Raw genomic sequence first — 144179 nt, 5'->3', positions numbered from 1 at the left:
GTTCTCAGCCCCATACTGGGCTCTGCTGCTACGCTAAAGTCAGACAAGGTCTGTAGCTTTGGAGCACCAGCAGCTGACTGGGGAAGTAGGGCTAATTAATACTCAGGAAAAGAGAGGCCACAGGAGCCAGCATGCAGTGTTGACTGTGCTCCATGAAGATGCTCTCTTTGGTATGCGCATGTGCCCTGAATGGACAGACTCTCAGATCCCAGATGTTCATCACAGAAGGCCTAGGACTTTACCCAGCACCAGGTTTGGATGACAGCTGTGGGGACCCATCCTTCAAGCTTCCCTTTGAGAAAGGACTGGTCCAGGGTTGACAATAAAAATATGTAAGGGACTCAAACAATGCAAAACAACAACAACAACAACAAAAAAAAAAAAAAAAAAAAAGGAAAGATTTTACTATTTTAAAATAGGGAAAGAATGTGTGCAATCAGACATTCCTTAAACAACAGGCAAATGGCAAACCAGTAAATGAAGAGTGTTCAATGTAATTTATCATCAGGGAAATGAAAGGGCTGGAGAGATGGCTCCTCAGCAGCTAAGAGCACAAGCTGCTCTTCCAGAGAACCCTTGCCCACTTCCCAGCACCCATGTTAGGGAGCACCAGCTTCAAGGGATCTGAGGACCTCTTCAAACTCCAAAGGCGCCCGTGCTCTCTTGTGCACATAGCTAAAAATAAAAATAAATCTAAAAGAAAGCATGATAAACTATTGATTTATGGCTGTTAGGATGACTATCATCCAAAATGCAATAAGGACAAGAATATGGAGAAAATGCATGGTCTGTTCCATGCTGCCTGCAGCCATGGCTCCGTGGTGACGTACTTGTCTAGCATGCACAAGGTCTGGGTTCTACCCCTAATATCACAATAAATAAGCGCACAATGCATCCAGCAGCCCCACTGCTGGGTAATGCTGAGTGGTAATGGTCATCTGTGCTTCCTCTATGGATTCAGTGTGACGAGCTGCCTCAGTCCTGCTGCCATGATGTTCCCTCCGTGATGGACTGCGAGCCAAAGTAATACTTTGTCCCAGTAAGAGAGGTAAGAATGCACTGGCCTCGTGTCCTTTGTGAACTGCTTCCATGAGCACAGGCCACCCTCCCTAGCCTTAGGCCCCTAAGGATTGAACATCAGCATGGTCTCTAGTTTCCCCACATAAGAAGTGCCATCTTGTACCCACAGCCTCACCCTCTCCTGCTTCAATCTCCAGGTCCTTACATCCATGCCTTCCGCTGGTTGTCCTGGGCTGACTGCATAGAACAACAGGGCAGACGTATTTTGTCCATGTGTGTCCTCTGTGTGTCCCCGGTGGTAAAGTACCTTGCATAGAATAGGTGTGCCTCAAGAATAGAGGACTGTGTCAGTGAGTGAGTGTGGGAGTGAGTGACTGTGAGTGGGTGAGCAAGCGTGTTAGTGAGTGAGTGAGCAGTGAGTGTGGGAGTGAGCAGCGAGTGTGGGAGTGAGTGAGCAGCGAGTGTGGGAGTGAGCAGTGAGTGTGAGCAGTGAGTGTGGGAGTGAGTGAGCAGTGAGTGTGGGTGTGAGTGAGCAGTGAGTGTGGGAGTGAGTGAGCAGTGAGTGTGCATGTGCTGAACTGGGTATGAAACTGTTCAAGCTCTGGCATGAACAGTACTCCAGCACCTGCACAGATGGCATGTCAGAGAGAAGCGTGAGACCCCCAAATACCTAGACAAACCTCAACATCCCCTCACCAGAATTCTCTCCTATGGTGACATATTATTTATCCCGTATTAAAGCTTGACTGGGGATTCAGAAAAGCAAAGTCAGCCTCAAGCTACAGAGATCAGGCAGTGGTGACACACACCTTTGATCCCAGCAGCCAGAAGCTAGGAGGTGGTGGTACACACCTTTAATCCTAGGAGTCAGGATTAAGAGACAGATGGGTCTCTCTGAGTCAAAGGCCACCCAGATCTACACAAGAGTGAATCAGTCAAAAAGAGAATTAAAGCTCACACCTTTAATCCCAGCACTAGAGGGGTATAGAAGATATGAGCAAGTAGTAAGAAGGCATTCATTCTCCACCCATGCTGAGGACAGATTACAGTCTGAGGCTTGGCGAGAGCTTGTGCAGACAGGACCAGCCCATTCAGCCTGAGGTAGAAGTAAGAAGCTAGTGGCTAGCTGCTTTGCTTTTCTGATACTCAGCTTGAAGTTTGAACCCCAATATCAGTCTCTGGGTCATTTATTAATTCGTATTACACTCTCCTGAAATCCTTTGTACTTCTAAACCAGCTTGATAGATATGGTTTACACACACACACACACACACACATACACACACACACACACACACACCAAGGAGAGAGGGGGCAACTTGTTAAATAAACATGAAGTTTTGTCCTACATAGTAAAAGCTTAAAGGACCCAATTTTTCATTTCAGCTGATTTTTGCATGCTTAGAGATAGCATTAGAGGAAGCAGAAGGAAGGTTCTGGACTTCTCAGCAACATCCAGCACCATTGTTTATCCAAGGCCACCGAGAGCTGAGAATGCAGCATCCTCCTTCTGAGATGTTCCCATGGAAACCATGTGTGTGCTGTGCATACAGAAGGGCAGCTTCTAGCACCACCCGCCAGCCATGGCGCCTGAGACAACGTGGTACCCAAAGTAGGAGCCTGCAAATAAGGAAAGAGCAGGAGCACAAAACATCTGTTTCCTCCCAGCCAGAAAATACACCTTCCTTCTCCTTGTACTCCATTAGCCTGCTACATCCCCTTCTTGGGAAATGAGCCAGCCCCTCACCCCACTCTGTGACCCTGAGCATAGACTTTCCTGGCCTCAGTGATGGGTGAGAGAGGCATCTCCCTAGGAAGGTTACAATGTTAATTTCACCCTGTCATGTCACAGACAGAAGGGATTTTCCACAGGGGTGACATCTCTGATGCATTTTGCAGCATGGACACGCGATGAACAAGCAGAACACAGGCTGCTGCTTTCTTGGCCAGGGAGACAACGGCCATCACTGCCGTTGCCCACCTATTGTCTGCAGGTAAGTTTTGAAGGCAGGAGGCAGTGTTGCCACCATCTGTCCTTCCATGGGTAACCCTGTACCCACCTGTGCGCCTACCTGTTAGTGATGGGGTACCTCTCTGAGCCCGTTTCCATATCTACTGAATAAAGATAATAAAGTCCACTGCAAAAAGTTCTTTCCATTCAAAGAAGAGATGATACATGGACAGTCTCCAGCAAGGGGCTAGAATCAATACCCAGCCAATCACAGCTTTCTTCCTTTCCATTCATACTGACTTCCAGCCAGTGGGGAGATCTGATGCTTGTTTTTCACTTTGAACTATCTCTTGCACCCTTCCTCCCCAACCCCATCTCTGCCTCTGCAGAAGAAACATGCGTAGGAACAAATTACAATCTACTGGAAGGAAGCAGGGGTTAAGGCCATGTGGCCTCTTGTCTTCTGTACCTTAGCCTGTCTCCTGTGGCATGTCAGCTTGTTATTCCTGTGCATCCAGAAGCCACAATCAGGCCAGCCCTCACTCTTCTTGGCCTCCAGACAGACATGTTCAATATGAACTGGGTCTCTGCAGCAGCCTCCATTTATGAGAAGACCATCTCATTTAGTAGTATCTAGTGAGGTGTCCCTAGTCTAGTGGGCTCTGATGGAGAGGGAGATAATGCTAGACCCTTCTTCAATAAGAAAGAGTCTCAGAGAAGGGGCCATGGACCAGAAGCACCCAAGATGCCTGCTTTCTTAGCTCTGTATCCCACATTGATGGGCTTGTTCCAAAGTCTTTGAGGAGAAAATTCAGCATCCATATGTCCAGACCTTCCCCTGTCCTGGAGGAGACAGATGCCAGTTCCTGGAAGACCTAGATTCCCATCTGCGCTGTGAAATGCCCACATCGTCCATAAGTGAATGAAGGTTGGCAGGGCCAAATTCAGGGCCTTCCTGCCAATCACATGGTCTCATGCAGAAATTCAAACTGTGAAAGTGTCCAGATTGTGGCATGTGGGAGACCCAGGGCTTTCCCCTGAAAATGTAAGATATATACCTTGCTACTGACACAGCTGCCTGCTGGAGAGACAAGCCTGATTTTTCTATCCCGGATCCTGTCCTGGAAAGTCAAAAGCCATGCTCTGCACCAGAGTTAAGTAGGATTCATCTGACTCAGTGTTGTGTTTTCACACTGTTTATCATCGGCATCCTTTGCCAATCTAAGAAGGTAGCTGGGAGGATCAGCCTTGTGTGAAGTCCTTCCAGGAAGTGATTCAGGTGGTCACTCTCTCATTTAATACAGATCTATGAGTGCTTAGGAGAAGTGTGACAGTGTATGAAGTACTGGGCAGATGCAGGTAAACGGGTTAATATGGACATGGGCACTGAACAAATAGCACAAGGCATATGACACTCTGACTCTTACAGTGACATGTGCCCCACAGGAGAGAGAGCTGTGCTAGGGAGCGTTCGCTCAGCCAGAGCCATCTTCCTTGATAAGCCATGCTGGGGTGTGAGTATGAATCCTGAGCTCCCTAAGAGTGGAGACAAGGACAAGGATGTAGCAGGGAGATCCAGCACATGCACCAGATTTGTGGTCCATGACCTAAGGCACATGAAAGCAAGGGGGCCCAGATAAGTCAGCGTAAGTGGAGAAGAGTGAAGGCAGTGTGGAAGCAAAAAGGTTCCACTTTTTGCAAGTAGTTCAGGTCAGAGGAATGCAGCCTTCACTAGGTGATTGCTGTTTTGGTGGATACTGGCCATAGGGAATTGCAAATAAACTGGGGAAATACTTGGGAGCTACCACTGACAGGATGTGGGTAAGGTGGGTGTGGGGCTGAGGGACGGGAGAGTGAAGGGCAGTCTCAAAGGTTCTCACTTGTCCTGGTGGTTAATGAGGACCAGGACTGGGTAAAGATGTGGTGTTGGTTTGCAGCATTGTCATAGTTTTCTATTCCTGGAGGGGAAAAAATCCTTGGGGAAAAAACATCTATTTAAAGGAGGAATTATTTGACTCATGGTTTCAGTCAGAGGTCATGTGGCTTCTTTGTTTCCAGGCTTTGGTGAGGTAGAGCATCAGGCAGGAGTTGTTCACACCACAGATGCAGGGGGCAGAAGAATGTAAGGGGAGGGCTCTAGGAACCAGACACTACCTTAAAGGCAAGGCCTCAGTGAGTCACTCCCTCCAATGAATGAAAATGGCCCCCATAGGCTCAAAGGAAATGGCACTATTAGGAGGTGTGGCTTTGTTGGAATAGGTATGCCTTGTTAGAAGTGTGTCTCTGGGGCCAACTTTGAAGTCTGGGATGTTCAAGCCAGGCCCAGTGTGGCAGTCTCTTCCTGCTGCCTGCTGATCCAGATGTAGAACTCTCAGCTCCCTCTCCAGCACCAAGTCTGCCTCACACCACCATGCTTCCTGCCACGATGATAATAAACCAAACCTCTGAAACTGTAAGCCAGCCCCAATTAATGTTTTTCTTTATAAGAGTTGCCATGCCCATGGTGTCTTGTCCCATCTTGCCTTCTGTCTGAATTCGGGTTTCTATTGCTCTGAAGAGACACCATGATCATGAAACTCTTACAAAGGAAAACATGTAATTGGGATGGCTCACTTACAGTTCAGAGGTTCAGTCCATTATCATCGTGGTGGGACATGACCGCATGTAGGCAGACATGGTGCTGGAGAAGTAGCTGAGAGTCCTACATTTAAGCAGGCAACAGGAAGGTCTGAGACATTGGGTGGTATCTGAGCATCTGGGACCCCAAAGTCCACCTTCACAGAGACACACTTCCTCCAACAAGACCACACTCATTCCACAAGGCCACACCTCCTAAGAGTGCCACTCCCTTTGGAGGCCATTTTCTTTCAAACCACCACACCTTCTAAGAGTGCATTTTACTTTGAACTTAATGGATTAACTTATGAAGTTCACTCTTCATGACCCAACCACCTTTCAGTAGCTCTGTCACTGGGGAGCTAAGCCTTCAGCATGAGCTGTTTGAGGGAAATACTTTATATAGACACTGTAATAGACATGCCAACTCTGAGAAAGGGTCCTACCATGCAAAAGATGTACCCTGTGGGGCATGAAGGACTCCTGCAAGACAGAATCAGAAGAGCCATTGGCGTAAGTCAGTTCCCAGAAGTCAGAGGGCAAGAGGAAGTGGGCATCTCAGTTTCAGCAGAGAGAAGACTCCACCCTTCCCCAGTCTTTGTGTTCTATTCAGGACCCTCATCTTAGCAGACTGCCCCGACCTGCGGAGCAGTCAACGATGAACTGGGAGACACCTAGGGGAATCGAGGGGTAAGGGATGAGAAGAACAACAGCAAGTCCATATTCTTCTGATCAAGCTGTCAAGCTTTATTTTCTCAGGGGAGGCTTATATAGGACCATGGACAGGATGTGAGCGGGGGTTTGCAAGTGGGCAGGGGAAAGGGTCAGTAGAAGGAATGTCCTGAACTAATCTTTAACTGGCTGTAAAACTGTAGCAGGAGGAATATCCTGAGCTATTCTTTAACTGGTTATAAAGCTGCAACAGGAAGACTATCCTAAACTATTCTTTAACTGGTTGTAAAACTGCAAGCCTGTATCTGCTCTGCTAAACATTCTGCTTGTTTACTTCTTAAGAGGCAATAATTTTCTATCTCAGAGGCCTGAGGTATTGAGGATGGTGATGGTTCCCAACAGTGGATGATGGCCCTCCACAGGTGACATGAATCTTTACTGTCTACTGATTTGAATGCCAAACTCTTCCAGAGGCACCTTCACAGATGCTCCCAGAAATAATGTCCGAACAGCTACCTGGGCATCTCATACCCCAGTCAGATCTATACTTAAAATGAACTATAATCACACATGTTACTTGCTATTACATTTTCTATTACATTCTCTTTCTTCACATTCCATATCCAATCTTCCAGGAGTCCCTGTCTTCTCTATCTGTGCAGCATTGCCTTTCTCCCAATCCCTTTACTGAGGCACATTAACCTCAGCATCATCACCTTTCACATACATTGTTAGTGTTCATCTAAGCAGCCTCCTCCCTGCTTTTTCTACCTCTATTCAATGTTTATTCCTGTTAGAATAGTCAAGAAAGCCTTTCATACCACCATTCAGCTTCATACTCCTCTGGTCTGGGGCTCCCACATCACCCAGAGACCAAAATGCCTAGGAATTGCTGACAGAGCCTCTGGAATCACTTCTCCCTCCCCATTCCCACTCTGTCCCTGATGTTCTTTGGGGCCTTTGATGGTTGGTCTTGTTTGCCAACTTGACTGGATTTAGAAATATCTACAACTACGGACATTTGTCTCTGTCTGTCTATTGGGGTGTTCCCAGAGAGAACTGACACATGGGACAGTAACTGGAAGAAAAGCCCCCCTAATTGTGAGTGGCATCCTTCAGCAGGCTGGCACCCTGGAGAAGTGGGAGGAAGACAGTGTCCGCAGAGAGCTTGCAAACCCTGTCTTCTGAGTGAGTGCAAGGGTGACTGCTGTAGTCAACACTGACCTCCTGCTTTTTCAGCATTTCATCATGGAATCACAGCACCAGTTATCCAGGGAACTTCCAGGCCTTCAGCATCGGATTGGGACTGCTAATGACATAAACCAACCTTTTTATGTCACATGCATGTACTCTTTGGTTCTGGAAGACTCTGACTAGTGTAGCACCTTTGCATTGGCCGCTCCCTCTCTGTTTCCTCCCACATCTCATTCCTGAGTGCAGTGCCTTCGACTGCTCAGCCTTCCTAACTTGCAAAGGTAAGTCCTAGTGTTTCACACCATTGGGAACCATTGGGTACAGGGACACTGTACCTGGCACACTACAGAAACAGGGTCACTCCTCCAAATCTGTTTCATGTTAGAGTTCCCACAAAGAAACTATATTAACCCCCCTTCTTGTTGCTGTGACAGAAACTTTAAAAGGGGGGTATTTTGGTTTACTATTTCAAGATCTATTTTAATTATTTTATAGATTTATTTTTAATTGTGATATGTGCACATAAAGGACAGAGCCTGTCAGATCCCCCTACCCTAAAGCTAGAGCTACAGGCAGCTGTGAGCTGCCAAAAGTGGATGCTGGGAACTCAACTTGTAGGTGGAGTTCTTCTGTGTCCCAGTACTCACTTCTAAATAACCACAAGAAACTTAATATAAATTCTAAATGCTTGGCCGATAGCTCAGGCTTATTGCTAAATAGCTCTCACAATTTATTTATCCTATATTTCTTATCTATGCTTTACCATGTGGCTTGGTACCTTTTCTCAGTATGGCTTCTTGCCATCTTGCTTCTCCCTGTCTCTGCTGGTGAATCCTCTGACTCTGTCCTTCTTCCTTTCAACATTCTCAGTTTGGTTTTCCTTCCTAACTTTATCCTGGTCAGCTACTGGCCAGTCAACTTCTTTATTAAACCAGTCACAGTGACAAATCTTCACAGTGTACAAAAGGATTATTTCACAGCAACGTGGGTCTTCTGCAAGAGTGGTACATGCTCATGACTACCAAGTCATTTCTCCAGCACCTTGGCTCAAAAATTAAGTAGGGACACACAGAATGGAAGGCATAGTAGCAAGAACATGGCACAACCTGTCACATCTTGTCACCATCAGAAAACAAGACAGGAAGTGAGTCCCGGCTATAAAATCTGCATTCCCCCACCAGTGCCCCCACTTCCTACAACAATGTTCTGCAACCTTCCAAAACCAACCAAGGACCAAATGTCCAGGCACACCAGTCTATAGGGGATATTGCACGTTCAAACCAAATAGACACCATGAGGCAAAGGGTGTCTTTAAGTGGTTTATTACAAAGTACTTCCAGGAAAACTAGTCAGGAAGTAAAGGTCTGGTCCTAGGAAGGAAAGCAGAGCAAGTGGAGATCTATAGGTTCCTCTAGCTCAGCCATGTGAACACCCAGGACACTTGCCACCGCTGCAGAATGTGGAACTGTCTCTTCCTAGCCTCAGCTTCCGGTCTGTTTCTGCTGGTCTTCAATGAACCTGCGGTTCCCTCCACATGGCAATGCTAGCTTACTGAGTTGCATATATCTTCCTCCTCGACTAGACCAGCTTTCAAAGGGCCGGGGAGGAGAGAAGACAGCAAAGGAGGAGGAAGAAACCAGAGACGGTATCAAGTCCAGGGGTCAATGTCCAGTCCAAGCCAGCTCAGGGATCCAATATCCTGCTGGCCATCTTGTTCATCCACACTTCTGAACTGCTAAGACACAATCAAAATAACATGTTGGGTTTGTGGAAATTTTATGAAGTTTAAGTTTCAATGACCATAAGGAAAGCTTTGTTTGCTTATTTTTTTGGTGTTAAGCACTAAACTTGGGGTCTTATCTTATGCCAGGTAAATGACCTACCACTGAGCTATACTTCAGTACCATATAAATAGTTTTGTTGGTCCAGAGCTGCTTGGTGTTATCCATAGTGGCGTTTGCTGGGGCAGCAGAGCTAGACTGTTGCTATAGAGACTGGAACCCATCAGGACTGAGATGTCAGGAGGCTAAACATGGTTAACATTTGTAGCATTAAGCAGGTCATATGTAAAGGCCACAGTAAGGGTGAGGCAGTGAGGCATGAACAGGTAATGAAGGACAACAGATTTATCAAAGAATACACACACACACACACACACACACACACACACAGAGCACCACATTCTGTCCTTGGAGATCTCAGTTGGAAGAAAGCTTAGAGGCAGAGGGTTGTATTGTCAACAATGAGTTTCACTGTGGAGTCCAAGCTAAACTTGACTGTTCTCTATCCATACCCCGTGGCCAACCCATGGCCATTGGAAGACAGCCCTATTGTGTTCTCTGCAAGGCCAGGGGAACTAAGCACTCTTAACTCCCCACACAAAGCAGATGACAGTGTCTTTATATCTTGATTCCCCTCCCTAGATTTTCCTGCAGCTCCAAGGGCAATTCTGGTTTAGAATCCAAGCTCTGTCTGAACCCAGCTTTAGGTCAATTGCTGGGATATCTTCCATGTGCTAAGTGCTGCACAAGGTGGTATGGGTTCTTTATGGAATTTCAGAAGTGGACAAAGGATATCTTGTAGACACCAAAGATTGTCTCGCAGGATGCCTACCTTCTGCTCCTCCCACTCCGCCCCTCAGCACAATGGCCCAGGGTGTGCTACACGTTATAGCCTCCAGTAAGAGCCATATTGCCATACTTCTGAAAATTTCCCTCCTGGGTGAGGTTTAAATACACCACACTCACTGTTTTAAAAATACACTGATTGTGGCTAGGATATAGCTCAGTGGTAGAGTACAACCTAGCATACAAGGTCCTGGGTTTGAGCCACAGTACCACATAAAATAGACACGATATTGTACACATGTAATCCCAGCACTTGGAGGTGGAAGCAGAGGATTAAATATTCAAAGTCATCCTCTGCTACACCACAAATCTGAGGCTAACCTGGGCTACATGACATCACCTTTTTAAAAAAAAGAACAAAGAGGAGTTGGCCAGGAGATGGGGATCTGGCTGCTACTGGCAGTCCCCAGCAGGAAGGTGCATTCATTGCCATGCAGGACCATGCAGAATAGCCATGAGGTAGGGCAGGAGACAGAAGAGAAACATGGAAAGGCAGACGAGCAGGCATGGGCCCTGCTGGCCTGGACATGCTTGGCACTTGCTCATGAGTGGCAAGGCTGGGAAAATAGCAGCCTCAAGTGTAAAAGTCCCATAAAGGGCCTGGCATTGGTGGTGCACACCTTTAATCCCAGCACTTGGGAGGCAGAGGCAGGTGAATCTCTGTGAGTTCGAGGCCAGCCTGCTCTGCCCAGCTAGGTTCAGGACAAGCGCCAAAGCAATACAGAGAAACCCTGTCTCAAAAAAAAAAAAAAAAAAAAAAAAAAAAAAAAAAAATCCCATAAAGGAGATGGCAGATATGGCTGGTGCACATGTGAAATGCACTCTCCTAAGGGAGCTGCCCCGCACATAGAGGTCATCAAGGACCCAAGCAAGTTGTCAAAGCACCAGAAGTTAAAATCTGTTTTATTCACTGGCTCAGCTCAGTGACTGGCAACCACGCATGGCCTGCATGAGGTGCTGGGCCTTCTGTGACTGTCAGGAAGCTGCCTATTTCCAGAGCCCCACCAGGAGAAACTGGGGAGACCCCAGATTCAAGCTCCACCTGAGACCAAGCTCCTAGATTCAGTGGAACTCTGCTTGTATTTCCCGATGTATGGATTTAGGTGTGTTAAAGGCCTTCGTGATACAAGCCAGGTGTGGCAGCCCAAGCCTGTAATCCCAGCATGCAGGAGGCTGCGGCAGGAGGCTAGAGGGTTTAAGCAGAACCTGGGCCACACAGCAAGATCCTGTCTCAAGAGAAAATAAAAATGGGGGGGGGGGGAGGAACCAAAATGGCCAGCAGGTAAAGGGCAGCTGCCACAGAGGCTCATCAGCTGGGTTTGGGCCCCAGAACCCACGGGAAAGGAGGGGATTGACTCCCAAAAGTTGTTCTCTGGTCTCTGCAAGTGCTCACAACTCCCACCCCACACAAAATAAACAAACAAATAAATGTTCAATAAAGAAAAGGAAATTTAAAAAGTGGTTAAGTGGGTTGGGCATTGGTGGCACATGCCTTTAATCCAAACACTTGGGAGTCAGAGGCCCAGGGATCTCTGTGAGTTCAAGGCCAGCCTGATCTGCAGGGTGAGTTCCACGACAAGCTCCAAAACTACACTGTCTCAAAAAAAAAAAAAAAAAAAAAGGTAAGGTTAAGTGTACTTACAAGCTTCACAAGTTTTCAGTCTGCAGGCAAATTCTACCACTGCAAGACCTTTAGGGCTGAGTGGCGGGAGCTCATGTCTCATCTGCCACCTCAGAGTTTGTAGGCTGGAACGATTTATCTCCCCACTTTCATTCTTTGGGGAATAATAGTAAGTAATACCTGCCCCACCTACTGGAGATTGGCCCTGTGAGGAGGGCTGGGAAGGCACTCATGTGGAAACAGTAAGTGTGGTAGATGCCTCCACTTCTAGAAGCTTCTCCTAGTTTAATCTTGCCTCCGTTTATCTCAAGGAGGCATTAACACATTCACAGGCTCAGAATAATGGGCTTAATGAATCTTATCTGACTTTGGAGGGACCAGAAGCCCCCAGCTGTCACCTGGGCTACACACTTTATGAAGAGTGGCAGATGGCAAACGTGTGCAGGAGCAGATGTGAGACATCACATGTCACTAGGGAGCCACAGACGGAAGCCACCGCAGGGACCATGGCACACCTCTTAGAATGGCTGACATCCAAGAATCTGACCATCACAAATGAGGGGGGAGCGGCGGGAGCTCCCATTGACTGCTGGCCAAGGATGAAGAATGTCCCGAAGTCAGCTCGGCAGTTCTGAGCAAAACTAAACCATCTGACCACGGGACTCGGGAGCTGCCTTTGGATACATCTGCTGGAAACCGTGTCCACACAAAAAACTGCACACAGATATTTACAGAGGTTTGTAGTCAACAAAAGTGGGAAGAGCATTGATAAACCTCACAATGCGCAAGTTCCATCATAGGACATTCCAGAAAGGCAAAATAATGGAGCAATAAAGTTATCAGTGCTTGCCAAGCCTTGAGGTGGGGAGGCCGACATGCCAAGTGCATGAAACAGGTCTATATGACACTGTGATGACATTTGTCAAGATCCAGAGAATGTGCATAACACAGCATGAATCTAATGTAAACAATGAGCCTCAAGTAACAGTGTGTTGATATTGGCCCATAAACAGACAACAGGGTACAATATTAAGGCAAGATGTTAATAAAAGGCCAGGCATAGGGACATTTGCCCAGATTCCCAATCTCTGAACAGTTAGGAAGATCAGTGGTACTCAGGAGTTCAAGTCCACCCTTGACAACACAGTGAGATTCTGTTCTGTTTACAGGAAAAAAAAAAAAAGTCTGGCAAGATGATTTAGTGGATAAAGGTGTTTGCCACTATGCCTGGCAAAAGAATTTATTCTCTTTCATTCTCATTGCGTGTGTGTGTGTGTGTGTGTGTGTGTGTGTGTGTGTGTGTGTGTGTGTGTGTTTGGTATGCACACCCATGCCATAGCACACAGGGAGTGGTCATGGGTGCTAGGAATTGAACTTGGGTCCGGCAAGGGTTTGTTTGCTGGTTGAGCATCTCACTGTCCTGCCTTCCAGGCATTTACAGGGTGAGTTGGCGCTTTCCTTTGCAGCTCTGCGCATGTCTTTGCTTTGCACTCTGGCATGTGGACTCTGGTGTGTCATGGACAGGCTCTCCAGTGAGATCTGGGTTCTACGTGCCTCCGTTTGGGGATGCACTCTTTGTCCAGTTTGGAAAGTTACCTGCTCTAACTTTACTGAACAGATTCCATCTCAGGTTTTAGCACCGCTCATGACAGATATTTCTGCCTTTGTTCTCTTCATCATGTCTCAATTTCTTTTCTGTATTGACACTTGAACTCCATGTTTCCTCAACTTTGTCTTCCATTCCTGTTATCCTTTCTTCTGATTGGTTCTGTGTACTAGAGATGTTCCTCTACCAGAGTATGTTTATTTGGGTTTTGGTTGTTTTGCTTTAGCTTTGGCTTTTTTTTAAGCTTTTTATTTCTAATGTTTCTGTTTTGTTTTCAAAATCGCAAGTTCCTTGTCGAACTATCCTATTGTGCTGTTGACATTTGTACCCATGCCGGTGACTGTCTTGACATTTTCCTGTGTGTGGCTGACCAGCTTCTCTGGGTCCTGGATTAAATCCATCTGTTGCTGTATCCTCTGAAGTCACTGGTCAGTTTTACTAGTAAACGTCTAAGTCCGTCTGTCTCTTGCCCACCTTGGCGTCTTTGAATTCAGTGGCTGGGGAGTTAGGCTCTTTATTTATTTTTTTCCTGGAACTTGCTCTGTAGAGCAGGCTGGCCTCTAACTCAGAGATCCACCTCACTCTGCCTCCCAAGTACTGGACTTAAAACATGCCCTACCACTGTCCATTGAGTTAGGCTCTTTTAAATGGTCATGTTGCTTGAATCCTCCATGTTTCTTTGCTGCAGCTTGCACATTGTTAGTGGAACCTCTTTTCCTGGGTTTTTTTTTTTTTTGGGGGGGGTGGATAATCTTCCTGAGAGCAGTGTAAAGATCTCAATCCCCAACACGGCTCTGAGAGAAGAAAGCAAACTATCGTAGCAACAACAACCCAACCTGCGACATACAGAAATGACTGAAAATCAGTTAAAGCCACTCCCGTGCTAACACTGGCCTAAGCCAGAAAACGTTCAAACTAATGCAGAATGTGAAATGTCTGAAATTTAGAAATAATCAGGTTTGAGACTTAGAATAAATGTGAAGACAGTAAACGAGAAGAAAAAGGCACAGGAAGGAGGGAGTGGGGACAACGGGGAACGAGCTAAAGGAAGGAGGGGTTGAAATGGGGAAGAATGCCATGAAGAAGGGAAAAAAGCAAGAGATTAAAAAAAGAGAGAGAAACACCAACAATTAAGACTCCCCAGTAATTAGAAAGTTTACAAAAACAAAATCGCTTTAATGTAAGAAGGGAATAAAAAAATAAAAATGCCAGAGCTTTTTTTAAAACTTAAAACGAGTAAGTCAAAACAGCAGCTAAAGTAGAGTAAAGGGAGGGCCAAGAAGCTGGTTCAGTGGGGAGGGGTGCTTGCCACCAAGCCTGATGATCTGAGTTCAATCCCTGGGACCCACAGGGTAGAAGGTGCAGGGATACACACAACAAATGTAAACAAACTTTAAAAAAAGAAAGGAAGGGAGGAACGAAGAAAGAAAGGAAGAAAAGGTGGACAAAAAGGGAGCAAAATGTTTTGAACAAACCACTGCCCCTAGCGGCACCTCAGGTGTGGCTGCTCTGTCAGCAGGTACAGGGAGAAGGGGCCCTGTGTGCCTCAGTGTCCTGCTCTGTGAACATTGGAATGACCAGTAGCTTGACACTCCCTGAAGGCTGGCTGTGGGGTCACCCCTCTTAGCTGTTGGCTGGCCTAAGCCATTCGACAGCCCTGCACATACTCTGTAGGCCACGCTGGCCTCCACTTCAGGGACCTGCTTTCCTCTGCCCCCTCAAGGTGTCAGCTACCACCGCCCAGATAAGCCTGCACATACTCAGCAGGAGGTAGAAGAGAAGCCTTCAGGAAGAGGTGTGACCGTGGCTGCTCACAGTGGGAGCCTTGCACTGAATGGCCAGCCACAGCACAAGTGAGATCCAGAAGCCAGAAGAACAAGGCCCAGCTTGTGCCCCATGGCTGATCTGGACAGCCGCAGATACAATCCTGGGCCACGGGTCTCATGGGTACGGCTATTACACCTGACCACAGACCTACTAGCTATTCACACATGCTTCCTCCCCTAGAGGCCCAGGCTCTGGGCTGTACCACACCTCTCATCCTAGCAGCCCAGGTCCTAAATGTGAACCACATTTGAGTTGGCTTGGGTTTGACTGTTCTAGAGGAGTGATGACCTACAGGATGAATACTAGTTAGGTACCGAGGGATTGAAGGGCCTTCCAAGAGTTCATCCAATGCATGTGTTCTTAGAAGTGATAACCATGTAAGGAAGAAACTGAATGCAGATGCTGCATTGAAAGAGCCAAATAAATGTGTTTGCTTGAGAAATAATTGAGGGACGTAGAAAAAAAAAAGCATTTCCCAATAACAAGAAAAAATGCAGGAGGACTAGATGGCTCAATGTATAAGAGGGCATAAGAATAAAAACATAAAAGCTTTTAATTGTTTTTAACACAATACAGTGAGACTATTACTAAAAGCAGTAAAAATAAAACGGGAGGAGGGGAGGAGGAAGAAAAGAGAGAGGAGTATCAGCTGAACTGTACTTCTGGCTGTCCTATAACCCATGCTCCTACTGAAGCTCTCTATCCAGCAGGTGTGGGATGGCTCCTGGAGCAGTCGCCTCTTAACGGCTTTCCTTCTTTGTATACTATGGCCCTCTGCTGGCCACACTTAGCGTTTCAGTGTGAGCTGCGCAGACGTCCTGGATAGCAGCCCCTGGAGCGGCTAGGCTAGCGTTCTAGCTGTAGGGCGTCTCTCCTAAGTGCAGTACAGTGGGAGAGCAGCCACTGTGCCAAGATATGTTCAAGCAGAGATCCTGTCCTCAGTTTATAACTCCCCAAGTGCTGATCTCCCTGGGGCAAAATCAGCTGTAGTGTAGAGTACTATATTGCACAAGGGTGGCTCCAGAGGTTGACCTGCCTGCTAACCTGCCTGCTGAGGGTTGTCAAACTCCAGAGTTTTCTCAGTTGATGACCACTGTTCACTAGGATCTTCTCTGTGCCTCCTGCCCCAAGGCTTTCCGCCTAGTTTCCTTTCAGCGTGTTACCGACTCTTTTTCATCTTCTAAGTTCCCACAGCACTTCCCTGCTATTCTATTGCTATCCGTGACAATTTCCAAAGCTCCAAAGCTCCTGCTTGTTCTCCCTTTGGAATGGAGTCTAATTTTTTTTATCTCTATGTATGTGCATGTGTGTAAGTGCATGCATGTTCATATGTGAGTGTGCATGTATGTGCCATAGTACATCGTGGAGGTCAGAGAACAGGCGCAGGGGTTGGGTCATACTGTATGAGCTCTGTATGAGACACAGTGCTTACTTGCTGCTGACCCTCACACTTCCAGGGAGTCGCTTGTCTCCGTCTCCCATCTTGCCTTGGGATTCAGGATTGCACTGTGGCGCCCTGCTTCGTGTGTGAGCTGAGGATCTAAACTCAAGTCTTCACACTTGCACACTTCCCCAGGTAGAACAGCATTTGTCCTTTCTCTGGCTGACTCCTCACCTTACCCAGCTCCCATGGAAAGGGCTTCCAGCGGTCTGTGATTCATCTACGAAAATCTCGCTCTAAAGGGCTGCCAGTGTGGCTCCTTGTCCACGGACAAAGGTTTAACCTGACAGAGTCTGGATGCTTTCTGTGAAGAATCAGTTTACCTCCTCCTCAAGAGAAGGCAAAAGCCTTTCCCCTAAACATTCCCACCAGCAGGAGGAGCTAACTTCTGTCTAGATAAGGAGCAAGCACATCACACTGTTTTATTACTTACTGGATTACTGGTGGCTTCTTTTGGATGTTTACTGCAGATCGTCCTTTCTTTACATTTTAGTCAGCTTTGCTGTTTCCTACACTGTGCATTTCAGGCTACACACGTACACTGGCTACTGTTTTGCCTTTAGGCTGAGGTCTTGATTATGGAACAACTGTTGTGACTTTATTCCGAAGTAATTCAGTTTTAAGGCTTTCTTCCTGTCCATGTTCATTTGTTGTTTTATATTCTTGTTACTTTAAACAACTCAAAATTACACACTCAAGAATAAAAAAAAAAATCAAGCAAATAGCTCATTCATGTGGCTAAATATAAAAAATGTCTGTTTATCTCCAACTCTTTTTCCAAGAAGTAATCACTATAAACACTGATAGGCTTAATCATAAATTACTCAACACTTTTGTTATGATTATTATTTTACTCTTGCTGTCATTTTGTTGTGATCATCCTGCATTTTTGAGATTTATTTTATCTGTTGGTCATTATCTTTTTTTAAAAAGATTGTTTTATTTGTGTGTGTGTGTGTGTGTGCGCGTGTGTGCACGTGTACACACACACACACACACACACACACACACACACACGAGGGGTGCCTGAGGCCAGAAGAGAGCATCAGATTCCCTGGTACTGAGCTACAGATGATGGATACCATGTGGATGCTGGGAAATATAATTCTGGTCTTCTGGGAGAGCAACTGGTACTCCTAACTACTGAGCCATCTCAACAGCCCCCAAATGTATAATTTTTATATAACTTCTAAAAAATCTCGGCAGGCTTAGTTGCACACACCTTTAATCTCAGCACTCGGGAGGCAGATGCAGGCAGATCTCTGTGAGTTCAAGGCCAGCCTGGTCTACAAACTGAGTTCCAGGACAGCAAGGACCGTTACACAGTGTAATCTGAATCTTTATAAAGGTCCAAGCCCTCAACAACTGCACCACTCAAAAAACAAAAAAATCTTATAATTTTCACCTTAAATTCTATTTTTTGCCTAGTGTAAATAAGCATTTACATGTTTGTTAAGAGTTCCTTAAAATACCTTTTTCATGAATCTTACATTTTTTTGCCATGCTGGGATTCAACCGAAAGCTGTGCATATGTAGGCAACTACTCTACCTCTTAACTACATACTTAGCTCCCATCGACTGACAAATATAAATTGTCACATGGGTTACCTACCATGTGACATTTTGTGCATGATACCGTGGGTGCCTTCTCATCTGTTTTCTAGAATTTTCCTATAGCATTTGTAATGGAAATGCCATCTATAGCTGCATATTCTTGGATTTCAGAGAGACACTTAAGAAAACATTTAAACTCATTTCCATTTTTTTCAATTACTTTATGGTTTACTTTCACTGCCCTTTTTGCCCTCTATTTTCTCACTTTTCTTAGATTACAGTTTCCTTCTAGTGATGTGGACATCCCGTGTTGTGGTCCCAGCCTTGTGCTCAGGTTTTTTGGTTTTGTTTTGAAATCAAGATCTAGCACTGGTCAAACAGTGCCCATCTTCCTAAGTGCCGGGAGTCCTGAGAAAATATGTGTACTGTCATCTCTGGGAGGAGAAACAGATGCTGTGCCTGGTACTGTCCTGGTCCACCCTCCTTCTACAAGGGGAAGTAGCTGAAAAAAAAAGCTCATTCCGAAACAGAGATGTGGGGGAAAGCATCATCTTCAGAGCTGTTGGGGGCTCGGGCCTTTTTAAAGATTCAAATTCCACTGGGTGACACTGAATAAATGAAAAAAGGAAGCCCCAGGAGCGAGATAGCAGGTTTGCCTTCTGGCTAGCAAGTGGGGTCAGGTGGCCAGGAGTTAAGAACCACCAGGAGGCAGCAGGAAGTACCAAGATGTGAACTGAAGATGGGCTATAAATTGTTGGCAGCTATACCCAAGACTTGTTTTAACTTGGCATCAAAAGCATGCAAGAGAGGAAACCTTCAGAAAGAAGGTTTTTGCATCCACAGCAGGCAGGTCACCCAAAGCCATATGGTGAAATGGCAGCGTGGGTCAGGAGGCAGAGGGAAATGAAGGCAGCAGACTTCACAATGGCCGTGTGAGAAAAGCCAGTGAAAGCTGAGGACGGGCAAGCCTGAGCAGCTTCATGGGCTCTGGGTACAGGGCTGCCCATTGTTGCCTGGTACCTGGCCTGAAGATATCAGGGTAGAGCTAGACAACTGCCAGTGAGCACAGGGTGATGGGATTGTGCACTTTGGATCAACTGGCCCTGAGAAGAACAGCTTTCTGGATCATTAAGACCCCAGATGCAACACCATCCAGAAATATAAAGGCATAATTAATATAAACGCCCCATCAGAGTGGGGAGAATGACTAGGAAACAGGCGCCAGCAAAAGTGAGGCAAAGTGGAAAGTCAAAGCTGGCTCTGGTGGGAACCCACTTCTCTCTCAAAAGGATCTTTGAGCAACATTCGAGGGTAGCCTGCAGGGGCTGGGAAGATGGCACAAAAAAACACGAGGACCCAGTTTCCACCAGAACCCACTTTAAAACAAAACACAATTGGTGGTGGTGGCAGTGGTAGTGGTGATGTGTGTGTGTGTGATGGTGTGTGTGTGTGATGGTGTGTGTGGTGTGTGTGTGTATGGTGTGTGTGTGTGTGATGGTGTATATGTGTGGTGTGTGTGTGTATGGTGTGTGTGTGTGTGATGGTGTATATGTGTGGTGTGTGTGCATGTGATGGTGTGTGTGTGATGGTGTGTGTGGTGTGTGTGTGTATGGTTTGTGTGTGTGATGGTGTGTGTGTGTGATGGTGTGTATGTGTGGTGTGTGTGTGTGTGGTGTGTGTGATGGTGTGTGTGTGTGTGTGGTGTGTGTGTGTGTGTGTGATGGTGTGTATGTGTGTGGTGTGTGTGTGTGTGATGGTGTGTATGTGTGGTGTGTGTGTGTGATGGTGTGTGTGATGGTGTGTGTATGTGTGATGGTGTGTGGTGTGTGTGATGGGGTGTCTGTGTGTGTGTGTGTGTGTGATGGTGTGTGTGTAGGTGTGTGTGTGTGATCCCAGCTCCAGAGAGGCAAAGACAACTGGACCCCTGGGGTCAGTGGCTCACCTGGGTTAATTAGTGAAGCCTCAGGCCAGTGAGGAACCCTGTCAAAACACAAAATGGATAAGTTCTGAGGAATGACCCCTGAGGTTGACCTCTGGCTTTCACATCTGAGCACACACATGTAGACAGGCACCCACACAAAACAGCCCACTAAAGACAAAACTTGCCTTCTGCCATCTTTTGTCCAGAACTGCATCCCCAGCAGGAATGCCCTGTCTCTCTGCTTCCAAGTCATGTGTAACAGTAACACAAGGTCTGCAAAGGCTAGTTTTAAGTAGTGAATTTACATGGAAAACCTTACACAGATAGGCAACTTCTCTCACACCAAACGGTTACATGTAGCAGCCCATCTCCATGTTGATGAGTAAAATAACAAAAAGATATGAGCCATGGCAGAAAAGTCCAGTCCACTCAGGCTGGTCCATGTGCTCAAGCCTGCTTTCCATTCTGAGGTTGATGGAGCCAGCTCCCCCTGCTGAGAGCTTCCAGCAGAAGCAGAGAAGAGGATGCCAGGCCTACAGAAGGGAACCACACAGGACAGCAGAGAGCATGGCCCTTCAGTCTTTCCCTGAGCCAAGTCCAGCTGAGACACTAAACAGAGTCCATGGTGACAGGAGGCCGAGGCTGTTGCGAGCCAGCATCTGACCTCACTGAAGACAACAAGTGGCACCTTTGACATGCCCGAGGCACCACTGTCCCTCTGAGGCCCAGGATGGCTGAGATTCACGGAGGGCAGGAGGAAGGAGAGTGGCATCCATGCCTTCTGGGCTTCCTGTGTTGCCAGAGTTATGAGGGTGAGAGACTGGGCCTGGCGGCTCTAACGAGCTAGGCTCTGCATCTGTCATCAATGGGTCAATTAAAGACAAAGTTAACAGTGAAAAGCAGAGAAAGGAGAAGAATTCAAATGGCCAAGTCACTAAGGGACAGCTGGAAGGATGGCTCAGTGATCATGAGCTCTTGCCGCTCTTCCAGAGTTCAGTTCCCAGCACTCACATCAGGCCATGTGTAACCACCTTAACTCCAACTCCAGTGGATCCAAATCCCTCTTCTGGCTTCCTCAAGTGAGTATACACACACACACACACACACACACACACACACACACACACACACACACAGACATGAACATGCATGGATAAAAATGCATATTTTTTAAAACAACCAAAGGAACAAAGGCTCAGTGACATCCCACAAAAATGCCTATCATCTCTGGGATGAAGTTCAGGTTTAAACAGAAGGCAAGAGGTACACATAATCAAACTACCCTGGTCAAGGTTTGATCCCACCCATCATTACACCATGCAGGCCCAGTCCCTCCTGCAGGTGGTCTGACAAGCTGCCAAAACTGTGTGAACTCTCCTTCCAAGAGACAAGCTTGGGCTAGCATCCCTCTCCCCACAGGAGATTTCTAGAAAGACTCTAATGTCTTGGGGTCCAAAGGGGAGGAGCACAGGGGTCTCTTTAGAGTATCTTCATTCCTGCCAAGAGAAGCAATGAACACCCCAGTGGCTGTGTGTTCTAGGCCATGTTTTAACCATCACTGCATGCCCAGCATGGGGTAAGGCACCCTACGACATGCAAACAATAAACCCTAGGCTTTGTCCTTCAAGATCACTCACAAGACCCAACAAAGATGAATGAGTCCCAGAGGGCAAGAGCAGAGTCCCCACACCCCACCCCAAAGCAGCCATGGCTTGTTGATTCTTGGACAGGGCTGAAGAGGGCTGTGGGAAGTAGAAAGGAGATACCCTGTCTCCACCCTCAGGCCAGTGGGGATCCCAGAAAGGAATGCAAACAAACACTCCCCCTCCAGCAGGATGGGCACTAAGCAGAGCCCTGTTAAGTACAGAAATAACAGGTGGCATCTGAGGCAGGCCAGGAAGCTGAGCATGTCTACAGATACAAGGGCGGGGTGAGGGCTGGCTCTGTGGCAGCAGCTGGCACAGGCCAAGAGGCAAGGGCGTTGGGCACAAATGCAGAGGTGAGAGGTCATTATCAGGTCACAGAGACCAGGTGTGGGGCAACCTGGAAAGCGGGTGAGGAGATAAGAAGTAGGTGGTTCACCACCTGGGGCTGGCTTATTCTTCACCTGGCATGGGAAGAACTGTCTTGGGCCACATGATGGTCTACTCAGTGAGCAGTTGCCTTATCCCTGACAAGCTTCTCTCTGAGTGGTACTCACTCATTAACGCTAGCTAGCAGAGATGGACATTCCTAGCAACATGGCGCCATCCTGGAGCCCCGGTCCCACAAATGGCGAACAGAGCAGGTGTCCTTTGGGCAGTGGTTCCAGCTCAGAGACGCCCAGGAGAAGTACCAAGAGTGGTTCAGTGACTCACTGCAGTGTCCCCCAAGTTGTTTAGGGCTTGGGTTGCAGGGGCGGGGCAAGCCCTGAGGTCTGAAACTCTCCCCCCATCTCCCGTCCCCTCTCTGCTTCCCAGAGGCAGAGGCAGTGTGACCTGCAGCCTCCCACTTCTGCCACCACACCTTCTCTGCCATGATGGGCGGGATCCCTGCTTAAACTGTGAGCCAAATGCACCCTTCCTCCCCGAAGTCGCTTCCTCTCAGGTAAGTGCCCACAGTGCCGTCTGCTGTGGGTCTGCTCTGCCATCCCAGCCTGCTCCAACTGGAAACACAGGCTGTCAGAACAGAGCAGAGGGAACTGTGGCCCCAGCCCGTGCTAGTCCTGAAAGCCCTGAGCGCAAAGGCTGCCGCTGGTCGGCTTTGAGAGGGAGGTAGCATCCTTCTCCCTTGACCCGGAGGGATGACGACTCAGCAGGTGCACAGACCTGACAACCAGAGGGGAGAACTGACTCAGGGCAGTCCTCTGACCTCCACATGTACACTACACACATGAGCACATGTGTAAAGATAATGACTTGAAGGTTATCAGCAAATGCCTCCACTAGGTACTAACAAATGGTGTCTGTGGAGGTCATTTCCCGCACATGGGTTCCACGCCACTCATAACAGGCAGTCGGTGGAAGCCAGTCCACCAGTGAATGGCTATGGAAAATATCATTCCCCAGAGGTTATCCAGCCTCAGTTAGGAATGGAACTGCTTCCTGCTACTATGTGAGTGAACCCTGAAGGCTTGATGCTAAGTGACAGGAGCCAGCCACAAATGGGCAGAGGCTGAAGAGTTCCATCTCCCTTAGGCTCCTGAGGAGTCAGATTCCCAAGCAGAAAGTGGAGTTGGGTGTGCTGGACTTGGACAGGAATTAGTAAATGGAGTGAGTGAAGCATCAACTTTGAATGATGGGAAGGGACGGCAGGGTTGCTCACACAGCAATGTGAGGGCGAGTAAAAAAAAAAAAAAAAAAAAGGTTAAAATGGCTGAGTGTGACAGTCTCATGTGATCCTAGCCTGGGTTACATAGTAACATCCTACCTTTAGATTTTCATGGCATTTGTTTAGCATGTGTGAAGGCTGGAGGGTAGCTTTGGAGAGTTCTTCTATCTCATGGGTCCCAGGGATTGAATAAGGTCATCGGTTTTGGAATCAATTGCCTTACCTGTTGAGCTATCTGGCCAGCCCACAAGAAACTATCAAAACTAAAGTAAAGGAAAAAAAAAAACAGTTAAAATGTAAACGTAAAATATTATGTTATATATGTTCTACTACAACATTCTAAAAGGAAGATTTTTCAGGCTGTGTTAGCAAAGACAGCAATCTCTGGCCTTTGGTTGGACTTGGGCCTTCTGGGTCTACAGTCTGTTTCCATGGTAACTGCAACATGCCTCGTGGGCAGGATCTTATTCTCAAACCTACAGAGTCACTGGACTCTCGCCCACCCATTCTCCTCTCTGAGCTACCACCCTGAGGAAGCCTCAGTGTCTCAGGTCAGTGACTCTGGAGCTCAGGTGTCACACTCACTGGCTTTCTGTGGTCTCACGCCTGGACCTGCACTCTCCCCTCTTCTATAGAAGTGGCTGATGTGAGTTTCTGAGCCTGCTGGGTTAGGGGAGGCAGGACACCTCTCTCTTGTGGTTTTCCTCTGCTCACTCTCGTCTGCTTTGTTCTGTCTGTGGTGCTGTGAACCTAATCCAGGGCCTTGCATCTTTCCCCTATTGACATTCATAAAGGCATATGCCTTTTCTCCTCCTAAACTGCTTCCCCTATTAATTCCTGCAGACCTTCAGAGGACAGAGGGGAGATTTCCCTGCACCCTAACAGAGCCCCACCCACATTTCCTGACTGTCCAGAGCAGCCTCCGCCCAAGGGAAGACAGTCATGGGACAAACATCAGTGAGGATGAGGCATCTGTGCGAAGGGTGTCATGTCCAGGTGACTTTGTTTGGATTAGAGGGAACTTGTGGGTATGGACTTGGGACTCAGAACCCCCTAGGATAGTCACCCAGCTGGCTTCAGCAGCTGTGTGCCCATAAGCAAGTGATGTAACAGCACTGAGTGGCTTTCTTCCCTGCGGGCTGATGGCACATTTCCTAACCCATCAGGGTGGTGAACTGAGGAAAGGGGGTGGCACAGGAAGGGCCCTCATCTCAGGAGCCTACAGCCACACCCACCGTCACATCCCTGCCCTGTTTTCCTAGACACCCACACCCCAGTGGATTCTACTTCTCCCGGATTCATTTCCGGGCTTGCAATCCAAGCATCTCTCTAGACAGAGTGCACAAGGAATAGACCCCACTGGCTAACAAAGTTTATGGGATGCCATATTAGTCACTTTTCACATTACCAGGTACCTAATACAAATCAACTTAAGAAAAGGTTTGTGTTCGCTTTGGAGCATACAATTCCTCACTGTAGAGAAATCACAGCAACAGGGCTGTGAGGCACCCGGTCACATTGTGTCCAGTCAGGAGGCAAAGATGGACGCTGGCACTCGGCTCCCTTTCTCCTTTTCACTGAGTCGGGGCCTCTCGCCTAGGGATTGGTCCCACCCACACCACTTAGGTGGGTCTCCCATTTGGTTAACTAGAAACTCTTACAGATACGCTCAGTGATCTGTCACCTAAGTGACTCTAAATCCCAACAGTTGACAACCAAAATTAACTATCAGAGGGACTGTTACTATTTGAGTCCAAAAAGCTGTCCCCAGAGTGTGTTAAGGGGTTGTTGCCAACTGGTGTCTTTTGAGAGATGATTAGGTTATGAGGGGTGTAACTTCATCAATGAGTCAATCTGTTGAAGAATTCTGAGCTGGATAAACCATGGCCCCTGGCACTACTGCTTAGCAGTTGAGAACACTGGCTGTTCTTCCAGAGGTCCTGAGATTAATTCCGGGCAATTACATGGTGACTGACAACCATCTATATGGTTGGGATCTGATGCCCTCTTCTGGCATTCAGGCATACATACAAACTAATGCACTAATATGCAAAAATAAATAAATCTTTTAAAAATCTCTCTCTCACACACACAAAGGAATATCATTTATCCATAAAGAATGAAATTATGACATTTTCAGGAAAAATGAATGGACCTGGAAATCATCATGTTAAATAAGATTAGCCATATTTTTTCAGTTTCAGAAAGACAGGTTTTGCCAGGCATAGTGGCACACACCTTTGATCCTAGTATACAGGTGGAAGAGGCAGGAGGTCTCTGTGAATCTGAGGGCACACACACACACACACACACACACACACACACACACACACACACTTAAAAATAAAAAAAAAAAAATCAGCAGGGCAGTGATAGTACACGCCTTTAATCCCAGCATTCGGGAGGGAGAGGCAGGTTGATTTCTGTGAGTCCGAGACCAGCCTGGTCTATAAGAGCTAGTTCCAGGACAGGCTCCAAAGCTACACAGAGAAACCCCATCTAAAAAAAGCCAAATAAATAAATAAAAATTCTCAAGATAAGAAAAGTCAGGCTTGTATGGAAGTCAGGAGGGCATAGACAATGTTCAGCAGCACAGGACTCCTTGGCGTGGGTCATGCACACACCCCACTCTTACCTAGCAACCTGCAAGCAACCCCACCCACCTTGAGCTGCAAGCACACCCACGGGGAACAGCAGAGGTCTCTCCTCCCTAATGTTCATCACATTTAGAGTCTATTACATCATACTCTATTTCTGTCTGGTAAGGAAGATAGGGATGGGCCACCATACTGGGCTGCATCAGGGTTTTTAGTAATTGTCTTCTAGTGATTACATCCCAGTACATACATACAGCATTGCCTGACACATTAAGCACTTAATTAAAACAAACAAACAAAAAGGTATGTGAAATTAGTGGTCTAAACTGTGTGAGTAAAGGAGTGAACCCACACCCAGGCACAACCTCGACAGCTCTACACCTGTCCTCCAGAGGCTGGGATTGTATGCCAGGCTGGAGAGTTAGGGAAGAGCTTGATCTGGGACCTGAGGAAGTCAGACAGACCCCTGCTTGGGTTTGTCACTTTTGCCTTAGCCTGCTGTATCATGGGAGGCCAGGCCTTGCCATCCCTGGGTGAATAACCAAACAGTGACCCAGGGAGGTGTAGCTGAGGAATTCCTCCCTCAGGGACACATGAGGCCCACTGATTGCATGCCAGAGCGCCCTGCAGCAATGCCACCATCAGCTGCTGGTCTGCTGACTCTGCCAGGTGACCCCTGAGTCGCGTCGGGACGTGGTTGCTGCTTGTGAGCTTCGGCTTTTAGGGAGGTCTCACTGTGTAGCTCAGACAGACCCAAATTCTGGACTCTCCTTCAGCCTCCTCAGTGCTGAGATGACAGTGGGTGGCCTTGCCTACCTACCTACACAATCCCAGTAGGAGAGCCAAGCTACCAGAGACATAACACAATGTTTTCATCAGTTGCTGTCCTTTCTTAGTATTTACTTGGTATGGTGACAAGTGGCTATTTTCTTTTTCTGTTTTGTTCTTTCTGTTTTGTTTGTTGTTGTTTTTTGTTTTATTTTGTTTTGTTTTTTTGACACTGTTTCTCTATGTATCCCTGACCATCCTGGAACTCATTCTGTAGACCAGACTGGCCTAAAACCAGAGATCCACCTGCTTTGAGCACTGGGACTAAAGGTGTGTGCTGTGCCACCATCACCAGAACAGATGGCCCTTTTCTTAAGAAAGAGTCATCATGGATGTACTATTCTAGTCTTGTGACCCTAACACTCAAGAAGTTGGAGCAGGAGGATCATAAGTTCTAGGCCAGCCTGAAATACATGATGAGACTCTGTCCCCAAAAACAAACACAAGGAGGAGGAAGAGGAGGAGAGGGAAGAAGGTGGCACACACTATAATTCTAGTACTTTCGTGGGGGAGAGGCTGAGGGCAGAGGACCATGAGTTCTAGGCCTGTCTGTGCTAAAGAGAGAGAGAGAGAGAGAGAGAGAGAGAGAGAGAGAGAGAGAGAGAGAGAGAGAGAGAGAGAGAGAGACACTGAAACACTGATACTCCTGATCCGTGAGTGGCACTCATGGTGACTGTGGGGCCACCGTGAGAGCACTTCATAGATGACAAGTGCGGATCTCACGGCCACCGCCTCCCAGGGGCCATCATGTGATGTCAGTCTTTTTTTTTTTTAACCTGGCCTCTCTCTATCCAAGCCACTTGCCAAGTCCTAGAGCAGTAGGAATCCAGAGGGCTCTGGAGTGGATGCCAAAGCCCCTCCTCACCCCAAGAGGGTAAAAAGTATGTTTGCATCGAGGCAGAAGGCGCGACTACCTGTAAAGTGTTAGACCCCAGGCCCAGTATGGGGCAGTGTGAAGATCCCCAGGGTCAGAGCTCACACAGAGCAGAGACACCTGCAGCAGTGACAGGGCCCAGAGGTAAGCGGCACAATGACAGCTATTGTTTTCTTTTCTTCCCGAGAACCCTGAGTAACCACTTTGTGATACTGTGATTTATAATGACACATACACCACCCCATTCCCAGTATAGTGCTCCTAACATGCTTGGAATTCTCCAAATTATTCATAATAAGCCCTTTCAACCCCAGAGTATGCTAATGAGGTGACTCTTAGGAGTATGGAGCTGGGTCCTGGGAACCAAAGTATGACCAGAAAACTGGAAGGCCCAGCCCCGCCCACGACCCAGGAGGTGGAGGCAGGCAGTTTGAGTCAACTTCCAGGGGCCAAGAAGCTCGTGACTCATGCCCAGGGACTAAGTCTCCCCAGAGGAGGGGTTCAGCTCCCACAGGGGTGCTGGCAGGCTATGCCCCTCAAAAAGCAAAGCAAAGCAAGCATCTTACTCCTGAAATGGCAATTCCCAGACCTTTTTGAAAAATAATTTTCCGTTGTATGCACACACCTTAGTGGCAGTCAGAAGACAACTTGTGAGACAACTTGTGGGGTCTCTTTTTCAGCCATGTGGGTCCCAGGACCAAACTGGTCCCAGGACCAGTGAACAGCCCTCTAAGATAAGGTATGAGTGAGACCAGAAAGACAGAAAGATGTCACACAGAATTTCCTGAGTTATTTGGGGGTTCTGGGAACCTCTGGTTTGAAACTGAGCCATGAAGCTAGGGGCAGACTGCTGGGATCTGTGTCAACTATTCAATACAGCGCTGACTTCAATCCCAAGTTGCCCAGATGGCACTGCAGAATGGGTCACTGTGGGAAAAACCGCCCCAAATGGAATCAGAAGTAAACTACAGACAGTAGTTGGCACAGGACAGAGAAACAGGGTGTTTCCTCTACAACTTTAAGTGCAGCTCTTCTGCAATGGCTCTGTAAATAGGACAAAATCACCAGTAGTCACTGCATCACCACCACTCCCTGATGATGAGGATAGAGCCCATGGCTTCCTCCATGCTAGGCAAGCTCCACCATTGTGTTGCATCCTCAACCCCACAGTGGCATTCCTAACCAGTATGTCTCTTAAGAGTATAATGGGTTCATAATCAACCTCAGTAGTCCTTTCCACCTGCACACCTTTCAGAATAACTTTCCCCACTCATCATGACAGTCTTGGTTGGCCCCTTGGCTGGCTGAACTTAGGGCAGTGGTTCTCAACCTTGCTAATGCATTTCCTCATGTTGTGCCAACCCCCAAACATAAAATTATTTTCACTACTACTTCGTAACTATAATTTTGCTATTGTCAAGAACTGTAATGTAGGCAGAGAGATGGCTCAGGGGTTAAGAGTACTGGCTGCTCTTCCAGAGGTCCTCAGTTCAATTCCCAGCAACCCCATGGTGGCTTATAACCATCTATAATAGGATCTGATGGCCTCTTCTGACCTGCAGAGCACTCATACAAAAATATAAAGAATTGTAATATAAATATCTGTGTTTTCTGATACTCTTAGTTGACCACTGTAAACAGATCACTGAACACCCTACAGGGTTTTGTCCCACAGCTGGAAAATCACTGACAACGGACACAGGAGTCAGACCCTTGTGTGACTCCAAATGCCTGGCAATAAGAGGGCTCTTGGTATCTGGCTTTATGAAGCCACGCTAGGAGAAGCTGATGGCCTCTGAGGAAGATTGGGAGGCCCTGTGCATGAGTGCTAGGTGCTTCAACAGAGGACCAGTATCTTCACTTGTATTCCCTAGCAGAGCGCCCATGGGACAGAGTAGTAGCAAAGGGGCCCCACACCAGACACCAGAGATGTGGCCAAAAAGGGGTTGAGTCATCAAGACTTGGGGGTGGGGTTTAATAGATTGAAGATAAGAATATTTGTTAAAACTGACCCTTCAGTCTAGCCAGCTCTAATGAGTTATTAATATCTTCTACCTAGAATCTCAACCCTTTTCTGCCTCTTACGATGACTTGTGATACTTATAGGGCAGGGGCCAGGACCCCAGGAAGGGGTGAAGACCTCCAACCAAACTTGGAGAGTGATGAAAGAAAATGAATCTCACCCACCATCATTATAACCCTAAGTTCTGGGTGGGAGCCAGACCTACTTAGCATCATTTGGGATACTTCAGGAGTGGAAAGACAATGCTTGGTACCTCTACCACCAGAAAAGTCTCTAGATGATAATTAAGTTAAGATCATAAATGTGGAACAGTGACGGCTCACTCAAGACCGTATGTAATGTGTGGGTTGACTGGATGCTCTATAACTCACAGCCATGCCTAGGGGTATTAACGAAGGACTGAGATGGGAGTGGGGCAGGAGCAGGACCCTGAAAATGGAAAGGTCTCATTAGGATGGAGGTTCCTTAGTGTGGTCATGGAGTGGGCAAAGTGTGGGGTGGGGGTGGTAACACTCCACTGTCATTTATTTCACCCAATGCTGCCTGATTCCTTGGGATGGTTCAATGACTTCAGCTAATACTAGCAAAGCCTGCTTGGCATTGCATTGGGTAAAGTTCTTGGGGAAACACAGGTCCTCTAGGGAAACGTGTCTGTCACAATAACAGGGCCCATAAGAAGCAGTAATCAATGTGGAGCCTGGTATAGAAGAGCTTTGCTCACACTTGCTTTAGGAGACTGGTGTTCTATCCAGACCTCTCCATCAAGCAGGGTACTTACTGGCTTCCGGGCACAGCTCCACGCTCAGCCCCATATGAGGCATCACTTGGCCTGTGTTTCTGCCAGTTCATAGACACACTGCCCTTGGAGAAGATCCATGTCAGGAAATCTCTGTGGGAAGCCACACTTCCACAGCCCTCTTCCTCCACTCCCTTTAAGGTGCCTGGTTCCCTGCCAGGCTGTTTCCTGGTTCTTCCTGTCATTTCCACAGTGCCCAGGGGCAGGGTGGGTGTGTAAACCCATTATACTACACAGAAATGAAGGACACTCCCACCCACCAACTCTTCAACTTGGGAGGGGCTGTTTTAGGCTGCACCTGCCCTAAGGAAAAATAAACAGCCAATGTCCTTATTTACATGTGGGCAGGCTGAGTCAAGGCACTGACTTATCAAGGCATCTTCAACATGCCAGTGACTCAGTGAGGTCAACATGCTACCAAACCCAACAGACAAGTTTGTGCCTCCAGGCCCTGCTGTGTGCATGGATATGGGACCTAGCCAGAGCCAACATTTCCCCTATGGTCCTACCTGAATGCAGCCCAGCATCACGGGGCCAATAACGCTGGAATCCTAGCTAAGTATGGTGGTTCAGGCCTGTAATTATGGTATTCAGGTTTAGGCAAGAGGATCTGGAGTTCAGACAATCCAGGGCTCCATATCAAGTTTAAGGCCAGCCTGAGTTATACAGAGTGATCCCATCTTAAAAACAACAAACAAATAAACCAAAAAACAGCAAAGAATATGATTTTGCCTGGGATGTTGCTTAGAGTCCCTGCACAAAATACAAGACCCTGGGTTAAATCCTCTGGACACACTAAGAGGCTACAAATGTACACTCCCACACAGAGAGACAGATTAGGTAGGTAGGTAGGTAGGTAGGTAGGTAGGTAGGTAGGTAGGTAGTTTGTGGATTTTGTGGTTTTATTTCCCCAAGAGACACAGCACCAAATGAGTCTGTCCATTTTGTTGGGACTGTTAAGTACAGCCTCTTTTATGGTGAAGCATCTCTAACAGGGCTCTGTAGACTTACAAGTGGGTGCTTGCCAGGCTCTACTCAGACTTGGACATCTGTCTACTTGGCTTTCTCATCCTATCACCCAGGATACCACCCCATCCACCCATCTTCACTGCTCAGCTCCAGCGGCAGCAGGAACTCATGCAACAGCTATGAGTTTAGGAACTCAAGTACCCAGAAACACGCAGTGCCCTACTCCCTGACGCTTCCTAGAAGTCTAGTGTGTGTGCATGTGTTGAGTCTTTATAAGACTCGTACCCTCATTTCTCGTTTTCTCCTAAGCTTCCTTTCCCTTCCAAAAATCTTTTAATTTTTTCCCCCTCTTTCTCTTCCATCTTACTCTGCTCTTTTCTCCTAGCCCCTGGGGGATTGTGGATGCATGCAGGCTAGGCAGGCACTATCCTGAGCTATATCTCTAGCCTGTTATAATCGTCTTTGCTATAACACATCAAGTCACTGGAAAGGGGGTAAGATAGAAGGAGGGAGTCAATGAGGGAGGCAGAAAGAAAGAACACTATGGACATTGGAGACACAAATGTAATCACAGAATTACATTTAGCTTCACTACTATGCTGTGTAGTTACCAGAAATATTTATATTTTCACTTTTTTTTTTAATTAAAAACATATCCTGACTGGTGAGATGGCTCGGCAGGTAAAGGTACATGCTGTCAGGCTGCTGATCCAAGTTCAATTCCCAGAACGCATATGATAGAAGGATAGAACTGACTCTCTGTCTCTGTCTGTCTGTCTGTCTGTCTGTCTGTCTGTCTGTCTCTCTCTCTTACACACACACACACACACACACACACACACACAATCCCAGTGAGGATAAATGTAAGTTGAACTCCATGCACTACTAGGGGAAAAGGAAAACAGTAGACCTACTATGGAAAACAATAAGGAGAAAGTGAAGCAGAGTCATTGTATGCCACAGGAGACCGTGTCTAAACGGATATTCAGTATCTGAGTGGGTACTCAGAGGGACTGCATGCAGAGTCTCCAAGAACTGCCAGCACAGCTGCAGTGTCTGCAACACTGCGTACCAGATAAAGTGCTCATCATCCTTCATCTACAATGCCTGGGACAAAGAATGTCTTGTATTCAAGAGTGCTTGGAATTTGGAAATATATTCAGGGATCTCACTGACAGAACATCTTTCTTTAATCTGAATCAGAGACCCCACACATGGGCCAGTGAGATGGCTAAGCAGGCAGAGGTGCTTGCCACCAAGCCTCATAACCTGAGTTCTACCTGAGAGCCACATGGTGGAAGGACTCTGACCTCCACATGCACACTGTGGTGCCTGTACACACACACACACACACACACACACACACACACACACACACACACACAATCCACCACAGGTAAGTGTAGTAATAAAAATTTGGGGTATCTTTGGGGTATCTGGGTAAAACAGTGAACAGGATGCTGCCTCCATAGGACCCGGTGAAAAGTCACAATGAGTAAAAACAGACTATTCCAAAGAAAGGAAAATCACAAGTGTAGAGTGGGAGATGGCTGAACCGAAGGGAAGCAAGGAAACTAAGCACAACTCCAGACATGACTCTGGCAGGGCAGAAGCAGAAGCCTCATCCAAAAGGAGAGCCAGGCAGTCCACCCTCAGGATAGGCCAGCCCTACAAACCTCAGGTCCTATTGTGAGTTTTGGTGAGGCCATAATTCCTCTGGCCAATGGGTCCACAAGTGAAGAGGAATACACTCTATGGCCAGGAGCCACCTTGAGTCAGAGCCCTGGGGGCCTGGAACAAGGAACCACCAAAGGCCAGGGAGAAGGAATCTACCCTGTCCCAGCTGTTGAGTAAAGCAGCGCTGGGAGGCTGGTGTGTGGGGAATGCAGGGCTAGACAATGACAAGCCAAGCGCCAGTGGCGGGAGACTCAGCTTAGGCCAGTAAGAGGGAAAGGTGGCCTTGATCTCAGTGCCAGGGCGCAGAGTCCATCAACTGAGAAGAGGCCTGAGTTCTGACAGCCTGAGGCCAAGGCCAACAGGGTCTGTGGGGCCTGACAACTCGGAAGCCCCAGTGGGACACTTGGCACCCACGGCTGACCCCTCCAGCAGGAAGGCCAACATTTAAGAGGTTTGGATACAGGAAGTCAGGTCCTCCGCTTGTACATATTACCACATTCTGGCTACTTCCCCCACTCTTGAAAGAACCCCTCAGCTGTGACATTAGGAACCCAGCAGGCAGGATCTGGAGAGTTTCCGAACAGACTCTGATGGAGAAGTGAAGCTATCAAAGTGAAGACAGCTCTAGCAACCATCAGATGCCGGGCCACTGGAGGCTCAGTGCCACCACAGCCATGGGAAAGGCAAGAGTCCACACAACTCCCCCCCACATCCCACCCTGTGCATCTAACTGGCAGTCTCCAATTTTTGAGGGCCTGCTCCAACCTGCTTCAATGATATTAAAAGCTGCAAGAGAAAAACATTAAGAAAAACAAAAGAAAATATAAAACCAACAACTATAAAAATCAGGGAAGCATGGAACCGTGGTTCAACCCCTGAAAGTCAGTAACGATCAACCAAGGCTGCATGTCCAGCAAAGTTAGTGCTTATAACTACATGAGACTGACACTCTGCTTACTGTGACCAGAGGGTGATTATCTTTTACCTGACAGAAAAATAAGGATGTGTCAAGGCAAGCACAAACTATGGCAGTTCATGGCCAGTAGGCCTGCACTTCAGAGGATACATAAAGGAATAAGGAACAATATACACAGAGGAGCATTACTTAAGGAATTCACCACATCTAACACAGTAAACCAGCAAACTCCTAACACTAATGGGGGTGGGGGTGGGAGTGGGGGTGGGGGTGGGGATGGGAGTGGAGGGCGGGGAAGTGGGAAGCGAACTAACTAACTAACTAACTAACTAACTAACTAACTAACTAAACCCAACCAACCAGAAAAACAGACAAGAAAATTAAAGCAACTAGTAAACATTTCTCAATAATAACCTTAAGTGTAAATGGCTCAATTTGGCAAGAGATGCAGACACTACTGGATAGGTCATCCAAAGTAAAAATCAACAAATACCTCAGAATTAAATTGCACCATAGGTCATGTGGACTCAACACAAGATGTCCTATCCAACAGACATGGGATGCTTATTTTCTAATCAGTCCACAGAACATTCTAAAACAGACCACAATATGTTTTAACAAACACACCCCCCCACCTAGCTTGAGCCACTTAATATTTAGCAAGGTGTCAGAATCAAGTGGAGAGGGGCCTCTTGAACAAATGGTGTTAGGAAAGCTGTATATTCACACGACAGGTGATCAAATGAAACCCATATCTCTTACGGTGCATGGGTATTACTTTACAATGGATTAAAGACCTTACTGTGAGACATGAAAGTGCTTGAGGAAACATATGGAAAACACACACGAAGGTGAGAACTTGCCAGAAAGGACTCTAGCAACACAGGAAGGAGTCTTGAGAACTGAAAAATGGGACTGCATGAAATTGAAGGGCTTCTCCACAGCGGCAGAAATGACTGAAAGGATGGCCTACAGCATGGGAGGAAACCTATGCCAACTATATATAAGGACAGGGGGGGATGTCTAGAGTCTGTTAAGGACACCAAAAAAATCACCACCACCCCCCAACCAACAGACAAGCTGAGCAGATAGTCCTCAAAGGAAACACTTGATGTGGTCAATATCCTTAACCACTGGAATAAGGCAAAATTAAATTCACCTGGAGTGTTGCCCATCTCCACCATGTCAATAGGCTACAACAGTGACCACAAATGCTGGTGAGGATGTGAACAGACAGGAAGACCAGTTCATCCGTGGGAGTGTAAAAGAATATGGAGACTGTTAAAAATCTGGTAAACACTAACAGGTTTCTGAATTCACAGTGACCAAAACTTAATGCAAAGCCAAACATACAATGAACTAAGCTGTTTCTGGCTGTGCCTCTAAGCCTTGGTTCTGACTGCAAACACATGCACTATGCACTGCATTGTGCCACATGAGAGCAAATGCTGCCCGGTGCATTTTAGCTCAGACTCAAGACTACTACTGTGTGTTATAAACTGCAGCGATTTTACTATACATACAAAGTGTTCTGCTCTATGGAAAATACTCTCAATAAGCTCCTACCACCATCCCTTTTCATGAGTATCAAATCAGTGTTACCTTTGTCATAGCTTTGGGATGTTCGAATTTTAAAACTGCTGTCTGAGTTGCTGACTTAAGTCTCATTTAAAAAAATAAAACCTGTTAAATAAAAGACAAGCTGTTAAATAATTTTGGAGTACTGTGATAACTGAAGAATGGGACGAGGATGAGGAAATGGCTCAGTGATAGGGAGCTTGCTGTGCAACCGCAAGGACCAGATTCGGAGCACAGCCACCTGTAACTAGCACATGCTTGTACGCACACCTCTAGGGCAGAGACAGGATCTCTGGGTGCTCGCTGGCTTCCAGTCTAGCCAACTAAATATAAGTCTGAGGTTCAGGAAGAGACCCTGCCCCAAAAGAATATGCAGAGTGATAGAGGTCGCCTATGTCCTGTCCCAGCCTCCAGGCTCACACCTCACACATATGCACTCCTAAATAAGCAAATCCTCATGAAGGAAAAGCTGTGTCTGCCTCATGGTGAGCACACCCTCTTGGTTTCTGATTTACTCTGTTCCTCTCCTCACTTAAACTGGGGCCAGCTCATTAACCTGTAACACCTAGTGGCTATGTGTAAGAAGCCAATGGTCGTTTCCTCCAGCTTCTTACCTCGACTTCCCCAAAGGCTGTCTCTCTGGGCAGGAAAGTATGATACTTACCAAAGGAAATGCAAATCAACCTGGAGAAATAGCAGAAATGACTGCCCATCCCCATGTATTCATGCTGAACCTAGTGATTCCCAGTGGACACCTTGAAAAGCCCTTTGCACCAGTGTGCTGATGTACTTACTGTCTCCGGCAAGTGAATGAGGAGGACTTCAGAGTTACACCATACAACCAACCTCACAATGAGATTCATTTCAGGGGGAAACCCCAGGAGGGTGGTTGCTTCTGCTTGGGAGAAAAGCAGCAGCGAACTGAGCAGAAGGCAAGGTTTACATCAGGTTTCTTTGATGGGGGGGGGCTTACTATTCCGCCCTGCAAGATAAGTATGGTTTGAGCCGCACGTTGGAGAACCTGGGTGAACTGAGAGGTAAGTCAATGGTATAGCTAGGGAACTAGTCATTCCTGCTGTTCCAGTGGTGACACCAGCAGTTATATCTAGAACCTACTTGAAAGGGTATGACCTGAACAGATCATTTATCACACCATGCTGCTCTAGCCCTGTGATGGGAATCAGCAAGGGTTCTTCACTAGGTGCTACCCCTAGTTTTGGAAAACGGAACACTAGGGCACAAGTTCCAGACCACCCGGTGGGTAAGTAGTGGTAAATTGAGGGCTCAGAGAATCAAGGCATCGTGAACATTTGGGCATAGTGGCTAGGTGGTAGTACTAAAGATTAAGGTATTATTGCAGTCTGCAGAATCCAGTGTGCCCTGGAAGTGTGCTCCTGAGGAGTTAAAACAGTCTGTGATACCAAAGAGAGATGTGGGAGAGATAAGAGATGCTAGTGATATTTGGCTTGGGGCAAGTGATGAGTGTGAAGGTGAGAGAGCCTAATAAGACAATGGTGGTCATGAGTTTGACCTGGAGGGACAGACACACAACCAACATTTTTCTCTAAGGTGACCTGGAAGGGTGTTATTCAATAACTTGGAGGTTAAGGTCTGAAACAAGAGATGGTGTAACAGGGAGGTAAGATCAATACAGTCTAAGAGGATAGATACTGTTAGGGATATAAGGACCATTGAGGAGCTTTGGGGCACTTCTACCATGTCTATACCCAGGGATTGAGAGTGGGATGTGTATCCTCTGTATTTTGATCAGCTATAATAACTGCTATAGTAAAGTTTACCAATGACCCCGGTCTCCCATCTGGAGTGCTATGGGTCCTTAATTAGGATGCAAAAGATCTCCCATCAGCATAAATGGTTGGATACTTTCCTGAATATGCATTATGTCTCCTCTGTAAGTCTCTGGTCAATGTCAACAGTAATCTCTAGTTTGATCATAGAGAAAGCAAGTGTAGAAGACAGGTATTTTAGAAGTTAATGTAGCTGCTATAAGGACAAGTATCTCCTTTTGACAACCTGCTGGCTAGCAGATTCCAGCTCCCACCAAGCGAGTGGACTGGCTGAATCATTAAATATAGGTCTCCTAAACCTTTGAAATCTTAATATAACGATAGCATAGAGGGCGAGAGAAATCTGAAACATTTTTCACTACTGAGATCACTTTCTTATACCTTTACAATATGCACACTTTAAAACACTAGCTTTCCACATGCTCAGACACTTTATCTCTCACGGCTTACTGAAGCCTGAAGTGTTCACATTCCCAGACCTTTATAACACTTTCTTAGACCCTCGGAGTTTATTTAAGCTTTCATATTTTCCATTGAACCATTTACCAGAGACAAGACTAGCTATTACCGAAAGCAATCATTGCAAATCAAGTTCCTTTAAATCCTTTTGTTTTGCTTTGCTCTTCTCTCTCTTTCACACCTAACAAGGGACAGAGACTTTGGAAGAAACCTTTAAACAAATGTGCGTGGGTCTAGAGGACAGAGAATCATAACCTAACTCCAGGACTAACTTTCCAATAAAGGAGAACAATTTTAATATCATCTACACCCAAAAGACATTTGAAACCCTGTGAAACTGAATCCAGTAACCAGAAAGCCCAGAGCTAAATTCTAAGCCCTGGCCTCCAAGCAGCCATGGCAAGTGGCATTAGCAGTGGTGGCTGGCAGCTAGCACCACGAGAGAAAGTAAAACAAAACCAATAAATACAGAATACAGAAAGCTCACACACTCAAAGACCAGTCAGAAACAATATAAGCCAGCGGCCACCATCACTCACACATTCAGCTGAATCTAACCCATTTCCTTCTCTTCTGCCATGTTTGTCACAAGACTTATGGGACACACCACAAAAAAGACAGACAGACAGACTGAAGTTTCCAAACAACCAAGACCATGTGGGTGGGTGATGTCTGCTTTTGCACTGGATGGGAGTGAAAGGATTTTGTAGTTGGATGAGGAGGATTTTGTCTGTCTATAGGTAGGGTTTTGGATGTCCCATACCCGAGGATGCACCTGGGAGGTTAGCAAGGGAAAAGATGTTGCACTGTGTGATTTGGAGGAACCAGAGGAAGGGGCAGTAAGCCTGGGGTCAAGTGGAATGGGAGAGCGAAAGAAATAGGGGCTCCCACTTGGACTAAAAGATCCCTACCCAGCAAGAGAACAGAACAGGTTGGTACTACTAGGAAGGAGTGGGTAAGGTGCATATACCTAAAGATACAACTTAGTGATAAGGTTTGGTAAAGTTAGTAAATCTATCCCCCTACCCGGACAACAGGCAAACAAGGAGAGATGCATCCCTAAAACACTATCAGGACCAGTAGGTGGTCTCAGTGTCCAAAAGGAAGGAGCTAGATTGCCTTGAGACTGTTGTATTTACCTGAGGTGTCCTGTCAGAGATAGTCATAGTCCGGCCAAGGGAGCCCAGGCCCCATGATTCATGGCGAGACTTAGGAAGTTGTCTGAAGAGTGATCTGGACTTGATGCCCTCATACCACACGGGACACAGAGGCAGTGAACACCCCAGTGCCCTCTTGATGACACCTTGGACTTGGTTCAGGTGCTTTACAGGGATTTGGACAGGCCCAGACCCAGCAACTCTTCTGACTGCATTTGAAACAGAACCCAGAAGTTCTTAGGTTTGGGAGGTCAGGGAGCTTGGGAAGTTCCTATGGCCAGTCAAAAGGCCTTTGCTACCAGGTATTTGGGGGGGGGGTTCATCTCCCTCATGGTACATACACCTTAATGGCCACAGCTAAGACTTCTGCGTGTGGAGTCGGGGGGGGGGGGTCCTTTCTTTAGACATTGGCCCTAATATCAGGGAAACTCTGAGAGTAGTAAGTCATGAAATGTTATGTTTGTTTTCTCGAGACAGGGTTTCTCTGTGTAGCTTTGGAGCCTATCCTGGCACCCACTCTGTAGCCCAGGCTGGCCTTTGCCTCCCATGCTGGGATTAAAGGCGTGCGCCACCACTGCCCAGCTGAGATGTTCTTTTCTATCTGGGGTCTCGGGATCCAGATTGATATATTTTAAAAGGTCCTTTGGAAGACAGTCTAGGCACTGAGTCCATTTCTCATGTTTGTGCTGGATGACCTCTTGGATCTTTTCATAAAGGCGGCCTTGTGGAGACTGGCCAGGAGGTAAATTATAAATTGGTCTCTAGCTAGAATGCCCTCAGCAGTATTATGGTTCCATTCAGGGTCTTGATAGGGAACACCTCAGCCCCAACTGGGTGGGCAGCATTAGTTTGGTGAACTTCATCTGCGTGCACCCTAGCCTGTTTCCATACTTGCACTCCTCAGGGAGGTTACTGGTGAGAATCGTGTAATCGTCATGGAAGGTGAAACTGTAAGATTGAGAGATATACTGAACTATTTAACGAAAGTGATCTGAGAGAGAGCACTTAATAAGAAGGGATGTGTACCCTAAGTCGACCACCCCAGTAACATATCACAAAGGGAGAACTTGGGCCGATTAGGTCAGGTAGGGGGAGATAGAGGGAACCCATGGTGGATTGGGAATGAGTAGTGGGCTCACTCCCACGACTGGAGTAGCTGGAAGGAGAGTAGTGGTTTAGGCTTCATAGCTAGGAAGTTAGGTGGGGGAACAGGAAGAACAGAGATGGCTTGGAGCAGGGATAAAAGAATGCTGGAATGTAGGAAATGGGGAATCTTTCCATCTCCCCAAACATTCACAGTATTAGTAAAGGACTCAAATATTACAATATGCATTAGGCAGCCATTTGGATTGATTGTCTACGGAGAACTGAGGGCAAATTTGATTGGAAAGGTGAATACATTTAGGGCCCTTCAGGTCAGGTGCCAAGTTGAAAATTTTCTAAAGGCATCCCAAGAGGGAATGAGAGGATATGGGAGAGACCGTCCCCATGGATGGGGGGGGGGGGAGAAAAATGTCACTGCAGCCCGTAGTCATGTCTCCCCAGGACATACGGAGGACCAAATGAGAACCAAGGTGTCCACACTCCACAAGGGTTAGGAGCTTAACCTGGCTAAGGCAAAGAGGGGCAGCACCTTTGTAGAGGTACTTGGGCTTTGTAGAGCTCAGAAGGCCAGGACAAAAACCAAGCTTGGGGGGGGGGGGATGGGTATTCTCATCCACAGGAAAGAGTTGGAAAATGGAGTCATAAAAAGCCAAAAGGGCCTGGAGGGGTTGAGGGATTATAGCAGCTCAGAAAAGATGGCAGAAGAGGGCAGGAAGGGGAGCAACAGCTCAGCTATGCCTAAGGAATGTGTAGGATTGCAGCTACAAGGGTGGTGGATGGGTTCAGGTGAAGAGGGCCACCTAAAGACCTTGGCTGGGAATACCTTGCCTCCAAGCATACCAGAGGAGTGCTGCACACTCAACGGTCATTTCCTTGGACTCAGAAATGTTTACACTGAGAAGAGGAAGCTTACCTAATTGCTATTGGTAGACTGGTGAACCAGGTCTGTTGTAGTATACTGGAGATAAGGGATAGGGTACCAGTGCAGAGCAGACCCTGAGGGGAGCACAAACACCAGGAAATCTTATCCAAGTCACAGCAGTGACCTAAGTGTTACAGCTCTAGTGAAAGGTATCCTGGCAGTTGAGTGCCAAGGAATATCAGACTCATGCCGCACAACAAACCTCACACAAGAGATTTATTGGGCCAGGCGGTGGTGGTGCACACCTTTAACCCAAGCACTCGGAATACAGAGGCAGACAGATCTCTGAGTTCGAGGCCAGCCTGTTCTACAGAGAAAGGTCCAGGGCAGGCTACAGAGAAACCCAAGAGGGGAGAGAGGAGAAGAGGGAAGGAAGAGAGATTTATTGGGAGGGGAAAAACCCCAAGAGTATGGTTGGGTCTGCTCAGGCAAAAAGCGGCAGAAGACAGGGCTTATATAGGGTTTTGTGGGGAGGGGTGCTTTCCAGGATGGCCTGCAATTGGAGGGATTACATGGCCTCATCTTGGGGCAAGTTCAGAGATTAGTGTTATTTTTCTTCTTTAGGGCAAGGTCTGGTCACTTTCCCATCTCAGGGGCCGGGGTGGGGAAATGGGGTTAGGAATGGCCATTAGGTAAGTCTGCTCACTTGCCTCAAGGGTCAGGCCTGGTAACCAGAGTGGTCTAGGGAAAAACCCTGGAAGCCAGAGGTCTCCAGGGGCAAGGCTTACAACAGGAATTTCTGAGCACACTGGCAGGGAAAGCTGTCCTGCCAGAGTTATCGTGAATGGCAACAGATACTGCCATGGGGTCCCAAAGCCACCAGGGCTGCTGGTGTGTCCTTTGTAGAACATGCATTACTAGAGTCACATTTTGTTGAGTGTGAGTCTCCTAAACATGGATTCTCCAGGACAGCTTTGGGAAAACTGACTACACTTGCTCTTGAGAGGCTGATGCAGGCAAACTGCTTCTGCTCTCAGCTGGCATCTCAACCCTGATTGATGTGATAGGACTGACAGTCTGAATACAAAATGTCCCCCAGGCTCAGGGGTGTGAGTGCTCGGTGCCCAGCTGGCAGCATTGTTCTAAGTGGAGAGGCTTAAGCTGAGAAAGTGGATCAATGCAGACTACTTTCGAAGCGTGGTTCCCAGTCCCTTTCTGCCTGCCATGAAGTGAGAACCTCCTCTACCACCCTGGCCTAGTTCCTTCAGCTGTGAGGCCACCCATCACTGTTACTAACAGCTGCTACAATGCTCAGGAGGGGAGTAGGTTTCTCTTGGAAGATAGTGCATGTAACTCACAGGGATGCTGACCAACACAAAGTCTGATTCTCTACCCTGCATCATATACTGAATTGTGCGCAACTCCACTACTTTTCAGGTTAAAAATTTAATCAGTCTCATGCTTATGTGGAGGTGAGGGAGTGCTGTGGGTTGAATCCAGGACTTTACAGGACCGGCAAGCACTCCCAGAGAGCTATGTCTCTGGTTCCACAGTCCATGTTTAATGTGGGGTCAGCTCCAATCATATTACAAAACCCAAGTGATCACCCACTACCATCTGTCTTGTTACCCCTTGAATACAAAATTCCCAGCAAGAAGGCTTGGACAACACTACTCCTTGAACAATCAGGTATTGTGGTTCTAGTGAGTTCTCCATGGGAATTTCATATAGAAATAGAAAGGCAACAAGAGTGATGTCAAAATAACATAACAAGAGGCCGGTTTTGTGAGAGCTTTAATGGCACAAAATGTTTATAGCTAGAGTTACACGTGTTCTGTAAACTGTAAGGAATGACGCAAGTGCTGACAAGACAGACAAAGGATGCATATCACTCTGGCTCAGTTAATGCCAGGAGTTCCAACAACCGGTTCACTGTGAGATTCCTCTCGGGCCGAGGCTCCATTTTGCTCTTTGCTGTAGTCGAGTGACTGTTATGCTGTTCTCTGTGCTGCTTTCCTCTTACAAACATCTGAGCCAGTTTTCATCAAGCTTACAATGAAGCCTGCCTTTCATTCCAAATTGTAAACAGGAATAAAGCTTTTTAAACATTATCTTAAATTTCAACTCTTGGTTGAATTCTACTTTGCAATAGGGCAACCTGTTTGCACTCAACAAGAATCTGTGTAGGAGCATAAACATCCTGTATGCCAGGGCTGCAAATCCACACTGCACAAGCTCACTGACAGACAGCTGTACTGTGACTGTGTTCCATGATATTACTGATACTTTCAAAAAATGGCAAAACTAAATTTAGGTTTTAATGTTGAAACAAAATCATAATTGTCCCCACAGTTCAATGGCACTGCTGATAAACTGCTACTGAATTTATAAAGAAGGTGACATCTGCCCGTGAGGTCCCTGAATGAGCGATCTCTGTGATCGCTCACACAGCAGCACTGTGAACTGTGCTGCAGTTTAGCCTCAGCAGCCTTGCCAATTTGATTCAGGCTTTTCAAAAATAAACAAATAGGCCACCAGATTTACTTTCTTCCTAAAGAAATTCAAATATATAAACACTTGAAATAAATAGGCGAGAAGGCTAATCAAGCGTCACCAGGTTTAAAAGCAAGACAAGAAAAGGGCAAAAGACACCCACAATCATTTAGACATTAAATGCCAGAAAGAAATTAACTCACAAAAAGTACTTTGGATATATTATCTTTCTTAAAGATAATGTTCTTGAAAAATGATAGAAATAAATGTCTTCCTATCTGTGTTACTTTGAATTTCCATACAACACACCAATTTTATAACCCTTTATGTGACAGAGGAGTTAAGTTTCTACATGCTAGCAAACCTAGTTGCCATATTTATTCAAGTCAACCTGGTGCACCTTGTAGAGTGCTAGCTTTGAAATTCACAATGGTTCTGCAACTACAGCACAGTCTATCATAAACAGTAATTAATTATATATAAAACATAGAATCCTTCAGAATCCTGCTATGTTCTGAAATCCAACAAAGTCTATTTGAGATAGTCTGCAATCCTGATGTTGGCTAACAATTTGGTCCTAAAGCTTCACATTTTACAAACAGACAAAAGAAAGTCTGCCATTCCGAGAATTTTCTGAGTATTGTGGAACATCAGGAGTTTGACAGGACTGGAAAGACAACTAACTACGTGAGAAAGTCGCCAGGGCCTGGGAGATCCTAGGGACACACTGGGAAGACCGAAGCGAAGTAAGGGGCCAGAGAATGAATGGCATCTTTCCAGAACTTTGTCAACTGCTCCCACAACCCAGGTCTGTTTGCTGCAGTTACACAGGTGCTTGGAATAACTCTGAAGTTATTCTTTAGAGTGTAAAGGCTTCAGGTGCAAGTAAAGCTTCCTAAAACAAGAAGCCTCTATTTAACACCATGAATCAGACTCGTTCCAAGTCTCTTCTTAGAAAACAAAAAAGAAAGAAACTAGAAAAACAAGTAAAGAAAGTCATGAGAAATTCACATGCAAGTTACACATGAAAATACCAAACGCACAAAAATCTCAAAAGCAATTTCATGTATATCTAGGCCTGAGGCATTCCTTAGAAATAAAGATTCTCTATCATAGAAAAGATAGCAATGCAACATACTATTGTTAAAATCTGCCAGTATGTTATATTCTTCTATTTCCTATCTGTCACTCATACAGGCTGCCTCCTAGAAATTGAAGGCGGAACAGGAGGCTTAGGAAAAGAGCGGCTCCAAAGCTGGTTTAAAGTAATTTTTATTGCCCAGGATATTTTTTTTTAACGTGTCTTGCTTTTGTTTTTTTGGTTTTTTTGTTTGTTTGTTTTCTTTTGTTTTTAATAACTATAAATTCAAGCTTAGGTAAGCTTGGTTTTGTCCTGGAAAACAAAACAAAAACTAAACAAAGCTTTTATAGTACTGTTTGCAAACCTGACCTCATTTAGAAAGAGATGTAGTTGCATGGCTAGAACACAGCTTCTAGCATGATGATGCAGGTGTGACTCCGGTGGTACTATGAGGAGACCATGGCATTGTTGACAAGATTATAATCTGCTGGTGGCATTGCTGAAAAAAGCCCTTGCAAATTTCTAAACGACAGGAAACTCTGTTAAGAATCTCTAAAGTGTCTTACAGGCCAAAAAGGGGACAAAGTTAGTAAACTGCCTCAACAGAGTTTGAGTAAAATACTGGATTTGAGAGTTACTGGAATTGGGTATGTAAAAATAGGGTTGTGGTTGGGAATCATGCTTACAATAGGTCTCAAATTCAAACTACAACACACCACTTCACAGGCCACGCGTATTTCCAGGGCTTTTCGTTTCCCTCAGTAGGTGCTGGCAGAAGGTGTGCTCAGTCGTTTTCCAATATAAATGCTGAAAGGAAGCAGAGTGTATCATGTTCCATCTATTTCCACAATTACACCAGCCTGGTCCATAGGGTGATCTCTACTGACAAGTTGGTAAACATCTCTAAGTCTCAGCTTACACTCCCCAGACTCCCTGAGCCACACTCATCTTCTTCCTTGTATCTGCTAAACGAGCTTGCTCCCACTGAGCTACAGCCCACTAACTAGCTCAGGCCAGATGGTTTTATAGGGTTCTGTTTACTCAGTGAGTCAGGACTGAAAAAAATCACTAGGTCAAGCTAGGAAAGAGACCCCATCAAATCCCAAAACAGAGTCTTCCCCAGTCCCCAAGTGTTTGTTTGGATAAAATGTTCTATTGTTATTTCACATATAGAGAGACTTTGTAACACCAAGCAAGAAAATGATCCCTTCCACAACAAAAGCAAAGAGTACCAAGGAAAACAAGAAGCACACTCTTCAAGGCAATAATAATAGCAATTTTAATCCCCTTAAAAATATTCATCTGTAGCAAGAGCTAAACTTAATTAAAGCAATTAAAAATAGCTTAAAGATACATGAAAGCAATAAATACTGCAAGGCCCCCAAACCAAGCTTTTTAAGGTAAATGAACTAAACAGCTGGCAAATATCGATAGCCCTCTCAAGCTCCATGATGTTCCCACCCTGTTTCCTCCACAGATGCCTCCCACTCCACTGTCTGTAAATACTGGTCCTGCCTTTACTAGCAGATCCTTTACATAGGAGACAGTGAAAGATGCACAGGTGACCATGCTCCAAAGCAGGCATGCCCCTCTGCTATGCTGAGCCACTCACAGCAAGATCAGGGATGATCCACTTTCATGCATCAGACACAGAAAACGACTCACTGGGCATGCTCAGAGTGCAGCAGGGAGGTTTTGAAAAAAATTAATTACTCTAATGCTTACAAACTGAAATCTTTCAGAACTGTGTTTTCTTAAATATTCAAATCAAGGGAGAAAAGCCATTAATTTAAAGACATGCCACAAGTTAATGAATTAAGGTAAATATGAGGCTGACTCTCGAATAAATACCACAAAGTTAAAAAGAAAGACAGTACCTATAGCAGCCTACCAGTATATTCAAGAACCATCCTCCACCATCTGGGGGGAAAACCGTTTTGCATTTACTCCTATATTTATACTTAATAACAGAAATTACTCGCAGTTAGCTAAATTTTAGATAACTCAAAAAGACCCCCCCCCTTGGGAAGTTTTACCCAGGGAAGGAACACCTTGATGTCCATTACCATTAAGTAGTACACTGTCATCAGGGTACTTACCCCAGCCCCAAAGCCAACACGTGAGAAAGGAAGAGAGATGGGATGAAGACCTTTAGGAACTCTGCTGAGAAAATGCCCCCTTTCTTCATGGCTCCACTCTTCCTCATGCTTAGAGACACAGCACGTTTAGGGTGTCTGAAATGGAACTCTCTGGGGAAGAAGTTCAGAGGTTTCAGAACATTTCCGGGGACCACACCAACCCCACAGACAAGCACATAAAACGCTCCCGACAAGGCACATGGCTTACTTAGGTGGGATGTTTTCAGGTCTACTGGACCAGTCTGATACCCAGTCTGCACTTTTCTTCAAAGCTTCAACTTCTTTCTCTCCTTCTACAACTTCTTCTTCTGACTAAAACAGCGAGAGGGGAGAAACAAGAGAACAGAAAAGGACCAATTCTTTTAAATACAAAACAAACTAAAAAGTCATCCATTAGTAATTTTTACATAGGAAACAACCTGTTTTCAGAAAAGGCACAAAACTGACCTAAAAGCATCTCAGGAAGAGCAAGTGAGCCTGACAGAGGCTGCACCGAAGGGCAGACTATAACCTGGGAAAAGCCCTCTTTAGGGATGAGATAACACTCAAAAGGACCATGTTTCTTTCTGAAAGAAGATTATTTTTTAAAGAGGAATTACTGAACATTTCTCTAGATTCTGAAACTGTGCTAGTCAAGTATTCTGGGGGTGAGGGAATTATCTATTTTGAAGTGAGTCAGAAGTTAACATCTATTGTAATAAATAAATGAAGAATATTCTTTATTGCTAGTGATAACCTGAGCTTTGAGGCCGGGGGGGGGGGGGGAATTACATTTCCACAAGCTTTTTCTTGTAGCCAGGCTGACCTGAAATTCACTCTGTAGCCCAGGCTGGCCTTTGACCTCAAATGCTGGGATTGATTATAGGTTTGAGCTACTGTGCTTGGCAAACCTCTTTTAACAGAAACGAAGTGAATGAGAAATGCCTAAAAATGACACATTCGTTGAATTTATTAAGTTTTAAATAATGTGAGGCTGTGACTCCAAAGTCAAGTCTCAAAAGTGCTTTACACTCTGATTTAGACTAACAAGTGAAACCACCTGGCCGACTCACAGGACAATTTCCCACAGCTCTAACTCCTAGCGACTCAGCTGTCTGGAAAGGGAGCTTGAGCCTGGCCCTACACATAACACTTTACTACCAAATCCAGGCCTAAGCTCAGGGGATGTTTGAGTCCCTTTGTCAGCATGGCCCTTATCTAGTTCTGCTGAAGTTGGCAAATTCCACGAAACAGCACAATGCAGCATTTAGGATGGAGCTTTTTCCAGCAGGCACTGAGATTACCCAGAATCATGAGCTGGCTCTTCGGAGAAACCCTGAAGTCATCTTAAGCAGAAAAAAGTCAGCAGGCACACGGCAAACACTGAGCAGCCTGTGTGCACACCATTGCTGAGTCTTTGCCCTGCTATAGTCACTCTTTTGATCTCACTCTTGTATTTGTATTTATTATGCGCTGGAAGCTGCTTTTCTCCCACCATGTTCTTTTGGTTTGGTTTCAGCAATGCTGGTGCCTCTGACGTGCTAGCAAGGGCTTTGCCTCAGTACTACATCCCAGCCTTACAGCAGTTTTCCTGCTTACTTCCTCCTTGGGCCTCCCAGGGTTCTAACTGCTTACTGCTTTAGTGTAGGGTTTTTTCCTTTTCCTTCCTTCCTTCCTTTCTCTTTTTAAACAAGTTCATACTTTCTCATTTTCAGAGAACACAAAGTGAGATTTGTGCTCTGGATTTTTCAAGATAATGGGATTTTCTCCAGGGGAATGAAGCAAAGTTACCCCTGGATTCATACAGTTGTTTTAATCCACAGACATATTTCTCATCTAACTTTACTGTTTACTATAGCTTTGCATTTCCTTTATTAATCTTAAACTTGCCAATCCCAGGGTTTGGGGAGAGGGAGGGTGAGACAGCCTCACCAAACACTCCAGACTGGACTCAAACTTACTAAATAGCCTAGGCTGGCCTTCACACATCACAATTCTCAGCCCTAAATTCAGAAACTACAATATGGATCTTAACGCCATGTTTGGTCCATTTAGAGCTTTTGCATCATCTTCCTGTAATTAAAAAAATATGATAAAAGGACACCTCATTTAACCACATAGGACTCTGCTCTTCCCACGACCACCTGAAACAGTCCTGGGAAGTGAGGGGTTGGTCCTTATCTCATACCCATTGAATTCATCATTCTCTGGCCCACCTCCAGTTCTCTTCAGGTCTCTAAACAGGGATATTAAACTGCATGCCTGAATCCATGTACAGATAAACCACAGTCTCATGACTGTAAAGAAGGCAACCTGGTGCTGACCCATCCTAAAAAACACAATGTCTGCATGAGACTGAGCGTACTTCTTGCTACACAATGGAGCCTCATAGGTACCAACATCCTTTCAGTAAGAGGAACACTCTGCCCTGGCTGTGCCTGCTTAGGAATGCCCACACTGGGGTTCTGAGACCTGGGAGGTCATCTGTATGCCCAGTCTCCTGGGACTGACTCCCTTCAGAGGTTGGTTTGAGTGGAAGGTCTGGATCACAGGCTTAGATTTGCTTTCAGTCCTGGCTCTAACACTGACTTGCTTTGTCATCTTAGGTGATAACCACATGAGGACAAAGTGTCTCTCTCCCCACTTCCCCAGTGGAATATCATTACCCCACTGTTGGATTGAGAAACTTAGCACTGAGAACATCATACTGGTAAGCACTGTGTCTCTCCTTCCTTCTCTGGGTAAAGCAGGAACATGACATCACATTTATCCCTCATAAGCACACATCAAAAAAAAGGACAGCCTTAGTTGACTGTTATTAACTTTCTAACAAAAAATTTACCCATTTATGAAATAGTACTTTCCTAATTCCTAGTAACTAATTTTCCAATTATTTCTTCAATCTTAAAAATATATATGCTTTATATGAAATATAAAGCATCTCCTAATATATTTCCCTTACTTTAAAATTCTTATTCCACAGACCCAATATTGTCTTTTATAGGCACTACACTACCTCACCAAAACCCATGCTTTCTCGCCCCAGCTGACCAGTCCATCAGCATGGTTATCTATGCTTAAGGTTAATCTCCCTGATACCTGTCAGAATGTCACAATGTCACAAGCTCGCTCTCCCTCCCCCCACCTCAGATTTCTTTCCAATTTTATGATGGCTGCATTCAGCCCTAAAATTGCAGTTAAATTCAGTGGTCACATTAGCCTGACCACACACCTATTTTTCTGAGTCAAGGCTGCACACAGCAGTGTTTCACTGAGCTAGAAATGACCATGGAGGTTAGGGAGAGGACAGGGCTCTGAAAGCAAATGAGCTTGGGAAAGACTCAGCTTCAGCTGGTGTCTTTCTTTGAACCTTGCACACCTTGACATGGCAACTCACGAGGCAAAGACACAGGACTGGCACTTATTTGACGGAGCTTCCCAACTGAGCAATTCTTTTGAGGGCACTTTGCAAATGTCTAAACAAAAGCAATCAGATGGAAGGACATCTATAGCAGAATATGAACGCCCTCCTCTCTTCTGTCCTGGGGATACCCGTTTTGCCATGAACTTTATGTGCTTTTTCCACACACCAGTTACAGCATCCTGCATATGGCCAAACACACACACACACACACACACACACCAGATTAAAACATTTTAGACAATTACCACCAAGCCTCTTTATACAACAAAGTGCATCACAGAGTAAACTGGTGATGAAAGTTTCAACATGTGAGTGGCTGAAGTGAAGTTAAGTAAGTCAGTGTTGCGTGCAGGGATTTTCCCGCTTCAGAAAATAGCAAAATGCAGCAGAGCAGTGAAGTGTGGAGAAGCTATCCAGTCTTCTGGCAGAAAACTAGACCCAAAGCACCAGGCACACATACAGCAGCTCAGGGGACTGTGCTTATGCTGTGAGAGAACACAAGTAAGACATCTGCAGCCCTCACTCAGATATCCACCAGTAACTTTCAAAGAGCTGGGCACAATAGGAAATGTCAAGAAACAGGAATTTCTGTCTTCAGTTTATTGTTTTTATGCTTGCTGTGGCATCAAAGCCAGTCTTAAACAACTGAGACCACGCCCGCAGTCAATGTGACAGAGCCATGAGCTCACAAACGTGCTGTTTTCCCCCTGCACTCTGGGATATGGGCACAAATCTTGTTAGAGAACACTCCAGTGTAAGCTACTAACTCTACAGGCTTCAGAATGCAACCAGGCTTGGAGTCCAGCTCCATATTTCAGCCAACAACTCTTAGGTGTTTTCCAACTCAAAGTAAAACACACACCCACCTGAGAGCTATGGTCTCTGCTGGTGTGCATCTCAACATCAAACATGATCTGTCCATCTTCTTGTGGTGAAGGGCTAGGAGAGAGGAAACTTAGTCCTTAGTTTTTGTTTTTTACATTTATTTTTCTGGCCATGTACGTCTCTGTGTATGGCTGTAAAAAATTTCCTGGTGCACATGTGAAGGTCAGTGAACAACACTGGGAGTTTACTCTCCCCTTCCACCATGTGGGCTCCTGGAGATAAAATTCATGTCATTAGGCATTCAGTAGTTTTAATTCTTGTTTTGTCATATCATAAGACTTATTAAAAAATAGAAAATGAAAATTACAACAAGATAACTTTGAAACAGGGGCAAGTCTATCTAACACCAGATAAACAAATCATATGTTGAGAGTAAGTGGCAAATGTAATGGAGTAATCTCACAGAGAGCCCAGATTTTGTCAGTCAATGCCTTCATAGTGACAAGCCACAATATATGGCCTGAAGCTGTAGACGAACCAATGATGGTGAAATGATCTTCAAAATCCAAACCACCTGAGTTCTTTTGTAACAAGTCCCCAGACCTTAGCACAACTGACGTCATGCTGAAGGCACCATTCTGACTTTAAAATCCAGTACATAGACCCCCAACTCCTGCCAGAACAGGAGTAAAGACCCAATATACCAAAAAACTAATCTGTAATTCCAGGATCCAAGAAAAGTCCCTAAATGTGCTAACCTTGCTTTTAGGCTCCTGTAGTTTCATTTCTTACTAACTGAAGTGTGCCAACCAACCAGAATATGGGTTTCATGCATAAAAGACAAATGGTGACGTTCTGGGCTACATGATTTAAACAGCTCCCCATGCAGCCACTGGCTGTCATTACAAATTTTCTATTCGGCTTTAAGAGTGTCTATGTGTATATGGCCAGGAGTTGGTGGTGCATGCCTTTAATTCCAGCACTCAGGGGGCAAAGGCCAGCCTGGTTTACAGAGCTAGTTCTAGGAAAGGTTCCAAAACAATACAGAGAAACCCTGTCTCAAAAAAACAAAAACAAACAAAAAAAGAGTGTCTATGTGTGTTCTCTGATGGAATTACCTCATAACACTTTCTCTCAACATTGTCGTGCATACATACACAACTCCTCGACATTTCTTAGTCTCTTTAGAGCAGCATTTCTCAACCTGTGGGGTGCCACCACTTTCACAAGGGTTGCATTAGCAAATATCCTGCATATCAAATATTTATGTTACAATCTATAACAGTAGCAAAATTACAGTTATGAAGTAGCAATGAAAATAACTGTTTGGGGGGGGGGGTCACAACATGAGGAAATGTGTTAAAGGGTCACAGCATTAGGAAGGTTGAAAACCAACCACTGCTTTAGAGAATTCTGTCAACTATGCCATGCTTTTATGGTCCTGTCAGGATCTGTCCTTTTCATTGCCACTGTCGTGTGAGTATACACTATAGCTTTTAAAGGCTATACAATACATGTGTTGGCTAGTTTCATGTCAACTTGACATAGCTAGAGTCATTTTGGAAGAGTGAATCTCAAGTCAGAAAATGCCCTCATCAGACTAGTAAATTTTCTTGATTAATGATCAGTGTGGGAGGGCCCAGCTCACTATGAGTGGTGCTACCCCTGGGCTGCTGGTCCTGGATGCTATAAGAAAGCACGCTAAACAAGCCTAGAGGAGCAAGCCAGTAGCAGCAGCACCTCCTGGCCTCTGCTTCAGTCCATGCCTTGAGTTCTTGCCCTGACTTCCCTAGATGGTTGACTATAACCTATAAGATGAAACAAACATGTTCTTCAAATTGCTCTCAGTCATGGTGTTCATCACATCACAGAAAACTTAATGTGATATCACCACAGACTGAATACAAAAGTAGATGAGACTACAGATGTCTTGTTGAGCCAGATATTAAAGAAGTCTGCAAAATTGTAAAATAATTGCTATTATTCATAATATTTTTGGTGATGGAGCTGGGTATGGTGACACACACCTTTAATCCCAGCATCTGGGAGACAGAGGCAGGTGGATCTCTGTGTTTGAGGCCAGCCTGGTCTATATCAATGTTCCAGGATAACCAATGTTACAAAGATCCCCACCATCTCAAACAAACAAAAAAATTTAAAACAAATCAAAATTCTGTTACAAGAAACAGTTACATTTCATCATGAAGCATTATGTCTGGGTCACTGAGATGGCTCTATGGGTAAAGGTGCTTACCTGGCAATCTAACTTGATTCTTAGAACCTATGTAAAGGTATAGGGAGAGAACCAAATTCAAGAAGTTGCCCCCTGACCTACACACAACACACTGTGGCACATGTGCACAAAAAAGCCCATGCATACAACCAATTAGTTTTTTGTTTTTGTTTTTTCAAAAAGAGTCTTAAATGGGAATAGAAAACGGTTCACATCAAACAAGTGTTATATATTTAAATTAAGGAAACTTTTATCTTGAACAATCATGTCAGGCATCAGAATCTGTAGCACAGAAAGCACACAGGACAAGGAATTTTCCTGTCTTTGTGCTGGTAATACTATGGGATCAAGTATGGCCTCATATACTTATGATCAGGCCTGACAGTCAATATGAGAGGTCAATAAGCCCCCCAAAGGGCTGCTTTCCAGCTGCATCCTGTGCTGCTGATAGCAACCTTGTTAGAGAAATGCTCCCTTCTTCACCAGTAAGTTGTTCACACCTGACGATTTAGAACACCACCAAGCTTGGAGTCCAGCTCCTCACAGGCTCAACTGGGGAGCCTATTAAACCACTGCAATGTGCTTGTCCTGCACTGATTGCCAAAGGAGGAGCTCTAGGAACAGGTCCACACTGGGCTTTTTAAAACTGCCTAGGATGGCAGGGTAGAACACAAGGCAAGGCATGCTGGGACACCTTCTAACCACCACTGCAGTTTCTGTCCTAGGACTCAAAAGATTCACCTGCCCCTGTCTCTGGAGTGCTAGGATTAAAGATGTGTACCACCACACCTGGCATGGGATAACTTTCAGACAAAACATTTGCAAAACAGGCTAGCCCTGGTATAGGCCTGAAATCCAGCCATTCTCCACTCTGGGGCAGGGGATTTTCAAGTTCAAGGCTTGACCAGGCACAGAACCAGTTTAAAGCCAGTCTGTGCATCTCAGCAGGGCAGTTCCAAAACTAGACAGTCACAGAGGGCTAGGCATGCAGCTCAGTAGAGCAGCTCTTGCCCAGCATGCTAGAGGCACTGAGTTTGGTCCTCAGCACCAAGATGAGAAAGTGGAGGAAAGGGAAGCCAGAAAGGAAAGGGAAGAGGAGAAAACATACATCAGTTGAGGTTAATATCCAACAATCCTAAGAACCCTCCACCTACAAGAAACACTTCCTGATAACTTTAAATACAAGTCAAATGACATAAATCTTGAAGGCACCTTTTCTGTTGCAGTGTAGTGCTATGCATGCTTGGTATACGTACGTGTGTGTGTGTGTGTGTGTGTGTGTGTGTGTGTGTGTGTGTGTGTGTGTGTGTGTGTAGGTATAAGTACATACCCTGTGGAAGCTAAAAGTGATTCTCATTCCTTTTCTCTATTGTTCCCCATCTTATTTTGTGAGGTAGTGTCTCTAACTGGACCTGGAATCTATTGTCTCAATGAGACTAACTGGTCAGGGAGCCCTTTGTCATTCCTTTTCACATTCAGGAAGCTGAATTAAGCTGACCCTAGGAAAATGAATTCATAGTCCATCACACACATCACTGCCATCATTAGCTAAACAGGATGCCCAACAAGCAAGAGACTTCTTTGCACCCTGAGAACAACAGGCTCATGGGCACATGATACCAATGATCAGGCTTATATATACACATGTTCAAAAATAAGCTACAGAGGACAGGAAATGTCAGAAGCCCAAACAGAAAGCTCTAGAAATCCTTCAGCAAGTTCCTGGATATAAAACTTTATTGTGGCCTGGCATGGTGGCACACAGTTTAGTCCCAGCACTCAGGAAACAGAGACAAGCAGATCTCTTTGAGTTCAAGGCAGCTTGCTATACATAGAGTTCTAGGACAGACAGGGCTACATAGAAACCTTGTTTCAAAAGCAAACAAACAAAATCACTGAAAGCCATACTAGTGCTGCAGCCTCTAGAATCGATGGCAACTGTTCAGAAAGAACCATGTGCTCATTTCTGCTTGTGACAGGAAGCATAGCAACAAGGCAGAGATAACACCAAGTGGCAGGGTGCTCTCTATGCCAAACAGCCAACGAACCTGTCCTCTAGCTGCCTTGGAGACAGAACTGGGTCATAAGGCATGCAGGAGGGTCATGTTTGGTTTAACTTCTTTCTCTTTTTCTCAAATATTAACCATGTGCTATAGACAAATTTCCTCCTCCCGCTGCTTTCATTTTTAAATGCCCCTCATCTTTTTACTGTGCACATGCATCTCCAACGTGTGAATCATTAGCTAGCTGCACATGAACCAGATCATCGCAGCATCAAGTACCATATGAGGCAAACACCCTGCAGGGAACTTCTCATCACCTTTGGAGATGGGCTGTCACTATGTGTTTTTATGTGGCCATCCTCCTGCTCAGCCTCTTATAGGTATGTCTTATCTATATACAGCTTACAACTCTTAATGTTATTTAATATCTAGTCTCTTAGGAAGGGAAGGGAAAAAAATAGGCTCAGATGAAAATTAGTTAACCATGGGTTTTCCTTTCCCTCCTACATCTTTCTGTATATTCACTCCTCACCAAAACAATCCGTAAGGACTGGAATCAGCTTTCCAGAGGCAAAGAGCCAAGCAGTGAGATGTAACATTTCCTCCAAAAGAATGCATGGCCTTCACCACACTGCTTACTGAGAGCCACACAGACATTGCTGGGACTTCAATCAACTTTCAGGTCCAGTGAGCAGAGCATTTACTGAGTGCCTCATGTGTGCCAGCCTGTTACAAAAAGGTCACATGGTCCCTGCCTCTGGCAGCCTAGAATGGGAGACAGAGTTACTGTGACTCAACGTGGGCCCCCAAACAAAGGAAAATGGGGAACAAATTAACTCAACAAGTTTACATTATTTTCATTTTAAAATGGCACTTATTTTGTGTGTGTAGACAGCTGTATGTGTGTGGATGTACATATGGAGGCCAGAGGACAACTTGAGGAAATCAGTTCTCTCCTTCCACCAAGTGGGACCCAGGATGCAATGTAGGTCAGCCAAGCTCAGCAGCAAGTTCCTCCATCAGCTTAACCATCTTACCAGACTGCTACTCAATTTGAAACTGATAAACATCTGAAAATAATTAAATCTGAGAATAAAAATGACAGGGGCAACAGTGAACACTCAGGTGCCTATCCATTAGCTATTCAGTTTTTAATTTTTCCTGAAACAATTTCACCATAAGCACTGACTGGCTTGGAACTCGAGATGTAGACCATACTGGTCTCAAACTCACAGGCTGCCTCTGCCTTCCAAGTGCTGAGATTAAAGGCACGCACTACCATTCCTAGCCTAGCTGTCTAGTTTAAACACGTATGCTACAATAAATGTGGAGGCCCATTCGCTTAATGACTATTTAAGCAAATGAGCCATCTCCTCATGAGAATTACCCCCATAACCACCCAGGGCCTTCACATACCTGTCACAGTGAGAACTGCCTCTTGAGCTGCTCTGTCCTGACTCATGCTGTGCATCTAGAAGGATCTTCTCCATGTCTCCATTGTGGATTGAGGATGAGGAAGGGACGTGCTCCAGACCCCCGTTCTTCCCGTTGCCATTATCATTGCCATTGCTGCTGTTCATGGGTAGCTCCACCCAGGAACCTGTTGGACGGGTCAGATAACAAGTCATAACCACAGTGGGGCTAAAATCCCTCCTGTGCACACAGATGTTCATATGCTGAGTTCAGATAAGAATTCTGACTCTACTCAAACTGAAGCCAAAGTATTCAAGGAAAAAAAAAAAAAAGTAAACACACAGAGAATCAGAATCTGTGTTGTTCTGTCCCAGAGGAACTCACGAATTAAATCCACCCGGAAAGCAGAAATCTAAAAACTAAAGACATGCTTGCCAGCCACTTTTCTTTCTGATTAAGGCTAAATTTATGTTCAAACAATGCTTTTGTGAAAACTCCGGCTGTTTTTCAAAATGATAATGCCTCTTCCTTTCCTAGCCAGGCTGTTACCTTCAACATTCCAGTTACACACAAACACACTTGCCATGGGTGCCATAGGATCTGCACCAAATTAAATCAACATATAACTTAGCAACATCCAGTTCGTCTTCACAGATCACAGCTGTCTCCTAATGAACACACACTGAAAAGCTCCTGGAGTAGAAACCTGAGTGTAATTACAAAGCTCTCAATCTGTTCCCAAACCCAGAACATGCACTAAATGCAGCTGGTCCTTAATAAACCAAATGGAATTAGAAACCAGAAGTGGGGTGGGGTGGGGTGGGGTGAGGAGCATGGCCCCAGTCCGTCCATGTCTCCCTTCTGTACTGCCACACTTTCAAGTCTTTCTCTTCCACACTGAACGTACCTTATCAGGTTGTTCCTTCCCCCTCTTCTCTCCCTTTCTAGAGTTTTCATTAAGTCCTGAGTGTGTGGAGGAGGAAGAAACTACTGCAGATGGGTTACAGGCAGAGCCGTTTGGGATAAATATAGTTGAAGGGGGTGGGACCATAGGAAAAGGGGATGGGCCTTTGTAATCTACATGTTCTTGAAAATTCTTATTGGCCCAATAGGCAGAATGATTAAGGTGCTTAAACCTTAATAGGAATCAGTAACAGTGGACAATTAATCATCTTCACAAAAAAGACATGCTGTACATTCCCTGCTGCACAGTCCTTCGATTTAGGAAATGGTATCAACACCAAGTACAGTGCTCACACCTGCACTCAGGAGTCTGAAGCAGGATGACTGATGATCAAGTATGAGTCTGAGCCTGGCTTGGGCTACAGAGTTAAAGCCCTATCCCTTAAGGAAATGGAAAAACAAAATCCCCCTGACTACCTAAACAAAACCCTACAAGCTACAAAGTGTAACCAAGCAGTCAGCAGGGCCACATCTCTAAATCCTTAGCGGATTCAGTCCAAAGCACCAAAGAACACCCGCAAACCCTAAAATATGCACTCCAAATGATGCAATGACACCAGATTCAGCAGGAGGGTGAGCTCATATTAGGGAGAAGCTCATCTGCATAGGAATGGGATTCCAGCACTCAACCCCTTCTGTCCTCCATCTCACCAGTCAACAGAGCTGGTGACATAGGGGACCTACTTCCCAGAACTGCCAGAACTAACCAGCAACCATAAACGACCAGCAAACAGCAGACCTGTCCTCTCCATCAAAGGTGGCCCACCTCCCCAGCAGTCCTGAAATTACCAATTAATTCCAAACAACAAAGGCACACAACAAAACCTAGCCCCATTCTACACCTACATGAAGATGGGCATGGATGAGAACACAGGAGGAGCAAATAAAGCCAGTATCATTAAGAGAGATCTAGTTTAATTAAATATTCAGAGTGGCCGTAGAGTAGAAAGGAATATGTCAGAGCACATCTAAATTTAGAGCTCTGTAAAATATTCTAGAGGGACAAAGAGAATAAACAATCTTTCCGCCATCCCCACTACTTCTAGGGTTTTTAAACGTCTGTTAAAACCATTGACATTGGTTCTTATAGACAAGCCCAGTATGCAAAATAAACAAAACCAAACAAAGCTCAGGGCTGCTCTGACAGGAGCACTAAGGACCCAGGCCTCCAGACAGGTCCCTGAGACAATCAACATGTGCTTAGAGAATCTAGGTACCCACAGAACCTGGGTTTCTGCTCTCCACTTTATTCAAGGACATCCAAGCCACCACACCCACTCTATTTTCTCCATTAAACATTAGGAACTTAAGAAGACATACCTAAGAAAAGCTTAAAAGTGACCCCTGCTGTGCCCTCAACAGCCTGGAGCACACTGCTCCCATCCCCACCATAAGGCAGAATGTCTTCAAGTGGCATATACCAGCACCACAGTTAACAACACAGACTGGAGCCATTCCCCATGCTAATGCTTACAGCTTATACCCAGGCAGGTACCTTAACCTCGGTGTCTCAGTTTCCTTATCTGTAAACAGGGACAACAGCTGTATCTATTTCAGAAGTATTAGGATGGCATAAATTAAACACACAGAAAATTACAGAGAATTGCCATAAACTGATCAGTCACTATGGTAAGTATATTCTACATGTCTTCAAAAATCACTGGATTGTAAAAGTATGTTCCTTGAACACAGAAATGTTAGTGCATAAAACTAAGAATCAGGGCTGGAGAGATGGCTCGGTAGTTAAAAGCATTGGTTGCTCTTGCAGAGGACTTGAGTTCAATTCCTAGCACTCACATGAGGCTCACAGGCATCTATAATTCCAGTTCCAAGATTCCCTACCTCCTTTCTGGGATCCCTGGGCACCAGGCACATGCAAGCAAAACACTCACACATAATTTATTAATCTTAAAAACAAAATCCTAATCATTCTTCTCTCCTCCCATTTCTAGTACTTTTCTTGTTTCTGTGCTACTGGGGACTGAGCACAGGTGCAACAGGCCTATTAAATAGGTGCTTTACTTCTGTGTATGACCAGAGCTTTGATTCTGATTTTCTGGGGATAGTCTCATGTAGCACAGGTATATATCAGAATCCAACACTTTCTGTGCTGGGATTATAGGAATGCACACCACTACACCTGGCTCCCATTCCTACTTCCAGAGGAAATCACCTTAAATGGTTTCCCATGGAAATTTCTGCAAGTTTATTCTTTTTCTTATAAAATCTTTTTGGAGCTGGAAAGACCGCTCAGCAGTTAAGAGCACTGGCTGCTCTTCCAGAGGATCTGGGTTCAATTCCTAGCACCCATATGACAGCTCATAGCTGTTTGCAACACCCTCACATAGACATACATGCAGGCAGACTACAAACGTACACAAAATAAAAATTTCTTCGTATACTCTGGATTTCCTAGAACTCACTCTTGTAGACCAGGCTGATCTCAAAAGAAAAAAAAATTTTTTGTTTTTCAAGACAGGATTTCTCTGTGTAACTGTACTGGCTGGGATTAAATGAGTGTGCCACTATTGCCTGACTGAAAAATGTTTTTGTTTATTGGTTTTTTTTAAATAAACAAATGGAATTGTACTGCACAATTTAAGTCCTTTAAGTCATGGTCTCAACCTGTAGGTCATGACCCCATTGGGGTCACTTATCAGATAACCTGCATATCAGATTTACATTATGATTCATAGCTAGCAAAATTACAGTTATGAAGTAGAAAGGAAGTAATTTTAGGGTGGGGGTCAGCACAACATGAGAAACTACGTTAAAGGGTGGTAGCATCAGGAAAGCAACCACAGACCTAAGTACTGTTTCTCAACAAAACTCTGATATGCCTTTTCAATGCTAGTATGTGCATTCTTTTGCATACCCTGACTCTCATTTTTACAATTGCTTTTACAATTTCATGTGTATGGATGTTTGACCTGCATGATGTCTGTGCACTACATAGATGCCCAGTGTCTGTGAAGGCCAAAAGAGAGTGTCAGATCCCCTGGAACTGGATTTAACAGTTATGAGCCACCAGGTGGGTGCTATCGATCAAATCTGAGACCTCTTAAGAGTAGTTGAATGAATACTCTCACTCCAGCTACCTGAAATGTCACTTTTTATAAAGACACAGAACACTTTAACCATTATCAAATGACAATCATTAGCAATTACCCAGAAGACTATATTCCCAATATTTTATTACACTGAGGGCTTCAGTAAACATTCTGAAAGCTTATCTGGCTATGTGTAACAAGAGCCTTTGAAAGTTATCCTTAACTCAGCAACTGTCTTTCAGAGATAATCTAAGTATGTGTACATGTGTATCTGTGTGACTGCATGTGTATATGGAGGTCAGAGGTAATCTTTAGGTAATTCTTCGAGAGCCACCCTTGTTTTCTGAGACAAGTGTGGACCATCGTGCCTGGATTTACAGAGGTTCTGGGGAACTCAAATCCTCATGCTTGCAAGCACTTTAATGATGGAGCTATCTCCCTGACCCCAGAAATATTCTCTATGGAAGCATACAGTGCCATGAGGAAAGCTACATACACCTTCCTTTCAAGGAAACCCGTTACACAGGTGTGGTAGCTCACACCTGTAATCGTGGATGTGGGAGTCTGAGGCAGGAGGGTTGCTACAAACTCAAGGTCATCCTGGGCTGCACAATGAGACCATGCCTTAAAGCAAAGCTAAATAATCTGGAGTTGATAACAGAAATGGAAACTTTTACAACTTTAACTTTATCTTCTAAGACACAAAAAAAGGAACAGGTGGGGAGGCGGGCTTGTTTCTTCTGTTACTGTCTTTCACCACAAGCCTAGGCTGCCCTGGACCTCACTCATTATGCCATCTAGGTTACCTTAAAGCATGATCTTGCCTCAGCCTTCCCAGTGCTAGATTACGTCTTAACAGACAAAAGACACATAGCTTCTCTCTCCACCTAAGTTGTTCACGTACAGTCCCGGGTCCTCTTAATGTGCTAATTGCCAATCCTCACTAAGTACCTCTTATATGGGAAGGAAACAAGGCAAAGATTTCATGTCATCCAAGAAATACATGGAGGAAACCACCCCCCATGTCAGTTTTCTTCCTAACAGGCAAACTTGAAAGGAAGGGACTGTTTACATGTTGGAAGTTGTCCCTTTGTGTTAGTTGGTATAAAGCCATGGTGACTTATTTTCTAGTTGAAGTCTTCTGGAATGGCAGGAGTGGGCTTACAAGTTCTGGCCAGTAACTAATTACAGTACCCCTGCAGCTAGCAGACCCTAAGCTTCCACCAACAATTAAATCCTCTTACATATCATTTCTTTCTTTCTCCCAACTTTTCTTGACTTCCCATCCTCAGAGCCTTTCTGTCTGCTTGTTTCAGGTACTAGATACTGGGACCCCAGACAACCCTGCAATAGTCCCTGGCACTCTTCTGCACAGTGGGCACAACACACTGGTGACTGTCAAGGCACTGGCATCTCATGTGGCATAGTCTAAACCTCTTACCAGGGGGACAGCAAGGGCACTGCCTGTGAATAGTTGTCAAAAGGAGGTCTGTCTGTAACTCCAATTACACAAGAGTTGTGACACTCTGATCTTCCTTATGCCAATTCTGCAGTTTCCTATGTGTCTTACTCATCTCTTGAGAAACTTGAGAGTTGTCTTAATTATAAAAGTAACAAATGAAAACATCCTTTTAACTTTAGAAGAAGTTTGTGCATTTGTCCTCCAATTTGTAATAAAACTGAACAGTCCCTCTACATTGGTAAACAACAGAATCAGAGAAAAGTTTCACTGTTTCAAATACATCAATAATTTGGGCTGGAAAGATGGCTCAGCTATTAAAGAGCACACATTACTCTTACAGAGAACCAGAACCAGATTCCTGGCCCCGGGAATCTGCTTGTATTCTAGCTCTCAAGGGTCTAATGCCCTCTTCTGGACTCCATGGGTATATGCACTCATGTGAGAGATAAATAGGTACACAATTTCAAGTAATCTTTCAGAAATTTCTAATTTTGCCATTAAAACACTGCTATGGGGCTGGAGACATGGCTCATCAGTTAAGAGCAGTGTCTGCTCTTCCAGGGGACCTGGGTTAGATTTCCAGCATGACAGAGGCTAACCACCACCTCTAACTCCAGTTCCAGAGGATGCCCTCTTCTGGGCCTGGTGGGCACTGGCAAGAACATGGTGAACATACATACATGCAGGCACACACATACAAGCGTACAAACGCCCCTCTGCCATGATTCTTGAACTGAAGATAAAAATCTCAAGGCAGAGATAATCTGCATTCATTTCAGCTCCTGTTTTCCACAGCTGTGGAACTGTGGCCAGGAAGTACTTGGACTTATCAGGGATTCAGACAGTATTAAATTCCTGAATAAATTGTTTTGCTCAGCACCTTAAAAAAAAAAAAAAAAAGACCACTTGGAAGAATCAATAAGGCTTGTTTTGTTCAACTCTGGCTGTGTGATGAACTTTAGAAAGCAAACAAAGAGGCAAGGCCAGTAGTTAAACCTGGCATCATCTAACAGCTTTTCGGTGACTTCTAAAAGTGCAGCCTAGCCCAAGTCCAATGCTTTCAATCTAGCAGACTTCTCAAAGTAACATCTGGTATCCAGTGTAGGCTGGGGGTTCATCTGCTCCTGTAAGAGCCACTAAAAATGAAGCAGAAGCTGACTGGCCCATGACAGACTTCTCAAAGCTCTGTCAGACTTTGGGATAAACACTCACAAAAAGCTCAACCCTTTTTGGTTCTGTTGTTAATAAAGTGTTAAGGAAAGTGAAAATCCCTTTGTATTTTGTGAAACCACATACTCACACTGACCAGACACCTAAGGTTTTTTTTTTTTTTTTTTTTTTTTTTTTTTGTTACCACAGCCTTCATTGTTCTTTTTGTTTTGTTTTGTTTTCTTACTTTACCTATGGATCCCAGTTCCTTCCCTCTGTCTCCCTCCCTCCCATCCCATCCCACCACCACTCCACAGGGAGGGTGATGCCTTCCCGGAGGGATCAACAAAATCTGTCAAGTCATTCGGAGTAGGGACTAGGCCCTCCCTCCTGCCTCTAAGTTAAGGGAGTACCCCTCCATGGGGAATATGCTCCCAAAGTCCTTTCATGCATCAGGGCAAGACACAAGTATTAAGAAGACACTGAGCACCACTCACTCAGAAGGGACCAGGCAGAAGGCATACATGTAAATAAGCACTCCCACCCCAAGACAAGGCTCCTGAAAGCACCATGGGAACTCAAAACAGAACCACTGCTTCTAGAAAGAACACAACAGGTGTCTCATCTCATCATTACCAAAAATGTATGCTAAGGACAGGTAAAACATTTTACATTCCATGTGATAGGGGTAACATTTAAGTGCAGACTGACTAAATATTTTTTTAAACCAGCATTTAGAGACGTGTCTTATCAAAAGATGGGGCAGGGTCAGAGAATCTTAAAATACCTCAATTCTTTTAACTTACTGGTTTATTTTTTGGTTTTGTTGTGTTCTGAGACAGTCTTACTCTGGGGCCCAGGCTGGCAGCTACGTCGACAGTGCTGGAATGACAGGTATGTGCCACCACAATGGGGTAAGATACCCAAATGGTCTTCTCATCCTGTAAACTCAGCAACAGCTCTTCACCATGCCTGACGAACCCCCTCTTATGAAAGACACCGCCTGACCTTTAAGCATCCAAATGGCTTTTAAAGAACTTGGCCTCACCATATGCCAACTACCCCCACTGCCTCTTTCATAAGACACAAAGTACATACAGAAAGGTTGGGCAAGAAGGTCGGTCGATCTCACAACACAGGGGACACTCTGAGGACAAGATGTCTGTTAGAAGTGCACTCTATTTGACTGCAACTCCATCCTCAACTTTCAACTGCCAGTGCCTGTGTCTGTTGTGTTGTTTACTGTATTTCCTCAAGTCCACTGCCCAGACTGATGATGGGTGTGATCAGAGGGGACGTGCTGGCCACTCAATCAATTCCACACAAGAAACAGCACTTGAAAAGCCCTAGGCACGGTAGCCTACACCTGTCTTCCCAGAACTCGGAAGGTTGAAGGTAGGAGGATCAGTTCAGATCATCACCAGCTACACAGCGAGTTCGAGGCCAGCCTGGGCTACATGAGGCTCTCAAAAAAAAAAAAAAAAAAAAAAAGAAAAGGTACTAAAATAATTTAAGGTTAAAAAAAAAGCTCACTTAAGGAACTTGGGAAATTTTCAGAGAAGAGGGAAAATGGCAGGGGTGGTACAAGCACCCTGCACAAAACTCCACTGACCCCTGGACAGGCGTGTGGTAGCAGGCGAGCCCCGCACACCTGCGCTGCTGCACGTCCACCCGCCACGCCCGGCCGGCCGGCCGCGTCCATCTCCCGGCGTCCCCGCCGCACGTCCCCGGCCCCACTCCGCCCGCGAGTCCCAGCCCGCCACCCCCAGCTGCGCGCGCCGCCCGCTTCCGACGCCCGCCGCGACCCTAAACCTCAGCGCCCAGAGCGCAGGCCGCGAGCCAGCGCCGAGCGCCTGCTCCTGACCGGAACGCGCCGCTGTCAGTCACACGCGCGGCCTCGGTTCCGACCAATGGGCTGCCGTCTGCTCCCGCCCCCTGCACGACGGCGGCGGCGGCCGAACGGCTCCTCCTCCCCCATCCCTCCGCCGAGCCCGGCGGCCCCGCGCTCACTGTTGAGGCCGGCGGGCGGCGGCAGGGGCTGCTCCCCTTCCTCGCAGTTGTTGTTGTTGTTGTGCAGGGGTGGCGGCGGCTCAACTAAGTGAGACATGGTCGGGAGAGTGGGAGCGGCGCGGCCGCAGCACGACAGTATCCGGCTCTCTCGGGCAGCAACACAACAAGTCGAGTCCCCCCGCCCCCTTTTCTGCGGCTGCGCAGTCCCTCCCCGCGTGACATCAGGACCCTCCCAGACCACGTGATGACAACACTGCTGGCAGGGGGCGGGGTCTGAGCGAGGAGGGGGCGTGTCCGGGCCGAGCTGGGGCGGGGCACTTGAGGGCTGGTCTGGACGTGCGGGTGCCTGAGTGGTGCTGACGCAGGCGCTAGGAACGAATTCCTGGGAGTCAGTCGCTCTAGCCAGAAGGCTTGAGCTAGGTAGTTGGCGCTGTGTCCAGCCTAGGGAGGAGACTGCAGTCCGGAAGCGCGGGGCATGAATGGAGCTCCTCCCACGCCTGTAGCGTACACGTAAGAACTCAACCCTGGCTTTAAAAAAGCAGAAAACCCCAGTTCCTTCCCTTGGTGAAACATCCAAACCGCCGTGTGAGGTACCTTGAAGATAATCACCTGGTCGGAATTTCTAAAATTTTAATTGCAAAGGTAACAGGCAATCCTAGTGAAGAATTAATAATGGCTGGGCGTGGCGCACACCTGTCATCCCAGCCCTCGCGCAAGCTGAGGCAGGAGGATAACGAGTACCCTGCAACCTAGGCTATACAGCAAGCCCTTTCATTCAAAGATAAAAAGCAACAACAACAACCAGATTTATCCAAACCCTGACTCTTACCAATCTTTGCAAATGATCTAACTCTCCTGACTGTTCCTAAATACTCCTACATCGTATCTTTGCCAAGTTTCCCTGACCTGTTTTTTGTATAGGGAAAGTCTGAATACGGTATTTGGCAGAGCCGAAATTTTTCATGTAATTGTTTTTTAATATGATCTGGGAATGTCCACAGACCATATTTTATCCTATTACATCTAGGACCAGCCAGTGAGATGGCTCAGCTGGTAAAAGGCACTTGCTGTGCAAACCTGCTGACTGAGTTCGTTCCCCAGAACTCAGGGTAGATGAAAAGCTAACTCCACAAAGTTGTCCTTATGCACCCTGGCATGTGCCCTCCCCTATAAAACAAACACACGCATACGATATAATCTAAGATTCATGTGTGTGTGTGTTGGAGCTTTTTGGTGCATTTAGGGGCCACAGGTAACAGATGGCGCTAGTGCTAAACTTTCTGGAAGTTGTGAGCCACCCAACATGGGTGCTGAAAATCGAACTCAGGTCCTTTGCAAGAGCAGCACAAGCTATATACTGCTCAACCACCTCTTCTGCCCTACTAATAATAACTTTTTAAAGACTATGAATTTATTGTAAAACTCTAATTCTCTTATGCTTAGTTTTACATTAGATGCTCTTTTAATTCTTTTGAAATTAACTTTTCATGTTGTAAACTGTCTTTGATTCTTCCCAACTTTGTAGCCAACTGACCCAATGGTAAATACCTACCAAATTATTTCATTTACTGGCCTTTTTGAGGCAGGGCCTCATCTTGTCACTTTATAACCTGCTCTGGTCTAGAACTCACTGTGAAGTTCAGTCTGAACTCCAGCCTTGAAACTCCGTCTCCTAAGTGCAGGAATTACAGGTGTGAGCCACCATTCCTGGTTGATATGTAGCCTCTCTCTCTCTCTTTTTTTTTTTTTTTGTTTGGTTTGGAGCTTTGGTTTTTTCAAGACAGGGCTTCTCTGTATATCCTGGGCTGTCCTGGAACTCGATCTGTAGACATGGCTGGCCTCAAATTCAAAGATCTGCCAACCTCTGTCTCCCAAGTGTTGGGATTAAAGGTGTGTTACCACTGTCTAGATGATACATAACCTCTTAATGAATGCACACAACTTCCCCTCATATTTCTCAGTAGTTGTTAATTTTTTTCAAAGCATTCTACCACTCTAGCTATATCCCCAGCTCCATTTTTCTTTTAGATGCTTCTCTTTGATGATTTATTTTTAGCCAGGCATGGTGGCGCATGCCTATATTTCCACCAGAAGCTAGCTTTAACTACAGAGCCAGTTCCTGGACAACCAGGACTACAAAGAGAAATCCTGTCTCAACAAAAAGGAACACCACCACCAAAAAAGATTTATTTATTAACTTTTAATTTTTTGAGGCAGGGTTTCTCTATATTGTTTTGGAGTCTGTCTTGGAACTAGCTCTGTAGATCAGGCTGGCCTTGAACTCAGAGATCCACCTGCCTCTGTTTCCCCAGTGCTGGGATAAAAGGTGTGTGCCATCAATGCCCAGCTAAGATTTATTTTTTTAAATTATGTTTATGTGTGTGACTATGTACACCAGTGTAGGTACCTCGGAAGTCAGAGACATGGATCAGATCCCCCTTGAACTGGAGTTACAAGCAGCAGCTTGCGCACTAGGAACCTTATTCAGGTTCTGCAAGACAAGTATGCACTCTTTGTCACTGAGCCATCTCTCCAGTCTCCTTTTAGATGCTTCGAAAAAGTTTAAAGTATTTTAAAATGTTTTGTTTTTTACTACCTCCTGGGCAGTCTCCCCAACTTTGATTTTCAGGTGTAAAAAAAAATTCTATATTTTGATCTGAGAACATAGACACAGATCACTTCCATTCTATTGAAGATTGTCCTATCATTTTGATAAGTGTTCTGTGTGAGGACTTGGCTGCTTGTAGAAATAAGTGGGGGGGGGGCAATAATAGATTGAGCTTTCTCTTCTTAGATACACAAGACTGACTACGACATTCTAGCTTATCCTAACCACTCAGTTCTTTGCTATCTAATTCCATTACCAAGTAAATAAGTGTACAACAATTCAATCTAGATACGAAAGCAAAATATCCCCAGATGTGTTGGCACACACCTTTAAACCCAGAACTCAGGAGGCAGTTAAGATAGACCTCTGTGCGTTTGAGGCCATCCTAGTCAATATAGTGAGTTCCAGAAAAGCCAGAGCTAGCTATATAGTAAGACCCTGTCTCAAAACAAAGTTTTCATGAAGGCATACACACAACCCCAGGTTTGTTCCTGAACGTTGTGGAAAAGAAGCCCAAATAATGCCAATATACAGTTTCAAAAACTGCATGTAAAGGTATATAAAGAAACCTACACAGTTGGATATATACTTTTCTAAGTGCCTCTATTATTATTATTATTATTATTATTATTATATGTATATGCATTGGTGTTTTGCCATGGGTTTCAGGTCTCCTGGAACTGGAGGTACAGACAGTTTTGAGCTGCCATTGGGCAGTGGGAATTGAACAGGGTCATCTGAAAGAGCAGTTTGTGCTCTTAACCAGTGAGCAATCTCTCCAGCCCTGAGTGCCTCTCTTTGGTGCCTATGCCTAAATCTACTGAAAACTATTTTTAAAAATTATGAACATATATGCATGTGAATATGGGATACTGCATTTGAGAGCAGTATCCATGGAAGCCAGCATCAGATGCCTTGGATCTGGAATTACAGGCAGTTGCAAACCATTCTAAGTGGGTGCTGAGAATTAGACGTGGGTCCTCTACGAAAACAATCTGTGTCCTTAACTCCTGAACCATCTCTCTAGTCTCTATGAAAAAAAAAAAAAAATCTATGAATAACCTCCAACTCTGCAAAGAAAAAAAGGGGGGCAAAATTATTCAAATATACTTTATCAATTGAATTTCAAGAACATTGTGGGAAAAAATGATCCTTCATCATTTTTCTCAAACTTTTATGTTTTATACAACATCTCAAAAAAAAAAAAAAAAAAAAAAAAAAAAAAAAACTCAAGTGAGTCATAGACCTAAATGTAAAACCTGAAAGGTACTAAAAATTAGTCTTCACCACTTTAAGTCAGACAAACATTTTAGAAGACATCCAAAAACACAGTTCATAAGAGAAAAGCCTTTAATCCCAGCACTCAGGAGGCAGAGGCAGGTGAATCTCTGTGAGTTTGAGGCCAGCCTGGTCTACAGAGCTAGTTCCAGGACAGGCTCCAAAGCTGCAGAGAACCCCTGTCTCAAAAAACCAAAACAATAATGTATAAACCATGATATTTAAGAACTGCTTCCCAGGACTTGGAGGGATGGCTCAGGTGATAAGCACAGTGGATGCTCGCAGAGGACTCAGATCTGTTTTAAAACATCACATGATGGCCCACAGGCTGTCTCCACAGGCATGCCTCGTCCCTCCAATAAATCAATGTAATAAAATTAGCATAAAGGCCCACTTTTCAAAAGACCCTGTTCAGAATGAAAAGAAGCAAGCCTCATACTGGGAGAATGAACTTTGTGAAGCACATCATATAAAGGTCTTACATCTAGACTAGAAACATTGGGAAGACAGTTACCCTTTTTTATTATTATTATTTTTATTCATTTTTTTTTTTTTTAGGATTTTGTGTGAATGAGTGTTCTGCTTGTATGTATGTATGTGCACCAATTGCATGACTAGCTCCCTCCAGGGCAAAAAGGCATTGGATTCATCTGGACCTGTAATCACAGATGGTTATGATCTGCCATGCAGGTGCCAGAAGCTGAACCAGGTCCTCTGAAAGAACAACAGCTGAGCCACCACTCCAGCCCTCACCCCACCTTTTTGATAGTGTCTCGTGTAGTCCAGGCTGGCCAGGAACCTCTATAGCTGAGGATTTTGAACTGATCATCCTTCCTCCTTCCAAGGCTGTTGTGATTACAGGTGTGCCCAACTACACCCAACCTAGGTCACTATTTATTTCCTTAAATTGATTTCCTTAAAATGAAAACACAGGTGTTTGTGCAGTGGATGGATGTAAAAACATGAATGATATAATTATGATCCAAGCTTTTGGTACTTTGAAAAGTATTTTTGCCAACATGTCCCAGATCTTAAATGATGGCTGTTTCTTGTAAGAAACTAATTCTGTGCTACTGTACACTAGTAGTTTAAACGCAGAGAATGGCATGCTTATTATTCCAGTATTTTCTACTTGCAAAATAAAAAAATCAGTTAACATAACTGACCATGGTGCCTAGCAGACAAGAAAATTCTGTTTACAGAAAATACTTGAAAGTCAGATATGATGGCATACATCTGTAATCACAGCACTTGGAAGACAAGAGAAGCAAAATCATAAGTTCAAGATAACCTGTCTCAAAACAAATCCTCTGCATGAGAATCTGCTCAAGGGGTCAGGTGAACAGGAAGACATTACCATTATATTGGATGATTCCAGTTCTTATAGAACATGTGAGTGGATAGCCTCTCTGCTGAAGTACTTTTTAATTCGTCAAAGAATCAAATTTAGACACTGCCATGAACTCAGAATAAAGGTGCATCAATGTTCTGACCTTGAAACAGGGTGCTAAAGATCTGCCTTTGCAAGGGACAAATAGTAAGTTCTTTTCCAGTGAGGCTGGTACATTGCAAACATCAGACAGCTTTAGGATGACTCTCAGAATCCTATTGGTCTACACTCACTGTAAGGTGGTATCAAATAGGGGAATAACCTGGACCAAGCACCCTTTAGAACCTAGGGCATCGGTAGTGCACACCTTTAATCCTTTGCGAATTCAATGCCAGCCTGATCTACATAGTGAGATTCCAGGACAGCTAGGACTGTTTATATAGCCTTGTCTCAGAAGAACCAAATAAATAAAAGCCCTCCATTTGGTCTAAATTTTAATGGGTCTCTTCTAGATCAGAAACATAACTCTTTTGTCTGTATAGTTTCAAAAACATAGCACAGACTGGTCAAGATTTAACTATTGCCCCTAGTGGGAAATTACCCATTGCTGGTTCTTTTTATGCCAGTTTAATTAACTTCCTGCTTGGAGAAGTCTTTGCAAAATTCAATGTTCTGTGGTTTTCTATGAGAAGCAAGGTGTTATGGAGGGATATACATTAAATTCTGTAACATATCTTAAGTCTGTAAAGTGTCTAACTCAAACTTAGGGTTAGTTGGTACACAGCCTAATTCCACCCGAAGAAACACTGGAATTCAAATTACCCAATACCTTTGAGAACACAGCCAGGTTCTACGGATTCATTAGACACCTCACATTAACAGCTCAATGCAATGTTTGTATTCACATGCACAGATATAAAAAGTAGGGCAGTTGCTAAAAGTTAATTAAGAGTGCTATGTAAGAAACTTTATTATGTGGTTTCAACTCTCCATCTTGACAGATCATTAAGACACTTGAAATGGATTCTCAATGAATTAAACTGGTAAGATTCTCCATTACTTAGAACACACATAAAAAAAAAAAAACCAAAAAACAAAATTAGGGTCTCCATACATATATTTCTGTAACCTGTTATGTAGACTAGGTTGGCCTTGAATTACCCTGCCTTTGTTTCTCATGTAGTGGAACTGAAGGTGTACACCACTATACCAGACCACTCACCAAAAAACATTTAATGTGCGTGAACAAGTGGACATGCAGGTGTGCAGGTCAGAGGACAACTGAGTCACTTCTGTTATGTAGGTTCCTGGCTGGGATTAAACTTGAATCATTGGGTTTGGTTCCAAATGCCTTTACCCTCCCAGCCATCTTAAGACTAGCCCAGCAGGCAATTTTATGCAGCTAGGGAGATAGTACATATTTTTATTTGAAATTGTCGAGAAGATGGAAATTTCTAAATAACCAAATGGTTTAAGTTTCACTAAAAACACTTTTGAGAGTACTAGTTAGCTCTATATGCACACAACTTTCTAAAAATGAACACATCAGTGTCGTCAAAGTCAGGCACATTGAGTGTTTGCATTTGTTTAGTGGGATGATCTTGGCAAGCCTGATGACCCAGTTTGATCCCAGGAATTCATAGTGGAAGGAGAGCCAATTCCTGCAAGCTGCCCTCTGACCTCCACACACCTAATACATACATACATATAATTAAAAACAAAACTCTAGCCATGATTCAATCTCATGTGTAAGGAAGATTAAAATTAACAAAAACAAAACCTTAACAGGAAAAGTTCATAGATACTTTTTTTTTTAATTCTGAGAGGAAGGATTACAACACTCAATACCTAGAAGTTATAGGTTTATGCATTAACCTCTTATTGCCCAGCCACCAAGTGAAGATTGACATTTAACAGGATGAGAGTTCTCACATGCACATCAAAAAAATTGAAAGAGTATAAAATATGGGTACTGGTCTTAAGAGATTAGGAAAATACAATCAAGTTGACAAGACTAAGTTTATTCTGTAATTTTTATTAATAAAAGTTAACGATATAAAATGAGTGGCTGGGCTTATAGTTTGCTACACCCAAGAAATTAAAAAACCACTTAAGATGTTACAATAGCTTATGACAGCAATCCTGATAGAGGCATCTTAAGTTTGGCAGGTAGGTTTACTTTGACTATATAACACTAACCCTTAAAGTTACGAATGAGAATCACAAAATTACCATTTGAATAAAAAAAAAAAGATTTCTATGAACTGTTTGGTGGTTTCAAAGCCAATCTGTAGGGAAATCACCATCCCGAAAGATCTGGAAAGTTAATCAAGGATGAATATAGTTGATCCTTCTGGATGGACAACTACCTACTTGCAAGCTAAAAGAATAACAGACTAGGAATGAACCTGAGATCCCCAAATAAATTAGTAAAAGTGCCATTAAAAATCATCAAACACATCATTATTTAAATACAAATTCAAATTTAAGTCCAAAAGATACAGTAACTTTATTACATAAAATTTCTCCTGTGTGCTAAAAATGTTAACGTACAAGACATATGTGTAAGTGTAGAGGAAATTGTGGTGTTGTTAATCATTTTTCATTACTGAAGAACAACAATACAGTGGAAATATATAAGCACGCAGAGTCTTCTAAATTCAACATTGCTATATTACTGTTCAACCAAAATATACTACCATTCTCATATAAATGCCTGCACATTCATTTTTGAAAAATAAAGTCCGTTCTCTCTCCATAAAGCTTCCTGAAGGACTGACCAAGGCCCATCCCATGCTTAACTGGGGCACTCTGCATCTTTGGCTAGGGCCTCAACACTGGGACAATGTGGGTCAACACACATCTGGTGCTTGTGCAGCTGTTTCAAGTCCATGCAGCATTATACCTTTAAAAGCTTGTCCAGAATATACCTTTGGAAAACTGAAAGAAAAAGATGTATCTATGGCAAAGTACAATTCATTCTGATTCCATAGCAATCAGTACAAAACAACTCTTTAGTGCAGCATGGAGTTTCATCTACCGAGTCACTTCCAGATGGAATTCCACTCTGCTGTGCCGGAACAGCGACAACAGTCAGCTTGTCTAATTGGTATTTCCTAAGGCAAAAAAGAAATTAAGCACTGGAAGACTTCAGAGTGAAGCCCTACAATTGTGGTTCTCTTTTACAGCATTAACAGATGAGTTAAGCACAGACACAAAAACAACAGAACCCTCTAGCATCTCTATATACCATGAAACCTTAACAATAATGTATGTTCAACACATTGGTGCACAGAACCACGCCTCTCTCTGAGGCTCCATGGAAAAAAGAACACTTGTTAAAAATAGTTCATAAAAATACCAAGGAAACAATAGAAACCGATTTCATTTCATTGCACCAAAGGATATGACACAAAATATTGGTTGAAAGAGGTAGATGAAAAAGAAAAAGAAAACCAGATTCTCCATTCTTTGTCACTTTTATTCAGTAGTAGTTTTTTTTTTTTTTTCCTTATTTTCAGTGCCAGACATGGCAAGGAGTGATTACAGCCAACTGTTATTAAAACATTTGTTCGCAACATATACCCCCATTACCACTGACCCCAAACTGACTCATTTTGTGTGCTTTCCTTCTTCCTTTTTTTAATATGCCACTGCCGCCGAGACCAGGTGGAAAGGGCAAGGGTAAGAGATGGAGGGGAAGAGTCCAGGAGGCCAGAGAGGAGGAATGCTACAAGCCACAGTAAGAATGAGCTGTATTTAATTTAAAAAAGAGAGGAGGGGTGTACCCCACAAGTGATACAGTAATGAGGATACACAAATCCCATAGCATGACTGAAGGCGTTCACTGTGTTTGACGTCATCACAATGGAAGGCATAAAAAGTGGAGTACATCAATGCTGACACAGTCTAGTCCAGTCCAGTCCATCAGGCAAGATGGTGCAAGAAGTCATTAAATTAAAAGTGCCCTTCCCTTCCCTAAACGGCTAGCAGACATGGAGAACAGCCCGGGATGCATCCACACAGCTTTCTCCATGTGGCTATCAAATGTGTTGTCAAATGGCACACTGTCAAACACTGGAAAGGGGCGCCACAATGGACCGCTCTCTTATAGGTATGAATGCTAGATTCAACTATCTCACTAAGCAGGAAGTGGCTCCTCTGCTAGGATGCCAGCCTAATTCACTTTGTCTTGAAATATGTACAGATTGTTTGTAGTCGCTACAGCAATGATGTTTTCCTTGGGGTGCCAGGCTGTATGAAGGATTTTCTTGTTGAAGTCTAGGCTGTCAACACTTATTTCATCTTTCTTTCGCTTGCCGCTTGCACAGACTTTGCGTGGCTTCAAAACTGTGCGAGGCTTATTGTTTTCTCGTGATGCTTCTAGAGTTATATCCCGCTTTGTGTTCCTGTCGAACATTCTGAAGAAATTATTGTAGGATCCAGTCATGACAACACTGTAAAGGTAGAACATCCAATCAAACTGTTAACAAGAGACTGTTTATTGTAACAGGTCAGTGACCAACCTGGCAGGAAGCACATTCTTTAAGCTTATCTGATCTAAGACAGGGGATTTTGATAAACAACCCACTAGAATCCTCTCCCCCCCTCCAAAAAAATATGTTTGTACAAAGCTGATAGCACCCAAGTACATTCCTCATCTTGGTATGAATTACCTTTATTGAGAAATTTTTGCCAACAGTAGGCCATGCAACCAACCATACTAGGGAGCTTCTAAAAGTAGGAACCTATGGAGTTCATTCTAACTTCCTCCAAAATGGGGAAGGGGAAAAAAAAAAGTTGTTGCTATGTTTCCTGATGCAAATTATGAGCTGTTTTACTTGTCTAGATAATTTTTTTCCTTCTTTCTTTTCTCTCTCTCTCTCTCTTTTTTTTTTTTTTTTTTTTTTTTGAGATGAGGTCTCATTATGCAGCCCAGATTGGCCTCAGAACCATAATCCTCCTGCCTGGATTTACCAGGCCTAGTTCAGATAATGTTTTATGAATGCTTACAGTAGACCTGCTTAAGAAACATAGTATCTTCATTAACAAAAAAAAAAAAAAAAAAAAAAATTATTGTACTTGTGACACAAAACAATTGTTCTGGATTCTCATGAAAGTCATCATGGTTTCAAAACTCCCTGTGTAGTGCAGGATGACCTTGAACTCCTGGCCCTCTCATTCTTCTAAATGGTGTGGTTACAGTTTGTGTGCCAGGAGACCTATCTTCCAAAAATCGCCTTAACCAAACACTTGCTCAACTCTTTCACTAAATATGTTCAAAAGCAACTAAGTTTGATTCCGATCCTAGTTTACCCACCTTTCTACTCGAGTCAAAGGGTCTCTGTAATGACCGTGCATAAGGCAAACTAGGGACTGGTCAACTAATACATGGCATGTCACAAAGATTCTGATTTATTCAGAATGCCAGTTGTTCAAAGGACTGACAACATTAATCAAATTCAGGGTGGTGTGTGTCCCTGACAATAAAATCGTGCTTCTTTAAAAAACAATTCACATAAATTAAGCTGGTGGTGTTCATCCATGTTTGTAAAGTTTGTATATAACCTATATTTAATGAGGAAATGCAATGCTCACACTGAGAAAGAATCTATAAAGTAACTGTTACTTTGTAGCACAAAATGCCCAGGTTATGAAGGACAAGAAAGGATTGGAGAATTCTTAGAATAAAGAGAACAAGTTATGACACCATGTCACTTTAAGACAAGAGCAGGTTTCTCTCTGCCATGCAGGGACTGAGACCATCTGGTGGGTCACTGAGCTTTGAACAGCACTAACCAAAGCTGGCTTTGAGCTGTAGCTGTGGCAGATGGGGCTTCTGTCCTTTAGGAAGTGGTGTGGGGGCTGGCTTGGGGGAAGGGGAGGGTTGTTAGTGGTTAAAGACACTTTTTGCTTTTACAGAGGTCCCGGTTTCTGTTCCCAGCAACCCATGGTGGCCCATGACCATCTGTGACTTGAGTTCCAGGATTCATTGCCCTCTTTGGCCTCCACAGGCACCAGGCACAAACATGCTTCGCAAACATGCAGGTAAACATTCATACCCATAACATTAAGATAAACATCAGAATAATTTTTCAATAAATAATTTAAAAGTAATTATTCCAAAAACTTTTTGTGCGTGCATGCATGGATGCGCGTGTGTGTATTTTAGGGGTTGGTTCTTCCTTCTCTGCAGGTTCCAGAAAACCAACTCGGGTTGTTAGTGGAAGCCTTTTTGCTGTATCCATCACCCTGCCTCCCTCAGAAAGTATCTTAATGTTGAGAGTCATCACTTCCTTGATAATGGAAGGGCACTAAGAACTGCTAACCATACAGCTATCAGACATGGGGAAACTGGCTGTAAGATGCCACACCTACAAACACCAGTACACTCTCTTCACATCTGTCCCTCCTGACCTCACATTTAGCAATGACATCACAGGTGCTTACCCTGCAGTAGGCATCTGAATAGTAATGTGGCCAGCCTATTATTAGGCCTCATATAAAACTCAGGCAATTATAATTTAAAAACCAGATAAAAGACAATACTTCAAGTTCCAGGGCTCTAATATCTAACACCAAAAAACCTGAATCATATCAAGCTTTTTAAATTCAACTACTACCACATAAAGTACCTGTAATTGCTTTAGATAAGGTCTAAAGTAACTGAAAATTATGCTATGTTTGAATCAGAATACAGTAAGCAGTAAGTGCTTCCAATAACATACAAATTGCTTCTGTGGAGTGAGTGGCATGGTTACAGACACTGAATTACAACACTGCATCAAGTACCTGCCAACAAAACAGTTCTCCAAACAGAGAATTAATACAAAGAAATCTACCACTTTAATTAACTGCTAGCATTATCACAGTTGTGACTGTGTTTTAAATGTTTCATGAAACATGGTCTGTGTTACTCAGACTGGCCTCAGACTCCTCAAACACTCCTTCTGCCTCAGCTGCCCAAGGGGGTGGGAACTACAGGTACACACTGTACATGGCTAGCAATGTAATTTATCTGGCTCACAAAATAGGGGGAAAGGTTTTAAAATGTAACTTAAATACCTATAACTTTCTTTAGATCTCTTATGCTTTGCATTTACTTTGAAAATCAACACTTTTTAAAAAATCATTACAGCTCTATTCATGATTACTAGGTTTATTTCACAAGTGCCTGGAAGAAAACAGAATGACTTTTGTCAATGACTTCCTTACCTGTCAGACCCATTCCAACAACATTCAAATTTGTCAAATATGCAGTCATTTTCATAGAGTGAACAAAGTTTACTTCTGAGGTATTCATGTACCTAGGGAAGAAACACATACTCCGTTTCTATCTCCCCTCAAATCAGGAACATTAAAAATCCATTTGGATATAGAATCACACAACCATCTAATGTTACTGCTCCCAGTCCTTACAAAACTCTTACATTTTCTGGTGGCACAACTGAGGAAAACCACCTTTATGGGATGTGCAATGTACCCTGACAAGTCTAACTAACACATCTGTATTTATTCAAATAAGAATGCACACCCTCCACAGGTTCATATATCTGAATGTTTGATCCACACTTGGTAGTCTATTTAGGAAGGATTAGGAGATGTGGCCTTTTGGAGGAGGTATGTCACGGGGTGGGGTGCTTTGTGGTCAGCCTCCCTCCACCTCCAGTCAGTGAATCAGATGTAAGCTCTCAGCTACTGTTCTAACATCATGCCTGCCTGCTTGCTGCCCATATTCCCTCAATTAAATACCTTCTCTTCCCCGCTAAGGACAGGGTTTCTCTGTGTAGCCCTGGCTGTCCTGTAACATGTAAGGTAGGCACCAAATCCAGCACTCAGAATGGTGCAGGGCCTCTCCCCAAACAAGAGATGTGAGGGTCTGTGTCAGGCATGGGGAAGACAGCTAGCTCTCCTGGATACTGCCAACACTTTAAAAACAAAACATTTCACTATGTTTGTTTCAATAAAACATTTATTTTGTATGTCCTAATTTTGTAAGCACCATAATTTTCTAAGTCTGCTCGAGAGCACTGCTGGTCCACAGGCTCTGGTCTGGCCTGTGCTGGACTGTGTACGTCAGTCTCACCTATCGCTGATGCCGTAGACACAGGTCAAGGATAGTAGCTGTCTGACAGGGAAAGAATATTGATCTTACATTCTACACTGAGGAGGTAACTCCTAATGCCATTGGTTTAGCATTCAGGCCCTTTATAAGTTGAAACAATTAGCCAAAAGATAGATGAATCATGTGATTGTCGGGTCAAACCTAAGCTGCGGTTCACTCTATCTGGAGTGTGCCCTCTGCTGAAGAGTGCTTTCCCTAGCCATGCTGCTGCCCACACTTCTCACTTCCATATACAAAGCAGCCCACCAAATAGCCAGGATTGAACCACACGACTGACAAAATGACGTGTACCCACACTCTTGAACAAACAATGTACACTTTACATAGGCAATAGTAACGCATTCGTGACTCTCTGAGAGTAAAGTACTACTCCGAACACCCTCTATAACAGGCACCTCTATTCCACAGATACACACTCTTCCAAAGAAACAAACTGCAAATACCTGGTATGTCTCCACAGGCCTGTTTTCCATATTCAAGTCCCAAATTTTGACTGACAAATAGTCTCTAGTCATCATATAGCGACCACTATGGCTGAATTTTACATCAGAAATAGAGGAGATGATTTCAGAAAAAAATGACCTGTTGCTGGGATCTTCAGGTTCTTCAAACACTGAAAACAAAGTGAAAAAAGTTTAGTATCTGGGTTAGGATAAATCATTTTCTAATAGTCATTCAAGCGAGGAGAAAAAAAATCACAAACTAATTCAGAAAAATTAAAGTATTTTGCCAGATTTGGGGAGATATTTCCTCACAAAAACCTCTCAAGAAACTGAATGATTCCTACACAATCCAGAGCCTTGCTAATGTAGAGTCTGCTTTGCACAGGAGAGTTCTCTGGGACATTCTACTTCAGTGGACAATCCGCCTCACTCACTGTCTCTACTGCTGTCACTCTGGAGACCACCCTCCGCCCTGCCATCCAAGTTTCCAGCTGCCCCATAAAAGATTTTCAGTTTTTTAATGTAACCAACGCCAAGAAAGTAATTTTACAACTCCTTCCCTTTGTGGTGTGGTGGGGTGTGCGTGCGTGCGTGCATACACCATATGTGTGCAGTATCCAAGAAGGCCAGAAGAAGGTATTGGGATTCCCTGGAATCCACACATTCAGACAGTTGTGAGTTGCCATGCTCTTAACTGCTGAGCCATCCTTCTAGCCTCATCCATTTTAATGCCAGTGTTTTTGTAGAGGGAGGTTGAATTCCTAGTAAGTTGAAAAGGTTAAGGAAGGAGAAATGAGAAAGAAGAGAAGAAAAAAGGGAGCTCTGCTTGAATACAAGGCTGGAAAGCTCAATCGTACTTCCACCCCCAGACACTCTCCACCTCATGTGCTTCCTGTGGAATAAGCAACATCTCAGATGGAGCCGGACAGTTAGCCCCAGGCACACACGCCAGGCTGAGTCTGAGTGGACCATTTCAAAGAAGGGCAGAAACAGACTTACATTTAGAATGCCTGTCACAGAGCGCAGATGCCCTCATGTCACATAACCGAATAGTTCCTTTACTGCTGCTGTACACGAATGTGTTACAGCTGTTGGGATGGAATTCTGCTGCTGTAATCACCTCTGTGAGCTCTTCCATATTGGCAGGCTTGATATCCACAATATCTAGATAGCATTTCATTAAGGAATCTCCACACAGAAAAGGGAAAATAACTAAGATCAAATATTTCTTCTTCATAACACTCTATTCCTTTTTATGAGCAAACCCCAGAAATGTTCAAATGTACTTTGTATTTTTTTCTTTTCTTATTGAGGGACGTTACCATACATACATACATACATATATACATACATACATACATACATAGTGTAGGATGGTCTGGAACTCTTGTTCCTCCAGCCTCACCCCGCTGAATGGTGGGACTGTTAGATAGCACTATCACACAAAAGAGTAATAAATCTTTAAATCAATTTCATGTTCCAACATTAGTGAGATTTTTTAAAATTAAAATCTTAAGTACTTGACAAACATAGCAAAACATTCAATTCCAATTTTCATAGGCACAAAAGAAATTCTCTAGAACTTCAAAAATTCTATTTTGGGATCATCAGCTCATATGATACTTATTTTTATTTTCTCATTGAATTAACTTTTTCTCAGTTTTAATTACTTAAAAAGGGGGAAGGGAGATGACACAAAGATGAAAAGATATAGTAAAGCAAAGAACAAAATACATGAAGGAGAGAGAAGATAAATCTAATATGGACACAATATGATTTCTTTACCAAACACCAAACTAATCAAGTGGATACTAAAACTCCTGTCTGTAATTTCCAGATGCCAGAGATTAATCCGCAAATCATCCGCTGATAAGTAGGTTTCATAATCACTATTGATAGAAATTGAGTTGATGTGGTAGGTATGGGCATTGGCAAATATTCTCCGTGGACTGGCCTCCACCATTAGATCCATGGGCCTGAACACTGGCACCTGTCAATGAAATATGAAAACCCAGATTCACAAAACCATTATTCTACTTTTCAGAAAACAAAATGTATGAAAATATAACAAAGAATGAATTGTTTTTTTTTTTTTAAGTCACTGATGTTGGTTCTCTTTATGCATCAAAAGGAGAGAAAAAAAAACAATCTGAACAACTATATTCTTCAGAAAGAAACAGTACTAGTTTTCAAATCATAGTTCTGATATAAAACTAGTCCATGTTTATGGTTTCAATTAACAAGGCTAAAAAGGAAAACCTAGTTCCTTATTCTTAGCATCTTTAGCATTAACTGTAACATTCTACTTTTTTCTAACATTTCTACTTTCTGAGCTCCAAATATGCTTACTTTGTAACAACTAAGATTCCAACTCTGAAAACCAAAACCAGTGATAGAATAATGTTAGACAGTCTATGTAAGTCACACCACCTTTGGTGGCAGTGAGACCTCTATGTAGCTGTTTCTACTTCAATGAGAAAGATGCAATGTCCCATAAAGAAATGTTCACCAGTGGTTCTGGGAACAGAGATAGTAATGGCATCTGCTTGGTAGCCAGGCTAAACAAATAATGACAAAAATCCAATCAGAGGCATTTTTGTTTCTTTGTAGTCAGGATCTCTTCATAGCCCTAGCTGTCCTAGAATGCACACAATGAAGAAAGACTAGGCTGGCCTCAAACTCATAGCGATCCACCATCCTCTGCCCTGCTGTGCTAGGTTTTTTACATACTTACCCGTAATGTAGTGACTGTAGTAGGATCTCTATACCTTCCATCTTCCTCTTTCAAGTTATAGCCTTCTGGTCTTTTGTCTCTTTCACTGATTTTCCATAATTTTATTGTTTTATCTGGGGGGAAAAAAATCCTGATAGAAAAAACTATCTTAAAACATTTTAAGTATGCCATTTAATAATCCACATAAAGGAATTCAACCCTCCCTCCCTATGACAAGGTTTTAGTGGGTATCCTTGACCACCCTAGAACTTGCTTTTATATCAAACTCAAACAGATCTTCCTATCTCTGTCTCCCAAGTGCTGGGATTAAAGGCATGGGCCATCGTGGCAGGCTTTTTGTTTTTTGTTTGTTTGTTTAGAGACAGGGTTTCACTTTGTAAACCAGACTTTCCTAGAACCCTTATGTACCTCAGGTACTGGGATTAAGAGTGCCCTACTCCCTAAAAAGCTACTCTTAACAACAAAAAGAATCTATGAGCCTTTTCATCAAGTCAAAGTCAGGTCTCAAACTTTCAAAAATAGAACTGTTTCATGTGTATAAACTGCCTACTACTGAGTTCAACTAGCAGGAGACAGATCCTTGGATCCCATCCCAATAAATCTCATGATCCTTGATAGCATAGGATGATTTCTTTGAATTTGCCTTTTCTCCTCTTGGATCAGAAATTCCTAAATATAAAACAGGGGTCTGAAAAACAGTGATTAAAAGCAAATCCTCACTGGACAATGGATACTATAATCCCTGTACTTGGGAGACAGAGGCAGGAGTATCTATGTGAGTTCAAGGCCAGTATCATCTCTACAAAGTGAGTTCCACGACAGCCAGAGATGCCATAAAGAAAAACTGTGTGTGTGAGTCAAGGATGTATACAATAGTCACACATATATTTGTACACACACACACACACCTCAACCCCTTCAAGATAAAAATTCCTATAATTCAAACAAAGATGTATACAATAGTCATATTTATACACCCACACACTTTTGTGTATGCATGGTCTTGGAATTAAGTTTAGACACACATAAAGTTTCAAAGATAGGTGTATTCTTATATACATACTTTACCCAGTCTCTCTAATATCAATAACATTCTTGTCAAAACCATGTATAATACTAGTGAAACTAAGATGTCTCTCAGATTTGAGTAAGTTTCCTAATTAAATGCCCTTTTTCTGTTCCAGGATCCAAATACCACAGAATGTAGTCATCAAGCCTCCTCAATCTTTAAAGCCACCTCTCAGACTTTGATCATCTGTCTTTAGGTATACCTAGACAGCTGAGAGCAGTGGTCCCTTAATGTGCATCCCTCTTTGATGTTTGGAAGAACACAATGGTGAAGTGACCTCTAAGCTCATTACACAAGGGTATAGACTCTATAGCTGATGTTACCAGGCTTCTCCACTGCACAGTTGCTCACCTGCTCACAATACCCATGTATTGTAATTATTTACATGGATTCATGTATAAGATATTTAATAATTCTAAAATGGTATTTTTATTCAAAAGCAAGACATCTCTAATGTTCTTACACAAGCAAAGTTTTAAAATAACTCAGAAGCCATTTTATAAGTAGTACAAAGTAAAGGCTACTGAGAGACACCAGTAACAGAGTAGCCATTTCTATTGCCTGCTTACAACACTTGATACAAGATGAAATGTAAACATAAAAACTGATGGCTTCTAAAAATATAAAATGGAAAAAAGAAAGCATCTTCAAATAGTGCTGGCATAACTGGCCGATGACATGTAGAAGAATGCAAATAGATCCTTATCTATTGCCATGCACAAAACTCAAGACCAAATGGATCAAAGACCTCAATATTAAATCCATCCACACTGAACTGCATAGAAGAGAAAGTAAGAAGTACTCTTGAATGCACAGGAGACCACTTCTTAAATATATAACACCAAGTGCAAAGGACAGAGAGCAACAATTAATAAATGGGACCTTTTGAAACTGAGAAGCTTCTGTAAAGCAAAGAACATGGTCAACAAGACAAAATATAGCTCCCTACAGAATGGGGGAAAAAATCTTCACCAACCCCACATCTGACAAAATATACAAAGAACTCAAGAAGCTAGACGCAAAACAACCAAATAATCTAATTAAAAAATGGGGTACAGACCTAAATAGAGAATTCTCAACAAAACAATCTCAAATGGCAAAAAGACACTTAAGGAAACGCTCAACATCCTTAGTCATCAGGGAAATGCCATCTTATACAGTTTAGAATGGCTAAGACCAAAAACACCAATGACAGCTTATGATGGAGAGGATGTGGAGTAAGGGGAACACTTTTCCACTGCTGGTGGAGTGCAAACTTGTACAGCCGCTGTGGAAATCAGTATGGCGATTTAAAAAAAACAAAAAACAACAAACTAGGAATCAATCTACCTCAAGACCCTGCAATACCACACCACTGTTGGGCATCTACCCAAAGGAGGCAAATTCACCATATGGACAGTTCCTTAACCATGTTCATAGCAGCATTAATTATAATAGCCAGAACTTGGAAACAACCTAGGTGCCCCTCAACCAAAGAATGGATAAAGAAAATGTAGTACATTTACACAATGGAGTACTATAAATGGACAGAACTAGAAAAAGAAAAAAAAGATCCTGAGTAAGTAACCCAAAACCAGAAAGACAGGTGACAATAGTGTGGCTTGGGCAGTATATGAAGCCACTGGTGGGACCAAGATGTAAATATAATGCATAAACTGACTTTGTGGAGCCCATTATCTATGGAGAGATACCTTGCTCAGCCTAGACATTGGGGGAGAGGTGCTTTGGTCCTGCCTCAATGAGGTGATGGGACAGACTTAGGAGACTTCATAGTAGGGGAGGCCTTACCCTCTCTGGGAGGCAGGTAGGAGGTGGAACAGGAGGAAGAAGGGGAGAGCAGAAGAAGGGGAGAGCAGGAGAGGAGGGAGGGGTAACTGGGATTGGAATGTAAAAAAATGAAAAGAAACAACAACAACAAAAAAAGCCTGCTAGCTTCAATAACTTACAATCTACCCCTAAGTTCTGGTGTAGACGCTTGTTTGTAATTCTCTCATAGCCCTATGTGTTCCCTATGCACTATTTACTTTATAAACAGATGATTAAGAAATGGATGCTCAGACACAAGCCATATACATACTTTTTTTTTCCTTAGAAGATGTAAACATAAGCTTAGAAATCCCCTTCTAAAGATGAGGATAAATGCACCCCCCCCCCCTTCAGCTGTCTTCAGCCTAATGAAATTTATCAACCCTATAAAGGTCCAGACAGGAAACCACAACATACTTACCATACTTTCAGATAGGATGAATTAGTTAATGCTTTTTACATTTACAAGGGAAAACAAAATGACACCAAAAGCCCTCTAAAGCAAACAAAGCACCCTAAAAAAATTTTGATACTCTTTTTAGGCATTTTTATTTTTTAGCTATGAAGTTTGTGATTTAGAATTCTAAAAATAATGTTTGTTTCAGTGATAAAATGCACAATACTGAAGTACTAGGATGGCTGCATGATCTCAGTGTAGTGCTCTGGGGAGCAGGCAGATGGGAAATAAATTACCATATGAAAATCAATTTTACCTAGCATTTCTGCCCCATAGTAGGTGTGAGAATGACCAACTCTACAGAAACAGACCATTGAGTGTGATGTTATACCTCACTGGAAAGGACCAGTCATCTCAAGTTCTCTTCTTCCTAAAATGTCTATTTCTCTAAACTGCCAACAAATAACTCATGTGTTCCACCAATCCAAAGGTCTCTCTAATTCCTCTGATCAAGCAAAGGCTCAGAGTAAGGAAAACCAAGTGGAAAAGTTTCTTTTGTGGAAATGTAGCTCTATATGTGGCTTAAAATTTCTTGCCAGAAACTGTGAGAACATGTTCTCATGTGGCTCATATTCAACATGGTGATCAGGTATCCTGGGCATAGAAGCATTACCAGGATTCAGGGAGAGGCAAACAAAGTTTGTTTTTAAATTTGAACTTAATTTTAAGTGTATGGGTTTTGCTTCTATGCATATTATATGCACCATGTATATGCCTGGTGTCCACAGCATCCAGAAGGGGGTACTGGATCCTTTGGGATAAGTTAGAGATGGTGTGAGCCACCATGTGGGTACTAGCAATCAAACCTGGGGACTTTTAACCACTGAGCCATCTTCTAACCCAACGATTTTGTCTTTAAAGAACATTCAAAGAATATAGACAAGATGCAGTTATTCAAAGTAATGTCTATTTATTTTGGGGGAGGGAGTAAACAAGAACTATATACTATGGATGATGACATTTTCAAAATGCTTTTTCTCCCTCAAAGCGTTGGGTGTAGCTCAAGTCTTACTCTTCCTATACCTCCAGTATCCATTCATACTCAAGACACAACAGTTTAAAAAATGCTGATCTTTTTTAATACTATCACATATACACGCAACTTTGTGAGATCACTTGGTTCTGTCTTATTTAGAAAAATGGCAATAACAAAAGAAAATTGCAATCCATGGCCATCACAGGCTCATATATTCAAATGCTTAGTCACCAAGGAATGGCAGTGTTTCAAATGATTAGGAGGTATGGCCTTGTTAGAGGAAGTGTATCACTGGGGGTGGGCTTTGGGGCTTCAAAATCCCATGCTCAATCTGTTTCCTGTCCACCTTCCTACCCACAGCTTGCAGATGAAGATGTAGCTCTCAAATACTTCTCCAGCACCATAGGTGCCACCATGCCTCCCACCATAACAGACTAAACCTCTGAAACTGTAAGCAAACCCCAATTAAATTTTGTAAGAGTTGCCTTGGTTTTGGAATCTCTTTACAACAGAACAGTGACTAAGACAAGACCTTTATATGTAGTCAGTATTTTCAAATACAGGTACCCAGTGTTTAGAGATACTGCCCACTGTCTACAGATACAGACTATAGACCTACAGACCCTTGGTCTAGAGTCATGGAAACTCATAGTTGCCTCACCCCCAAATAGCCCCCTATTTGGTGCTTGGTGCCTAAATTAAGGCTCATTACAGTTGGACATAGTGACTTACATCTATTAACTCTTATCTCAAAGTCAAACAAAGATAGTGCTTATTTTGGTGACACTTCTGCTAAAAGAGCAAAACAAAGAAGCCTATGGGACTGCATTTGAACAAACACAAGTGAATGATAACTAATGGTCTACAATGAGGAAGGGAAGGGACACTTGTGCACTCATTGGGCCTCGTTACACTACTGTCTCTGCTTCAATTCTTGAAGGCCTGTATTCGAACTCTTCCTTTAGAAAAAGTCAAAGTACAAACTGCCATGAGATATACCTTGTGGCCCAAGTTTGCAAACCCAGCCTAGGGAAGCTAAGGCTACCCCAGGCTAAAATGCAAGACTGTTTCATCACCTCCCCTACCTCATACATACAAAGTACTATTTATATGAAAAGAGAGGTACACAGAAGGTTAGAAAAATAATAATAATTGGGGGGGGAAATAGATCCCCAAGGAGGCAAATACACAGAATCAGGAAAGGCAATAGTTTATGGATAGTTCAATACAGTAGGCTACAGGGTGTTAACCTAAGAAGTCATGAGTTTACACTCTGCAAATAGAAAGGTGTGTTAAAGTTGCTCTACTAATAGATGAAAAAACGTGAGATTTCTGCTAACATGTGTCAGCTTCAAAAGTTTTAATCTAAATTTTTATAGATCTCCAAGTACCATCCTCATCTCTTTGATCTCAAGGTCCCAGTGATAAACCAAATCACATTTGGGAGGGGGGGTTCAACACTCAACTCTAACTTGTCATACAGGACTTCAAATGTTGGTTCCCACTTCACACAGCTCTAACCGTCATTAACAACTTTCCTTGTACAATTATAGTTAATGTGAAGAAGAATCTTCTTCCAGCCATGTGGCTTTGTTGAGGAGAAAGCAATATTCAAATGAAAGTCAAGGAAGATACTGTCCTAGAGATCATCCTGGCACAAAAACTGTCCTCTGCCCAGTTTAGAAAAGAGGAAGGGAAATGAACATTTTCTGAACACTGGTTCTGCATGCCACGGCACCACATTACTATGTATTCCTAACAGTTCTGCAATACAGAGACTGAAGTCTCTCCATCTGTTGGTAAGGAATATTCAACTCGGTATTCTGGATCAGCTCAAGGCCACAGGGCTGAAAGGAGAGGGAGAGGGGGTAGGAACAGCTTACATAAAAATTGGTACGCTAGGTGGGCGTTTGTGGCTCATGCCTTTAGTCCTAACACCCAGATCTCTGTGAGTTTGAGGCCAGCTTGGTCTACTGAGCTAGTTCCAGGACAGGCTCCAAAGCAATAAAGAGACACCCTGTCTCGAGGGGGATGGGGGGGATCAATACCTTAGAATTTGAAACTTGTAAGTAAATAGTAAAAGAAGATAAAATAGGAGACTTTACATTCTGTACAGGGAAGGGGTTCTGCTACTGGTTCTTCACAAAGAAGCTCTCAAGGAAAAGTCCTCTTGGAAGGGGTTATCTATCTCCTACAGGGCACGTGCCCAAGTGGATGCCTGAAAACAGAAGATAGACACTTACCATTGGTAGACAATAAAAACTGGGCAGCATTTTTCTGGGGTAACCACCTAATTTTGTTGATCTTCTCTTCTATTTCTAAGCTTTTCAAGTAGTCAAATTCTGGCTCATGGCTCTGGAAGGTGCTGTAAACATTGTATTCTCCTCTGCTATGAGACTGGATTTTGTTCTACAACAGAAAAAAAATATTTGGGCTATGTTGAGAAATATATCTAACCATAATCAACTCCAACAGACTGAAATTGTTGATAAGCCAACCAGGCAGCTCTATCTTATATGCTATTACATCGTTTTCTGTATTTAAAAGTCCTTCAAGGAATAAAAAAGTTTTACAAAGAATAAGAAGACAATGCTTCATAATTAAGTTCATTCAATAGGCAATAGACCAAATACAGACTGATTTCATTAACTTGCATATTACATAGCATTGTTATACTGCTTAGAGATCTGCAAACCCACAATAATGTATACCATCTAAAATGTAAAAGTTAGGGAGTCAATTCTCAGAAATAGCTGGCTGAAGCACATTTTGTCTGCTCTGTTATCTAATGTGATGACTAGTACTGTCTTTTCTGAAGCCCCCTTTCTATATTTCACTTCAGAAAAGCCCTTAAGGAAGGCATTCTCCTAAATTCAACACTACTACATATATGACCCATCCCAAGAACAGTGTTAGGGACAACTCTGGTACCCATCAAGTATGTATCAGAATCCTGGCCATGCATGCCTGCACCTCAGGGCTACACAGTTACTCTCCTGAGTTCTGATCACATGAACCTTACATCCTGATGCTTAATCCACTTAATGTCAGTGTGCTGATATATACTGGTTCAACTGAAGGGATCAGTATGAACAACACTTGGGAAATGTTTTCAGTTAACACCAGGAGCCCATACCATTAGAGACACTTTCATGGAAAATACTTTTACAAATCTTATTAAAAAAAAAAAAAAAAAAAAAAAAAAAAAGAACAATTGGAAACCATTGGGAACAGTGAAAAACATAATTTTACAGATAGACAATCATTATTTTAATGAAAACAAAGTTATCAACTGAAACGTTTGAAGCTGTAACCTATTCCCCATCCACATCAGAAGAAAACTTCTGTTTTCTTGGATGTACACACTCTTTTGTTCATTTTATTTTGCCAGGTAACCAGGACTGTTTAGTTAGGTATTTTTGCACATAATTATTGTTGAGTGGTTTGACTGATGTTAAGGATGCAGAGAGTACCAGGAATATACCCAACTTTGGGGGGATGCTGATGTGAAAGTCAATTTTAGTGTTTGTCCCACTGCCACACTCATATGCCAAATTCCATAAGATGAACCATGTACTCCGTATACTCAAATACGTTAGAAAGAATGCTGTCAGACTCCCACTTAACTTTATCCAACCAGCCTTATATGAAATATGACTATCTATAAGGCTTAAAGGGAATAGTTGACGGAATCCTGTGTGTCAGAAGTACACACTTCAATTGCACAGTGTGTAGAATAAGGAGAAACTATACACTGGTATTTAATAAAAAAAATGCAAACCTATGAAATCAAAATTCTCAAAAACAGAACCAAAACACCATCTTACAGACTCCCCAAGAAGCCACACAAAGTTAAAGGAGTCTGGTAGCTATAAACTATAGAAGTACCTTTTCCACAAGGAAGAAAAATTACCAGGGGAAATTGTATCTAAAAGCTAAAAGAAGCCACATGCCACTACACTAGAGAACAGTGAAGAAAAACTCCCTCCCCAGACAAGGTTAACAAGCACGATGGCCTAGCACTAACAAAAAGATATCTCAGACTACAGAACTGAACTTGCAGCCAGCCCTGACCTTTCTGCCAACCCAAGAACCTGTACTTAAGAGTAAGTGGCCATGGCAGCAGTGTCCTTCAATGGGCCCAGGATAGTGAAAAATACTAGTCTTCAACACAGAAGATGGCTTTCTGGGTGTCACTAAAACAGCAGCAGCAACAACAACAACAAAATCAACCTAGCTCTCCGACACCACAAAGAATTGTGATTTCACGCATGGGTTTTCTTCCATGGTTTTTTCATGTCCCCTTTTTCTTCGTTTGCCTTTGATCACAAGAATCTATTTCCTTCATCATATGCTCTATTTGTGGGAAATTTTCTATTAACAAATTTACAGATGGTTTTTCAACATCTGTATTAGTATCTGGAATACAGCAGACCTTCAGTCAAGATATCTGCCCTGAACAGTAGCAGCCAGAAGAACAAATAAAGGTGATGCTTGGAGCACAAAAGAGGAGGCAGCAAAGCGCACAACTAGCAACACAGAAAGAGCTTCAGAGGGAAGCGCCAAGATATACTTCTATTCACTAGAAACAGCCAGCACAAAACCAAAAGCACACATTTCCAATAGAGCGACAACACAAGAGAACCCCCAACACAGCAGAGCCTGCCCTAACAAGACTCAGAGTGCAGTAAGGAAGGCAAAGCCACATTGAACAGGGACAAAAGAGATGCAAACAAGGCACACATGCAGGCTTGGATTCTGACCATGGTGGCCTCGCTGTGCAGCAGCATCACGTGCACTGGCAACCCGGCCCCCATCTCAAGCCATGAAACACTTTACAGAGACAAAGGTTAAGTGAGCACACCATAATTCTAGGACAACTGTTTGCTATCTGCCACATGTTATGCAATGGCCACACACTGTGCAGCTACTATAATCAAAGGGAAATCACTCGTGTCCTCATTCATCCTAGTTTCACTATATAAACCAGGATTACCTCAAACTTGTGATTGTCCCATATAAGCCTCCCCTGTGCTGGATTACAGGTGTGCACCACAACTCTTGGACGGGATTAATGTATTGCTAGTTCATTCGATTATTCATTTTCCAGCTTTTAAAAGGGTTTATTAGTTATTTACATGAACAACTACACCACTGAAAAATCCAACCTCATCCATTTTTATATCTCGCATACATCAGCATTTCCTTTTCTGTTTGTTTTTTAAGACAGGGTTTCACATGAAGCCTTGGCTGTCCTGGAACTCCCTCTGTAGACCAGGCTGGCCTTAAGTCACACAGAGCTCTGCTTACCTCTGCCACCCGAGTGCTGGGATCAAGGGTGTGCGCCCTCATCACCCTGCTGCTCTTAATCTTTTTAAAGTAAAATCCAGTGTAATTAATCTTCACAGCCCCTGGTTATTCATCCTGCAATGGCTATAAAGTAAACGAGGCCACTATTACCACTATCACACAGTTGTGGCTCAACTCTCAGTTAGTCTTACTTGGGGAATAGTACATACAGCTCTTAAACCAGGCACCCTGAACTCCTAGACTGCACACACTCAACTCTACCACATTCAAATCTCATTTGCAGAACTCCAAAACTTATCTTCATTGTAATAGTATCTAGTAAGAATAAGTCAGATGAAATCTCAGACAAAAGAATTCAAAACAGTGTTCAAAGACACAATCAAACAGCTGAATGGAAAAAGGAAGGCAATGGATGATAAGACCCAAGAATTCAAAGAGAAACACTGAAGAAAAACTAGTCTCAAATGCTGGAAATAAAAGCTCCATAAAGTCTCTGCAATAGAATGAATCAAGGAAGACAGAGTGTCTGAGCTTGAAGATAAGGTAGAAGGATCAGAACACTTCCAACTATGAAAAGAATAAAATAATACGGTACCAGTGAGAATTCTAAGACCCACATGGCACTCTAAAAAAGCAGGTTTACAACCATACTAAAAGAACCTTGTTCTAAAGGCTCAGAAAATATTTCACAGTATCACAAAAATTCTCAGGTAGAAAGAGATGATACAGGAGACATTTAGGACACAGACAACCAGAAAAGAACATCCCTCATCAAACCATAATTCAAACACCAAATATACAAAGCAAAAAAAGTAATCTCAGAGAAGCAAGAACAAAACAGCAAGTCATGTATGGAGGTAGGCCCATCAGAGTAACAGCAGAATAGCGCTAGAACAAACCAGCAAGTCATGTATGGAGGTGGGCCCATCAGGGTAACAGCAGAACAGCTGCTGAAACTTGCAAAGCCAGAAAGCCTCAGTTCTGAATTTAATAAATGCCAACCCAGACTACTACATCCAGCAAATCATCTGTCATATAGAAGAAAAACAAAAATTTCCCACAATTAAAATAAACTAAACTTGGGCTGGAGAGGTGGCTCAGAAGGTCCTGAATTCAATTCTCAGCAACCACAAGGTGCCCTCTTCTGGTGTGCAGGTGTGCGTGCAGGCAGAACACTATATATAATAAATACATCTTAAAAGAATGAAAAAAGACTAAAGCAGCGTGTGACCATGAGATCACCTTTACAGAAAGTATCCAAAGGGAGAGGAAAGCAAAGCAAACCCATCTACAAGGCCACAGGAAGAATAGCAACATTAGAGTAATAGTTAAAATGAGAAGAAGAAAACACCAAACACTACCAAAAAAAAAAAAAAAAAAAAAAAAATCAACTGTTTTTTTTTACTAACAACTCTGACTATTAATGACCTCAATTCTCCAATCAAAAGCCACAGATTACAACTGGATCAAAAAACAGATGCCACCTATTTTGAACTGCACCAAGAAATGCAACTCACCACAGAAACACACTTTAAGGTGAAAGAATGGAAAAAAATATTCTAATCACTTAGACAATAAGAAGGAAGTAGGTGTCACTAACAACTGATAAAAAAAAAAAAAAAGGCTTCAAATCACATCAACTGAGAAATGATAAAAAGCCACTTCACATTTACTGGGGAGACAACCCATCAAGGGAACAATAATTCTAAAATTGTATGTCCCAAACACAACTGCACACCCAACTTCATAAAACTACTAGATGTAAAGTCACAGATCAACCCCAACAGAATAGTAGTGGGTGACTTCAATACCCCACTTTCCCCAACTGACAGGTCACCCAGCTAAGAAAACTCTAGAAACACTAATTAATAGACATCATAGGTCAAATGAACTTAATAGACACCAATAGAACATTCATTCCATCCAAAAACCACAGAATACACTTTCTTAGGAGGCCATGGAACTTCTCTTGAGAACTGATCATATATATCTGTCTCAGACAGGAAGCAAGTCACTCACACAGAAAAACAAAAACAATTCATTGCATTCTATTCATTGATCACAATGGATTAAGACACTAAGTTAACAGCAAGAGAAACTCTTGAGTATACAACAACCTTGTGGAGATTCAGAAACCTATTAAATCTTACCTAAGAAAATATATATAGTCAATAACTTAGGAAAGTCTCAAGGAAATGAATGAACTTTTAGACAACTGTTCTACCAAATCAAGATGAGATAACAATCTACAAGGAGCAGTGAGGCTGAAGCAGTAATTACAAATCCCCCAATCAAGGACTAGGAACTAGGAGAGAACTCCCTCAAGTTCTCCTCTAACCTCCACAAGTACATATGGCACGTGCACACAAACCTCGAAGCACATATAAACTGTAATTTTTAAAAAGATTTATTATTTACACAGTGTTCTGCCTGTCCAGAAGAGGGCCCCAAATGGCGTGGTTACTGGGATTGAACTCAGGAGCAGCCAGTGGTCTTATCTTAACCTCTCCTCTCTCCAGCCACAAACTGTAATTTTTGTCAGGAATGTTGGCAAATATCTTTCAGTAGGAAGAGATGGGCAGGCTAAATAGTGATACCTATTTTTGTTAAGGTAACTTAAAAAAAAAAAAAAAAGGTTCCCAACCAAAACTGTAACCCAGACCAACTACCCTGGATGAACACATTTTTTTTTTTTTTTTTTAAAAAGGAGCACTGACTCCTTTTATTTTCTCTGTTTAAAATCAAACAGAAAACAAACATCAATTCTGTTATACACTAACGGTCTTCAAAGTACATTATTTGTACAAGAGAAGGACTAAGAACCAAACTGTTTACAGAGACCCAAGCACGAGCGAGAGAGCACGCCCCTCACACGGCTTTCCGATGGTATTCAGGAGGAGCCACTTCCTAATCACTGGCACTGAACAAAGTTGCAGAATTCTCCGCCAGATACTTGAGGAAATCATGTAGATAGTTCAGTAATAAAGCAAGGCTTTTCTCATCTAGAGGTGAATAGGCCAACATCGCTCCAATTCGCACAAACAATCTCAGTAAATGTGGCGCTCCATACACCTGGGACATGGGTGCATTAGGGTGATCTGCAAGAATCTCAGCATACTGCGGTCTCTCAAATTTGTAGAGTAGCTGAGTGCCCAGCATTACATTGAAGTACTCCTTTATCCCTGCCACAACCTCATTGACAGCATGCATACTCCTTATTATCTGTATTGCCTCGAGATTTCTTATAATTTGCATAATCCTCCAAAATGGAATCCACATTCTTCTTTGCAGGAAGATAAAAAAGCTGTTTTTGTCTAGTGACAAAGTCCTAGTCATCCACAAGCCATGCTTTCAGCTCTTCAGGGATCTTTACTTTAACTTCAACTCTGTTCATGAATGTTTCTGCATTTTCAACAGTAGGATCTACCTGGGCTCTTTCTTCCTCGGAGGCTGAGGTGTCTCACTGGTACTGCCACCATCTCCATTTCCAGGGGTTTTCTGCTTGTTCTTTTTTGTTTTCACTTCGACATTTTTCTGTTGAAGACCAGATGTCTTCTTTCCTGGAGCAGCCCCTCTCATCTTGCCCTCTGCATACTGTTCCTGATTGGCTTTCTGAAGTTCTCACTGTTTCTGCAAATTGGTGTCCACATATTTGAGTACTCTGCTTTCTGGAACCCATTCATCCCAATTTTTATTCCAACCACTGTAATGGATAAAGTATTTCACTTGTTTGTCCTTTATGGCAACCTTTACACACTTTGCTTCATAGAGAAGAGGCCCATGAAAGCACAGCACTCTCTCGCCCTCCTGGAACTTGGGCTTCGGGTCCTGCTTGGGCGCCATTTATAAGTGATTCGCCGCCTCCTCCTTCTCCCACCACCCCCTGATGAACACAATTTTTAAGGGAGAAAAACTACATCTTGCCACCTGAACCCAAGAATACAAACAGATCACATCAAATTGGTTTCATTCCAGAGATGCAGAGGTGGATGGTCAACAAGTGTAAATCGGTAATGTTTATGAATTGGACAAATGGACTGAAGGACAGAAATCACGTAGCCATCAAAATAGATACAGAAAGGGCATTTGACAAATTTCAACATCCCTTCATGCTAAAGTCCTGAAGATAACTGGAAAAGAAAGGATATATTTCAACATAATACAAGCTATATAATACACATCTATAACCAACATTAAATGGGAAAAACCTCATGGCTTTTACAATAAAATCAGGAATAAGACAATCCTATTAAATACAGTGATGGAATCCATAGCTAAGGAAGTAAAGAGAACCAGGGGCTCAGCTCTAACTCCGAATTTAGGAGATCTAATGCCCTCTTCTGAGCTCCACAGGCACCACATAGACACATTCAGGCAAACCACTAATAAACATAAAATTAAGACAAGAGAGGAGCTAGTGAGGCGGCTCCTAGTTGATGCCTTCTTCTAGTATGCACGTGCACCTGCAGACAGAGCACTCAAATAAATAAATGAAGAAAACTTCAAAGAAAAGTAGAGTCAGACCGTAGTGGCACAGGTCCTTAACCCCAGCTCTCAGAATGTAGAGGAATGTGGATCTCTGTGAGTTTGAGCTAGCCTGATTGACAAAATGAGTTCCAGGACATTCACAGAGAAACAAACAAACAACAACAACAAAAAAAAAAAAACCAAAAAAACAAACAAACAAAACAACAACAACAACAACAACAACAAAAAAAAAAAGACAAGGAAAGCAAATAAAAGAAATAAAAAAAGACAGGAAGAAGTCATAGTATCTCTATTTGCAGATGATATTCTACATCTAAGAGACCCAAAACTCTCCCCACAACTCTCAGCTCTGATAAACATTGTGCTAGGAGCAGGCTACTAAAGTAACATATACAGATCAGTAGCCTTCCAATGACAAGCATACTGAAGAAGAAATCAGGGAGGCAATCCCCCTCAATTGCTAACACCAGAATGTATGAAAAATCCTTCCAGAACTACTTTGTAAGATAATTTAAAAATATAACTTTAATCAAGAATGAGTTTGAAGGACAGTACCATGCATGAACGAACAACACTGCTCCCAGAAAATACAGGTTATGAAATGAAAAACTTAGTTCAAGGACTGAGCTATCTTTCTACAAGTCATTGGTCAGGGAGGCCTCAGAAGCACCCAAAACACAGGCTATTTAGTGTCACTGCTCTCAGTTATCCACACAACCAGATGAGCAGATCTTATTGCCAAAACATTGTAGACTAATTGAAGGACAGAGAAATCAATCTGGAATTGATAGAGAAATTTCCCTGCTGGCTAGTTTCCATACAGGAGAGGTGCTCCAAAGGTTGCTGGGGAATAAAAGACATTAGGGTTCTTAAGAAGCACTGGGCCTTGCATGCATGCTACAACACCAACCTTAACAAGCAATATGTGACCACTTACCACATTGGTGTGGCTCTTACAGAGATAGCCAACTACTTTGTAGTTGCATTTAAGGTCTGTGCCAGGAGATAATTTGTGCCTGGTGTTGTAAACTTGGCCAGACCCTGTTGGCTGGGAAAGTCATAGGTTAAAGGTAAGAGTGAGAGGTCAGGGGATGGAGTTCTACGATGCTATTTGCTAAATGTTCATGCTGTCAACTTGTCTTCTAAATGTTTTTATGCCCATGGATTTCTTACACTCTCAGCTTTGGTGGGAGAAGTGTCTTTTTGCAATGGGCAGAGAATAATTGGGAGGAAAAATCTGAAAAAGAGGAAGGAGCTAGAGAAGGAGGACTCAAGGAACCAGTTACCCAGCTACACAGCCAGCCACGGAGTAAGAAGTGGAGAAAGGTACACAGAAATAGAGTAAGATAAAAGCCTAGAGGCAAAAGATAGACAGGACAATTTAAGTTAGGAAAAGCTGGCAAGAAACAAGTCAAGCTAAGGCCAGGGATTCACAAGTAAGAATAAGACTCTATGTGTGATTTATTTGGGGGCTGGGTGGCTGGCTCCCAATAGAGAAAAAGAATTTAAAAAGAAAAAAAATTACAACTAGTAACTGATCAAAGTGACTGTAAGTGAGTGACAGGAAGGGTTAGAGGGAGCTTGAGGAAAGAGTGAAAAATGAGATTCTCAAGAGATAAACAAAACATATTGGTTAAAAAGAAACCAGCAAGATATAGTGCTGTACACCTTTAATCAGCACTCAGAGGAAGAGGCAGGAGGATCTCTGTGACTTTAAGGCCAGCCTGGTCTACAGCTAGATCAGATAAAGTGACAGTTAAGACAAGACCCTATCTCCAAAAAACAAATAAACAACAATAACAACAAAAATCCAGGAACCAGTTACTCCAACTGCTCACCACCTCATCTAAGCTTCCATGGAAACAATAAAACCCATTCCAAGTCAAAAGGCATCTGTTCAATCTTCCAAAACCTAGACTGTCATCATCAAAAAAGGAAACTTTCAGATAAGTTCTTTGCTTTGGTTTTTTGAGACAGGGTTTCCCTGTGTAACAGCCCTAGAACTCGCTTTGTAGACCCAGCTCAGATATTTTCAGATATTTTCTTTGTTGTCAAAAGCTATTTTAAATTGTAAAAACAAATTAGGAAGATGTGTCATCTATTTCAGGATACACCTAACCACCATGGCTGTGATCACCCCGGGGAAATCTCTCTTTGGTGCCCCAATTTCCCTACGAAAATAATCAATAGAGCCTAGCAATGGTGGTGCATGCCTTTAATTCCACTCAGAAGGCAGAGGCAGTAGGATCTCTGTGAGGCCAGCCTGGTTTACAAAGCCACACAGAGAAACCTTGTCTCAAAAAAACAATCAATAAATAAAATAAATATAGCCTTGTTATAAAACTTGTTTGGGAGTTTAACCTAAACTTAGGAAGAGATGATCTTACTCTCATCAACATACATATGAATCCCTCAGTTCTTGCACACACACTCACAATCACTCATACAGACCCAAAGTTATCCCTTAAGACAGCTTAAAGTATGCAAAGTGAATTAGCAAAGTACCTCAATTAATACCAACAAGATACAAGTTTCAGAGGGAAAAAAACCACTATTACTTAACCTCTAACTTAAAAACATTTTATATTAATAGTAATTCTAAAAAACAACACATATAAACAAATGAATTTTTTCCTTATCATGGGGTCATCACCAAAAGTTAAGACATTCGGCTTATTTCTTCATAGAACAATACTTATTTCAGACTCTCCAGAGAAAATTTCAGAAAAAAAAAAGTTTTAGAATATTATTCATTTCTTGCTTTTGGGGGGATATGCCACATAAAAAAGCTAGAGGAAGCCGTGGGTGTCTGACTTCTCCTCCTATCATGTGAGTCCTGAGGATCAAGCTATCTGTCTTCAGGACCTCTACCCACTAAGCTGTCTCACCAGACTGAAACTACTCTCTTTTTTAACTCAGATTACTGGGCTACTTTCTAGCATACTTACATAAACAAGTATGTCAGGTTTTCATTAACAATCACTACCTCTGGGGCTATTAGAAAGATTTTAGAATATTCTGAAAACTAACAAAATCCATAAAAGCAATCATTTGCCCCACTTTGTCCTAAATTCCCATCCCTTCTGCATCTGATTTGACTTTAATAACAATTTAACACTTACAGAAGGTGGAAATGACTTCATTCTCGTGCAAAATATTTCCAAGTTAGCTTTTAGCTGACAACTTCCACTTTAAAATAGCAGTGACCGGTGACCTCAGTGAGGAACCTGAACCCCAGAATGAAAAGCCTGTATGTATTACCCTTTGTCTTCTAGATTAAACATAGTAATCAGAATTGAGTTTTAAGTTTCAAGTTTCTCTTTAAACCAGTTGTAGTAGCACAAGGCCATAATCCCAGGACCTGGAAAAGTAGAGCCAGAAGCCCCAAGATCAACCCAAGGTCAAATTCTCTGCCAAATTCACTGTTGGCCTAGGCTGTGTGACACACTACCCCACCCCCACAAAAATTTCTTAAGGGCAGAGAATGACTACTTTGAAGTTTTAACTAATGAAAGTAACATTCACATTTTGGGGGATCTAACACAAAAGGCGAGGGGGGGGGAAGGGAAAAAAATCAGAAAGATATACCAGAAGTACTGGACACTGGATGCTCTAACTTGACATTTTTATTTGTAAAGAAAAGCAAGTCCCATTAAACCTCTAAGATAATTATGGTCAGGTTTCAGGTGTTTGAAACAACGGGCTGGGGATATGGTTCAGTTGGCCCACTGCTTGCTGAAGCATGCATAAACTCCTGGGCTCAATCCCTGGCAAAAATAGAACTGAGTATGGTGGTACAGGCCCATAAACCCTGAACCCTGGAAGTGGAGTCAAGTTCTTTAGGAGTTCAAAGCCATCCATGGATAAATTTAAGGCCAGTCCAAACTACCTAACATCCTGCCTCAAAATAACCAGAAGCAGAGAACTGATTCAGCCTCCCTTCCCACCAGGATCACTCTTGTCAGGCAAAGGCTCTTGAGTCTTATTTTTCTTACTTTCTTCCAACCCAGAGGGGGGGAAAAAAAGAGTAAATTTAAAAGTAAATATAAGGAAACATTTAGTGTTTGTGCATCTTCTATCCAGACACTATTAATCATTTCTTTTAAAATTAAATTACCTACCTCACGGGGGTGTTGTGAGGATTAATTCATTAGTGTTTCTAAAGCACTTTGAGATCCTCAGGTCAAAGGCGCTATAGAAGTGCAAAGTAGTAGTATTATTACTAGATTCTTTGCTTAGTTAAGGAATTTCACAATCCTTTAAAACCTTATGCTGGATTTTGATTTAGACATTTATTTGTAAAATCCTGTAATTTATCAACGTTAAATTCTTCTGAGTATGTTATAGACAGACAGGGACAGATGTTTCAAAGCCAATTGTCTTAAAAGTTACCCCTTGGCCTAAAATAACTGGAGCAAGCTTGGAAATATCCAGTATGACAAACTGTCCATACAAAATTTTTATGAAAAACCCTGCCATTCAGATTTGCAAGTGTGCATTAAGTTGTAAGAAAAACAAAATTGAAATGTACTTAACCACAGACTTGCATTTAAAAAAAATTCATTCATAAAAGAGGAAAGGAAAATGCATTCAACTTATTTTAAAAGCTAGCACTTTGTTGACTCGTTAATTACATTCACATATGTGCAAGTGCAACACAGCAGACATTTAAAGCCCAGTAACAGTTTTTGTATAAACTGATAGTAAAATAATTTGAGTGAGAGTCTTCCAGTCAACCTCACCCTTAATTACGCAGTAGAGAGCCTTGAGAGAAGGTCAACTTATCACTGATGGTAAAGGCTTCAAATCTGGTTAAATCTTGAATTAACTACTTCCTACCCTCTTCTCTAACCAAAGGTTCTTACAATTAAAATGGATTTTCAAATAAAAGCAACAAAGGCATACATACACACACAAAAAGCTAAGAGAAGCCTTGAGCTATATGCATACAGAATATTTACTTAGGGTTTTAGAGCTTCACCACCCTGAGGGATTTCTACAGCACAAATTCCAGTCTCAAGAGCAAACTGAAAAGAAGACACTGAACTTTCACCACTTACCTCCTGCTCTTGTTGAAAGATGACAACTCTCCCACCTTTATCTCCTGTTGCTAGTAATTCTCCAGAATGATTAAACTCTACTGTAGAAATTATATCTGCTGTATAATTGAAACAAAAACAGAAAGACATCAGTTTTTGTCCCCCAACTAGCTGAGGGTGTTCCTAACAATACTCTAGATCTATGCATCAGCCTGGCATCAGAAACAAAGAGTTCCAAGCTCCTTTTGTGAACACTTTCATTGGGGGGGGGTCCCCAAAATAAACCAACACAAAAACCATTCTGCCAATCTTGAACACAGTAATGCCAGATCTGTAAATACTTCTCTTAATTTGCGAATGCAAAGAAATCAACTACATATTTATGGGATTTTGTTTTGTTGGTCAGACTTAGTATCACCATGTGTATGTGTGATTTGTAGAGAAATGAACATTCCAAGGTGGGCATGTGGGGGTCAAAAGGACAACTTTGTGGAACAGGTTCTCTCCTTCAATCTTCATACAGGTCCCAGGGTCTAGATTCAGGTCCCCAGGCTTGCACTACAAGTGTTATTCCCACTGAACCATCTTGAAAGCCCAGTTGGCAGTTTTCTGGGAAAATGGTTGCTTGTAGCCTGATAAAGTCTTTTCTTTCCTGTATTTCCTGAAGTATCTCATAATACCACTGAACAATGATTATTTTGTGAAATTACCTAATTTAAATACTATCTGCTGATTTGGTGTTTCAAAACTAGCTGAATGGCTCACCCTGGCCTCCAACTTGCTGCTATCATATGCCCTGAACCTCTTGAGCTTTAGAGTTACAGGTATGTGCCACCACACATGGCTCTATATACTTTTGATGAACATGATGACATTTTTGCTTTTGTTATGTTGGAGGGGTTACAATGGATCAGATGCTCAAGACTCAAGTACACTAAGCAATGACCATCTCTGCTGCTAGGGTTGTTTATACAAACCCGAGTCTTTAAAAATCAAACCACTGTGGTAGTACATGTCAGTAATCTCAATAATGGGGAGGCAGACACAACAGGATCAGGACTTCAAGCGCACCTTGACAACATGAGACCCTGTCTCAAAAAACAAAACAAAACAAAAAAGTACAACAAAAATCTAAGACAGCATGGAAAGGGGGGTATTTTTAATGTAAAAATAATTTGAGATGGAATTCTAATAGCCATAAATCCAAATCATATTCTCAAATATTAGTAATACACCCTTGAAGACAAAATAAACACAGTTATTAGAATACACACCATTACAACAAAGACAGAATTATGTCATAAAAGCTACCAACATGGAGAAAACTTTTAAGATTTTTTTCTTTTGGAGGTTTTGAGAAAGGGTTGGTTCCTCTGTGTTAACAGCCCTGGTTCTCCTGGAACTCATCTGTAGACCAGGCTGGTCTCAAACTCACAGAGATCCATCCACCTGCTTCTGCCTCCCAAGTGCTGGGATTAAAGGTGTGCACCACCACCATCAAGATTTTGAAACCAACTATTCCATGTTTCAGAAAAACAAAAACAATGACTCGATTTCCAGAAGCCTTATACTAAATAGGATGTACGCCTTAGCACAGAACACTGAGTAATGTTCTCATAAACAAGAAATGATGAAGACCAAAATAGTCTTTTAAAAGGAAAGGAATCCTAAAGACAATAAAAATGTTATTCTACAATAAAGATGGTCTTACTAATCTTAGAACATTCAAATATGGTTAGTTAAAAAGGAGCCCCCCCCCAAACATTCATCAACTTAACACACAGCATATTTTAAACACACAGGTTTTCAAATTATGCAACAAAATGAAGTCTTTAAAAGGCACCTTAAGTTTGTACAACAACACAAACTGAGTTTAGAACAGATCCTATGAACACAGCAACTCCTTTTTAAACTTGTCATCTAGGTTTGCCCTTTGCAAATGAAATCATCACTTCTTTGGGGGTGGAATGCAGTTGGCGGGACTGACAGCAGCAGCATCCGTGACCTATTTTGATCTTGCCTGTTCTTGCTTTGTCATCTATTTCTCTGAAGGTTTTGTGTGGCATAATAAACAGGTAAGATGATCAGATAGCTAAGAAGTCAAAACTTTAACACTTTTGAAACAAACATCCACTTAAATACAGTGACAATGGCTGCACATTAATGGACCAAATTCTCAGCCTTATCATTTTCTAAGTTATTTCAGCTCTGAGTTGCACTCACTTGATGGGAGATGTCATTCTGTAAATATGTTTCTCTTATTGGTTAATTAATAAAGTACAGTTGGCCAATAGGAAAGCAAGATAGGCTGGGCTAGGAGACAAGGAGGAGAGAGGAAGTGGTAGGGAGGAGATCCAAGATGGAAGACGAAGAGCAGAAGGCCAGCCCCTCTCTCCAGTAAGATAAGACCATGTGGAAGTACTTAGAACAATAGAAATGGGTTAATATTTAAGACAGAGCTAGTCAATAAGAAACTAGTAACTGGCCAACAGAATTTTATCTAATACAGAGTCTCTGTGTGTTATTTGGGGCTGGAGCAGTAGCGGGCCCAGGCTGGCAGGGAAAAATCTTACTCATAACACTCATTGGTTTTATTTATTCGTTTTGTTTATTTATTTATTTATTTATTGGTTTTTCAAGACATGGTTTCTCTGTATTGTTTTAAAGCCTGTCCTTAAACTCACAGAAATCCACCTGCCTCTGCCTCCCAAGTGCTGGTATTAAAGAGGTGCACCACCAACACCTGGCTGGTTTTATAATTCTAAATGAGGATGACTTTGCAAAGAAATCAACTAGCACAGATATATAAGATTTCTGAAATGGAAGCTGAACCTATTTTAAATACACAATAAATAAAGAGATATAAAGGGTAGTTCTAATCACATGTTGGAAACTATGGCCCACCAATAAGCATATATAATGACTGAAGCCCAGTACTAAATACTAAAACCTAAAGCTATTTACCAGCTAGCCATTTTCAGAGAATGGCTGACAACCCTAACATTAAAATAAGCACAGCTTGTTTATACAAAGTGGCACCAAGCGTGGTTCCATAGTATAGCGGTTATAACATCTTCTTTACACATACAAAAGTGGCACCAAAACAAATTAATGGACACAGATATATAGAACTGAAAAAATGAGCATTAAATATGTTCATTTCCTATTTACAGCACTACTGTATCATTTTTTTTTTTCATTTTCCACATATAGGAAAACAAAAGGGAACTCTGGAGATCAGGTATTTACAAGTATCAAGTGACAAAGCCAGGATTCAAATTCAGTAGACATGTGGTTACTGTAGCAACGTAGGATTCTGTAAATCATGGAATGAAGGTAAAGGAATGCTGTGTAAGTATTCAATTTGGTGCTAACCCTACTAAAGTGCCTGTAACCGACAAAGCACCTAGAAGCAAACAAATCAACTTCATACCTTAGTATGACTAAGAATAAGTAAGTACTTAATGCAGCACCTATGCAATCAAGGTACAGAGGGTACTGAGTGACTATGCATTCTAAAGTCCACTTCTGCAAGAAAGCAGAGCACAAGGATGTATTCATAAAGAAGAGACAGGCAGGTGGGCACATGCATGCGCAGGTACACACAACCAACGAGTTAGTTGGATAGGTAGCTCAGTGGGTCAGTGCCTGTCTAAATGACCTCTACGTTCAGTGAGAAATCCAATCTCAAAAATAAGGTAGAGTGATAAGACTAGCAACAGTGACCTCTGGCTTACACATGCACACACCACATACACTCACACATATACCACATCTATGTACACACACAAGCTATGCATGGTAGAACAAGTTTATAATCCCAGCTCTCAGAAGGCAAGGACTGTCCTTTTGAAGTTAGCTTGCTCTATCATAGAGAGCTCTAGGCTTGCAAGAGTTACACAGCTACCCTGTTAAAAACAATAAATAAAGCCAAAGGAGAAATATAAAAGACAAAATTAATCCTATCACATAAAGACCAAGTAAGTATGTAGAGATGCTTCCTCATTTTAAACTTATACAGGACTGAGTGTGGCTCAGTGGTAGAGCACAATCTTAGCACACAGGAGCCCATTTCACCCCCATAAACAACAAGTAAAAAGTACAAATAGCCCAGCAGTGGTGGCACATGCCTTTTAATTCCAGCACTCAGGAATTCGAGTCCAGCCTGGTCTACAGAGTGAGCTTCAGGGCAGCCAGGGCTACACAGAGGAAACCCTATCTTCAAAACTTTAAAACACAAACTTTTCTAAGTACAAATAAAAGGAAGAAGACTCAACTTGGATAAAATGTTGGTTTGTCTAACCATCTAGATTGTAGAGTCCCACAAGCTGCACTTCAAAATACAAAATAAAGGCCAAGCTCATGCCAAGCCATGTTCCCAGCTGCTATGCATCTTTAATTGTACTTTTAAATCTCAAGGGAAGATCATTTTTAATCCTACTTCTGAGAACTACTATTATTTTAGTATCTCAGCAAAGGATACTGTGTGATTGCACAAGCTCAGTAACAAAAAGCAGGTCTGTATCCTAAAGCTGCCTGTAATACCAGTTCTCTAAAAGTTACAAAGCAGGTTTGACACTGTTTGAACAAAATAAAGACAATCAGAAAATTAGAAGCGAATCACCTTAGCCAGGGAGACAATAGATAGGAAACACCAGAATACCTCTACATACTACTCAAATGATATAAAGCAATTGGCACTTAGATGTTGCACGGGTGTGCAACCCTGCAAACCCACAGAGGGTGCAGCACTGTGATGGTGAATTTTGAGGGTCAACCTGACCAAATTTGGAAACACCTAGGAAATTAACCTCCTAATGTCTGTGTTTTCAGATTAGTTTAGCTGAGGAGGTAAAAACCCATCCATGGGTGGCAATCATCCCAGGGGCTATAGTCACAAGCTGAATAAAACCAGGGGAGGGGTAATGTGGACTTTGATGCCTGATTAACAGAATTAGAAGCCATCACTGCCTTCCCCAGCATAAGCCAAAACAAGTCTTTTATCATCCTTAAATTGCTTTCACCACCTATGAGAAAACAAATACAAATGCCTAATTCTTATGTTGACTGAGCATTCCATTGGCTACTTATCCAAGTAAGATAAAAACCGAAAAAACTGGACATCCATGCTCATAAGTCTTTGTAATCACTGAAAACTGGACACAACTCTATGACCTCAGCTGGGGTATGGACAAAGATGGCTTACATCCATACATGAAATGTCCCTTATCAGTAAGAAGGAATGACTACTGATAAGTAATAGCATGAATACATCTCAAGATGCACTGGGCCAGTGAACAAAGCTAGGTGCAAATGGCGCAACCAGAGGTTGGAATAACAGATCACTAGTTGGTTGCTTGGGTCAGGGATGGGAAACATACTACATGGCCTGAAGCTTTTGCAGTGACTAAACTATTTGGTGTACCAGTGATGGTGAACATGACTGATTTTCTCAAAGCTTACAGCACTGTACAACCAAAAGGTTAAGTTCACCATGTGAAAATAGGTTTGTCACAGGAAAGTAGCAAATTCCAAACCTTGGAATGCTATCCCAGGCATTCTATACTCCTAACCAGACACTGCACTTGCTGCATGTGCCTTTTCAGTTCTTGGATGACCAGGTCACTCTATTACAGTGGCATGTCTCCCTAGCTTCCTTGACCTATGACTTTCTCAGACTACCTTGTCTTTGACGAACTTGACAGTTCTGGGAGTCCTGGGCAGTATACAGGATGATACCCTTCAATCTGAAATTGAAGTGCATTTTATTTTTTCATGGTGAAGCTACAAATGAGGGTTTCTGGCAGAAGATGTTAACGTACCATTCCTGTCAGAGATGACTATGGATCATCCTCTTAGTGGTCAGGTGGAAAATGTCCCTAACAGGTTCAAGTATTTGAACTTACAGTACCCAACTGGTGGCACTGTTTAGCAAGGTGGTATACTTTTCTGGACAAAGTATGTCACTGTGGGTAGGATTGGACAGTTCATAGTCTCACTTCACTTCATCCTCTCTACTTAAGGTAGTATTTGAAGTCGAGGATATGATCTCTCAGCTTCCTGGCCCAGCCATTTGTTACCAAGCCTCCTACACCATTACAATGCTCCCTTTGGAAATGTGACCCAAAACAAACCTTTTCTCCTCTAAGTTGCATTAGCTATGGTGTTTATCACAGCAACAAACTCAATCAATCCTATTAGCATGGATTACTGATGATAGTACATACTGTATGAAGTCCTGGGTTTGACATCAGTACCACACAAAGAACATGATGGCAGACAGCTGTAATCCCAGTACTGGGAAGGTCTTGAGGGGAGCTCACTGTAGAGCCAGTCTCGCTAAACTGGCAAGCTCAAGCTCAGTGGGAAACTCTGCTTCAAAAATTAAGGTGGAGAACAATAGATGACATTTGACCTCAATCACTGGCCTTCCTAACTGTGCGTATGAATTCACAAGCATGTATACATGCACCCCCACACACACAAAGAAAAACTTTTATTCAATCCATCAGTACAAAATTAGCATTTCATTTTATAGCTGTACTTTTAAAGAACTGAATCCACATAAGTTCTGCAAAGAGGAATAGGCAAAGAATAAAGGGGTGAACTACAATAAAGGCCGTAAAGCTATATACCTCAGAACATAACATCCGACCACTGTTAACACTTCTCTGCTAGAACAAATACCCCAGTAGTCAACTAGGCTCTAAAGCTCAGGCAGGTGTCAGCTCACTGACATGTTTAATTAGACATAAGCCTGTACCTTGCTCATCATCGTTAATCTTTCCAGATGTTGGAGAGATGGGGTGAGAACATCAGGTAAACAGATTATGTTTCTCTGTTCATTCCACTAGGTCCATTTAAAACACAAACCTGATTCTTGATCTGCTTGTTACATGTGTAATTCCAATTAAAAGGCATGATCCATTTTCACTAGCCCCACATAGCTATTTAGACATAATCAACCCAAATGTTTTCAGAAAGACTCCTTTCTCCTGAATGTAAGCAAATACTGGGAACAGGGTGAAGCTGAGTTAGCATATGTGAGGTTTTCTGTTCTGTTCAATCCCTAACACCAGAAGGGATGGACAATGTATTCATACAACAGTAACTTCTTGCTTAAAGGGAAGGCTAACTTCAGGTTCTTTCCCTCAAGACCTTTAGGAAGCTCTTTTTTTGGCTGTTGTCCTCCAGAGGGAGCTCAAAGTCCTTAATATTTTCCCCAAGGTAAGACAATAAACCCACAGATCTAGTTGGTTGGAACAATGTCTTGCAGAGCAAATTAAATGTAGTCCTGTCCTTTGGAAAACTCTTCCCTTCAAAAATAAAAAGGCTCAACCTACTCAGAGAGACCCCCGAGAAATAGGCCCGAGTGTTTTTTTTCCTCTTTCTTTTCCCTGCTTGGCACTGGCTAGAACATTCCTCTTGTACTAGAGAGGCTGAGGGAAGATCTGTAGTAAGCTTCTGGAGACAAGTGCCTCTCCCACTGACAACCCCCCTGTTGTACCCAGGGGAGCACTGTCTTCATGCTAGGGCATGGACAGGATGAGATGGTTTGGTTGTCATACTTGTCCAACACAAAGTTGGTTGTGTCTTCCTAGGTCTACTCAGGAAACCACTCAAGGGCACTCAAGGGCTGGTATATCATAGTAAATGCCCCCAAAGTAAGACTGTCTAATTTCTTCTTTGCCATTATCTGTATGACCAAGAGGAGGTAGCTTAGCCTCTTAGAGACTCTTTAACCCCAAAAGCAGGCAGCAGGTAGACATGAGTTTCAGGCCAGCTTGCTCTACCTAGTTTACAGTGAAATCTTCTATAAATAATTTTAAAGAAAAAAAAAAAAAAAAAAAAAAAAAAAAACCTGTTCCTAGGGGGTTAAAGTCAACATAGTGTGACCTGTTTTCCAAATGGTCTACTTTAACTCACTGAAGTCTGAGCCTCAAGTCCAAGCAAGTAACAGTATCACAACTGGCTTGCTCTGCTGCCTCTTTGTACACATACAGAAGCCTGGGGCTATACCAAGCTGGTCATGGCCAGGATTCCAACTGTCTTTTGTCTAAAATATCACCCCAAGTTCTCTGTAATTTCCAACTAGATTATAGAAAAAAAAAAAAAAAAAACCTGCATAACAAAAGTGCCCAGAGCGAGCTTTCCTCATCCCAACTTAGTGAAAAGGACTATGTTTTGTTATAAGCTCAACAAAAACCACTGGCTGTCCAGGCTCAGAGAAAACCTACCTTGTAAAGTTCTCATGAGAATTAGGGTTCAGAAAGTGTTTTCCAGAGACGCAATCTGGAACCAGTCTCCCTTTCTAACTTGTTCCTAGATAATATGGTATCATGTTTTGCAACACAAATTAATAAAAGACCCAGTACAGATACTGGGGTTCAACCTGAAGACCAGGGAAGCAAAGCAGATGGCCACTTGCTGTCATCTCAAGTTTAGGTTGAAAGGGCTCATCCACAAATGAGCTCTTCACCAAACCTCAAACTGCTGCCTCTCCTCAGCCTGGCTGGAGAATTCTGAGACTTCAATGTCTGCCTATCCTCCTCGATACTGAGCCTTCTGAGCCTACCTGTCTTTAGTGCGGCTGAAGAATCAATGTCTCCTATAGAATACTTAAGACTAGGCTTCTATCTGTTCTATCTCTCTAGTGCTGGAATTAAAGGTGTGTGACCTGTTACTCTTTTAGACTGATTCAATCTTGTGTATCCCTGGATGGCTTCAAACTCAGAACCCTTCTACCTCTTAATCCTGAGTCCTAGGATTAAAGGTGTGTACCACCAACCTCCTAGCTTTTAGCTGCTGGGATAAAGGTGTGTGCCTGGCTTCTATGACTTGTGGCTGACTTTGCTTTCTGAATCCTCAGGCAAGCTTTAAATCATAAATAGTATATCACCACAATGTTTAGATAAACAGTTGTTAATACAATATCCTCCAGGTATGATTTTAGCAGACAAGCCTCAATGTGAAATTGCTGTGTAAGTTACGAGGAGAGCTAGCTACAAGCTGACCATTCTAAACCTAACATATTATCTTCACCAGATGTCCCATAACTTTTAACTGGTTCATAATTAGCTTCACATATTAAGTTAATCCAGTTGCCTAATGCAAACCATGATTGGTGGCTCATAACTTAATCTTCACATCAAAAATGGGTGTTGCAAGTTTGCAGTCTGCATGGTCTACACAGCAAATCCCTGGCCAGCAAGAGCTACTGAGTGAGATCCAGTCTCAGATCACCAGTAAGTACTATCAATGATGGTAGTGCCAACAGTTCTTTTGGTGTCTATGCAAACCAACCACACTCCACATGTATGGATAGCTTAGCCACCAGCCAAGAACATTTCCAGTTTCACTTTTCAGACAGGGTCTTGGAGTACAGTCCTGGCTAGCCTGGAAATTACCAAACAGACCAGACTGGCATTAAACCCAAAAAAAATCTGACTGCCTCTGCCAAGATTTTAAAGCCATGTGCCACCACAACTGACAGGTTTTACATTTTTAAATGCTTGAAAACCCAAATAACACAGTCACCTCGTGTCTATACAGGTTTAAATTTTGAATTAAAAAAGGAAAGTTCTCATCTGACAGGCGACATGCAGCCCTCTGCCAAGCTTTTGGCGTGAGATGTAGAGCTGAGCAAATGAGGCAGCAAATGAGATGCTAGTGACAGTGGGTCCCTATGGGTAGTCCAGCCTGGCCACTCTGACCATGTGAAGATGGGCTTTGCCATGGGTTTCACTATGGGCATGGTGGCCGGCATGCTGTTTGGCACCTTCTCCTGTCTCAGGATTGGAATCAGGGTTGAGAGCTGATGGGAAAAACTGGGAACACCATGATGCAGAGTGGCAGACTTTTAGTATATTCATAGCCATTGGCATGGGAATAGGAAGCTAATCAGGGCAGTAACTGCTAACTTGATCTTTACTTTCCCATCCATTTTGAACCTTGTACATACAATACAAATGTTTCTTCTCCAAAAACAACAACAACAAAAAAGTTGTTAAGGCTCGAAAGATGGTTCTGAGGACCCTGCATAACTCCAGTTCCAAGGAATCCAAAACTCACTTCTGATTTCACGGGCATGTGGTGCACACACATACATACACATGAAATATTTTTCCAATGGGCAGTAGTGCCACATGCCTTAAATCCCAACACTCTAGAGGGAGAGGTAGGTGGATCTATCTATAGAGTGAGTTACAGAACATCAAGGGCTACACAGAGAAAATGGGGGGGGGGGATTATTTTCAAAGTAAGCCCTTTTTAAAAATCAAAATTGATTTCTATTAATGTCAATATAGATGCTTTACAAACTATGGATCGTCATATCCATGCTATAAGAATCAAAACATACTGTACTACTGTCCATTTGTCTTGGTGGCCACTCAATTCAAATCTGTTTTCTCATAGGTTACAAACAGACAAGATATTTAGATGGAAAGACAAAAGAGATTTTTATATTTGCTATAAAAATGTTATGGTCTTATTCTAATGCTCAAAGACAGCACAAAAGTTTTAACTATAAACAACCCAGTCAGCTGTGTGCCCTGGATTGCTCAAGCTGCAGCACAGACTGGGAAGGAGGAGGGAGGTCAGCAGATAGGAAAACTGGAGCTCAAACCAGAGATGCTTAGGAATCCTAATGTGCAGTCCTAGAGTCAGAGTCAGTGGAGTGGAGTACTGGTGCTGCTCGCTGTAAGCCACATGCAGTGTGCTAGCATTTAATGCTCACCACAAACATATAAACTTGCTTACATTAATAAATACACAGGCTAACACATGAAAAAACTAAAGCCAAAAAGGCAGAGATGAACAAACCTTCAAACATGTACATAAAAATAAACATCAAGAAAAATGTGCAGGTCCTCCTGCAGGCTCAGTGGACCTCATCACTAATAGGCAGCAGGTATGTATCTCACAAACCCCACTTAACAGCATCTACAGGGCAGAGAAAACTAACCCAGAAGACTACACCACTGATTACCTCAAAACTCCTTAACTAAAAGGAACACCACATGTACTGTTACAAAGAGCAATATAAGACTAACATGGTAAAAACCTACAATCCCAACACTCAGAGGTGGAGGCAGGGGATCAGGAGTTCAATCCCCTGAGAAGGATGTTCTGGGCTAGCCTGAGACACTTGATAGCCAAACAAAAGGGAAAAGGCGATTTCATTCAGTGAATTATTTCTGCTTCTTTTTTAAAGTATCTTTTAAAATCTTCTCTTAATGATTTATTTTTATTTTATAGGCATTGGTGTTTTGTCTGCATGCCTGTGTGAGGGTGTCAGATCTCCTGGAACTGAAATGACAGATAGTTGTGAGTTGCCATATGGGAGCTGGGAAATGAACCCGGGTCCTCTGAAAAAGTGCTACTGCTCTTAACCACTGAGCCATCTCTCCAGCCCCTGCCTGTATCTTTTTTTTTTTAATCCCTTTTCTTCTCAATTTTGGTAGATAAAACATCAGGCAGTCATTTTCTGACCTGGTCTGCAGTCATATTTAAAATTCAAGTCCTCATTTCCATTGCACTTCTAAAGAGAAGTAATACTTCAAAGATGATAACTGTGGATGTGTTCTTACTAAGCGAGTGATAAGGGCCAGAGCTGGCTGGCAGACAGAGAAGAATGCATTCTGAAGGCAGCACTGCCAGAAACAGGGTTGATGGATGGATGGACCAAAAGACAGTAACCACGGTTGTAAAACATACCCAGCATAAGAAAAGGAGCTGCACTCCATTGCACATCTTTGACTGGATATTCAAGCAGAAAGTCATGTACGTAGCAAGACTGACTTGGCAGCAAGTTTTTAGACAGCATTTAAAGTCATGTAACATTTCAAGGTGATTTCCTTGTGGGTAGGCAAAGAAAACCAGTGTTGTGGGCTGAGAGCCTTGAGGATCTCCTATCCTGGGCAGCTGAGCAAGAATCACATGAGAGGAGATGACAGGACTGGGGCTGCTGGTGAACTGGGCAACTTTTCCAGGAAAGGCAGTAGTGATGGACTACATTTAATAGAACTCAAAAAGATAAATTAACTTTAGGTTTGGTGCTATCTTCAAAATAAAAACTGTTGTTTCCTGTGATTTTCTTTTTTGGTTGTCAGGTGAGAGGATGTTCCAGAGGTAAAAGTATGTAGGTGTCAGCCACAGATTCACTCCCATACCTGCTGTCCAGCAGTTTTCCTGGATGCTGCCCTGAGACACCAGTTTTTTACCCATAGATTCCAGGAAAGTTCACAATAATGATAGCTGGTTTCCCTCAAAGAAAACGAAAGGGAGCAGCCCAAATCTTTTTGGTATCCTCATCTCTCAGTGTATGTCATCATTTCTGCCATGCTTGTAGCAGCCCATTGCTAGGTCTTTCATATTTAAGGAGAGGGGCTTACACAAGACCAGAACACCAGAAGGCAGTATCCATCAGAACAATTATGGGGGCTGTACAATAGTTCCTTGGTCATCATAGAAAGACAGTAAAAACTGTCTGCCCGATGGTAATGCTATAAGCCAAAAAGAGACATCTAGATCAGTTTCAACTGAGCTTCAAGATTAAGATTCTTGTCAGCCCTAGCTGTCTCTCTGAAGCACCCCACCTGTGTGTGTGCGCGCGCGCGTGTGTGTGTGTGTGTGTGTGCGCGCGTGTGTGTGTGCGTGCACTTGGGTGAGAGATAGACAGACAGACAGAGATAGAGGCTTATTATGCATTGTTGTTGTATGAATCCCTGAAGGCTTACCCAGGGCCTTGCAGGATCTGAGGCAAGCACTCTATACTTCATTTATAGTCCCAGATCTCAATCTATTTGGTTTTTAATCCCTGGTTCAAAATAAATATCTAATGAACACAGGTCCCTTCTTTTTTACTCTCCAGGGGCCCTCAATCCCATAACACTATGGCAGTTAGCAATGTTATCCCCCGTGACTGCTAGTTTGTACCTGCTTGTTTGTAAGTTTCCTGCCAAGTGCTTTTCACAGCTTAGTTAGGACACTCTTCCAGGGTTCCAAGATACTCTTCCAGGGTTTCCAAGGATACTGAACTCTCCCCATTATACTCCTTGAACATTTCACAGTCTTTGTCTATTTGTTTTAACACATGAGCTTAGATCACCATTCACCACCACAAGTCTGTTGACTATTTGCTTAAATAAGGTTGTTTGCACATTCTTCCAAAGCCTCTGTTTTGATAAAAAAGTGACAGGAAATATATATTGATTTCCCCACCTGAATCATCTAATTCTACTGCTGAACAAAATAATATTTGTACCTACATCAATAATTCCCAGGAAATTCTCTTCTATGGCTAATTTTAACAAATGCTGTTGAATTTTGAAAAAACTTCAGCAACAAACTCAATTTAAACATCAGTTTAGGGCAGGCGTGGTAGCACAAGTGTTAGTATTCAACAATCTAAAGCAGGAGAATTACAAATAACAGGCAGCCTAGGCTACAGAGAAACCATGTAGCCTACAAAGCTACAGAAACACCATAAAACAACCTTGTTTATTTCTGAGACAGTTTTATAATTGGCTGGCCTAGTACTCACTTGTCATACACCCAACATTAGTCTTGAACTTTGCAGCAATTCTACTGTCTAAGCCTCTTGAGTGCTGAGTTTTATTGTTTTTTAATTTTAAAAAATGTAAGCCATGGCTACAAAGTGAAACCCTGTCTCAAAAAAAAAAAAAGATGATGATGATAATAATGCTAGGTATGAGGGTTTTTTTGGCCTGAGTGTATGTCTGTACACTTCATGTACGAAGTTCCCTCAGAGGCCAGAAGAGGGCATCAGACCCCTGGGACAGGAATTACATTGGGACCCAATGTTGGTACAGTGCTCTTAATCACTGAGCCATCATTCTAGACCCCATAACTAAATTCTATAATTGTGAATTACAAAATTCAGTAAACAGTCAAATGTACACACTATTAAAGGAACTAGAGACATAACTGCTCAGCAAGGTGCATAAATCATCCACTGCTGAACATAAGTTCCTGCAATGATATGCTCAGTGAGAGGCATACCTAGTGTTATACAATGTGTAAATATTTAATTAGAGACAAATCTTATGTAGCCAACAGTATTCTAGTTCACAAAACAAAATAATTGAAGACGGAATTTCTGTTCTGCCAGATACTGCAGCCATTTAGTCCCAAATAAGGCTTGTATTAATTATCAACTGTTGATGGCTCAGGGTTATTATTGGCTAGCTCTCAATTATTAACCACATTCTATGTATGTATTGCCACAAGGCTGTGGCTTACCTGTAATGCTCTGGCATGTTACTCCTTCAGTGGCTACATGGTTTCTCCCTTGTGAAACTTTCTGTCTTCCTCTTCCCAGCATTCTCCTAGTCTGGTAGCTCCGCCTATACTTCCTGCCTGACCTACACAAAGAGTTCTGAAACAACTAGAGTTGGGGGGTGGGAGTGGGAGGGAGAGGAGGGACTATCCCTGTAGTCCAGAGTAGCCTGGAACTCACTAATTAGCCCAGGTTGTCCTGGATCTTTTGACGGTCTTTCTTCCTTAGCCTTTTAAGTCCTGGAATTACAGATGTAAGCCATAATGCCTCGCTTCCATTCACACTCTTTTATTTATATCTTGATGATTTTCTGTTGCTCTGTTAGTTGGAACCTTTTCTATGTCTGGTCAGTTTCTCTCTCAGAGCATCCAGTTTTGAATTTAGTTTTGGTTGGTTTTCTTGTTATACATAGTTTGAAATGAACAATTTTCTGGTTTTGACCTATCCTTTCCTTGATTGTCCTTCTCAAGACTTCAAAAAACGTTTGCTTCGTTGTTTTCATATTTATAAAGTGTGTGTCATAACAGCTCTTTTCCCACAATCAATCATGGTATTTTATCGAATAAAATAAGAGCAATTTTCAACATTTTAAACTCATAGCAATCTTCTTTCACTTATAGGCTTTGATATTTATGCACACTCAGACATCAGGTTATTCTACCCACAAATACTTCAGCAGGGATTACTGCTAAAGGACTCTTCTCGTCAGCAGACTCCTGCTTGTTTCACACAGTGAAGACTTTTGGATTAAAATTTAATAGCATTCACATTACTATCAGAAGCAGGAACCAGACAACAAAGGAATTAATAGTCCTGACTAAAAGTTGTAAGAATTCTCTCCCAAAATGTAGAACAGTAAAAGGGGAAGTGGGGGGGGGGGGGATGAGGATTGGATCAATACAGAGTTCCAATAACCATGTCAGAGGTTGAACAAATGTGAGAGAAAGGAGATTACAAGTTGAGAAGATCCAACGTGTACCACCATCTCAATAAATTACACAAAACAGCCAAGGCATATCCGTCAGAAAGGGAGAAGCCAGGAACAGAGTGGCAAGCACCAAGATCCCCAACTCCTCAAAAACACTGCAGCAGTAGGCAGACAAGAAAGTGTCTTCCAGAAGCCAGGGAAAGGTTAAAGAAAGAAGCCAAGCTTGGCTGTACACCACATTGAACTGGAAGCTAGCTAGGCATGTCCAATCTGTAGCCCTCGGGGTGCATTAGCTGTGAATGGGGTTCCACCACATCAACCTGAAATTTTTGTTGTGTGTAGTTGTTGAGTGAATTTTGTAGATGACAACAGTTATGTTCCCTTTCCCCAGGTCTCTAGATTTGGGTCAAGTTGACAACTCAACTAGGTGGGGTTGAGGATTTGGCTTAGTGGTAGACCAGGCTGGCCTTGAACTCAGATCTGTCTGCCTCAGGATCTGCCTCCCAAGTACTAGGACTAAAGGCATGTGCAACCACCACCACCTGGCTGGGATATTCTGTCTTAACTAAAATAAACAATGTCCGGTCATAAAGGCAAACCTAATTGAACTCAGTGAGCCACAAAAACAAACAAAAAGACATGAAAATAAAAGGCCAGAGTCCCTGGGAAGGGTTTAACAAGATGGGATGTGATGGGAGGAATAAATGACAAAAATACTTTATATATTTGCATGAAATCAAAAGGATAATTAAGATTAAAGAGTAAGATTTTGTTTCTTAAGTTCATTCTCACAATTCTGGGAGACAATCTAGCATATGCAAACTTGACTAAACAGCAAGATCCAGCCTCAACTAAATGAGTTTAATCTAGAAATGGTTGTGCACTGTGATGTTCACTGCTCTTCTAAGGCCAGTACAAAGAAAGCTCCCATCCCAAGTTTGTTTATGTTTCTATTTTATCCACTGTGTTTGACATCTAGAACAGAGCTCCCTGGCAATGTTTATTTGTGGAACAATTTTCAGTACAATGAATCCACTCAGAAACAAAGAATTGTTATTTCTGTACTTGACTCCCCCTCTTCCCCCAAAAAACCCCTGACTTGTCTATCCCAATGCAGTCTCCCTGGCGGCAAGCAATAGCACTGGTGGTGACCCCGCAATGTTAGAACTGTACAATCTTTGACCCAGAATCTGACCAAGATCCTACCCAGCACATCCACATAAAGCTAAAGACTAGAAAAATCAACATGCTCTAAATTTAAAAAAAGAAAAAGAAAGAAAAGAGAAAATTGCTCACTGGCAATACAATGTGTTTTCCACTCTCCTCAAACACCTGCAGAATTTCCTAAGGACACTGAATATATTCATCAGTCTAGGCAAATTCTGGCAAAGAACTGAGATATGTATGGCACACGTCTGAAAGAGAATATTTACCATTTACACCTTGAGTAGCAAGCGAAATTACAGGCAAGGTTTTTTAAAGTTGAATTAAGTAGGGGCAATACAATGCCTTCAGATGCTCCAACCTCTGCTATGCGCAACTGACCCTAGCCTGTTCTAAGTGGGTGCCACCCTTACCCAATTCCATTACTCCTGATAGAAGGTACAGAGTACACATTACAGGAAAGAACAAAACACTGATGAAGGATGAGAAAAGAAGAAACAGGAGGGGGAAAAAAAAGATGACCACACTTGAACTTTTGTTACTCAACAATTTTAAATTACTCAAACAGTCAAAGTGCCACAAAGCCTAACCTCAACTGTGCTAAAAACCAACATTTCTTGGCCTGGCTTTCCCAATCTCCTAACCCAAAGCAAGCAATGTTCATTAAAGTATTTCCTGAACGCCCCATGAGTTCCAAACTGCCAAACAACTAGGTGATCTTGATTTGAGGACTAGAAGTATTTAAGATTCTTCGAGGTTGAAAAGATGACACAGCAGACTCTTCAGATGATCAGGGTTCAAGTCCTAGCACACACATAGTGTACACAACCATCTGTAACTCCATTTCCAGGAGGCCTGACGCCCTCTTCCAGCACATGGTATAGACAAACATGCAAGCAAAATACTCATAAAATGAAAAACAAAACCTTAAAAAAGAAAAAGAAAAAACTGGAAGTTTGTTCTGTTTGATGGCAGTGTGTTAATGGAACTGCAGCTGAACTTCCGGAATACTCACTCATGAAATTAACCCTTTGATTAACAAGGCAAGTGTTTGTTCCCTGCCACTCACTGCCTTCCTTTCTGTCTATCCAAAAATGAGATTAAAAAGAAAAAAAAAAAAATCACTTCACTTAGCAACCTATTCCCACTTAGAAACTTATTTCCACTGGGCAGTGGTGCACTGGAAGGAGGGAGGGAACCTATTCCCACACAATAGAGACTCAATAATACTTGCTCTCTGAGGTATACAACTTTCTCAGTTGGAAGGGATGGCTCAAGGGGAATAAAAGTACACCCTATATATGAATGACAAAAGGCAGGTAGTGCCAAAGGAAAAGGGACAGAGAACACAAAAATACTCCACAAAAGCTGTTTCTATATGGTTAATATCATGACATACTGTCAGGAGATGGACACCCTCATTCACTGACAGATGAAAACCAACCCCAACTTCCTAATGCAATTTGTTAATAAACATCCTAAGTCATGAAAGTGATGTTTTGGCCCAGCACCCCTAATTCTTCATAAATATGTCCTAAAGTGTTAAGATTCCCAAAGCATGCTCATCTAGCACAGTACTATTATCAGAACATAGTCTGGTATGCAGCTCAGCTGGTGGAGTGTTGGCCTTGCTTGGAGTTCAACCCCTAGATCTGTATGGTGTGGTACATGCCTATCTCACCACTTGGGAGGGTGAAGGCAAGAGGATCAGAAATTCAGGGTTATCTTTGGCTACTGTAAGTTTGAGGTCAACCTGAACTACACAAGACCTTATCTCAAAAAATCAAAAAAACAAAAAAAAAAAAAAAAAAACAACAAAAAAAAACCCCAAACTGTTTTTCTTTCAATTAAAATAAAAATTCTTACCCTAAATGTATAAATTAAATATACTAGCTAGACATACAAATACAGCCACTTACCACTTCAAACATAACTGGAAAAAAACATACATTTTATGACAAAGCATACATTTTATGAAATACACATTCACAGAAGACCTAGACCCACGTGTTAACATATGTCTAAAACTATGAGGCTACATTTCTGGTTGCCCCAAATAATACAATGAAGGTATCAAGTTATCCTCAGAGTTGGCTGAGTGGATTATAGAAGCTCATACATAAAAAGGGAGGCAGGCTGAAGTCAATTGTTTCCTCAACACTTAGCAGATATTTTATGCTTATTAGATATTATTTATTTAGTGTGCATATGTGGGCACTTGTGTGCCACAGATGAGTGGTAAGAGGACCACCTCCAGAGTCAGACATGCAGTGGTGGTGCACACCTTTAGTCCCAGCACTTGGGAGGGAGAGACAGCCTGGTCTATAAATCAAGTTCCAGGACAGCCATGACAGTTACACAAAGAAACTGTGTGTGCGTGTGCGTGTGTGTGTGTGGGGGGGGGGGGGAGGAGTGTCTGTTCTCTCCACCAGGTTCCCAGGGATTAAACTCAGGTCTTCAGGTTTGGTGGTAAGAGCCCTTTAAGAGCCTTTACTAATCAACCCACTTCATCAGTCCTATTTTATTCTTATAGGAAAACATGGCCCACAGTCATCAACTAAGCAGGGCTCTCAGAGACTGAAGCGACAAGCAGATCCTGTACGGTCTGAGCTAGGTCCTCTGGATATTATGTTATAGTTGTATAGCTTGGTGTTCTTATGGGTTTTCTAGCAGTGGGAGTATTTCTGACTCTCTTGTCTGCTTTTGGAACCCTTTTCCTCCTACTGGGTAGCCTCACCCAGCCTTAATATACAGGTATGTGCCTTGTAATACTGTAACTTACTATGCCATGACATCTCTGGGAGGCTTGCTCTTTTCTGAAAGGAACTGGAGAAGGGGAGACTCGGGGGGGATGGGTGAGATGGGCGCTGGGAGGAGTGAAGGGGAGGGAATATTCAATCAGGGCATAATATATGAGGGAAGAATAAATTAAAAATAAATAAATCAGGAAATTGTTTTTCTTCTTAGGCAAAATGACATATGTCTATATTTCTAGCCTCCCTCAGGGGGGAAAAAAAATTACTGTGTGCCATGAATTTATTGTAGCTTTATTTTCAGCCACCCAAGAAGTGTACACATTTCAGCATTTCAAACAATGCTTTAGAAACTGACCAAGCAGGGGCTGCAATAATGGTTCAATCATTAAGATGACTTAACTCTTCCTGCAGAGGTTGGTTCCAAGCACCTATTCACAGCTCCAATTTCAGGTCATCTGACAACCTCTTCTGACCTCCAAAGGCACCAACACATAAGCTTGTGTGCAGGCAAAACACTTATACATATGTAACAATAAATATTTTTAAAGCCTTCATTTAGAATGACAATCAAGTTTAATGATACACATATGAATGAAGATGTCATGATGATTTGGGCAGGTAGTCCATGCCTGTAATGCCAGAATTTAGACATAAAACAAGTAGATCATGAATTGGAGGCCTATCTGATATATGTAAGTTTAGTGCTAGAGAATGAAGCTGGCATCTTCATGCTTGTTAGGCACTTGTGAGTTTGTCTAGCCCCATGACAATTTTAAGTGTGTAGTCTATCAGTAAGCTCCAAATTCAATGAAAGACCATGTCCCAAAAGTAAGTTGGAAACTGGCTGTGTTCTGAACACCTTTAAGCCTATCTCTTGGAAGGCAATGAGAGGCAGGCAGATATCTTGCTTTACAGACCTGAATGTGCTCCAAGCCACCCAGGATTACACTGTGAGACCTATCTCTAAATAAGTGAGTAAATAAATAAGTGATAAATATAAGGCGGAAAGTGACTAAGAAAAAACAAACCATCAACCTCAGTTGTCTATGCATACAGGTACAGGTTCCTGCATATATTCATATACTACACTGCTTAAGAGACTAAGCAAAAGTTGGGCAAATTTTATGGACAACACAGTTTTCTTTAGTATCTGAGACCAAAAAAGCTTTACATTTTAAAGTATTTTCTCATGGTAACAAAAATGTTATAGAGACTACAGGGCTGAGGACATAGCTCAGTTGGCAGAGTGCCTGACTAGCATGCACGAAGCCCTGGGTTCAATCTCCAGCATATCATACACAAAGTGTGATGGCTCACACCTGTAATATCAATATTTGATAGTTTGAGGCAATAGTTCATTACCAGTTTCAAAAAAAAAAAAAAAAAAAAAAAATGGTGCAAGCCTTTAATCCCAGCACTTGGGAGGCAGAGGCAGTCGGATCTCCATGAGTTTGAGGCCAGCCTGCTCTACAGAGCGAGTCCCAAGACAGGCTCCAAAGCTACACAGAAAACCCCTGTCTCAAGGGGGGGGGGAGGGTGAGTGAAACTAATTTCAGGGAGTGGTTTACATGCTCAAATCTCTCCAATGCCTGACCTAACAAGATTCTCTTAACAGGACATGAGAATCAGCTGTATACATGGAGGAAAGAATCCAGCCTCATTCGAAATTGTGGCTAAGAAAGGGAGGATATTTAATAGTTTTGAGGTAGGGGTAGGTAGTGATTGCTCTCTGGCAGTCAAACCTGACAGCTAGCAGTTTCTTAAAGATCTGCAACCTGAAAAGAGAGCAGCACCTGTACTTTCAATTCCAAAGTTCTTGCTTATTATACTTGCTCCAACAGTTTCTGTAACATCTTGTACACTGGTTATCTGTAAAACACTTCACTGAAGCATACAGATTTCTCAAAATGTTGACACAATCTATTACACAGCACAAAAGCTACATTTAGTATAGTACTGATTCCATCTAAAAGGCCTTTGAAAATCAGAAGCTGGCTGGGCAGTGGTGGCACATGTCTTTAATCCCAGCACTCGGAAAACAGAGGCAGGCAGATCTCTGTGAGTTTGAGGCCAGCCTGGTCTTTCGATCAAGTTCCAGAACAGGCTCCAAAGCTACAGAGAAATCCTGTCTCAAAAACCAAAAAAAAAAAAAAAAAAAAAAGAAAAAAAAGAAAATCTGAAACTGTGGAATCGGAATCCACAAATGGCACTGCACACAAGTCTAGAATTACTGACCTGTAACCTTATGCAGCTCTTTATTATTTACTTATTTATGAGACCGGATTATACTATGTAGCCCTGGCTGGTGTGAAACTCATTATGTAGACCAGAGTGGCTACAAACTCAGAAATGCCTCTTGAGTTTTGGGATTAAAAGTATTTATGAAAACACCTGGCGCATTTCTCAGTTCTTAAAAGTAAAATAAAATGAAGAGGGCAACTAGCTCAGTAAGCAACCTTACAAAAACTCTTCCTTATAGAGGATGTGCCGTACCCTGTTGCAGAAATGCTTTTGGTATGCTTTCCAGTTTATAAAGTAACTTTTATCCAACAGGCACTCAAGCCAAAGTATCAGTAGTTCCCACTCTGTCAAGGGTATTCTCAAGCACAACTGGTCAGTTCTAGCTGGGCACAGTGGTATACACCTTTACTCCTAGCACTTGGGAGGCAGGTGGACTTCTATAAGTCTATGAGTTCACAGCTGACTACATAAAGAAACACCATCTCAATGATAATAATAAGTGTGTTCTCAGTAGCTGGTGTGTTGCTGAGGATTACTGTGACCATTAGTAATATAGGTACCTCTACACTGATTAATGCCAACTAAGATGACTATGGGCTGACCCATGTGACCTTCTCATTATTGCTATAAATGGCAACACTGTAAAAGGCAAGTTCACTGTTGTATCTATCATTATGAAAACACTCTGAATCATAAACATGTTCAAAGAGTTTAGAGGTTGCCAGACCATACACTGTCAACAACGGGTCTGAGTGACAACAATTTTCACAGTGGTTATTTACTCTGATCAGAAAAATGCCCATGTATAAACACACACAATATAAATTTGCAGACATTAAAAGCTTTCATAAAGCATTCTAACCCGTCTATATAGTTCACATCTCAGTTTCAAAATGGCACTGGCAGAAAATTCAGTAAATCTCCAAACTGAAATAATATGAAAACAAAAATATGGGCTGGGCAGTCAGCAGTAGAATGCTCACCTAGTGCAAGCAAAGGCCTCAGTTCTAGGTTCCATTACTAGCACCAGCTTCCCCTAAAATAAACCATACTGTAAACATAAGGGAAAAGACTAGCTGTGGTCATAGTGGCACATAATCCCAGTACTTGAGAGGTGGAAGCCTAAGGATGAACTTCAGAGTCGACCTTTTCCTTGGCTAAACAAAAAGCAATCAAACAAACAAAAACTGCAAAATACCTTCAACTGAATTAAAAGAAATCAATTTATGATGGGAGATGCCATTATGTATATATGTTTCTCATACTGGTTAATGAATAAAGCACTGTTGGCCAATAGGAAAGCAAGATAGGCGGGACTAGGAGACAAGGAGGAAAGAGGAAGTAGTAAGAAGGAGTGAAGATGGAGAGACTGGGGAGACGAGACGCTGGCCCCTTTCCCCGGTAAGAAGACCACGTGGAAATATTAGATTAACAAAAATGGGTTAATACTTAAGACAGAGCTAGCCGATAAGAAACAAGTAACGGGCCAACAGAATTATATCAAATACAGAGTCTCAGTGTGTTAATTGGGGCTGGCGTGGCGGCGGGACTAGACCAGCGGCAGGCAGAAAAACCATACTCCTTACAAACTTATCTTTTTTTGGAACAGGCTCTTGCTCTGCATCCCACACTGGCCTCAAAATCTTGGCTCTCTTGCCTCAGCCTCCAAAATGCTGTGATTACAGGGGAACCACAGAGCTCAGGTTGGGGATCAGCATTTGAAATAAAATTGCATTAGGAAAATGAAGGCAAGATAAGCATCTTAGTGGCTGCACTTGAACAAGATTACAGTTAATACATTAACCTTCTCAACAAGGTCTGCTTACTTCATAGGGTTTTTGTGAAGATTAATAAATACATACACACAAAGCAATGACCCAGGAGTAATGCAGTGGCTCAAGCCAGTCATCTAGGCACTTTGGGGAGGCTGAGGCAGAGGGCAGATTGCTTTGAGTTTTGGGCCAGCCTAGACAACAGAATAAAACAGCATCTCCACATACAGAAAAGACAGAGCAGTGAGATGGCTCACTGACTGAACGTGTGCCCAATCCCCAGGGACCCCAAGGACCCACACAGAACACTGGCTCTAAGTTCTCTGACCTCCTCCATGTGGGTCATCACACAATACACACATTAGTGTAATTTTAAAAATAAAATGAGACAAAGTATACCACATGCATTATGCTAGCAGTTGTCATTACTTAACAGCCAGGTCAACTCTTCTACACACTTGGCATTAACAGAAAACTAATCTTTGTCCAGGTTTTATTTCTTTCCTTCTATTAAGGGAACAACCTGGGTTCCTTAATGACTCAATTATAATTTCTATCTTCACTCCAAGTAAGACAAGGAAAACATCACAACTAAAGATATTAACCAGACACCTATTTTCAATATTTCAATTTTCTCATTAAAGAGCTAACTTACAATGTAGTCATCTTTCTTCTTGCAACTAAACCTTTATTTACAAATAAAGGAACTTGTCTATTCATACAAGCAATCTTTCGTCTCACCACTCTAATTATTCCACTATTTTCAAGGACTTGGTTGGTTCTAAATTGATTATGAAATTACTATTAGAAATTACTATTAGAATATTAAATGATGTTTAATTTCCAATTTATTTTCAAAACTTGAGACAAATGCCAGCTAACTCACTTGTAATGACCACTGCTTCTTACAGGCTTTTATCACTAAATATATAAAAGAAAAAAACTCACTACCTTACAACAACGAAACTATCTGATACTACAGACTGCCACTGAGGTTATTTACTGGGTAAATGTACACTGAGTGACAGCACTTGCCATGAAAGGTATCCCATGTCAAAGGAAGAACGCTAAATAAGACCACTGCCCTTGGTCATTTGATTTTAGAATATGGCCCAGGTTTCAATCAATGCTTTGAAACCTGAAAAACAGGCTTCTACCATTTTTTTTTTTGTTGTTGTTTTCTTTTTAAACTTACCTTCATGTCTAAACCTAAACAAATATACTACTCCAATGAATAGATACTACATTAAACTTGGTTTATATTCTACCATTAACCACACAGATTTTTAAAAAATGGTCTGGTATACCCTAAAGATTGATTATTTCTCAAAATATTTTCATGTCCTTATTTGGGATATATTTAGACTCTACCATTTAAAAAATATTTTCTAAGAACCAGTTCACAAGTTTAAACCCTAACAAAACAGGAAGCAAAGAACTGAAAAGATACAGTGCATTTTGATTCAGGTTTCATAAAACCAGGTTTTATGTGACAAAATCCTATCCTAAAATAATTTCCTATGAAACAAAGCTACTATCAAATATGCAGATCAGAAAAATATAAAGTGAAAGTTATATTTAAAAAATTATTGAATAAGCAGGGTGTCATGGTGCACTACCGAAATCCTTCCACTTGTGAGGCTGAACCCAGAAGATCACAAGTTCCAAGGGAGTCTGCTATGCAGTGAGTTTGGAAATGATTTCGCTTTTTCCTATTTTGTTGAAGTCATACTTTAAAAGCAATAAATGGGAAAAGATGAAGTGGGGGAAGTATATAAAAATGGGACAGCTTCTGGGCAATGGTGGTGCATGCCTTTAATCTCAGTACTTGGGAGAGAAAGGCAGATGGACCTCAGCTGAGTTCAAGGCCAGCCTAGTCTACAAAGTGAGTTCCAGGACAGCTACAACTTTTACAGGGAGAAACCCTGTGGGGGCAGAAGGGGGGATCAAAACAAAAATTTCCAAATTAATAAAAAATGACAAACAGATATCTATCTATACACCAACACCCAGGTCAAGATGCTTGAGGCATCCCAACCTCATGAGAACTTCTTCCATCTGCTTAGAAGGGCTGCTTTTAGGCCAACTAGTAGCTTCTTTTTGTGTACTAGCTTTACATTTGTCTCTAATCTTCAACTCAGTTTTCTACTTGTTTAGACCCTGCTAGTGCAATCAAAGAATGTATACCATGAGGAAAGCAAATAAAAGCAAAGTACAATGTTACATATACATATGAAGAAATTCATTATACTAAAGAATTTTTTAAAAGTCCAAGCATGGTGACATGCATGGCCTGCAATCCCAGAATTTGGGAGGTGGGAGCAAGGATCAGAAGTAAGGCCATCCACTGTTGTGTAGAGTTTGAGCTTCCACACATAAAGGTTACCATGCCTTCACTTTGGCCAACAAAGCTTTGGTAACTATTAAAGACCATACATACTCTATGGGCTATAGAGAAGGCTCAGGAGATAAGAGCACTGGCTACTCTTCCAGAGAACCCCAGTCTGATTACCAGAACTCACTTGGCAGCTTACAATGGTCTGCAACTGCAAGTTTAGATTGTCTGACCTCCATAGGCTAAAGGCACACACATAGTACAAAGACGTATGTGCAGGCAAAACACCCACACATAAAGCAATAAGACAATCCCCCAATTTCCTCACCCTCTAATTATCCCTTACTTGCTCTAAGCACCAAAGTAACAATAAATTTTGACAAGGCTCTTACAAGAAGGGCATGCTCACGTACACTTGTAATACCAGCAATACCAGCTCTGAGGCAGGAAGCGCTTGAGTTCCATGCCTGCATAGACTACACCAAAGAGTTCCAGTCTCAAAATAAATAAAAAAAATAAAACAGGCCCCAGATACGACAGAGGTAGGTGGAGGTGGATCTCTGTGAGTTCAGAGCCAGGAAGCAAGTACTAGGTCAGCCAGAGCTACATGTGAGACCATGCCTCAAAAACAAAACAAACAAAAAACAAAAACTGCCTATTCTTATCAGCAAGGTGAGTGTTCTGTTTTGTAGGTATAAATCCATTTAAACATCAAAATAGCACTAAGACCGGGTTTACAGTAAGTCTTTTTTATAGTGGATGAAGAGGCATGGGTGAGTTGATATGCCCAACACTACAATGGTGTTACAAGATCAAAGAAAATCAAAGACCTAAATGCAATAGTGTTACAGAGACCTTAAAGACCATGAGAACTCCACGAGAAAACTAGAATGATAGACATTAGTACTTCTTCTTCTCAAAAAAAAAAAAAAAGTTATTCCGAAGGTAAAACACATAAGCTGTACATAAGCTGTATGCCTGTAGACCTGGGTAAACAGAACAGTATCATAGCATGGGTGTCCTGACCGGAAGATCTAAATAAGCCAAAGGCAGCAAGAGCCCATGGCTGAGTGTCAAGTTCTGTTCTGTACTTACAACTCCTGAGCCTTAAGAAGTCAATCCAGTTAAAACTTATTATTAAAACTTATCAATAGTAATAACATGGGGCACTACCTCATTCTGACATCTTTGGGAACTAACAGAGCAGAAAATAAACAGAATCACTCACTTCATCCAGCCCCTGTCATTTTTATGTCTAAGTACAGGAACCCGGAAGGGCTCTGACCCAGAGCAACAGATTAAGACTCTCATTTATGTTGGAGCAGGGGCTCCTGCCTTCTCTTATAAGCTGCAAACCAGAAACTGGAAGGCTGCCAAGTAAATAATATGTAAGAAGAGCCAGAAGTGCACCCCAACTATCCTACCTTTCACCTCTCTTATTCACCTTTCAAAAACCTAGCAACAGTTAACACTGACTTTTACTCAAGATATTCAATGCTTACGGTGTGCCAGGTATTGTTCTAAGCAGAGCAGTTTGCACAGGACATTTGTAGGGAAACAAAGATCACTCTGGCTCTAGGCTTACAGTGTACCAGTAGTTCAAGGCACTAAATATAGTATCTATTTAACAAAGTGCTGTAAAAAAGTGATTTTAAAACTGATTTCCTCTGGAGGTAATTAAAAGATTCTATGTGTGACTGAGGATGAGTAGGATTCTGATAAGGGAACAATTGTAGGAGGATGTCAGACATACCAGTATGGGATTGGCAGCTGAGGATATACCTGAGTGGTACAGCAATTGCCTAGCATGCACAAGGCTCAGGGTTCAATCTCCAGAACAGCAAAAACAATCACAAGTACAGTACAGAGGGATTGCTTGAACAGTATCAGTTCAATGGTCTCATGAGCTTAAGAGAACCACACTGAAGAAATGTTACACTTTGCCAGCTAAAATTTTGTTTCTAATCCAATGATCCACTAAAGATATCTGAGAAAAATGACAAACCATTTTAAAATTAACTTTTAAGTAAAGTACAAAAGAAAACAGAACTTATTCAGAAAGTTACTATAGCTGAGCATGGTAGCCACACCTTTAAACCCACTAGGAAGAATCAAGTGGATCTCTGTGAGCTCAAAAGCCAGCATGCTCTATGGAGATAGTTCCATGACAACCAGAACTACAGAGAAATAGGGGGTGGGGGAGGAACAAACACACACACACACACACACACACACACACACACACACCCTAAACTACAACCCAGACAGAATGAATCAATACTGGACAAATGTGAATAGAAGATGAAAGTATTACAAGTAAATCAGCATGCCTTGGTAGCTGACATTCACATATTATAAGCCACTGACAACAAAGAAATGAGAAGGTATCATTAACAGAAAGCAGGCAATCTAAAGATGGAGCTAGAGGCAACCATCTAAAGATTATAATCTATATGTATGGGCCATGTATAATAATCATATTCTACATTAGAAAAGCAAAACTTCCCTTTGATAAACATTAATAGAAAAAGATAGACAAACTATAGTTTCCAAGAATCTGCAAATCAAAGCAGAGTAACTTGAAAACAATGCTACTTATGTACTGTGAAGACACAGTACTAGAACAAGTTCTGTTCTTACTAAAGCATACTCCAAGTCTTGACGTTTGAAAATTTATGTTGTCACTACAGTATGTACCCTAGAAAGTTATTTAATGAATCAAGAGCGAAACTATTAAGTACTAATAAACAAGAATTAAAACTGACTATCAATGTTTTGTGTGTACATGTATGATCACAAACTATCACTTGTTTCATTAAGTGATTGATGTTCAGCTTAGAAAATCAATTTCTTCTGACTAAGCCTTCTGCCCCATGATTAACAAGCAAACTGAGTTTAAGGGTAGACAGCTTATGTTCTAGACACCACACACCCCAGGTTCTCAGTATCGGGAGACCTCTGATAAGGTGAATATGTAGAATGCAACCAAGGAATGTTTTCCCAAGTACAGAGCACTTTCATAATGTGTTGAGTTATTACACAACACAGAACTGAAGATCCAATATCTGAGAGCCTACTACTCAACAGGTAATGGAGTTACAAAATCGGTAATACTTGACTCCACCCTCTTGTACGTAGGATTTATTTCTTTAAATGAGTTCAACAGAAAACCAGCACACACTGATTTGATGACCATTGCTGAGTCACTCTCAAATTCTCTAATTCTTCCAAGTTTCTGGTTTCTCATGTGGAAAAGGGATGAGGACCCACCAGAAAAACAAAGATGGAAGAATTTATAAAATATGACAATTACACCAGTGACTTCCAATAGGACTCACCACACTGAATATACATCGGTGACAAATGTCACCACACAAACATCTGGTTAGTCAACAATCTTTGCCCTACCACCACCTGAAAAAACTCCTCACAACAGCACTCTGTGATTGGGAGGAGGAACACCAATCTCACCAGGAAAAGGTACACTTGAGAGAAAGGGTCATACATTTTCACAGACAACCATCTGAAAATCAGAAGTCCATGCTGTAACTTGTCTGACTTCTGTTTAGAAAAATCCCACTATTCTGCTGGGCAAATAGAGGCAGGACAATCTCTTGAGTCCAAGACCAGCCAGGTATTCTGTCTTCATGTCTGTCTGCACCCACCACCCACCCAACCCTCTCACACCTACACCTACCAATACCACAGACTTCAAATATTTCTGAGCAAAGAAATAATGTAACCATCCTTTTGGAGAGTATCTGTCTCTACCACAAAAGACCTTCTCAAAATGAGTACAAGGCCTTCACATTCTAAAACTTCAAGGAAGTTCTGAAATAAATTAGCCAGGTTTTATCTCAAAAAGTCCCCTAGAAAAGTGGTTTATTATTATATCTTAACAGCACACATGAATCCCTGCAAGATAATAAAGTAAATAATTTGAGTCAGCACTCTTTCAGCAAACATGTTAACTAATACTACAATCGCAAAGTAGTTAAGTTCAAAAGAACCTAAGTCTTCCCACAGAATAAAAGATTTCTAAGCTAAGTGCTGCTGGCATCTATTTATATTTAACTAAAGACAAAAACACAAACTTGCAAGTCCAGTTATTTGCATATAGAATGTATGTCACAAGAAAACCTCAATTACAGGAACCTCAGAGCACTTACTGCTCACCATTTACTGCATTAATTCAATGAAAAAAATAAAACAAGACATAAAGAGATATAAAGACTTTTTCAGAAAGATGATTTTTAAAACTATTGTCCCACCTCTTGGACAACAGACACAAAACATTCTTCAAGTGTAATAGGCTCAGTTTAGTTCATGGTCCTTCAGTACCCAGGACTTTTAAATCAACACTCAGTTGTTATGGTTAAACTTTCTTACCTTCTGCTACATCATCATCTACTGCTCCTTTCACCTGAGAAAAACACCATTGAATATCATTCCCTCCTCCAGCTCCTAGAAGAAAACATAGCAATTAAAACCGAGTTCTATTCTGTTTACTCTCATAAACACAGAGATGGTATCTGAGACTACTACATACACAGCCACCACTGAGCCCACAAATCTGGAACCAAATTTGGCTCCAATAGCTGGTAGAGCATTCAAAACAAGACTGCAGGTATGAAATATTCAAAGGCATACAGTCTATCAATCATTATCATTGTACCCCTTGAAGACAATCAGAGCCTTTCAAGTAAGACCTACCAGAAACAAAAATAAATACCCAAAGTTAGTTTTCCTTTAAATGTGCAAAGGGCCCACTGAAGAGTTATAAGGCTAAACTACCATGAAATATAGAACGAAGAGAAAACTTTGGGAACATTACTCCCTGAGGATTGATTCGTGTGAACCCTACCACCGAAGCATGGACACAGCAAACACAACACCCATTTCTTTGCATTCATTAGGAGCAAGTCACTAGCTGCAGACACAGGAAAAGGGGTGGCAATGAATACCAGGTCAAAGGATGCTGACTCTGCCTCCCTTCACCTAGCCAGAGAACCCAAAGGACCGGGAAAGAGCAACTTTGCCAATATGTCATCTCCTACAAAACAGTTCTAATTATCATTTCATTGTTCGGCAAGGTCAAGGGGCAGCTTGTTTGTATAGCAAACTAAATCAGCTCAACATAACTTCTTTAAAAGTCCTATTATCTATGTAAACATTGAAAGACAAGGAAAACTGGTTTAATCTCAGACACTGCCCCGGTCTGAAGAGGAAATTGGGGGGGGGGGGAGAATTGCCTCACTCCTGGATTTCTGGAAAACAAACTGAATCTCAATACAGAATTACTCTACTAGCAGGAAGGACTTCAAAGATAACCAACTCTCAAAGGCCATTAACCCTCGCTTTTCCTTTACCTATTCCTTGCTAAATTATTCTCAATCGGGTTTTCTCCGTGCTTTTCCCCCACTGCAAGCTTTTATGAAATCTCTCCCTCTCTCTTTGGCTATTTATATCACTGAACTCCACAACTATTTTAACTCCGAGAAACCCTTCTGGGAAAAGGACATCTGCACAAACGATAGCGTGCAAAATGCAAAGTTTAAATTACCTGTTTCTTCCAACCTCCCAGCCTAATCCTTAACAAGTTCTATTAAAGGCCTAGCACTCATGATGACAACGATTAAGTCCAAGGAAGGGAGCACAGTCGCCACGAAATTCAGGCTTCCACTCTCAAATCTGACCTACCCATAGTGTGTGTGTGTGTGTGGTGCTGTGAGGGGAGACATATGCCTCCATTGTATTTTAACTTGCAAAGCGCTCTTCCTCATCAGTGCAGAATATGTTTCTGCAGGAAGGCTCGCAGCAGACGGGAAAAAGAGGAATGACTATGTGCGGAGGAGCGGAGGGAGCAGGGTGCAGAGGGGATCCATCTGCACGCCGGCACCCGCCCCACCCACGCAGACCCCCACCCCCACCGCACCCGTGCCCGAGCGGTGCCAGGCCCGGGGCCCTGCCTGCAGGCCCCACCATCCCAGCCCGGTGCCAGGCCCGCCCGCCCGCCCCGCACTCGGCCAGCGCCCCAGGCCAAGGCCCCGCCGCCACAGTCACTAGGGGGTGACGGAGAGCGCACTGAGGAAGCGGCACCCTGTCAGCCGGCCGAGGGCCGTTTCTCCTTTACCTGCCATGTCGCGCTGCAAATGATGACCCTGCCGGGCTCCTTGGGGTCTCCGCGACCGGGGCTCAGCCCCCTCACCTGGGGATGGGGGGATCGAGGGCGCGGATGGAGGCGGATGGCACCTGAAGGGGGAGGGGACGGGAACCGGGGCGGAAGGGAAGTGGCCCGGGAGGAGCGGCCGGCAGGATGATGACTTTCACTCGGGGGCTTCCCCTCTCGTGATCCTTCTCTCGAGGTGGCGGCGGCGGCGGCGGCGGCGGCGGCGGCGGCGGCGGCAGCGGCTACGACAGCGACGGCGGCCGCGGCGGCAGGGGCAGACGACTCCACTTTCAAAATGGCGCCTGCTGGCTGGCCGGTGACGTCACCCCGGGGGCGGAGCGCCTTTGGGGTGGGCCGCGCTGGGTTGGTCACGCCTCCTTCCTGCCGGGCTCTAGCTCCGCCATCCCGCTGGGACCCTGCTCAGAGCCCTGCACTGAGCCAAGGTGGTGGTTTGTTGCTCTGGCTGTGGGTTATGCCAAGTTAGGCCACGGTGCCCTCACACTGTCCCAAGCCCTTGCACCAGGGCTAGAACTCTGGAATGGTCACATCTGTCTACTTATTCTCACCCATAGGGTGAGCTGGCTCTCTCTGGAGAATACCCGTTTGATGCTCCAGTGACACTGGAGCAGTGATGCACTTGTGCACCGCTTGGCCAAGGTGAGAGTTCACAGAGCCCAGAAAGACACAACTGGGCTGGTTCCATCTGGGTGAAGTAGGTTAACTTCCGATGGATCAGAGTTCTTGCCTACTGCAAACAGTTAAGAATGGCTCCGGACAGAAAGTTGAATGTGTTGTGAATGGCACGAAAAGTGGCTCGGATCTGTTCAGATAAAAGTGATAAAAATCAATGATTAAGAAGTTGTATTCTGCTGGCTGTGGTGACACATGCCTGCAATCTCAGCAGTGCTCTGTGAAGTGAATGTAAGAGGCTCCAAATTTCAAGGATACCTGAACTTTATAATGAGTTTGAAGCTAGCCTGGGCTATCTATTTAAACATAGCCTCTTCCAGTCAGACTTCTGACAGTTTCTCCCATTTCCTACTCAACTTTAGCTAGGTTGGGTGCCCTTGTTTAATAGTGTCAGGGTGGTACTGGTGGTGCATTCCTTCAATCACAGTACTCAGGAGTAGATGCAGGTGAATCTCTGAGTATGAAGCCAGCCTGGTCTACAGAGCCTAGTTCCAGGACAGCCAAGGCTATCCAAAGAAACCCTGTCATCATGGGGAGATACTCTCAGGTCCAAAGGAAACTGCAAGTCCCCAAACTCCAAAAGGCAGTCTGAATATCCAGAAATGAGCTCAACCTGGACAATAGGAAGATTTCTGGCAGTTAGATAAAAGCCAACATTCCTCAGGAACTTGCCAAGCTATTTCCCCTCTACCAAAAGAAACGAAACGAAGTGATTTCCCTTATCTCTGGCAGAAAGGACATATGGCTACCTGTGGTGCTTATCAGCTTATTAGTGACATGCTGGTGTCACTAATACCTGTTACCCAATTTCAAGTCCACGATAGCATCCTAGCCCTTCTCACCTCTTCCTCTACTCTAAAGTCCCTCCAGCACTCAGGCTTTCCTCACCCAGCTACTCAGTTCATTCTCCTTCTCACCCTGCTATTCCCACTGTTCTCTCTATACTCTACTCTGTCCCCTGCTATTCTCCCCTCTCTGGCCATGTCAGTTTACTTCTTTCTCTTTCTGCTCTGGACTCTTCCAGATGCCTCTGGCTGCTCTCTCTCTCTCTTTCTCTCTCTCTCTCTCTCTCTCTCTCTCTCTCTCTCTCTCTCTCTCACACACACACACACACACACACACACACACACCTAATAATAAAACCCTCCCCTTAACCATACTATGAAGTGGTCATGTTGTCAGTTTATACAAATAGTCTCATAAAGTATAATGCACTTTTCTGCTTTTTAAACCACATTAAAATGATCTCAGTCTGTGTCTATTGTTACACTGAACTCTTTGAGGCTAGTAAGTATGTTATTCACCTCCCTATCACCAGCCACATAATTCATGGAACTAATGGATCAATAAATAAGTCTTTCTGACTTGGGGAGGAAAAACCACTTAAATGTTGCCTCCTTAAGGTTTGCTGTATTGTATATTTTTCCAGTCACTCATCTTTTTTTTAACTTTTAAGATTTAATTTTATGTGTATGAATGCCTTGCCTGCATGTATGTATGTGCACCATATGCATGCCTGGTGCCCTCAGAAGTCAGAAGACAATGTCAGATCCCTTGGACCTGGAGTTACAAACAGTTGTGAACTGCCACGTGGATGCTGAGAATCAAACCTGTTCCTCTGCAGGCAAAGCAAGTGCTCTTAACTGCTGAACCAACTCTCACTCTTCTTAACTCTGGAAAGGAAGAGACATTTTATAAATCATCTTGGTCATCTCACCTACATCTATTAAACAACTGTTTGGTAAATAGGTAAGTTGCCTGTGTGTACATTTGCTCTAGCTACTTCAAATCTGATTACATACTACTCAAGAGATAGGCTATCCCAAAAGGAAAATGTTCTCTTGTCTATACTTGGAAATTTTGTTTTGGTTTTAGGTTGTTTTGTTTTGAGACAGGGTCTCAATCTGGAGCCCTGGCCTACACAATGTAGATAAGGCTGTCCTTGAACTCAGTGATCTGTCTGCCTCTGTCTCCCAGATTCTAGGGTTACAAGCAGATCACCACACTTGGCTACAAGCTTTTTTTTTTTTTCATGTGAGCCTTTAGCCTAATTGTAACTCTTGATCACAAGGTCACATGTGGTGACAGGTTCTTGCAGAATTGAGCTCATTTGGGTAAATGAAGAGGAAAACTCCCTCTCCGTTTGGTGATATTCTAGAAAATTCAGGACTTTTCTGCTTCAAGTCTGAGTCAAGAAACACTGAAAGAATTATAGAATGTGAGCACATTAGAGCTGAACAAGTCTCACCCCGGGTTACTGCTAGGTGGCTTTTAAAAATACATTACATAATATCTTAGGGTTTCTATTGTTCACTGGGATTCACTCGCAGTCTTCTGGGCACCTCCAAGGGGCTTGAGTCACTTCTCCGGCTGGCTCTGCCCTCTGCAGCACACACAGCATGTCTTTCAGGCTCCTGCTGGTTCCACTCCACCGCTGCTGCTCTTCTTACTGGCATACTCTTCTTCCAGGGTACTGACATCTCTAAAACACTGGGGCCTTCTGCTGCAACTGGACTCCAGCCCTACCACACAATACCAAGCCTCAGCCACTCTCCACGATCCCTTCACACCTTCAAAAACAGTACCACCTGGGTGACTCACTACCAAGTTCATCTGTCAGCACAAGGATGAGGCTCCTGTGTGCTGACTCTCAGGACACACTTTCAAGAGGGTTTCGCCTCAATGTCTCTCTCCCTCTCACCCCTCCCCTTAGGTTTTGGTTTTTTTAGAGACAGGGTTTTACTGTGTAACAGCCCTGGCTGTTGTGGAACTCCATCTGTAGACCAGGCCGGCCTATAACTCAGGCAGGAAAGCCGCCTGCCTCCCAAATTCTGAGATTAAAGGCATGAGCCACAGCACCTGGCTACTCTGGTCTCATCTTAATCATGCCTAATTTCTCAGCTACAGCTGACAAGCACTAAGTAGACAGACGTTCTTGTATCTTGCTAATCACAGCTGATTCTTCAACCCCAAAAGAATTCAGCCCCCAAAGAAACCAGAACCACAAATTCTTCACACAAATGGCCCAATCTTTGCTTCCCTCTGCAGTGTCACAAGCCAGGCCTCCATCCTCTGCACTGCTCTCAGAATTCTTAGCTTCCAAGCTCCTACTGAACGGCTCACTGAGCTCTCAACACTCATTGGCTTCTTCAGCTCAAAGTTCCAAAGTCGTCCTACAATCCTCCCCAAAACATGGTCAGGTCTATCACAACAATACCCCATTATGCTGGTACCACTGTTTTAATTGCTGTGATAAAACACTGTGACTAAAAAGCAAGTTGGAGAGAAAAGGGTTTATTCAGCTTATACTTCCCATATCACAGTTCATCACCAAAGAAGTCAGGACAGGAACTCAAGCAGAGCAGGAACCAGGAGGCAGGAGCTAATACAGATGGACTGGTGCTGCTTACTGGCTTGCTCCAGGTGGCTTGTTTAGCCTGCTTTCTTATAGAACCCAGAACCACCAGCTCAGGGATGGGACTGCCCACAATGGGTTGGACCCTCCCCCATCAATCACTAATTAAGAAAATGCATTACAGGCTTGCCTAAAACCTAATTCTTTTGGAAGCATGTTCTCAATTGAGGCTTCCTCCTTTCAGATGACTCTAGCTTGTGTCAGAATAAATCATCTAGCACACATGACCAGAGGAGAATCACTTAAGAATTATTCCTTTACCTGATAAAACAGATTTGGATCAGGATTAATACATACCCTTCCTCGCTTAAAAAAAAAAATGGGGGTGGGGCTGGAGGGATGGCTCAGTGGCCAAGAGCACTGACTGCTCTTCCAGAGGACCCAGGTTTGCAGCTGGTGGTGACAGGAGGTAGAGGCAGGTGGATCTCTGTGAGTTAGAGGCCAGCCTATTCTACAGAGCTAGTTCCAGGACAGCCAGGGCTACACAAAGAAACCCTGTCTCATAAAAAACAAAACAATAACAACAACAACAAAAACAAAACAAAACTAAAAAAAAAAAACAGAAGACCCAGGTTCAATTCTCAGCACCCACATAGCAGCTCACAAACAGTTTGTAACTCCAGTGCCAAGGGATCTGACACCACCAGCAGACATACATGCAGGCAAAACACCAATGCACATAAATAAAATATCCAAAAAAAAAAAAAAAAAACCCAGAAGTGGTATCCTTTGGTGGCCTCTGTCCTCCAGGTGGTTACGTAAAGTGTGTCCAAGTAAGACCATGAATGTAAGAATAAGAGCAGACAGCCCAGACAGCTACTAGGACAATCTTGAGCTCCATACTAGCCTAAGCAACTTGTTTACACTTCCATCTCAAAAATAAAAACAATAGATTAATCTGTTTTAAAGTCAAACATAACAGCATACTTGTAATCCTAATACTTGGTAAATGGAGGCAGGAGTTCAAAGACATCTTTGACTACATAGTGAGTTAGCAGGAAGCCTGAACTACACGAGAGCCTGTCTAATAAAAAAATAATAATAAATTTGTAGAGAGTATGGGGGAGAAAAGGAAAGAAAAGAAGAATAGGAGGGAGGGAAAGGTGAGATGAAAGAACGGGCGAAGGGGAGTGAAGAAATTACCAGGGCTGGGGAGATGGCTCAGTGGATAAAGTGTTTGCAAAGTAAGCATGAGAACCTGAGTCCACATCTCAGCATCTACCTTTACATAACCCAGGCATGGCAACAGCTTTCCTGCATCTATCACTGTATCACTGGGAGATTCAAAAGGAACTGAAGCTTACTGGCCAGCCATTCTAGCTGTATTGGTGAGTCCAGGTTCAGTGATACAGCCTGCCTCAAAAAATAAAGTAGAGGAAACTGAGAAAGACACCCAGTGTTGACCTGTCCGTCATTGTCTCTCCCTCCCTTTCTCTTTCCCCCACAGGCACACAAAGTAACAAAGCCTAGAAGGCTAATCAAACCATTCTTAAACTTTCAAGACCTGAAACAGTTGCTAGGTCTTTACAGGAAACAGTATCAACTTTTTACATTTTGCTACAAACTGGGCCTGGAAGGTGATCTCCAAAAGCTGGGAAGAGTCTGCACTGTAACAGTAATTCATACTATGGTATTCAAAACATAGAATTCACTTTTTAAAACTCACTGGTATTCCACACAGAAAAGTGTTTAACAAAAACAACAGTGAATCTACCAGGTGGGTCATTATGTAGTTAAATGCTTGTTAAAACAAAACAAAAGGAAGTTGCTAAGACTCAGAAACAGGATATAGAATTCGTATACAATATGACTCCCCAGTATGTACAACTAACTCAAAATCTGTCGATTCCTTACAGGAAGGAAATTCACCTCAGTGTTCATTCACAACAATGTCTCTAAACACAGACATGATGGGTGGTCATTTCCTCCTTAGCCAGTTGGGTTTCTCTGAATAGTGTATATTTAACATACATCAATAAGAAAGAAGGATCTTAATTTTTAAAGTTCATTCTAGGACAGCAAGCTGGCTCCTGCAGTAAAGGTCCTTGCCACCTAGCCCGATGACCTGACATTTATCCCTCAGACACATGGTGGAAAGAAAGTCCCGTGAATTAACCATGGACCTCCACACATGTATCCTACCACAAGCACATATACCACACACACACACACACACACACACACACACACACACACGCACACCTCACACCACCATCCCCATACACATACTCACACATGCACACCATACACCACACACACACACACAGAGACCACTCACACACATACCCCAAGAGAGATTTTAAGAAACATTTAAAAAATAAATAAAAGTTCATTGTACCCAGGCATGTGCCTGTAATCTCAGCATTTGTGAGGTGGAGCGTGTGTGTGTGTGTGTGTGTGTGTGTGTGTGTGTGTGTGTGTGTGTGTATCTGTGTTTTTGTGTATGTGTGTGTCTGTGTCTGTGGTATATAGGTGGTATGTGTATCCATGCTAAGTTGCTCAAGTGTATGGGCACTTGATTGTGATGGCATGAGAACAATTTTCAGGAATTAGTTCTTTCCTACCATTGAGATCAAACTCAGAGTATCAGGCTTGGTATCCAGTGCCTTTACCTGCTTACCCATGTCACTATTCTTCATCTATAGTATTATTATTATTATTATTATTATTATTATTATTATTATTATTATTTTGTTATATGTGAATGAGTGTTTTGCTTGCATGTTTATAGGTGCACCACATGAACGCCTGCCAAGGTCAGAAGGGGGTTTTGGCTTGCCCAGGACTGTAGTTATGGATAGTTGTGAGCCTCCACATGGGTGCTGGGAATCAAACCTGGGTCTTCTGCAAGAGCAACAATTGCTCTTAACTGCTAGGCCAACTCACCTGGGCCCAAATTGTTTTTTAAAAACAGGATTTCAGAGGCAGGAGAGACAGCTCTGTGGTTTAAGATGTGTACAGCTCTTACAGAGGATTTGAATTCTGTGGCCAGCTCTCATACCAGGTAACTTACAATCACCTGTAATTCCTGTCCCAGGGGAACCAAAGACCTCTTCTTCCTTCCAAGGGCACAGCACTCACATGGTGCACCAGCGGGCACACACACACACACACACACACACACACACACACACACACACACATTAAAATAAAAAGTAAATATTTGAGAGATAACCTATTCTTGTAGTCCTAATATTTCTGTTGGCCTGCCAATTATGGTGTCCACTTTCTACATAATGAGTTCAAAAGTCCTATGAATATCTACTAAAACAGACCTGTACATCAGTTGGGAGCTTTTCTTATTGTGATGACAAACTAGTAGTGCTAGAATACATGTAGATGGGAAAGATTTACCAACTAGCACGAAAACAAAACTGTGCTCCCTAACAAAGGTTATCTCTGAATGTGATAAGGAGCGATTTAAATATACCGAAGGCCATTGCCTATTATTTCCATCCAGACTGCTATGCTAGACAGCCCTTGGTGTCCAGGCTCCCCCAGAAGGCTCCAGTGCTTGATAATGCATCACAGGAATTTCTTAACCATTGTTTGTGTGTTTGACCTCTTTTTGGACGTTCACTGTATTAGACCTATTTTCACTCATAACTAGCTTGGGGCATTCTGTAGCTTCTATACACACAAACAGTTCTTCCTTGACCCCAATGGCTGAGATTCTGCCTCATTCTTCACAGTCCCATTAGGTTAATTGACAGGCACTGACAAAGCAAAGTATTTCTATGAGTCCTAAGATATTAGTGAAAAATTTCAACACCCAGATAAACCTCTCCCACATTGAAGCAATCCAAATCAGATCAAATCAAACCGAGTTAGAAAAAAGTTCACGATTAATGGGTACAACGCTAACTGATGGCCTTCCAGCCCCCTCCCCCCCCCAGAGAGGGAGGCCAGTCTATTTTCTGGGGGACAGTTTAAATACCCTGTGGGAGTGTTCATGAGCATCTCTAGGGGAGGGGTCGTCATTTGGCAAGCTTTCTGAGTTGAAATAGGGTTTGGAGAGAGATAGGGGAGGGGGCTTGGGTGGATCTTCCAAGGTAACTTTCCAGACTCTTTGGATATATGGATGCTAGGGGCTGGGGCATAACAATTAGCTCTTTACATTCATAGCCTTGAGGCAGTTAGCCTAAATACTGGGTCCTTTGATATGCTTTTTCCAGATTTTTTTTTTTTTTTCTGACTGTCTCACAGAAGCTCTTGGGTCATGAACTTAAGAATTGGGAATCCAGCTGGGGATGTGTCTCAGCTGATAGAGTGCTTGCTTAGCGTGTACAAAGTCCTGGGTTCTATCCCCAGCCCCATATAAACCATGTGTAGTGGGGAATACCAGAATCTCAAACAGCACTTGAGAGGTGGAGACAGGAGAATCAGGAGTTCAAAGTCGTCCTTGGCTACCTAGCAAGTTTGAGAACAGCCTGGACTACATGAGATTCAGAAAAACAAAACAAAGCAAGGGGCTGAAAAACTGAACTGGTTCACTCTAAAGTTTAGAGTGTAAAGTGTTAAGAGCACTTACCAGGTTTGTTTCCCTGCACCAACGTCAGACAACTCATGACCATCCAGTTCCAGGGATCCAAGAACCTTTGGCTTCTGAGTATGACTATATATATATATATATATATATATATATATATATATATATATGCTATACATACACTCATACACACAGGCAGGCACACATAAATACACACAAATTAAAAAACAAAACCTTCAAGATATTAAAAAACAAAGAGACTTTGAACATTGATGACTGCATCCTGGTCTGCTATATCCTTGAGACTTCTAGTCCCTTTACAGTCTAAACTTTAGAGTGATAAACAGTTTTTATTTATCCAAATAGAAAATAGCCTCTAGTATTGACTCACTTTCTTTTCTTTTTCTTTCTTTTTTTTTTTTTTTTTTTTTTTTTTTTTTTTTTTTGTGGGAGACAGGAGGGACACATGGGAACACACTTTGAACTCTGTATTATAAAAAACACAATTGCACTTCATATTATTTGGCAGAATCTGTACCTATATCTTAATGCTAGCTTACTGCGTACATATTATTAATGGTCTGGTCTGAATTAACCCCTTCACCTCCAGTGTGGTCAGGAGTATTACAAGGTTGATAGTCAGGTCCAAAGGAAACTCCATTTCCACAAATTCCAAAGAGCAGAAGGGACAAATGGTCATCTGTGGTGGTCATTAACATACCAAAGTATCACAAGAGCCTCTAACACACTTCAAAGTCTTAGTCTTCTCACCTCCTCCCCATCCTCAGCTACCCTTCTCCTTCTAACACTGTTATTTTGGATAGGCTTGATCACACTCTGACTTTCTGTGCCCATCTCTCTCTGCCCCTGCTTTGCTTCTGGTTTGGTCTAGTCTGCTGGATATGTGCAGGCTACTACTTTCTCTCTCTGCTCCGGACTCTTCCAGATGCCTCTGGCTATTCTCTCTCTCTCATGGCTACAATAAAAACCTTCCGCTTAAACATACGGTGGAGTGGTCAGTTTATACAGCAGAAAGAAATTCTTTTGTTGTTGGTTTTTCAAGACGGGGTTTCTCTGTGTAACAGCCCTGGCTGTCCTGGAACTAGTTCTGTTGACCAGGCTGGCCTTGAACTCATAGATATCTGTCTGCCTCTATCTCCTGAGAACTGGGATTAAATGTGGGCACCAGCACCGCTTGACCAACAGAAACAAATTCGACCCAGCATTTTATTTATTTATTTGTTTGTTTGTTTATTTTGGTTTTTCAAGGCAGGGTTTCTCTGTATTGCTTTGGAGCCTGTCCTGGAACTAGCTCTGTAGACCAGGCTGGCTTTGAACTCACAGAGATCTGCCTGCTTCTGCCTCCTGAGTTCTGGGACTAAAGGCAGGCATCACCAACACTGGGCCTTGACCCAGCATTTTTAAGAAGCACCTGAGTGCTTCCAAAGAGTAAGAACTCAAGGGATGAGAACCAGAGAAACACAAAACACCTCAGATTCTCAGAAATATGACTGATCCCCACCTGGCCAGAAGGGAAAGACTGAGCCCCAGAATGACTGACTCTCCTGGTCCTCACCCTTCCCTCACTCTGTGCCAAGCTTGCTGACTAGAGATGAGACGAAAGGTACGGTTTTGAGGGTTTTGTAGGATACTAATTGGCTGCCTTCTGCCATTGCTGGCCCTGAGTACCACACCGCTTTAAAGATTCAGTTCCTGTCCCTCTGCTCCTTGGCCAGGCACCAGGACAGTCTCCAAAGCTACACAGAGAAACCCTGTCTTGAAAAAACATTAAAAAAGAATCCCTGAGAATAAAACATGTAAACTCATTTATGAGCCACAAATATGTCCTGGTATGGTTATACTGTCTGCCTCGTCTTTAGAATACACACCCCAGTCAGACAGGGGAAAAGGTGTTAAATGTATCTCCAAACATTTCAAAATGACTTTAATGAATCAAAACCAGCTCACATTTAATAGACCAGCACAAAGTAAAAACCTCTGCTGCAGTAGCTTATATTGGTCGCATTGCAATAAAAAAAATACATTTAATAACTTCTAATTTGGAAGACAATAAAGCTGTAACAAAAGTGAAACTTCAAATTGCTCCCAGGCAAGGAAAGTGAGACAAGGCACCACCTGCAGGCATTATTTGAAGCGCCACCTCCATTATCTAACCTCCTCCACCTTGTCAAAGTTCAAAGCCCCTACTAAGTACTGCGGGAGTTCTTTGGAAGGTCATCTGAGGACTCTAGGGAGCCCCACTGCAAGTCCCTGGCAGAGCTCTTTCCAAGCCTAAGATTTCCTGCCAGCACAGGTGCTCACCCCCTACTGTGCGTCTTTGTCACCTCAAGCGAGTTACACAAGGAAAACTGTTCTGCCCTGGGAGGCTCATAAAAATCAAGACAACATGACTGAGAGAGAAATGTGTCCAAGGTCCTGACTCATAAGGATAAAAAGGATATAAGCGAAAGCCGTATCGTAACAGCCAACCAACCAAGAAGTGCCCATGTTGGTAAGCCTCAGGGAATGCAGGTAAGTGCATTAACCAACAGGCCTGTCAGGAAGTCTAAAAACAAGACAGCAGCAGGTGAGTGGACAGTGGGGCACTGATAACTATCTATCTGTCTGTCTGTCTGTCTGTCTATCTATCTATCTATCTATCTATCTATCTTTCTTTCTATCTATCTATGGCACCCAACGTGGGGCTTGAACCTACGTCCCCGAGATTAAGAGTCTCATGCTCTACAGACTGATCTGTTCTCCTGACCTTTATTCGTTCTCTCTGTCTTTATTTATTGTCTATAGCTAGCCTTTCCCTCATCCACACACCCCCACTCAGGTAATGGAATTGGGGCCCCTCGGCTGGCTCCTATTGCAACTCCACAAAGACTGCTGTCCTAGAACTTTCCATGTAGAGCAGGCTGTCCTTAAATTTACAGAGATCCTCCTGTGTTCTGGGATTAAAGGTAAGCCCAGCCCTGTGTATGCATTTAGCAGTGCTTGGATAACCCTGACTTGTTCTCTG

General features: G+C 42.9%; 2 protein-coding genes and 1 pseudogene across 5 annotated transcripts; all 3 read right to left on the bottom strand.

Annotated features, from left to right (window-relative positions):
- Positions 1 to 42786: 42786 nt before the first annotated feature.
- Bnip3l (BCL2 interacting protein 3 like) lies at positions 42787 to 65422 on the bottom strand. 2 transcript variants are annotated; one of them, XM_051195467.1, is made up of 6 exons: positions 65231 to 65422; positions 56600 to 56783; positions 50989 to 51061; positions 46928 to 47031; positions 46681 to 46830; positions 42787 to 45388 (listed from the first exon to the last, which is right to left on the bottom strand). In XM_051195467.1, the coding sequence occupies exons 1-6, from the start codon at positions 65325 to 65327 to the stop codon at positions 45340 to 45342; spliced, it is 657 nt and encodes a 218-aa protein (XP_051051424.1). In that variant the 5' UTR covers positions 65328 to 65422; the 3' UTR covers positions 42787 to 45339. The 2 variants fall into 2 exon arrangements, with proteins under 2 accessions (XP_051051424.1, XP_051051425.1); XM_051195468.1 differs by lacking the exon at positions 65231 to 65422 and adding an exon at positions 57504 to 57578.
- Positions 65423 to 74184: 8762 nt separating this feature from the next.
- Positions 74185 to 132812, bottom strand: Ppp2r2a (protein phosphatase 2 regulatory subunit Balpha). Of its 3 annotated transcripts, none has more exons than XM_051195465.1 (10): positions 132525 to 132812; positions 130781 to 130855; positions 100915 to 101009; positions 88300 to 88465; positions 81749 to 81861; positions 80827 to 81004; positions 80014 to 80178; positions 79015 to 79184; positions 77662 to 77753; positions 74185 to 74903 (listed from the first exon to the last, which is right to left on the bottom strand). In XM_051195465.1, the coding sequence occupies exons 1-10, from the start codon at positions 132529 to 132531 to the stop codon at positions 74624 to 74626; spliced, it is 1341 nt and encodes a 446-aa protein (XP_051051422.1). In that variant the 5' UTR covers positions 132532 to 132812; the 3' UTR covers positions 74185 to 74623. The 3 variants fall into 3 exon arrangements, with proteins under 3 accessions (XP_051051422.1, XP_051051421.1, XP_051051423.1); XM_051195464.1 differs by having other exon boundaries at positions 100915 to 101012; positions 132525 to 132807; XM_051195466.1 differs by lacking the exons at positions 130781 to 130855; positions 132525 to 132812 and adding exons at positions 98977 to 99081; positions 99976 to 100046 and having other exon boundaries at positions 100915 to 101012.
- Positions 94074 to 95248, bottom strand: LOC127230234 (mortality factor 4-like protein 1; annotated as a pseudogene).
- Positions 132813 to 144179: the final 11367 nt, after the last annotated feature.

The sequence above is a fragment of the Phodopus roborovskii genome, unplaced genomic scaffold, assembly GCF_943737965.1.
Source record: "Phodopus roborovskii unplaced genomic scaffold, PHOROB, whole genome shotgun sequence".
Classification (NCBI taxonomy): domain Eukaryota; kingdom Metazoa; phylum Chordata; class Mammalia; order Rodentia; family Cricetidae; genus Phodopus; species Phodopus roborovskii.
Note: the sequence above shows the minus strand (reverse complement) of the source record. Positions and strands in the feature narration are given on the sequence as shown.

What these genes read in the sequence shown, in the direction of transcription:
- Bnip3l (XM_051195467.1), bottom strand. Translation starts at nt 65,327, where the DNA reads ATGTCTCACTTAGTTGAGCCGCCGCCACCCCTGCACAACAACAACAAC. An exon ending in GGCAGTTCTCACTGTGACAG is followed by an intron (nt 51,062 to 56,599) that starts GTATGTGAAGGC and finishes CCTCTCTCCTAG; the next exon opens with CCCTTCACCACAAGAAGATG. An exon ending in CCTGAAAACATCCCACCTAA is followed by an intron (nt 46,831 to 46,927) that starts GTAAGCCATGTG and finishes CTTCTTCCCCAG; the next exon opens with AGAGTTCCATTTCAGACACC.
- Ppp2r2a (XM_051195464.1), bottom strand. An exon ending in AGATGATGATGTAGCAGAAG is followed by an intron (nt 101,013 to 130,780) that starts GTAAGAAAGTTT and finishes TCAATTATACAG; the next exon opens with CAGATATAATTTCTACAGTA. An exon ending in TGTTGGAATGGGTCTGACAG is followed by an intron (nt 74,904 to 77,661) that starts GTAAGGAAGTCA and finishes CTACCTTTACAG; the next exon opens with TGTTGTCATGACTGGATCCT.